At 36.0% G+C, this 142,888-nt stretch overlaps 14 protein-coding genes across 36 annotated transcripts in view; 7 read left to right on the top strand and 7 right to left on the bottom strand.

The window, feature by feature from the left end:
* The window catches only part of LOC107227940 (serine/threonine-protein kinase 25), a 42,410-nt gene extending 34,833 nt beyond the window's left edge, over window positions 1-7,577 (top strand). For all 4 annotated transcript variants that reach the window (XM_015669254.2, XM_015669256.2, XM_046732461.1 and 1 more), the window contains 8 exons: window positions 261-426; window positions 827-984; window positions 1,830-2,015; window positions 2,676-2,821; window positions 2,921-3,203; window positions 3,440-3,793; window positions 4,390-4,622; window positions 4,747-7,577. In XM_015669254.2, coding sequence (XP_015524740.1) covers window positions 261-426; window positions 827-984; window positions 1,830-2,015; window positions 2,676-2,821; window positions 2,921-3,203; window positions 3,440-3,793; window positions 4,390-4,622; window positions 4,747-4,756 — 1,536 coding nt within the window. In that variant the 3' untranslated portion in view covers window positions 4,757-7,577. The remainder of the gene's footprint in view (window positions 1-260; window positions 427-826; window positions 985-1,829; window positions 2,016-2,675; window positions 2,822-2,920; window positions 3,204-3,439; window positions 3,794-4,389; window positions 4,623-4,746) is intronic.
* A 754-nt stretch (window positions 7,578-8,331) lies between these two features.
* Window positions 8,332-14,050, bottom strand: LOC107227945 (ribosome biogenesis protein BMS1 homolog). Its single transcript, XM_015669269.2, has one exon. It carries the CDS (start codon window positions 13,687-13,689, stop codon window positions 10,105-10,107), a length of 3,585 nt encoding a protein of 1,194 aa, XP_015524755.2. The 5' UTR covers window positions 13,690-14,050; the 3' UTR covers window positions 8,332-10,104.
* Window positions 14,051-14,335: 285 nt separating this feature from the next.
* On the bottom strand, window positions 14,336-16,950 carry LOC107227957 (adenylate kinase). Its single transcript, XM_015669287.2, has 4 exons — window positions 16,703-16,950; window positions 16,306-16,542; window positions 15,636-15,803; window positions 14,336-15,386 (listed from the first exon to the last, which is right to left on the bottom strand). Exons 1-4 carry the CDS (start codon window positions 16,805-16,807, stop codon window positions 15,141-15,143), a joined length of 756 nt encoding a protein of 251 aa, XP_015524773.1. The 5' UTR covers window positions 16,808-16,950; the 3' UTR covers window positions 14,336-15,140.
* A 60-nt stretch (window positions 16,951-17,010) lies between these two features.
* Window positions 17,011-21,538, bottom strand: LOC107227905. Its single transcript, XM_046731527.1, has 2 exons — window positions 19,183-21,538; window positions 17,011-17,070 (listed from the first exon to the last, which is right to left on the bottom strand). Exons 1-2 carry the CDS (start codon window positions 21,347-21,349, stop codon window positions 17,063-17,065), a joined length of 2,175 nt encoding a protein of 724 aa, XP_046587483.1. The 5' UTR covers window positions 21,350-21,538; the 3' UTR covers window positions 17,011-17,062.
* A 1,591-nt stretch (window positions 21,539-23,129) lies between these two features.
* On the top strand, window positions 23,130-28,560 carry LOC107227947 (transport and Golgi organization protein 11). Of its 3 annotated transcripts, none has more exons than XM_015669271.2 (6): window positions 23,130-23,373; window positions 23,736-23,966; window positions 26,426-26,446; window positions 27,050-27,144; window positions 27,368-27,525; window positions 28,078-28,560. In XM_015669271.2, exons 2-6 carry the CDS (start codon window positions 23,741-23,743, stop codon window positions 28,286-28,288), a joined length of 711 nt encoding a protein of 236 aa, XP_015524757.1. In that variant the 5' UTR covers window positions 23,130-23,373; window positions 23,736-23,740; the 3' UTR covers window positions 28,289-28,560. The 3 variants fall into 3 exon arrangements, with proteins under 3 accessions (XP_015524757.1, XP_046587485.1, XP_046587486.1); XM_046731529.1 differs by lacking the exon at window positions 23,130-23,373 and adding an exon at window positions 23,487-23,508; XM_046731530.1 differs by lacking the exons at window positions 23,130-23,373; window positions 26,426-26,446.
* A 372-nt stretch (window positions 28,561-28,932) lies between these two features.
* On the bottom strand, window positions 28,933-39,628 carry LOC107227938 (zinc finger protein 470). 2 transcript variants are annotated; one of them, XM_015669250.2, is made up of 14 exons: window positions 39,447-39,628; window positions 37,976-38,040; window positions 37,511-37,819; window positions 37,232-37,436; window positions 36,942-37,144; window positions 36,697-36,798; window positions 36,012-36,527; window positions 35,586-35,721; window positions 35,240-35,512; window positions 34,968-35,164; window positions 34,707-34,889; window positions 33,537-33,819; window positions 32,983-33,102; window positions 28,933-32,680 (listed from the first exon to the last, which is right to left on the bottom strand). In XM_015669250.2, the coding sequence occupies exons 1-14, from the start codon at window positions 39,499-39,501 to the stop codon at window positions 32,466-32,468; spliced, it is 2,862 nt and encodes a 953-aa protein (XP_015524736.1). In that variant the 5' UTR covers window positions 39,502-39,628; the 3' UTR covers window positions 28,933-32,465. The 2 variants fall into 2 exon arrangements, with proteins under 2 accessions (XP_015524736.1, XP_046587482.1); XM_046731526.1 differs by lacking the exon at window positions 39,447-39,628 and adding an exon at window positions 39,054-39,186.
* LOC107227904 (palmitoyltransferase app) lies at window positions 39,350-41,319 on the top strand. Of its 2 annotated transcripts, none has more exons than XM_015669185.2 (2): window positions 39,350-39,463; window positions 39,606-41,319. In XM_015669185.2, the coding sequence occupies exons 1-2, from the start codon at window positions 39,350-39,352 to the stop codon at window positions 40,599-40,601; spliced, it is 1,110 nt and encodes a 369-aa protein (XP_015524671.2). In that variant the 3' UTR covers window positions 40,602-41,319. The 2 variants fall into 2 exon arrangements, 1 of the variants encoding a protein (XP_015524671.2); XR_006902862.1 differs by having other exon boundaries at window positions 39,366-39,491.
* Window positions 41,320-41,342: 23 nt separating this feature from the next.
* On the bottom strand, window positions 41,343-43,107 carry LOC107227914 (stromal cell-derived factor 2). Its single transcript, XM_015669196.2, has 4 exons — window positions 42,883-43,107; window positions 42,040-42,235; window positions 41,708-41,932; window positions 41,343-41,616 (listed from the first exon to the last, which is right to left on the bottom strand). Exons 1-4 carry the CDS (start codon window positions 42,971-42,973, stop codon window positions 41,445-41,447), a joined length of 684 nt encoding a protein of 227 aa, XP_015524682.1. The 5' UTR covers window positions 42,974-43,107; the 3' UTR covers window positions 41,343-41,444.
* A 311-nt stretch (window positions 43,108-43,418) lies between these two features.
* LOC107227941 (probable serine incorporator) lies at window positions 43,419-49,626 on the top strand. Of its 6 annotated transcripts, none has more exons than XM_015669257.2 (11): window positions 43,419-43,627; window positions 44,441-44,605; window positions 44,695-44,879; window positions 45,547-45,756; window positions 45,877-45,961; window positions 46,039-46,222; window positions 46,299-46,469; window positions 47,461-47,499; window positions 48,167-48,317; window positions 48,796-48,947; window positions 49,046-49,626. In XM_015669257.2, exons 1-10 carry the CDS (start codon window positions 43,601-43,603, stop codon window positions 48,935-48,937), a joined length of 1,359 nt encoding a protein of 452 aa, XP_015524743.1. In that variant the 5' UTR covers window positions 43,419-43,600; the 3' UTR covers window positions 48,938-48,947; window positions 49,046-49,626. The 6 variants fall into 6 exon arrangements, with proteins under 6 accessions (XP_015524743.1, XP_046587484.1, XP_015524744.1 ...); XM_046731528.1 differs by having other exon boundaries at window positions 48,155-48,317; XM_015669258.2 differs by having other exon boundaries at window positions 43,420-43,627; window positions 48,170-48,317.
* On the bottom strand, window positions 49,163-66,071 carry LOC107227958 (O-acyltransferase like protein). Its single transcript, XM_015669288.2, has 12 exons — window positions 65,311-66,071; window positions 55,445-55,600; window positions 54,909-55,129; window positions 54,009-54,217; window positions 53,217-53,472; window positions 52,977-53,137; window positions 52,700-52,868; window positions 52,389-52,582; window positions 52,122-52,251; window positions 51,836-52,028; window positions 51,252-51,397; window positions 49,163-51,163 (listed from the first exon to the last, which is right to left on the bottom strand). Exons 1-12 carry the CDS (start codon window positions 65,612-65,614, stop codon window positions 51,005-51,007), a joined length of 2,298 nt encoding a protein of 765 aa, XP_015524774.1. The 5' UTR covers window positions 65,615-66,071; the 3' UTR covers window positions 49,163-51,004.
* Window positions 66,072-77,388: 11,317 nt separating this feature from the next.
* LOC107227960 lies at window positions 77,389-86,276 on the top strand. Of its 2 annotated transcripts, none has more exons than XM_046731532.1 (4): window positions 77,389-77,819; window positions 80,646-80,769; window positions 85,212-85,460; window positions 85,831-86,276. In XM_046731532.1, the coding sequence occupies exons 1-4, from the start codon at window positions 77,817-77,819 to the stop codon at window positions 85,884-85,886; spliced, it is 432 nt and encodes a 143-aa protein (XP_046587488.1). In that variant the 5' UTR covers window positions 77,389-77,816; the 3' UTR covers window positions 85,887-86,276. The 2 variants fall into 2 exon arrangements, with proteins under 2 accessions (XP_046587488.1, XP_015524777.1); XM_015669291.2 differs by lacking the exon at window positions 77,389-77,819 and adding an exon at window positions 78,680-79,042.
* Window positions 86,277-87,984: 1,708 nt separating this feature from the next.
* Window positions 87,985-101,942, top strand: LOC107227903 (gustatory receptor 5a for trehalose-like). The gene is made up of 11 exons (XM_046731525.1): window positions 87,985-88,455; window positions 91,462-91,529; window positions 96,084-96,216; window positions 96,317-96,435; window positions 96,557-96,751; window positions 97,370-97,479; window positions 97,582-97,752; window positions 98,173-98,327; window positions 98,576-98,738; window positions 98,892-98,981; window positions 99,324-101,942. Exons 1-11 carry the CDS (start codon window positions 88,349-88,351, stop codon window positions 99,429-99,431), a joined length of 1,419 nt encoding a protein of 472 aa, XP_046587481.1. The 5' UTR covers window positions 87,985-88,348; the 3' UTR covers window positions 99,432-101,942.
* A 5,009-nt stretch (window positions 101,943-106,951) lies between these two features.
* LOC107227901 (kinesin-like protein KIF13A) lies at window positions 106,952-139,444 on the bottom strand. 10 transcript variants are annotated; one of them, XM_046731515.1, is made up of 29 exons: window positions 139,160-139,444; window positions 134,718-134,808; window positions 128,892-129,055; window positions 128,492-128,760; window positions 127,805-128,052; window positions 127,613-127,727; window positions 126,557-126,769; window positions 126,175-126,438; window positions 125,428-125,677; window positions 125,078-125,220; window positions 124,460-124,807; window positions 123,808-123,984; window positions 123,203-123,728; window positions 121,911-122,135; window positions 121,545-121,811; window positions 121,249-121,431; window positions 120,894-121,085; window positions 120,407-120,700; window positions 120,109-120,284; window positions 119,032-119,206; window positions 116,957-116,974; window positions 115,015-115,089; window positions 113,681-113,850; window positions 112,386-112,725; window positions 111,758-112,029; window positions 111,409-111,592; window positions 110,842-111,042; window positions 110,180-110,356; window positions 106,952-108,775 (listed from the first exon to the last, which is right to left on the bottom strand). In XM_046731515.1, the coding sequence occupies exons 1-29, from the start codon at window positions 139,215-139,217 to the stop codon at window positions 108,687-108,689; spliced, it is 5,904 nt and encodes a 1,967-aa protein (XP_046587471.1). In that variant the 5' UTR covers window positions 139,218-139,444; the 3' UTR covers window positions 106,952-108,686. The 10 variants fall into 10 exon arrangements, with proteins under 10 accessions (XP_046587471.1, XP_046587472.1, XP_046587475.1 ...); XM_046731516.1 differs by having other exon boundaries at window positions 110,842-111,039; XM_046731519.1 differs by having other exon boundaries at window positions 120,142-120,284.
* A 1,139-nt stretch (window positions 139,445-140,583) lies between these two features.
* On the top strand, window positions 140,584-142,509 carry LOC107227912 (DNA repair protein XRCC1). The gene is made up of 2 exons (XM_015669194.2): window positions 140,584-142,216; window positions 142,298-142,509. Exons 1-2 carry the CDS (start codon window positions 140,970-140,972, stop codon window positions 142,428-142,430), a joined length of 1,380 nt encoding a protein of 459 aa, XP_015524680.2. The 5' UTR covers window positions 140,584-140,969; the 3' UTR covers window positions 142,431-142,509.
* Window positions 142,510-142,888: the final 379 nt, after the last annotated feature.

The raw sequence follows: 142,888 nt of genomic DNA, 5'->3' as shown, positions 1-142,888 counted from the left end.
GGTCAGAAAGCGTACAAGTATAACCGTGACCCAATAAATGGTACGGCCTAAGTAATTGGCCCGGCCATCTCGCGTTTCACTTGGTCACCTGTTATGGGTTTTCGGCTGTTTACATCTACACATCGATTATACGAGTATAGGCCATCTGACGCACCCTTCCAGGCTGAAGAGGTGTTTTTATCACCTCTTGCTGCTTTTCTTTTACCCTCATTGATCCAAACATTGCGCTTATTCTTATTTAATCAATTTTATTCTTCCAGGGCACGAAGCTATGGATCATCATGGAGTATCTGGGCGGGGGGTCAGCCCTGGACTTGATGAAGGCGGGCAGCTTCGAGGAAATGCATATCGCTGTTATACTCCGCGAAGTCCTAAGAGGTCTCGACTACCTTCACAGCGAACGAAAGCTTCATCGCGATATCAAAGGTTTGCTATAGCCAATCATCTATCCACAGTTCTTTTTTATTCTAAAGGTAAATTGCAAAGCATCGGTACCAATGAAAATTCATATGAAAGACAACGTATTTCACCAAGAATATCATATTTGACACATATTCGTTGATTAAAACAGGGCTCTTGATACCCCGGTACTAAAATAATTTACTACCAGTGTCGTTAACGGCATCAGTCTACACACGAAACGAATGTTCTCATGGATTATGGGAATCGAGGAGATTGCTTGGCCAGCCGCTCTTCTCGTTTATGTGTGAATGATTTTTTGACGGCATAAAAATAAAGAAAAATTTACCTCGCGGGCAAGGACGCATAACCGTGTAAAACATTAGGGGATACTTCCCCTTTGAAATACATAGCCGATTATTTCCAGCCGCCAACGTTCTGCTCAGCGAAATGGGAGACGTCAAATTGGCAGACTTTGGGGTTGCTGGACAACTGACAAACACTACCAGCAAGAGAAATACCTTCGTTGGTACGCCTTTTTGGATGGCCCCCGAGGTCATCAAGCAATCCGCCTATGACTCTAAGGTGATTCATACTTCTACCCTTCACTAACGAGCCATTTAACTTTAAATAATTCGTCTCTGCATCGTGCAAGACATACGGAATCAATGTACATGAAAATATCAACAATGCCTTTCTCGCATCTTCAGGAGTAACATAGGTTATATCAGTTACCCAAAAATGCTTCAATTAGGTTGAAATAATAATCTCAAAATCTCAATAAATACTTAGATTTTTGCTTGAAATTACTAGCAATGACCATCAGATGGCGTTACTTCGCCTATGAAATAAACTAGCAGCATATTTGCCAAAAAATTTACTATTCATCACACCCCCAGAAATTTTTATCATGTCGGTATTTCATTAAAAAAAAACAAAAGTATGGGAAATGTATTTGATTTTGTAAATTCAAAATAAACATACTTTTCAATTTGAATCCGGGCTTCTTCAATCTTCGCTATCGACTCCGTCAATAGTAATTACAAACAATACTAGTAGAAATTTCGCGTTTTCCGAACTTATCGGTTAGGAAAAAGCGACTGTGTCGATTGTATAGATCATAAGGAGGAGCCTCTCGTTTTTGGAAGGTCGCCAGTTTTCTCTGGTCGGCGTTATCGCAAGGCAATTCAAGGAACGGTCTTAAAGACATGAGTAAAATCTGATGATCAAGTTATGCAATGGCAAGAGGAGAAGCCTTCGTTAGCAGTTTCTGCATGCACAAACACACCAACTATCGAGTGCTTGGAAATGCCTGTACAGTTACACAACTAGTTATCACCCATTCAGCCGAACCAATCGTTGGGCTTGGCCCTGAAATTGGTCTGTGTAAATCGGCGGACACCAAGAATACAACTTTCGTTCTTTCGCAGGCTGACATCTGGTCGCTGGGGATAACCGCCATAGAATTGGCCAAAGGTGAGCCGCCAAACAGCGAACTGCATCCTATGAGGGTACTTTTCCTCATACCCAAGAACAACCCGCCGCAACTGACCGGGAACTACACGAAACAGTTCAAAGAATTTGTCGAGGCGTGCCTTAACAAGGATCCCGAAAATGTAAGTAGTGATATCAAGTCTCCTTTTCGGTGATGATAGTATAATAAAAAAAAAAATTACTAAACTTCCGCGATGGTTACAGTTAGAAACGATTTCTTTGCTTCTGTGATTTCGGCTTGTTTATACTGAGGACACTGTTCGGTTCACTCAAAAGTGGCCACTGATGCATTTTTCGTGTTCTGTACTTAAATTAATCGCCATTTTACGGTATCGTTACCGCTTTACATGCCGAAACTGATTATCATCTCATAGATAATATTTGTTATCTATGAATTCAATATGATATTCAGAACATTTTTCCCTGCCCACACAATTATTAACTTTACTCCAATGCTTAAGCGAGACATTGTTACATTGTTTAGTAACTATTTTCTCTCGACCCATTTGTTTAATTAGAATAATTTAACTTGATGTGACTAAAAGTAAAATAATAATAGTAGTGCAGGATAATATTTTGCAATCAGAATTTGCGGGTTCATATACTTAACATTGGGTTGAAAGATTGCTTATCTGTATTATTGCGCAGTGTTGTGATATATTTTTTTTTTTACATAATATACCGTAATTCTTTGAAAGTGTTTTTTGATTTTCTTATTAGCGTTAGTACTTGAGGTAAAATCGTTCAATATGAAGCGTTCTATCATATATTCCGTTAAACAGAGACCGACGGCAAAGGAGCTGCTCAAGTTTCAATTCATCAAAAAGGCAAAGAAGAATTCCTACTTGATCGATTTGATCGATAGGTATAAGAAGTGGAAGTCGCAACGGAGCGAAGAATCCGAGACCGAAAGCGAGAACTCTGATTCGTAAGTTTACATGCCTTATACATTTATTGTTTAGCAAAATAACGACCGAACTTGAATAAAGAAGAAAATGACGGTGAACATGTTTGATTTTGCATAAAGTGAGGAGTCGAAACAAGACAGCGACATGGACGAGCCTTGGATAATGACTGTGAAAGGGCCGCATGGCGTGAAGGGATCTGTCGTGCCCAAACTGCCGCCAGACGATTCGTTGACTTCTTTGACGCTGACACACACCTCCAATCACAGGTCGTCCAACCATAACCAATCGCCAAAACCTCACGCAAACGGCGCATCCAGATCTCCGCCGAAGGATTCGAATTTGAATCACTACAAAAGCGACTCGAGGGATTCGTCCCGCGAATCACAGCCTAAACCCATTCTGGTAAATCTCGAAGAATTTTCATATCGCACGCGATATTGCAGAGACTTATTGATAATTTTGCAAGGTTCGAAATCTTTTATGCGCGTTGCTCAATATTTCAGCAATGTGACTTTATAAATATTGCAGACATATTGCGTAATACTCCTACAACACAGAAACATCGCGGCAATATTGCACGCTGTGTGGAAAATAATGTCATATGCTAATTGCTGATTAATTTTATATAAATTTTGCAGTCCCGTCCACATGAGGCAGCGCCTCCACCTCCGGTGGACAACCGGAAAGATACGAGTCGAGACTCGATAAAAGACGGCCGAGAATCGAGGGAATCGAGCAGAGAATCGACTCTGAGGGATTCAAGGGATATCAGAGAGTCTCGTGATTCTAGAGAACGAGACAGAGAAAGCAGGGAAAGGGAACGAGACAGGGAAATCGCTCGTGATAAGCGAAGTAGTAAACCAGAAGTTCCGATCGTATCATTAGTCGATCATAGAGGTGGAGATGAGAAACAAAGACCGAAATCAACCCAGGAACTAAAACACCCTCGAAGCGCTACTCTTTTTGGCGTCATACTGCCTCTTCTTTCTGAGGTAAATTGCTTGCTAGAAGTATGGAGGGTAGAGATAAGGAAGATGGACCCCTGCTCAATTCATGGGAACCACTGCGACCGAAATATTAACGCTCGGCAGTTGTAACTTCAGCTACTAGCGGTGCTGATGCTGAAATCTGTAACTTTTTTCAAGTAAGAGTGGGATACGGAGATCTTGCGATGGCTGTAATGTATATTTGCTCCGGCAAATTCGTCCGATGCGCTACCTATCGGAGTTCTAGGTAGATACTATATTTCGGAATTTTGGCATCGCGCGCGACGGCCGAGTCCGTTCTCCTTCTCTCTACCCTCCGTACCTATAAGATACCAAGCTTTTTGAAACATACGAGACGCTACCCGGTGACATAAAATACGAACGCTGCCTGTCATTACCATTATATATAATTTTAAAATCGATTTTGTATCACATGTTTTGCTCGAGATCGACTTAGCGTCATAAAATCAAAGTCAGACAGCTTTCATGGCGTTTTCTACGCCCTGGTATTTGTTAAATTTAACGAAAACGATCAGCTGATCGTCCGCCTTAACGCCATTTTATTTTACTTACTAATTTATTATTCCGATTCGATGACTCAGCTGCAACGCAAACACCAATACATGTCGCGAGACAATAACAGTAGCGGCGGCGGCGGCAGCAGCGGTGGGAGGAATGGAGGCGCTCTGGAAGAACTGAGAGGAGCTTTTGAATTAGCAGAGCGAACATCGCCCGGGGTTAGCGAGGCTCTTGTTAGAGAGCTCCTCAAAGCACTGTTACCCGCCAATTATACCGATGCCAGGCTTTCCATGCTCATGGAAAAAGTAACTCTGAGGTAAGATAAATATTAATTCATGTTTTTATCGCTCTAGATGATCAACTTTGTAAATTGCAATAGAATCTTGGCTATTAAAGTCGTAAATTTTGTACCCACATAATTTTATGCCGTCCAATTTCAGAGACACGTAGGGATGCGAGAGAAAAAGGATTGTGATCCAGAAAAAAATTAAATCTTAACATTGTAACTAATTATTTTTAATTATTAATTGTAATAGTTATTGATTTCTACCATTATATATATATACATATATAAAAGATACGTATATATACATATATGTGTATATATATATGATCCATAAATTGTTAATAGTTTTTACCCGATACAGATGGAAAAAATATTTATGTCCCCCAGCTATTGTCATTAATTATTACGATTTATTCACTGGTAGAGATAATAATTAGTATACAGTCTAAGTTGTTCGTAATTGGCATTACAACAAAAAATAAAAATAATAATAGTATTGATTGTAACAATAATAACAATTCAAGCGTTAAAGTAGGCAAAAATATGTAATTTTGCAAAAATTCTGTACTTCAAATCAGAAAAAAAAGTTTAATAACTACAATTCAGTCGCGTTCAAACTGATCCATTCGTATAATTACTACAACAGCTTTTTTAAACTAAAGGGAAGCATTTACTGCAAAAAAAATGGTCAATGAAGCTCGGAAGTATTAAAAAAAATTAAGAAAAAAATTGTTAACGCTTTCAAACTGTTTGTAAATATATTAAAAATTGTTTTTATGAAAAAGGAGATAACGGACTCAATAATATAGAATAACCTGTTAGCATGCAACCTACCTGAATCTTAACTATCAAACTTTTCCCATGTTACTTCTGCATATCCGTACTATAAGCTGAGCCTACAAAAAAAAAAAAAAAAAATAAGAAGTTAACAACACAAAATAACATTTCATGATTGTAAACCGTATCCATCAAATGTATTCCTGGCTTGAAGATGATTGGGTCTCTGAATCCGTGAATATTTACCCGAAGTATCGACCGTGAAACCATACTTTGGTTGCCAAATGGTTCCTAATTGAATGGTAAACCAGTTCTTCCAAGTGTGTATTTTTTAGTCAAGAAAACAAATACTGAAATTGTCTCTGAACTCTGTTGGCGCAGATTGCTTGAAATTTCTTATCAGAATTTTGTTTGTAACACAGAGAAGCCTACGCGTTTACAGTATCAAGATCTGTTTACATAAAAGAAGGTTGATATTTCTCCGTTACAACAACGTTCTAAACTGCCCACACTTGTACATTTCAAATTCAATGACATTTCCACTTTGAGTTAAATATTTTGACTCTTAATTTGTCTCTAATTTGATGATACGTCAGTTTTATGTTTTAACGCAATAATCGTTGAGGCAGGTAGTTCGGAATTAGTACAAACCAATACTTTGACCAGTTTCAATTTTCACGCCATAAAAATTATTTATATACCAATGCTCAACTGTTGATTGCCACCTGCGTTCAACCGGTATTTAGGAATTAAAAAAAAAAAAGATGATTCTGTGTTATGAATTAGAAAAGAAATCATGGAGCGTATGTGCTTAAAACTGTAATATTATTATAGCGTTGAGTTACCTCAGAAAAAATCTGTTGTCACAAATAAAGTAGGCGAGTAACGCCAGATCGAAAATTTTTAAAATTTGCATTGAAGAGAAAGAAACAACATGATGTGCTCATTTGCTAGTGCTCAATTCCGAAAAAACTTTATCCTGCAGTTTGGTTATGACAGAACATGTTTTAAAACATTCTAATTAGGTACAGAGAGTTATCGGAAACCTATTCTTGCCTCATGTAATCATCCAGTCACAGTGCTAACACAATGCTGCATCCCAGAGAAACGACCGTTAAAATAATACAATTCCTGCGAGTTTGTATTGCTCGCGAATAATTTTCTAATGATAATCGAATATAATTTTGTAGTTTCAGCAGTACAGAACTCAAAATATTTTTATTGAATAATTGAAATCGATAAGAAAAGAAAGGTGTTGGTACATGACTCGGACTATAAAATTAAATATACTAGCTTAAAAGCTAGAGAAGACCCTGTAAATATGTATGTAGCTCTATAAGATAGAATTATTCTTCTAAATAAACCGCGATGAAGCTGTGGAGTAGACTTCAATAGCCCCACCAGGACGCCTGACAATTAATTCTAGGCGACCTCTGACCTCAATTATTATAGTTTTTGAAAATTTATTGCTTGTGAGTCGATAAATTCATACGATTGCAGTTGTGATAATTTAACACCTGTTGGAATTGTGTTTCTGGTCGAATTATGAATAAATAATAACATTTGCCTTCCAAGGGCGGATTTAACAAATGAAATTGGAAAAAAAGAAAATCTACTGATTACCGTTTTAAGAGATGGACGCCCTTATAATCGATTCAAATTTAACGCTTTGTCAAGAGAACTTAATTTCAACTTAAAAATAAGTCAAAGAGGAATTGATGTACATAACTTTAAAATGAGAAAATATCCTTCGTTCCAATTTCGCAAAATATTTTTTGAGAAAAATTTTCGTTACAAAATTCATTTTTCCATTTCTTGTGTGACTTTTCTTTGCTTGAAATTATTCTCGTTCAAAGTTACGAATAGGCATTGTATATACTTTTTTATAAGTGTATGTTTCTGGAAAATACGAGATTTGTTCGATAACGGAATGAAAAAAACAGTCAATTAACGGAGATAAGAAATTGCTCCATAGAATATTCGAATTTTTTAAACTCATGTCCAACGGGGCTGAGGAAATTTTCCACAGACATCGACGGCAATTTCGATTTATTTGTAAACTAACATGTGTTTTATAATATATAATATATTTAGTCGCAGGATTTGCTATCGACGCTGGTAATGTCAAAGTTTTCATTTATGAGCAGTAGATATTATTGAGCAGATGATGACAGAGAAAAAACGAAAAAAAAAAAAAAAAATAAGAAACATGTTGCAACACGCTGTACAAACGAAATGCTATAAAATTTTACCTTTAATGTGATTAAAATATTGAACATTAGATGCATCTAATTAATATATATGAATCCCGGAGTTATGCAGTTGTTTATTCCAAATAGTGAGATAAGAAATAATAACTATTAACTAATACGACGATGGAGAAATATGTATTTTAGATCATAACTACTAAGCAAGGGTGAAAATTAAGTTACAGGAGAGATCACACAGATGTAGCTGAACTATTATTATACCCATGTTAATTATGCATTACTCATTATTCATTATACTGTGTTTTTGTGATTAATCAATCTCTTATTGTTTCTCGTTGGGATAGGTTTTTAATTTTTATTTAAATATTATTATATTCTTATACGGTCGCCAGTTGGTAACTTTCTTAATGCTGCCATAGATGTACAGGGTGTTGGTTATGGGTTGAATAGTATGTAATAGGATTCGATGTGAATCAGTACCCCATTAAGAAGTAATTATTTCATTGGAGTGAGTTTGTTTTTTTTTTCCCACGATTTTAATAAATAAATACCGAAACACACACACATACACACACAAACACACATTCTCGTAGAATATGAACAAAATATTTATCATTTAATTTATTTCTCACAATAATGAAGAAATTGGAAATATTCAATAATAACAACAGATTCTCATCATTTTCATTTTGACATTGGAATGTAATATAATGCAAACTTGATACCTTGTGAAATCTATTATTCAGATTTACTTTTCTTTTCTTGTTCAAACGCCTTGTAGACACAAATGTCGCCTGTTACAATTTCATGCTGTGTATTTACGGAGCTGTTGCTTAATTGTATGCAAGTTGCCCTGTTCACATGTTCACTGTATTAATAACGAAAACGAAAAAGAACAAACATTTCTACAATATTAATGTGGCGTGGCATTGATATGTGTATTATACCCAGATTGTAATTATCAGATTATAATTATTTTCATTGTAAGAATATCGAGAAAGAGTGTTATATATCAGGGTGAAAAGCGAGATTGATTTTTTACTCGTTTGAAACATGCAGAGAATTTTTCTTTCTTAATAAAGGCGTAGGTTTCGATTTCGTCCTGTACGTCAGTTTTATTTTCGTTGCATTTTAATCGCAAGATAATATAGTTTATTTACATTGTGTTAAAACTATTACGAGCCAGAAATGAAATTTGTCAATTGGTATTCAGCACTTTTTCTCCCTATCCAAGCTTCTAGCTGTTACTGAAAAATTTTCATCGTTACCGATATGACTAACACTAGTATCGATGTAGAATATATTTTTTGTATTTTACCTCTACCCTGGCTGCATTGGACTGTATTATATTAATTGTATGTGGCATGCTGAGGGCGTGTACAAATGAATATTAAATAAATAGATATTGACAGTATAATTTTCACATTTTTTCGGTTCTCTAAATTATTGTTTCATGGATAATTGTATAGTATTATTATGGGAATAACAATTTATAACTAGGCTAAGTGTTGCTAATTAGAACTGTAGTTATTAATATACATCCACTTTGCTCAGCCCTCAGCTTAGCGGCGCAGTTTTCCTGCATACCAAATTTTCACCGATTTTTAAAAACACAATAATTAACTAAGTTTGTGAAAGAAAACAGCTATTCATAGTTTTAAGTCGCTAGAATCAATGCTTCAAGAGTTACTTCCGGAATACGGAAAAATGTATTTTCGAAATCTTTGATCCTACGATGTTCCAGATATCTTTTTCGAGTTCCAGAATATTTAATTGATCGAATAACGGTCTTACATATCAATTCTGAAACAAAAATCATTTCGGTTTTTTTTTTTAAATTTTCCGAAATTCCAAGTGATTTTAGAAAACGCTATATTTATTCGCTACATCATCGTCATACAATTTATACTTGTGATGTTGATCTTCACTGAATCCTATTACATTCAACAAAGAGAATCACATTTCACAGTCAAATGAACGGCCGTTCTTACGGTTTGTGAATGGTACGCATGGTGAATTTACCAGATTATTCATGTGAAAACCGTAGTCATCTGAAGAATCCGTAAAATCTAACGTCTTCTCTAGGCTTTTGAAATGAAAGAGGAAATGGATCGGGCCAGTTTTAATTACCATAGATATCATTATAAACACACACTATTGGGGAAAAAAAATGGATCAAAATAGGTCAATCTGAATTGCACTTGGACACAGTCCACACAGATTTATTGAAATACAAATTCATTATCGACGAAAAAAATAACTTAAAGATATATTGAGTGGAATTTGGAATAAGTGTTTTCAATATTTCGATTGACGGAAAATCACAACATATTGATCTGTACAGTGAATTCACCTAGATAACAGATGTTGAACACAAAAGTCAATAAGTTCACACTAGTAGGTGAACAAGATTAAAACAATTAATTTTGACTAAGGATAGAAAAAGGCAATTCAAAATAACGATCGAAAATATACATGGTTGTTGATAGAAGAAATAATATTACAGATATAATGAAACAGTAGTCTTAGTTTCTTTTATTTTTATTTTTAGCCTCCATTTTACTAAGTTTTCTGAACACTTCTTTCTTCAACTCTTTTTGCCTGCCCATTTTCCTTGCTTCTTCAATCTGCATTCGGGCTTGATGGGCCATAATCCTTCTGCTCATTGCTTCTTTCAGTTGATCCTGTTTATGGCTGTACGAAGTTCTAAGCATTTTCATTAGTTTGGCTACCTGTTCCTCCTTGGGCTCTCTAACGACAGCTGGTCGTCGATCTTCGAGTTTCGGTCTATGGTTTTTGATAACAGGTTGTAATTTTGGTTTGTCTTTGTATGGCAAACCCTTCTGCAGAGTTCGCGGTATGATCAGTGGTTTGAAAACTTTCGGATCTCTTTTGATCTGTATATAAAGTGAATCCGAATTAGGTTGAGCCCTTAAATTATTCTCCCTCTTGAGTTGACCAGTCGTCCTCATTCCTCGCCATTGATTCTTCTCACTCGGCGGCAGCAGCAGCGATGTAACGGGACTGTAAAACTTCGGTACATCTACCTTGTACCAGGTTCGACAAAACACAATGTCACTGAGCAACACCTTGTCTTCAAAGGTTGCACGAAAGGCACCCTGTGGTTTGGAACATGCCTTCTTTATCTGTCCACGAATGCCGGACACAGTCCGCAATTTGGCGCCTTCAAATTTGGCCACTTCCAAGCTGGAATTGAACATCCCCTTGATGAATGCTGTCTTCTTGTAAACCTTGAACGGGGCACCAGTCAACTTGAGCTTTTTGACGATATATGTGGATTTGTCAAGCTCGACTATCGAGCCGGTTGCCGCGATGCGAAATCCTGCTTGCCTGGCGGCTACGTCTTGCACCGCCAGAACTCCGGTGCCCTGAGGAGTTATAGGGCCCCAAAAATGAGCCATGCAAGTCACATGCTCGGGCGTGTACTTCAGCATCCTATGCTTCAGATTGTCTTCGAGCTTCGCATAGATGGGCAAAGCCTGGAACCGCCGCCATCCGACAGAGATAATCAGCGGGTCTTTGGTCTTCAGGATCTTCTTGTACCACCGGTGCTTTTTTATCCGAGTCTGCACAAACCCAATGTTCTCCTCGCCATGCAACAGTCCACCGACAATCAGCGGGTAGGTCGGGTCCAAATTCGTCACCAGCTCACAGGGCACCGAGTCCAACTCAACACGGACGTACATTCCAGGCCTGAAACCCTCGAGCTGGACCCTGATTTCGTCCGCAATGCCCTCAAACTCAGACTTGTTCAACTGCGCCTGCCTCTCGACTTCCGACTTTAACTCGTCGTAGTAGGACTTGTCTTCACCCTTGTCATACTCCGAGTCGAACTTCTCCTTAAGCTTCTGCTTCTTCTCAATCAGCTTTCGCCGCTCATCCGCCTCGCTGAATGTCATCTCTTCAGGAGCCTCAGCCTTGTGCTTTTCCCCGGTTTCTAGATCCTCGAAATCTCCGTACAAATCGTCGTCATCTTCCAGGTCGTCGAGCTTCAACAGCTCCTCGGCATCCTCGGATTCCTTCCATTTACCAGTCACAAAACGATTCGTTAGCAGATTGCGGTTTTCTTCCAATTCCCAATCCTTTGACAAATCTATGGAGTAAAACACGCTCTCCTCTTGATTCCGCAGTTCTCGTGCCTCCAGTTTCTGCCTCTCCTGCTTATTTACAATGCGAAAAATACCGCCAATATCTTCATTTTTTGAATCTTCATCCGAAAGCGATTCATCATCGACAGCTACGAAAGATTTGTCAAATTCGCCGTACACAATTTTCATTAAATTTTTTTGGGATCTCAGCCGGTCTGTAAATGCTTCGCTTGCCTTTTCCGTCAGATTTGACTTCCATTGTAACTCATCCTCCACATGAACATCATCGTTCGAATTTAGCTCAGAATCATTATCATCACTCTCCTCGTCAAAACTTTCATTTTCGCTGAGATCAGCCTCTGATCTGTCGTCCCGATTTTTTTTATTACTGTCCAGCATACTCAATGCCTGAGAGATTTTATCCTTTATATGACTATCGGGATTACTGCTAAGTCCGCGATATATTTGCTCACAATCAGTTATAGCCTGATCTTTGTTCTTAATGAATTTCACTGATACATTTCCATCTTCGTCTTCAATTTTTTTTCTTTTACAAATAATCCCGTCATCTGCCTCTGAACAGATTCTTTTACTCCTCTCATTACTTTCCAGTTCATCTCCATCCGAATCATAATTTTGCTTACCGAAATCCACCTCATCGTCGCTGTCTTCTTCGTCGTTAGGTAGCTCGTTCATCTCGTCGTCGAATACTACTTTGCGCCTGATCCTTTGTTCTTCGATAACTGATTTACTCTTCAAATCAGTATTGAACTCTTCTTCGACATCTTCTGATCTAATCAATGCCGTGCCGCTGAAAATTTGCATTTCGCTACGACGCAACTTGGTGTCAATGGTTTCCTGCGTTTCCATCAGATTACCAACCAGACTTGGATCCTCTCCCTCCTTCTCTTGATGAGAGTGGCTCCCTCCCAATTCCACATAGACGGCATCCTTATCGTAGACGATACCGCCAACTCCCGAAAATGGAGCATAGATTAGTCTCTCCTTTTCAACGAGAGAGCGTTTCTTTATTTGATCAGGCAGCGGACAAGGATCAGGCAAGAAACTGACATCCTTGATTTTGAGGTCTCCGCAGCCAGGAATATGTACAGAAGTTTCCTTGTTCAGGGGAACACCGCGCACGTATCCATAGAGACTGATGGTTCTGTCAACTTTTGTATTTTGTCTGATGGATTCTGGAGGAGTGAGATCCTCTATCCTGTCTGCCAGAAGGTACGGATGCGTGGTCCGCCAAGTCAAAGGCCTGAACTTGATCACTGATATGAAACGAGCTAGATTCTTCACTTCATTGCGGAGATACTCGTCATGCAGAAGTCCAGATAAATAGAATAGCTTGGCTCCAGCGTAAACTTCAGTCCAAAATCTGTGCTTCAGTGTTTTTTTGATCTTTCTCAACTGCTTGGTATTCTTTATGAGGTCCAGATGCGTCAGCACACCCATTATTCTCGGCATACCATGCACCTGGCATATGTTTAGAAACTCAAATATCTCCATTTCAAAACCAAACGACGCATCCACCAGGAGCAAAACCAAATCAGCTACTTTTGCTATGTCAATCATGCTATTGATGTCGTTGTTGCATTCAATGAATGTTATGCGACGTTTTTTACCAGAAACAACAGTTACTGGCCCAAGAATATTCGACAGTGGCTGCCTAGCAAAGCTCTTTATTAGACATTGCATTAGCATTGATTTGCCCACTTTTGGAGGACCAACTAGAGCCACTAAGACTGGCGGTGGTTCCAGAGGCGTTCTATCCACCAACGGTATATGCTGTTTTTTTGTTTCAAGGTCTTGTTTACGTCTGAAACCACGCTCAGCTCTTATGGCCGAATTGAATGTGAAAGCTTTTGGGTTCTTTTGCTTGTCTGTCAACTCTTGGACATGTTCATTTTTGTTTTTCTTCTTCTCTGCCTTTCGCCCCGCGTTGCGATCACGATGCGACTTATGCTTAACCCCTCCTTCGTCAATTCCAGACATCTTTACTTACGGTTTAGTCATTAACAATTAACCGGAATCTTATTTATCATTTCATAAGATTTGAGGCATAACATAACCATAAAATTTATTTTAACCATAAAACGTACTAAACATAATATATTTTACGTTAATTTCTTGACAGTTTGTGAAGGTTGTAGAATTATTTGTGGCAATTTACCAACTGTTGATGATTGAACGTGTTATTCAACATTATTTTTCAAAGTTTAAAATACTTTACACGTAACCTCACAACTCAACGCGGTGCCACACGATGCCGTTCAGTGCTGTTCAGTGATATAATGTGTGTGAAGCACATGTTGGGCACGTTGATGAGCGCAAATAATCAGTGCTGCCATGTGGCAAAACTACAGACCCTACTTTAGCTACACGGATCTGAACGGCTAAGAGTTGTTTGTTTACACCTTAGAGCATATACTATGGAGAAAGCATGGTATACCCTTTCGTGTAAGTGGAAAACGGCTCAGAGTGGGGAATAGTAAGACGAGTACTTTTCTCTGCCTCGCACGCTCGTGATTGGTTGCCGTAGAGAGGATTACTCGTCTTACTATGGGTATGATCCGATATACACTCTGCTGCGAGCACTGCTCAGTGCTCTTACTGGGGAGAAATTCGTTCCGTCGCAACGTATATTTAAGGCAAAGAATTTATTTGTAATACATTGATCAAATACAATTGATAAAATTTAGGATATACATAAACAAACAGTACAATTTATGCAAATTCAACAAATTCCGTGATTATTGTTTGTGATTAACGATACGACCGATACGTTTAGTAACGGTGATTATGTGCGTAATTTGTTCCAGTAATGATTAGATATCATGAGTGCCTTTAAACGTTCTCTGAGACATTTTCAGAAAAGAATATCTATATTTTTCGTTTTCAAACGTCACGTAGTTACCTTTACATGTATAAAATTATACTAAACAGATTCTACAATTATTATAATTTGGGTTACAACCTTTCGACTGCAGTTGAGAAAGCGTTAAATATTTTTGTAATTTTTCGGAAATCTGATGCTCGGGCATGGTTATTGTTGGGCGAAGTATCGTGCCACGAATATATCTTCAAAATACAAATGAACGAACGACAGTTTTGATTAAAAGCGTCAACCAATAAAGGAAAGCAACCTCATTTATGAAACGTTTGCCACAAACTTCGTTCTGTATGTTTCACACGATATGTATATTACATTTACTTAAGTTATGGCGAACAGGTTGTATAAGTAATTTCGTCACTGAATCGGTGTCCGATAATTACAACTTATTCCTACCAAAGCCAAATCGAACTTTCATATCTGAAATTGATTGATAACGATAATGTTCTTAACAATAATTAGTGACGCAATTGACGATAGTGTTCGAGCATCACATGATTCGATGATATATTGCTTGCATTTATGCATAACGTAACAACAGCGAACGGGATGCCTAGAAGAAGTTACTGAAGAATCCTTTGCTTTTTTTCGCTTTTTCAACCGCCGTCGCTTGACGGAAAATCGAATCTATATCTTTGAATACGTCTGCGCTGGACTTGGCTGCATTTACATGGTAATGAATACCACGTAATGCGTAATAATCGACCAATGGTGCAGTCTGGGTGTGATAAGTGGCCAATCTCTTCTTTAAAGTGTCTGCATTGTCATCCGATCTTCTAATCAAAGCTTCTCCAGTAATCTGTTGACAACATCAATAGGGTAATCAATGAAAAGAGCAGTTACCAGTTCAGATATTGATCAATTTACCATAATCCCAAGTTTTCGCATTTCTCTTAAGTGGAACAATAAAACAAAATTTCATTTCATCATTTTACCAATAGCAAGCAAGCGTTTTCAAATTCTGGTCATTTTCTATTGCAATTCCTCCATTTAATGGATTATTGGAATAATCCGTCTTGTATTAAGCTAAAATGCGAATTATCCTTACATCATCCTTCATCGGAGCCTTTGGTGGCGAAAATTCTTCATGATAAGATCGCCCACTGGATGGATGGATTAGACGACCAGTTATTCTGCGCACAAGCAAGTTATCATCTATTCCAAATTCGATAACTGCGTCGAGCTTCGTTTTTCGTTTTTCCAGGATATTGTCCAGCTAATAAAATTAATGTAATTGTGAAAATGGCTGATTGTACAGAGCCTTGGTTTCCTGGTGGTCAAAATGTTACTGATTATTTTTCAACAGGATTCTGATAAATTTTAAAATTTCTAGCATATTGCAAAAAATGTTTTGTAAGCTCGGTTTAGTTCTTACTATATTCTTACATCACTTTCATGTAATTTGAACACAATTTGCACAGCTTTGAACAAGTTTTTTGGAACCACAAACTTTGTATAAAACTTATATTCAACCTGTGAGAATAAATCTAGAAAACATTCTGCCAAATTTCATATCAAATATCTGCAAATAATCCGCATTGCGCAAAAGTAGTTGGAATGAAATCAGAGCTCATTAGAGTTCATAAGACATTTTTCACAATATTTAAACTAGTTATTGAACCTTAATCAGATGTATTTATACATAGAAGAGATTTACTTAAAGTAAAGAAAAGATTTAAATATCTTGTTCAGAGCAAACAAGCATGTTTGTAAATTACTTTTTCTGCCTGTTGTACACTGCGTGGAAATCCATCTAGCAAGAAGCCTCGCTGACACTCAGGTTTGTTTAGATTGCTGTCAATCATGTCGACTACAAGATCATCACTGACAAGTTTTCCTTGTTCCATAACTGCCTTGAGCTGAGCTCCCAAAGGAGAGCCAGAAGCAATTTCAGCTCTCAACATATCACCAGTCGAGAGATGGCACACACAGTACCTTTCCTTCAAGGCCACCGCCTGTGATACCGAAAAGAAAATTGCATTGTGTTGCACCAGGACAATGTGGAATGGTACTTGTATGTATGGTCTTCAAGAAATCATCACGTAATTTTGAACATGAATGAGAATAGACGAATAAAAGCGGCGACCTGCATAGTGCATATGGCCTATTGCATACCTGAGTCCCTTTACCGCTTCCCGGTGGCCCGAGAAGGACAGCATTTACACCTTTAGTTGGAACGGCGATGTCTTCTTTCAGTGCAGCTGCTCTTGCAGGTGGCATGATTGACGGGAATCGTTATTAAATGATGAATAGCGAGTAAAAGAAGCTCAAAAGAGACCGATAACTTTCCCGGAGCGAGTGCAGGGGCGACTGGATTACAAGGTCATAACACTCGCGCCATTGGAATGTGCACGTCCAATCAAGGAATCCACAATCTAACGTGGCATTTCACCACAGATTGTGTTAAGCGCTTGAGAATAACAACTTGTAGTAACATTTCCCCTTATACTTTTGCCCCTAAATATACTAGAGTGTCTACACCACTGAAATATAATCACTGGAATGATCGCTATAGGTTGGTGGGGGTTCCGGAGACAGAGATAGCATGGAAGGGAAGTATCTTCTTCTACTGGCTACTGCGCATGCATGGGTAAGTCTAGGCAAAAATGAAATGAAATTGATTTACAAACGAAGACGCATGCAAAGAGGTGCACAGGCTTACTGACAGACTGTATCGGTGCGAGAGAGACGATACTTCCCTGCTATGCTATCTCTCTCTCCGGAAAGTCAGCTATATTTCTAGGCATACAAGTGATAGTGCCAGTATTATTAGGCTGGGATTTCGTGGGCAGCACAAAATTGGGAGCAGTAGCAATTCACTGAAAGTTACTAGCACTTCCGGCGGAAGTTTTTGCTGCTTGAAGTTTATTCATCCAAACAGTAGAGCAGCAAACGCAAAACATTTAGGCCGTGTTCGTAAATTGACTGACAGTACTGAAAATTCCCTAGGACAGAGTCAGAGCTATTCGCGAACTTGGAAGCGCAAAAGAGATAAAGGATTGCTGACAGTACTGTCAGTCAATTTTCGAACACGGCCTTAATAAGCAGCGCTGCTGCTGCATCAAACCACTAGACAGATGCTTGTCTGTAGTGGTATGTACACTTGTGAACAATGAATCTGAGGGCTAATTTTTCACACTAGATGGTTATGTTGTCAACACAGAGAAACTTACAGCGCCATAGTTGGCTGAGCGCGAAACAAACTCAAACTCAATCACAATAAACATAACATAACCCATGAGCGTCAGAATATGTGTCAATCCAATGAGTCATTATCCTAAACTTTTCTTAATTAACTTTAAAATCATAGAAAATACTGTAGTAAAAGAAAGTTTTCTTGTTCGTGTAAAACTCAACACAATGGATTCTCTGAAAAGCTTTCGAGTATACTATATTTTTAATTTGTAGAATAAGATTTTTTCCTTCTTGCATGTTTCGCCTAAAAAGGACATATTTTAGACTTCTTTGTTGAAATAAAACAGAAACAAAGGTGCTGTTTATTGCAGCTTTTGGGTAATTTAATGGTAAAAAATTTAGAGAGAAGTTTTATACACAATCACTGATATTTTCCCTTAAGTTGACGCCATTGGCTGAACGGATACATCCGAGTAGCACATCCTTTACTTTGTGGGTATACTGATTATGGTGCACTGACTGTATTTGTTTAGGGGATAAATCTCTTGAGCTGCAAAAGCTTCCTGCTACTGGGTCTGAAATTTTATCATCTTATTTGTTCTTACTTTGGTTAGTGATACCCTTCCGGGCTTTTCTCTTAACTTTAGAACCGCCTTGTTGTAAACTATCTAAATTTTGTTCTTGCTTCGTTCTATCGAATAAATTACTCAGTTTAGAACTTGCATCGTTTGTTTTGTCTTCTTCTATCCCACTAATGCCTATAGCTGCCTTATACAATATACTGAGTAACTTACTCGGCTTATGATTTGCGTTGATAAGATCACTAAAATAATGTGTTTTATTTCCTTTAACATCAAAACAAAGATCATGTAATTTTTCAAATATAAGACGAATATTAAGTCCTACTCTATCTAATACCTTAGATAAATTTTTTGGCGTAAAGAGTTTTTTCTCAGCTAAGAAGTGGTTTAAATAATTTTCTTTGTTAAAACAAGATTTATGAAAATCTCTTAAAATATAAGAGGCATTATTTCCTGCCATGGATAATATACCGGATAAATAACTCGGCTTAAAACCTGCCTTATAGAAATCATCTAAAACCTGTGTTTTGTTTCCTGTCTCATCAAAACAAACATCATGAAAATCTTCTAAAGCAGAACAAATCTTAGCTCTTGCTCCGTGCAATATCTTAGATAAATTTTTCGGCGTGAAACCTTCTTTTAAGAAATGATTTAAATACTTTTTTGTTTCACCTATAAAACAAAAATCATGAAATTTTTCTAAACTATCTGCTGCTGCAGCCAATGCACTGCATAAATCATCCAGACTAAAATCTGCATTATAGAAATCATCTAAAAGTTTTGTTTTTTCTCTTTTTTCATTGAAACAAACACTGTGCAATCTTTTTAAAATAGAAGAAGCACGAATTCCTGCTCCACATAACACACAGGATAAGTTACCTGGCCTAAAACCTGCATTATAGAAATCATCTAAAAGTTCTGTTCTTTTTCCTTTGTCATTAAAACAAACACTGTGTAATTTTTTAAAAGCATCTTTAGTCTTAGCTCCTGCTCCACTTAATATACCAGATAAGTTGTGCGGCGTAAAACTTTCTTCCTTATCTTTTTTCTCAATAAAATGCTTTAAATGTCGTGTTTTTTTTCCTTGCTCATCAACAAAAGTATTATATAGTTCTTTAAAAGCCTTTGTAGCATTAGTTCCTGCTCCATGCAGAATACTGGACATATTAGTTAGATTTATTCCTTCTTCTTCTAGAGTTTTTAAATTTTGTGTTTTAGTGCCTTCTGCATCAAACCAAAAATCATACAAGTCTTTAAAGGCTTTCGGAGCGTTAGCTCCTGCTCCACTTAAAATACTGGATATACTAGCTAGATTTATCCCTTCTTTTTCTAGAATTTTTAAATATCGAGTTTGATTTTCTTCTACACCGAACCAAAGATTATGTAAGCCTTTAAAAGCGTTTGCAGCTTTAGCTCCTGATCCACTTAAAACACTTGATATATTGGATAGATTTATTCCCTCTTCTTCTAGAGTTTTTAAATATTGTGTTTTATTTCCTTCTCCATCGAACCAAAGAGCGTATAAGTCTTTAAAAGCTTTTGCAGCATTAATTCCTGCTCCATTCAAAATACTAGACATATTAGATATATTTACTCCTTCTTCTTCTAGAGTTTTTAAATATTGAGTTTTATTTCCTTCTTCATCGAACCAAAGATCGTATAATTCTTTAAAGGCTTTAGGAGCTTTAGCTCCCGATCCACCTAAAATACTGGACATATTAGATAGATTTATTCCTTCTTCTTCTAGAGTTTTTAAATATTGAGTTTTATTTCCTTCTCCATCGAACCAAAGATCATATAAGTCTTTAAAAGCTTTAGAAGCTTTAGCTCCCGCTCCGTCTAAAATACTGGATATATTAGCTAGATTTATCCCTTTTTCTTCTAGAGCCTTTAAATATTGTTTTTTTCCTTGCTTATCAAAAAAAGTATTATATAGTTCCTTAAAAGCGTTTGCAGCATTAGTTCCTACTCCGTTCAAAATACTGGACATATTAACTAAATTTATTCCTTCTTCTTCTAGAGTTTTTAAATATTGAGTTTTATTTCCTTTTCCATCGAACCAAAGATCGTATAATTCTTTAAAGGTTTTAGAAGCATTAGCTCCCGATCCGCCTAAAATACTGGACATATTAGATAGATTTATTCCTTCTTCTTCTAGAGTTTTTAAATATTGAGTTTTATTTCCTTCTTCATCGAACCAAAGATCGTATAATTCTTTAAAGGCTTTAGGAGCTTTAGCTCCCGATCCACCTAAAATACTGGACATATTAGATAGATTTATTCCTTCTTCTTCTAGAGTTTTTAAATATTGAGTTTTATTTCCTTCGACATCGAACCAAAGATCATATAAATCTTTAAAAGCGTTTGCAGCAGCATTAGCTCCTATTCCATGCAAAATATTGGACATATTAGCTAGATTTATTCCTTCTTCTTCTAGAGTTTTTAAATATTGAGTTTTATTTCCTTCTCTATCAAACCAAAGGTCATATAAGTCTTTAAAAGCTTTTGCAGCATTAGCTCCTGCTCTGCCTAAAATACTGGACATATTAGATAGATTTATTCCTTCTTCTTCTAGAGTTTTTAAATACTGTGTTTTGTTTTCTTCTGCATCAAACAAAAGGTCATATAAGTCTTTAAAAGCTTTAGAAGCATTAGCTCCTGCTCTGCCTAAAATACTGAATATATTAGTTAAATTTACTCCTTCTTTTTTCAGAATTTCTAGATATCTTCTTCCTTCTCCATTAATTAAAAAATCTAAGAACTTATTAAACCTAGGTGTATCTTCTCTGCCCGCAACACTTTTAGCAAATTTTCTTTCTTCGTGAAACAAATTCTGTCTAGGTTCATCTTGTAAATCACTAGGAAATACTGAATCTTTATTACTAGTAACATTTATATCCACGCGCAGCTTCTTTGATACTGTATCATCTTTGTCTGCAACAGAACGCTTCCGTTTTTTACTCATTTTACGATCTGCTTTACCTGAACTCATTGAATGACCACTTTGTTCGTGTGAGGAATTTTTAACATTTTTTGATGGTAACATAAAAATCTCTTATTATCACAGATAGTATAACAACCGGAATGATTAACAAAACAAGTTATTTTTTACGACTGATAAGGTTATTTTATTGGTGCGTATTTTTATGGTTTTTATCACTAAATACTATGACCACTTTTGCTTAATTAAGAATAATAACCGTGAGATTTTATTTTCAAAATCGGTAGATCTACCTTCTTTTACCACCTTCTTATTTTTCCATTAAGCGTTGCACTTTTTTATCTTGCCAATAATTATTACCTCTCTGCAATTTTTCTTCCTCGACAATCTTGCTGGATGGACTCGTTGTTTCAGAAGATTGACAAAGTTTTCCAGGTTCTTTAAAATACCCTTGTCCTATGGCTTCATTAACTGATAAACTTTCTAGTAAGCAATTCTTTCCTATTTCTTCGTTACAATTTTTAATCGCTCCAGCAGACCTTACTTCTACCCTTATTAGGTCTTTATTTCGCATATCAGGATTCAATCTAACTTCTAATTCTCCTTCACTGGTATTAAAAGTCAATGCTATATCACTATTATCCGCAAGGTCTGTGTAATTCCTTTTTTCCCCTATGCTTTCAACTCTTACTGTACTTTCTCCAATGTTTAGTATGCCGACTCTTAAATTTAAATCTTTAGCTTTTTCACTGTTTAGGATTTTTATAACTTCAATAACACTATCTTCTGGATATTCTATATGAAAATATCCATTATCTATCTCTACTTCTAATTCATCCTTTTGGGTTTGCTTATTTTTGTTTACAATACTCTCATATGCTAGATTTTTTAGATCGTTTTTAATTTCCTTACATTGTGCAACAATATACTCATTAAATTGAGGAGAATTATTATTACCAACAAATGCAGTAGTTGCATATCCTATCCTACCATGATAGAAGAGATCGTGTCTTACTTTCCCACCTTTTAATAATAAATTACTAGCAATCTTTTTTATGATTTTTAAGCTTTTACTTGATATTTGATCTGTATTGTCACAGTCTTGAGATTCATTGTTGGAAGAATTACTCGTTTCAGGTGCTGCAGTACTAGAGTTTATATACACAACACTATTAAGAACACCTGCTATTTCTTCAAATATAAAATTTATTACAGTTTTATTACAATCACCGTAACATGAATTTAGTCTTATCCCTTTCTTTAAGTATTTATCTGTTATGTGTTGAATAAGCCTTAAAGCACTTTTTTGGTTATATTTGAACTCATTTGGGACAGAGGCAGAGCTAGCTACGAACACAGCAACGCAAGAGCACTAAAAGATTGCTGACACTAATTTCGGAACGCACTCTACATTTCAGTGGCTACGCCATCATAGACATATAAGAGATGGACTGCGCGGTCCGTGCATCGAGATGAAGCCCTAATTAGACAGAGAAGGCAACAGTGGGAGCCGACCTTTCACTCTAATCGGTGGCTTGGCGGGGAAAATACCTAGGTTATGGAAGTACACCTCCCCGCTTGTCTTTTCATTTTCCCTGCCTGGTGGCTGCTCCCCACTCTTTCGACCGTGCAGCAGAGAGTTCGGCGCGCGCTGTTGCTTTCTCTTTCTAATTGAGGCTTCAGCTTGGTACACAGACCACGCAGTCTATTCCTATAAGTCTCTGTATACACCATACTGCTCAGCACGCGAGAGCACCACCTTTACCGACTGATTGTGATTTTGTTTTTTGCAATGCCCAAGTTTTCTGACAAAGGTACTAAAAAAACGAAGAATGAGATTACCCCGAACTTAAGAGATTACGGATCATAGCATAATGGACGTATTCTAAAATTTTTGCGTCCAATGCATCCAATACTACGTTTTTGCTGTTGGCATTTTCTCTGTAAACTTCGTGGTATGACAGGCTGGTATGAGCATGTCCAATTCTAAGTCAGTGGTTATCATCCGTTACGTAATTAACGGTCAGTTGAGAATCGAGCTTTGAAATTATCGAATATGGAACGTTTGGCATTCCGCGGCAAAGTTCGCTCGCTACTTTGATATTCATCTTCGGCGACAACAACGGCAGGTACGTAGATGTCGTCAAACAAGCATTATTTATTCAAATATGGCCCGATATATAAGCAAATTGATGTCAAAACCGCCCACTCGACGAATCGCACGATTACGAATATCGCAAAACACTGTCCTCCACTATTCGTAGGTTAGGTTTTAATTTTCAACCATCATTATATCACGTCAGGTTCGTCTGTATTTTTCGTATTGTATACAAAAAAGGGTTGAATTCAACGGCTGTTTGCGGCTCCGGTTGTCAAGATATAAATATTCCGACTTTCCAAGCAAAGAAGGTCGAATAGTGTCACGAATCTTGAAATCAGTGTCCACTACTTCTCTTTGTCTACATTTTTCTCGTTCTATTATCCATGTCAGGCAAAATGTCCAAGGCTCATAGTCCGACTCGATTCAATGGCGAGGCGGACAGCTTCTATGACTCGAACTTCACCTTGGATATAAACAAACGAATGAGGGTACCTAAGAGCATAAGAGTCAGCGGTGATTACACCGACGAGAATGTTCCTGGGATGAACGGCTCAAGCTGGAATCAGATGCTGGCGAACGAGAAATTCGAGATGCATGTACCAGACAGGATCCTTGTTGCTGGTAAGTTTTAATTCCATTTCAATAACTGGGTGGTGACACAAAGTAAAATAGGATATTCGCCAAAATCTTATGCTCAGTTGCTAACCCATTTGGCACTGGTTTATTTATAAATAGACATCCTAAGCACTCTGTTCTTTGGGTGTATAAATAGGCTGCCTCCTTATGTTTCTGTTCGTTGTTGTTAGTTTACGTTTTGACTTACTAGTCTTCCAAAAATATTGCCAGTCATTCTACGATGTTTTCAACTTGTTTGTGGTGCTTTACTCTTGAGAAATGTTGATTCTTTTGTTTTTGATTTCACCAAATGTGCGTTTCATAGTAAAAAAATGGTTTGTGATATTAATGAGTGTTTGGTTTTTGTTGTTTGTCAACTGAATTACCTTTCTTCTCTATGCGTCTTAATTTAGTAATGCTAACACAACGAAATGTTTATAAAGAAATCATTATTTTGCATCTTTAGAATTACGTTGACGGTGTTAAGTTTGCAAACTATTAAATAGATTATAAATGTGTTTTTCGAGAACCGATTCATTATGCCCTTCATTTATTAGTGATTCGAATTGAGAATTTTATTTTGAATTTTAGTCAGGGAAAGCCAGGGAAAAGTCAGGTAATTTTTATAACTATTTTCAGTGCCCACCTTGTTTACTGAATTTCAAACAATTCTAAAGTTGTGAGATTGTGATTTCTCTTCAAAATCCGTTATTATGTTAATGTTACAAATTTCAACCTCATTATTCTTACTTGTTTAATTATTGTTCACAATTTGCCCTGCAATTTCTTCTTCCGCCACTGTAACTTTCAATGTTATTCAAGGTAACCCAAAGCTACCCCCCCAGAAGCTACTAATGTATGCCTTGTGAAAATCTGTGACTAAAACGTTTTTTCTTGCTGATAGAGAATTTGTCGTTTGTGAATTGGAACCTTTTGAAATTGGCCAATCCGGTAGCATCTGATGGCGCAGAACAGCGTTGACTGATCGTCATTTGATTGTTATGCACTCAGCAACTGTCCTGAACTATCAGATACTAGTGGATTGGCCAATTTTAAAAGGCTGTAATTCGCAAACGAGAAATTTCCTGTAAAAAGTACAAAAACCCTACAGTCTCAGATTTTCATAGAGAACACATTGACAACATATGGGGCAATAGTCCTGAGTTTCCATGTATACATAAAAAAAATTTACAAAACTTATGGGGTTACATGGGTCTTAAAATTTCAAAGAATCCATTTTTTGAAATTTTTTTTATATAATAGTACAACATGTCAAAAATATTTTCCCATCGTTTCAAGTCAATTGGAGTAAAAGTCTAGGGAAGAGAGCCTTTGGAAATTTTCCTTTCATTAAGCTCGACTGGCTTGGAGCGTTGCAGGTATATCGTTCTTTTCTCAAAATTATATTTTTGAAGTCGGTGGACACGATTTCTCAGAAATTAATGCAGTGATGTTATTTAAATTTCGCACAGTTCTTCTAGATAGGATTGACTGGTGGACGAACAAAGGATTTTTTTTTTCTTTGATCACAACTCATTTTACAAGGCAATACATGATGTAAAGAGTAGCGAAAATCGTACTTTGCAAAAAGCTCTGCCAAAAATTGCAATTTCAAGTTTTTTTTAAGAATTCTTCGTTCATTCACTAGCTAAACTCACCTTCTAACAGAAAATATTGGTTTCTTGAATTCAAATGAAGCTACCATGAGTTATTGTGTCTACCGTGAAAGTACTGCGTCTCCGGTAACTAGTTCTGAGCGGCTGAATTTAAAAAATTCTTGGACAGAAATTTTATGAAATATCATTCATATATTGTTCTTTCATATGCCTCAAGTTTGAATAAAATAATTCTTTTATTATATTACAACAAAAAATAAAGAAAAAACGGAATTTTTGAAATTGCAAGACCCATGTAACCCCTTAAGATATGTAAAAAAACACTTGTTTTCTATGAATTTGTCGATACAATGGCCATTCGGTATTGAAGGTACTTGTAATTACTTTTTATGTTGCCATTATCTGTGCAAGTATATTTAATACTATTATTTACTTCGGACTTTATATTTCTTGTCTTTTATTTAAGGATCAATTCTACCCAGTATTCGCAAATATTTTTATTCTTACTTACTTACTATTATTAATGACTGTGACAATCCAAAAATACAAGATCCTTGTGGCATAACTTGTTTTTTTTGTCAGTTTCAAGAATGTTCTAATTTTTTCTGAACTATGAAACTGTGTGCATTAACCTGATTTAAAACTGCCAACATCTATACAGTATATCTTGCCCAGCTATTTTGTATGGTTTACATTGCATTTTTCCATTATGTTTCTTTAGTTTTTAATCAATATTATGACGTCTTATATAAGTGTAACTTCTTGTTTTCCCTTATATTGTCTGTAAACTATGTTTCATGTGTTTCACGTTCAACTCGGTTATCGTATACTATATTATGTATTTTATAGCTTTCACGGATCAGATCATGCGTACGTAGGATTATATTATCCCAAATTTCATAGGTATTCGATGTTTACTAGTATAGTTTGTGTCATCGGTTTAAGCCAGTGGTGATGGTTAAAATTAAGAGGAATCACAGGCAATTTTAAATTCTCAATACTGTACTAGAAAACAAAGTTTTCTAGATTCTTGATAATTTTTTTTTTATTCTCTTATTTTTAGTAAACACGGACTAATGTTACTATCCTGATAATCCTTCAGATATTAGAAATATCCTTTCAACGCCATTAGCTTTTCGAAATAAATCCCCTGCAATTGATATATCCTAGAATTTAATTAGAATTAACCGTCACTTGTAAATTTGAAAGAATGACATTTCAACTTCTCAATTTTTCTGAAATGTCTTCATTTCTTGTACACTATTATTCTTTGTACATGTTACCAAATATTCACGTATATTGGAAGTATTTCAGCAATTGTTTTTGCTTGATGATTATTTTTTCAAACCTTATTCCACCGAAATGTATTATTTGAATTACCGTCTTAGGAAAGTTGACATTTTTATTAGCTATTCGCATTGACGAAATGAGTAACAGCATTTGAACAAGCCTATTTTTCATTCCTTTAAACAGGACAGGATCAACACGTAGGTACAAAGGCTCCACCTAGAGAAATTATTTTGGAAAATTCCGTTATGCCGCCAGAGCCAGGCATGATCAGAGTCCAGGTAAGTACATGTATTTTCACAGAAATAGATCTGACTTTATTTTTGACATGTCCAAAAAAATGAACTCATGAAAGACCGTATTTTAGTTTACTAATAAAAGTTGTCTTTCAATGTATATACTTTGTTTTTCTTCTATTCTAAAAAGTTGAATATAACAGGGGTAGTAAATCAAGGAAAGTTAATGAAGTACTCATAAAATCTCTTTTATGTATATCAATTTCAGACTCCCCCCCGCATTTTGACATTGGACGATCATTTTTTCCCTGCCGTCGACGAAGAGGATCCAAATGAATTTACGAATGAAAATACAGAGACGCCATCGACCGTCTCTAGGTCTCGAGGCCGATACAATAACGACAATCAAATTGTCAGGCAAGTTAGGTAGGTGCATATACGGATTGGGAATTCGTGGGTACTGATTCTAAAATCATTCTCTCTTATCACAGTGACATGAGTGATGCAGCTCAATGTTTTCAGGATATACCTGAGGATTAATTTGCAACTGTTCAAAGGCAAAAATGTGTCGATCATGATTTTTATAGTATCAAAATAGTTTTGCAAAGATAAACTAACTTTTTCAGTTAGTCCACATAAAATATCGCACAGTTGTTACCTGGTACTTTTCACCCTACGAATGTTTTATTAGATTAGATCGAGGAACTCACGTCACTCTGTTGAAGATTTTTCAATAAAATGGTCTACTAAACTAGTTCATTGATCTCAGCAAAACTATTTTAATACTCTGAAAATAATGATTGAGTTTTTGCCTGTGAAATTACCGAAAATAAATTTTGACGTTACGTTATCGTTACAATTTAACCCAGCAACATCTGGTTCTATCACTTTTCGCTGTGACAAGTAATAAAATATCAGAATAAGGTCCCAGAGGATTGAGCGTATCACACATTTACCAGGGAAATATTGGTATTTCAGGGAACAAACGCCGTCGTACAATTCATTGGATGTCTCGTTGCCGCCGTCGGAAGAAATACAGCACCTCCGGCGTCAGGTCGGAAAGTTGACTCGACGTATTTTAGCGGTTGAAGTTGAGTCCCAACAGCGTCAACAACGGGACAAAATACTGTACGCCGTTGCATTGTCGTACTTCTTTCTAAAAACATTTTTCTGGCTAAGTAGGAACTAAGTTTTACGTTATGTATGATAATGCAAATTAATCTTATTACATGAAATACCAGTCTAAGGTCTACTAGAGTCTTTTATGTGTTTATGATTTTGGATGCAAAGATACAGACCAAAGATCTGACGTGGTATGACAGAGAACGAACTAAAAAAACCATAATCTCCCAGCTTTTTGGAACTGAGAAAAAAAGAAAAAAAAAAAAAATGTTTGTGTATTACCTCAGCTAACCACAGACTGAAATACCGATTATATATATATAATACCTTGTACAATTTGACAGTGATTTTGTTTATCGAAGTTATAATCAGCGCTTTTAACTTGAAAAAAAAAACTCAAGTACTGTTTTATAGATCGTTGAATCGAATGATTGCTTAATTATAGTTTGTTATTCCTATTGTACAGAATGATTTAGGTATATGATCGTAAAATGTTGAAAAGGAGATTCCTTGTCAAAAAATCTATGAATAAAGTTTCTTTTCAAGAAAATTTCGGGTGAACGATTTTTTTTTTTCTGCATCAAAAACATTATAAATATTCTTGTATGTATATTTTGATTGGTTAGGTTTTTTTCTATGCAATGAGAGTTCTTGGCAATACTCGAAAAATAATTTGTTTACTTCAATACATCAGAATTTTTCATTGTGAGCCTTACCTGTTGCTTTTGGAATAGCTTTTCAAACCAGTAGAAAAATCTATGAAAGTGGTAACAGTTAGCTAAAGTACGTTTGAAACTTTTTTTTTTTTTTTATTTCACCTGGTCGACGCACAAGAAGTCCAGGAATTCATGGAGAGATTCGGTATTATTGAAAAGTAATATAATTTAGAACTCTCCGAATTTTAATCAAAAAGGCGAATGAAATCTTCAATATCTACCCGATAAATATTGACATTCGAAAAGAATCTATCCAAAAAAATGTTCCAGTTATACCTGAATCTTCCTGTGTTACATGTTTGTTAATGTATATTTATATCGTATCATAATAGATATGTGCCATAGTACGCACGTAGGTTAAGGTGGCGCTACGTTTGGTCTTTTAATTTAATTTTCTATTTCACTTTGAAATACTCTTTTCCATCTTATTTATCTATTTACTGTTTTTTGAATTAATCCTTCCGTGTTTGATATCAAAAATTTTGTGGCGGTATTTATTGCATATTTTATTCGCAAAGTTCATTTTGAATTTTGACCTTTTACGTTGTTTTTTTTCTGTCCAATATCGTTTTTCGTTTTATCGTTTTATTCTATCAAATAATTACTTGTGCCATAGTAGAGAGTCATATTAATGGGTAAATTGAAAATTTGATCAAAATGAGACCTAACGTGTGCTGTGACCCCCTCCTCCCACCCCATGTGGTTATTACGCAATTAGCGTTATACAAACCCGTATGTAATTTACAAAATTCAACGTTAATCAAAAGTCCTGTTTATATTGTATGCTATTCTATTATACAATAATTAATATTGTATGTAGTCTTGTATTCGTAGCATAACTAACATTATAAATTATAGTATAATCTAAAACAACCCAAAACTGATTGTCGTTTTTTCCCCTTTTTTGCAATATAATACAAATAAGAAATCCGTAGACAAAAAAAAAAGACTATCACAGAATATACATTCTGATGTTCAAATGAATATTCTTATCGTATGGTTGTCAAAGTTTTTTCTCTTTACGTTGAGATTTGGATTTCTTTATTTTTATCACTCTGATAAAGGATGTAGACATATAAGTGTTTCAAATTTTACACCAGAAGAACATCCTGAACATAGGCTATGCATTTCAAATAGTCGTTTGTCCAACTATGACCGTTAAAATAGAATCAGTCGTTTTGAATTTATCAACACAATTTTTCATCGCCCCATTTTCGTAGAGCCCCGTTTTTTGAGTTGAATTTTCTCAAAGCCCACATAGACAAATATCTGAAAATTTTAAGTACCATGGCAACATCTCATGTATTCTACCGATCCTAACCACTTTTTTCGGACAACCTTCAATATCCCAGACTGCGTAATATTATTACTATCATACTTTAGATCGTAATGTGCTAAGTAGCGGTAGTCAAGTACGTCGTACGCAGTTGTCTGAATCTCAATCGTGATATATAAAAGTGGTATTCAGAAAAATACAGATACCCAATAGAACAGGAAGAAGTATAGACAGGCTATACATACAAACACTTTGTATATTTATCATTTATTAACTCCCGGCCTAAGGGCTGTTTTGAATAACATAACATAACAAGTACCAATCATGTATATAATATATCTTAGGGTTGTGCAGTTTCCCAAAATCTCGGGGAAAAATGTCTGGGTTCGGGACGGGTTTGTATCGGATCGGGTTTTTTAGTGATACCGGAATGGTCGAGAAACCCGGAATATTCGTAAAACCGAAATCTGAGAAACCCGAAACCCGAAATGAATAGTACATCTAAATGACATTAGTATTGTCAGTAAAAAGTATATCATCAGTCATCAGGGAATCCCAAAAATTTCTACAAAACTGCTATTTTTAGGGAATCCCGAAAATGACGGGAACCCGACCCGAAACTAATAGAATTTTCCCGGACCGACCAACCCGAAGAATTCTGGTAACCGCACAGCCCCAGTATATGTATATACACATATATCTATATATATATGTATACATAAGTATGATAAAAGTGGGATAATAATATTTTTTAAATATTATCTTATGGTATTTTGCATAATAATATCTCTGTTATTTTCTTCTGTTTCTCTATCTACATGTACTTTCACAACATGTATCACAGTAACATCAGTCTTACGCATTTTTTACTTACTACATATTTTTTTTTTCTTTTACGTGTATAATATATATGTCTATTTTAGAGTTCAAGTATTTATTTAACATATGTATATGTATCTATACATACATACATAGGTATAAGCATACCAGCTTTTTGAACAGGCACTCTTTAGATGTACTTACATATAGGTATGTACATATACTAAGGATGTCTTATTCTAATATATTTATTGCAATTGATACAAAAGTGGCTACGAGGTATGGACAAAAATACTTTATACAAAAGTTGTCGGGAGTACGTTGTGCAGTATTTATAAATTTGTTTCAGGTTGGCGCGTGTCGGAAATTTCGGGATCATATTATTTATTTATTTTTATAATCATTTTTGTCAACGTAATCGTAACCAACTAACTTTTGACTAAAACATTTTTCTCTATTCTGGTTTATTACCATGTTTTGAGCTCTAGCAGTGGATTTTCCACGAAAATGGGATACCATAAAAACATTGATATCGAATTTATATTTACAAGTCATGTTGGTAATTAAAAATCATATTTTTTCTACCAAACGACAGAAACGCATTGAAGCATATAAATTATAGATTTTCAATTTTTACAAAATTTTAAATAGTGTAAAAATATGACGGCTTAATGTTATGAACAAATTCTCATGTTTAATGAATAAAATTAATTACTTTAGATTATTCTTAAAAAATCGATTGAAATTAAGAACAAAGCGATTATTGCTATCATAATAGAAATAAATTTGATATCTGCATTTTAAACTGCAAATAATAACCAATTAGTTACGATGAAAATTCTAATTAGTAGAATGAATTTCGTTAGTACGTATTAGACTTACAAAATCGTTGCTTGCATACGTTAGACATACAATATACATAGAATATATAACATACTAAAAGTATTTATGTAGCTAATATCACAGATTATGGCAGTCCTTGTGGTACATTAGAAAACTGCCGTATGTTCACTTCGAGTACTTCGAGAAAAATGCAGAAATTGAATAACATTATGGCCAACTTGTCTAAAGCCTATTACTTATAACTTTGTACATGGCTGATCTGATCTTTTTTTCAGAAGTTTGACGTTTCTTTAAATGTCGATAGTAAACATAATTTCAAAGCCCTTTGATAGGGCTTCTGTTTTGATTTTCTGTTTAATTGAGTGGTGATTTTACTCCTTCTCTTTCCAAAAGAGTTCATTAGAATTTATAAATAATTTGGTGAAATTTTTAGATATTCCTTTAAAAATATGCAGAAATATTTTGCCGCCAGGAAATGTCGATGTTGATCAATCTTCCCGTTTTGCTTAAATTTTACTTGAACGTTATCGTAAAAACGTTCAATTGTGCTAATAATTTTTAATAACAAGTTAGATAAAGCAAACTTATCACTAATATTCGGAAATTGTTGGGGCGTTATCTAGTACGTAGAACATAATATCACCACCGTCCTCTCCAAATATATAGGCATTGCCAAGTACAGATTCTGCCAGACGCGCATCCGACTCGCTAATACTCAGCTGCGGCACCTCAGTCAGAGACAAATCTGAATTCGTTATAGATCCTGGCTGTTCGATGCCTGCCACTTGCAAAAGAATTTCGTGACCTAGGATTGCAATATTGTTTTTAAACCCTACTAGCTGAAACTGCCACAAGCAGTCTCACATGAAAAAATATTTTTTCAAAAGCTGGACATATTTCTTGGTCAAATTAATTGAATAACAGCAGTTTTGAAAAATTTTGTCTTTTTAATTGTTGCAGATACGTAAATAAATTTACTAATGACCTTCCGGGCTTAAAGCCCTTGTTGCGATGCTTAGAACTTGTCGAATTAAAAAAAAAAAAAGTTTCCCCACTTGAAGGATTAAAGTAATCTCAATTGCAAATACAATACCCAAATTTGCTCACCAGTTATCGAATTGCAATTGGCTTCATCCTCCGTGGTAAGTTGCACCACACTGTCAGTTTGAGGTGTCTGTAAAAATGCAGTATCGTCTATTCCCGTGACAGACAGCAGCATAGCGCCATCTAAAATTAGGAAAAAAAAATTAGTAATCTGGCTGACCTTGATGAGTCAGCCTACACTTGCCGCTCAGATGTGTTTCTACCTCAGAAAACATTATTACCTAAACAATATATTTCCTTCTCTTTGTTGTATACGCATAACTCGAAAATTGCTAGTTCGACTCGAATCCAAAATCTAATCAGTTCTAAATTAAGAGAACTGCGTCGTTTGAGACCGATATCATCGAAATCCGTTCATTCATTCTACAGATATTGTGGGACAAAATATTGATCACACATACACACACCCAACATTCACTGGAAAATGTTCAGAAGTAATTTTTCAGACCTCAAAACATGGAAACCTGATAAAAAGTCACTAAGAGAGGTGATTGAGTCTAAAATGTTTGACTTTTGTTTTTTATCGATCCATTTAATTGAAATGATCGAGAAATTACCTTGCGCATTGTCCGTGTCCCCAAAATCCTTATTATTCACATCTTCGTAATTCACCAAAAATTTGTTATCCTCAATCTGTGCCTGATTAATTGGTTCAACAGGAGCTTTTTCTGTTAACTGATTAAGAAATCCCGGCTTATCCCAGTCCTCTCTCAAGGCATTATGTTGGCGTTCGAAGTGCCTTCGCACGCTATGTCTGTGTCTGAACGCCATTCGGCAATACGGACAGCGATAAACAATCCCGCTATGACTCGTCTGCGTGTGACGTTTCAACTGACATTCCTGCAGATCATACAAGTGAATTTAGAAACGGTTAAATTCCTCATGAATGAAACAGGTAGTGTTCTGACCATCACGTCAGGCACGCTAAACCCAGGCTCTGCACTTTCATTTTTAAGTCAACTTTGAGTAGTAGCTTTTGATACGAGAAGAGTATCTAATAGCCAACGATCGTATAGCTAAAAGATACTAGTTCTGTCTCCACTTTGAATTCTGAAATTTGGAAGGTGATCGATAATTGTTTAACTGCACTCATTTTACACGAAACAATCTTTTTCAACAATCGTACTATAACTTCAATACCGTTTGTATTGTTTTAATCAAACTTGGTACACACTCTAATGCAACATGTAGTTTTCACATAAATTAAAGACTTGTTAAATTTCGTGATATTACTTACTGATTGGAAATTTTTGCACTTTTTATATTATAACTCACAGGGTTTAGTTCGGACGTTGTTCTAGTTCTTACGAAAAATACTTCCCAGAATATAATATGTACCAATGTCATTAAAAACGTACCAACGGTGTCGAATTTAATGGGTGAAGAGAGATGAAAACGTCGTTTCGGATAAAATGAATACAGTGAAAACATTACGAACTATTCTCAAATTTCAAAGCCCAAATTAAAGTTAAAATCAGTGTCTTTCAGTCGTATAATCGTTGGTTATTTGAGTACCTTCCCGTATCAATGGCAGCTATTTAAAGTTTTCTGAAAAACCAATCATGAAAGGGTGACCTCCCCCTTTAAATCATCGATTCAAGTTCGACTCATTTTCTCGGAAATTGTGCGGAAAAACTTTTCAAAATTTCACAATACAATATCTGGTCACCATATTAACATTTTCGCAAATTTCAGCTCATTTTAGGCAACGTTGTGTATTACCTCACCTTATGGAAGGATTTAGGACACGTTGCACACATGAATTGGGCAGGCTTAGTGTGGCTTTCAATGTGCTTGTTGTATTTGAGCTTGTTTGCAAACTGTAGAGAGCAGAGAGAGCATTTGTACGGTGTTTTTTCACTGTGAAATTTGGTATGGTGCTTTTGGTAGTTACACTTCTGAAAGAAACTCTGAAACAAGGGGTGCAAAGGTATATATAACCATTTTACTACAAGGTTCGAGCATCTCAACCACATCTGCAAACTCACTTTATCGCACTTGTCGCATTGGTATTTCTTGTTCCCATGTAAAAGCATGTGGATGTCCAGAGCTTTTTTGCTTTTCAATTTCTTCCCGCAAATGCTGCACGGTATTTGCGCTGCCTGATGAATTGCTTTATGCTCTTTCAGAACACCAATGCGATGAAATCTTCGCTGGCAAATGTCACACTCGTAAGTTCGCTCCCCTGAAAGACAACCATATCGAATACACCTCTCGCCACAATAAATTCGGTTACAGCGGAGCTTCTTTCACTGCTCACCGTGCGAACTGAGGTGCTGCTTCAAGCTGTACGGAGTTTTAAAAACGTCACCACACTTCTCACATATGACAGGTTTCTCCGGCGGTTTTTTTCTCACCCGTTTCGCCGCTGGTTTCGGGTTTTCGTGTAACTTCAGGTGCCGATTCAAGTGCGCTCTATGCACAAACCGTTTGCTGCATTGTAGGCACTCATGCTTTGGAGTCAAACATTTGTGTGCCTCAAGTTCGGACTGCGATGAAAACGGAGAATGGCACCACTTGCAATTATTCCAAGCTGCAATGTAAAAGTACACATTCGGTTAAAAAACATCTTCAGAAAAGAAGCAAACATCTTTGATTATGCATACCTGTGTGCTTGACCATGTGTCTTCTTAAGTACTTTTTCAACATAAAAGGTTTCTGGCAGTACGGACACTCGTAATGGTAGTCCAATTTTTGGGAAAAACACGTGTGTGACAGCAAATTCTCTTTTCTGGCAAATACCTGCGATACAAGGAAAATTGATATCAAATAATCCTCAAGTCTGTTCAAGTGGTGCTTCCAAACTTTAAGATAAGGTACTATTCAGTGAAAAAAAGACCGTGCAGAAAATTGTAAGCAAAATTTTATCCCGAAACATTGATCCTCTTTTAAACCTTATCGATTCTTTTCTGTCATTTCATACCTGCTTACCAGATTCATGATGAAAAAAAAAAACGATAAATCTGATGGAGAATGATAAATATACAAAAAAACAATAAAAAAAAAGTCTTAGCTGTCTTGTATCTACTCACCAGTAGACAAGCAGGGCATATGAATTCCCCAGTGTGTTTGCGCAAGTGACGATATAAGTAGTCGACCTTCTCGAATTTCTTATCGCATATATCACACTCAAGGTTGTCAATTCTTTTGTTAATATTGTCGACATCAGGCACAATATCTAAAAGCTCTGAGGCAAGCTCTTCGACGTTAAACTTTACAGAATCCGAGGCTGAAATATTTTCCACTGAAAGCATAGAGTCAGTCATTGTGTTCAGTCCTAAATTCATGTTTAGACATTGATTCTCAAGGATCGATTTGAGTGACGAATTCTCTATCAGTGAACCATTGTTCTGGAGTAAATCATTCACGTTTATAGAATTCGTGTCTAAAATCGGTAGATCTGAGTGATGAGAATCTTTATCATTCGGCGTTGAAGTTGCTAACAAACTGCTCTCTGTTATTGCCTTTCCGGCTTTGAATTTCTCTAATATATCTTTCATCGCTTCCGATGTCTGTCCTTCGGAATCACTTATATTCAGGAAGATGGTCTGAAAATTAACAATCATTGGATGACCAAGAAATGAATGACGTTTTATAAATTGTGAAGATTTTTTTTTTCATAGTGTTTCAAAATCTAAAACTAATGTTTTATTTTTTTTCGCAAACTGCACAGGATATCATAACTACATATTTGACAATCTTCAAGTTCTTACTTACTTGTGCATTTTGTTGCTGTTGACTTTCGGATGTCGGTATTCCAACTACACTGTCGTTGGATGATTCCTCCGGGTGTTTGGAACTCTTGTGACGTTCCAAGGCCTGTGATCAGAGACACAAAACAGAGTTGTCTATAGTATACATTTTTTTGAAAATTATCTCCCATAGGTGATTCAGATTTTATTACACTAATCGTGAGTTTAAAGCTAAGTGCATAACAGATATGATAAATTTTTACAAATTACCGTCACATTGTTACATTTCTTGTTACATATATTACAATAAACGCCAATCAATGGCTTATAATGCTCCATTAAATGCTTGGCATAAGCGACGACAGAGCAGATAACAGTTGAACAAATTCTGCAGTTCCACGTTGCTTTATCATCCCTAGCTCCGAGATGCTGTGCAGGCAATTTCTCAGCCAATTCCTGAGCGACATCTTTTTCTGGTAATAATTCAGATGGATTATTATTAATTATTACCACTGGTGTTAGCATTGTTTTACTTTCCTTCAAATCTCAACTGTACCCACTTAGTAACCCAATCTGTTCGCCATTTTTCTCTGTCTTTATCACTTGTTGGATTTCTGAATTTGGTATAGTTGCGCTGACATTAGCAAAGTCAGCGTTAAACACTGGCATCTTCATCCTCAACGCATAATAAGGTGCGTACCAAACTCTCAGCTCCTCGCCTATGGCTATTGTGCGCATCGCGGTGTAAAAAATATCCTGTTCCACCTAAAGAGGTTGAAAGAAAAAATAAATGCGTGACCTAAGTGTAAACAAGAGCTGAAAGTATTTCAAAAGCTTACCTGATAGCAGATCAGATTTTGCTCCTTGGCGTTTGACGCCGGGCCAACAAAACACATCCAATTTGAGCTGTTCTCGTTTGAATAATCCAGATGATATGTTTCAGAGGTAGATTTGCCAAATACTCTAATTGGGAAATGGGTTAATGGATTCATTGTCCATATTCTTTTAGCGTAGAGTGGACCAAACGTTGTTCCTCTGGGCAGTTCGATCCTTGTTGTGACCGTCATCAAACCATCTGCCATTTTGGTGATTTCCAGATTTTCAGGTAGTGTTTGTCTCGCCCTTGACAAGACTGGTGCATCTTTAACCTGACCATTGCAGAAGAAAAAATCAACAACAAACACTTATTAGAAATGATCGATTTGTTGGGCTGCAAATTGTATTAAGCGGACACTTTCTTTCTTGTGTTTTCAAAACAGTCACTTCAGATATAAAGCAAAAAAGAAACACAGGTCCCTCCTTACATAATGAAGATCCAGTAAAAACGGACATGTTGTCGTGTCATGTTGCTGCCCGCAAACACTGCAAGCTGAAAATTAATTAACATTTCAAGAAATAATCCTTATTTCTTGATAGATGAAATATGTGAAAACCGATAACAGATATACTGTTTGGAATTTACAGGAGTAGACGTGCAAAGATCATGTCAATGGTGACATGAAGCTAAAACACGTAACTTTTATCGCACTTCCATAGTCGTCATGAAAAATTTACTTTTATTCAGAAATATAAATATTTACATGTGCAAAGAATGTTTCGAAGAATTTTTCTCTTCACTATCTTAGCAATAATCTGTGTACATTCTTTATATCTATGACATTAAAAATAGAATTTTGTTTATTAACACACAAAATCACATATGCAAAGAAATTTTGTGTTCGGAGAATTGGAAATATTTGTTACATGTGCTTGGTAATCAAGTGGTGTGTAATACAAGGGATCATGCCATCAATATCTTTCGAAATTATTTCGTAATCTCCGAAATCACACTGAAATCAGTAATATTAAAATAAAATTTTGTTTTATTGATCATTGGGAGTCATGAGAAACCATTTAGGATTACAAAAATCTCTTTATAATTTTACGAAATCACATGAAAACTAAGAAATTGTGAGAAATCGCGTAATCAAAGTAAAATTAATTGTCAAGTAATCTCTCGTAATTCCCCTATAAAATGTGAATAATCATGAAATATGTAATCACGCTGACACTTTCAATTTTTAATTCAGTGAAACACCCCTTGTTGGTAATTGTAGAGAATTGATTTTCATTCTCAAATATAATAATTTCACATTCGCAAAACATATTTCGAAGAATTAATTACTGTCTCTGTTGTCTCAAAAATATTCCTTTAGCATGCTTTGTAATTACAGGAATTTCATTTTTATTACACGTAAAATCTTCGAGTATATTTTTGTGCAGAGATTTTTTGGTCTATCCTGGCGAGAAAAAATTAATTTTTTTTTTACAATTTTAAAAAATATGCCAGTATGAGAAATTTATTGAAAAATGGATGTTTCGTAATTATTCAAAAATTTTTACTAGATTGCCGATCCTTCTGGACTTTTTTTTGTACATTATAGTTGAAATTTTCTAGTTGGATGCCAGGCACAAAGGAACAGAAGTACCATTTCGTAATCACCGAACGATTACTCTGTTGAATAATGATTGTAAATATGGGATAACAACGAAACTATAAATTACAGCTTTGGACCACGTGTCATTTCGTGATATATGCATGTATATACATATATAATTGTTCATTTGTTTGGTGTTTGTTTTTATTTCGCTTTGTATATAATGCCCAGGTCGGCCGAACTGGTGGCGAAAATACGTGAATGACCGTTGCACGGAATTTATTTCACGGGATCGCAACTGAACGTAGACGGGCCGATTGCCTCTGTTGTCAAGGCGGCTCCGTCCCCTCGGTCCTACCTGACAAGCTGACTTCAGTATCCTTGCTTTTTCGCACCACAGCAGGTAAATTCATCTCCGATAAATACCGGTTTAAGATTATCCGAGTCGACAATTCATCATTTGTTAAACTAAATACGGCTCCCAATTCTTATACCAAAATCCTGATCGCTATTACAGATATGTTATCCAACATGGCGTCGTAGCAGTTTGCAGCCCTGTTTTCTAACGGAAAACGGCCGTTACGAGAAAGCGCGGGATTCCAGAAATACTGTTCAAATCCGCCACTTCGCCGTAAAAATAATTATGCAGAATAAATTTATTCTGACGGTCATCAGATTCTGTCCAGTCTTCAGTTTGATATTTAGTTTTTTTGTCGTCGCTTCAACGTTAACGATAAGCGAAGAAATATCACCAATTTTCGTATTTCTTTGCGCGCAAGTCTACGCAAATTGGTTTTCGATACACAGAATTAGTCGGACAACCATCGTAATCGCCTCGAACTCAAACTTATCAGCTCAGGGCGATTCTTTCGCGGTTCAAGTCCAGACCGATGATTCATCCACGATTTGTCGCGTTCCCACAATTAAACCACCGATAAACAAAAACGACAAGTTTTGGTACTGCGAAAAATGTATTCAGTACACTTCTCGCCCCACCCGACATTGCGTTCACTGCAAAAAATGCTCTCATTATCGCGATCACCATTGTTTTTTGCTTGGCGGCTGCATACTGCGGCAGAACATGGGCAGCTTCATTCTAATTTGTCTCTACACTTCATTCGCCTCAATTTACTCCTTGATCATTATCGGTTCCTACTTGTATGATCATCTGGACCATTTTTTCGGAGCTAACTCGGGCGCCTTCCAACTCATTTTGCACTTTTCCTTCCCGTTTGCTCTGGCGCGGTTTTTGTTGTACGGCCAAGAGTCCTGTGTTGTCTTAGTAATGCTGTTCGATTTACTCTTTGCTGTCTCATCCATCTGCCTGATATTCGGGCTGTGGAAATTTCACGCTTGTCTAACTGGCCGGCAACGCTACTATCCTCATTCCATCAAAAAATACAACATCATCGAAATATTCGGGAGTTATGGTCTCTGGAATTTCCTCTTTCCATTCAACGGCTTTTTCAGGGCTAAAAAATTACACGAAACAGGCATATGGAAAGAAATGTAATCATTTCTCATTCTGCGTATGATCATCATTCCCCATGTGTGAAAAAACTTTTTTTTCACTGCCGAATCGTCGTAACATCGAAAAATGATGTCTTGAGGCTGGAGAAAAAGAACGTAAATTCTCAAAAGTTTCCTCCTAAAGTACAAGTTTTCTATGTGGTTTCGTCTAATAGGCCTCTCGCCACTTTGGTTGTAATTAATTGCTGATTATATAAGAACATTCATGCATAAAATCACGTAACAAACAAAATCTGTTGAATATTTTCGCCTTAAATATTAATTTCATTGTTTTCCAGTGAAAACTGTAGTGTGCAGCGATATATTATTTTTAGAGTAATAGTGAAGTACCTACGAATTTTCAATAACATGACGTATTCTAAACCGAGGACATGAAAGCGTGTTATGTGAAATTGCACATCTGGAGCTCCATATTTTGGGTCAAGGAAAGAGCCCTACCAATTTTAGCAGAATTCGAAATCTGGTGGTCTGATACTTTTCTTATGAGTGTGGATATCTATGATTTTTTTTAAATCGAAGTTAGGACATTGAAAGAATATTGTTATTAAATTAAATGACAACATTCTGTCTCTTTCTCATAATGTATATAATATGTATAATCGTTTAGTATTATTTTGCTTCTTTGAACCTAAGTGAAATAGATAAATCAAATGTAAATTCTAAGAACTGTAAATATACTAGATTCATAACGTTTTGCTAAGGAAAAAAAAAAAAAAAAAAGAAATAACTATTTATTCGATTTATTCAGTTTCATCTTCGTTTTCCTCTTTATTCATTACTGCGATATAAAATAAATAATTACTGTAATTAATTTGTCTAATCGAGTTTAGAGTTCCGTATGTTGATAGGTATGTTGCGCCTTGAAGTCGCTGGGGTGTATGAAAAGACCTTCCATTGATTTCCAATTTGAGTTGTCTCCCATCGGTGTGTACATTCCAACGACTTCAACTTGGCCAGTTATTGGATTGCCGTAAGTTCTTTCACTGCTTGATAAGTACCTGAAGTATAAAATTGATTCATATTAAACTCACATGCTGAGTTTCGTGCCTGTTTCAGGTTTTCGCTGTATATCCCTTTTATGAAACTCACACGTTCGTGTCAATATGCTTCAGCATTATTGGATTATCCCTTTCCCAAAATTCACTCTGGCAAACCACTAGCCAGTCATCCCCTGTGTCCCCTTCGCCTTTTTCATCGCCGTATGCTGATATTTCCTGGTTACCACTCAAAGGTGAGCTGAAGTGGTGCGAATGCAGATTTTTCTTCGTTGATAGATGCTCCAATCTCACTATATCTCCACATTTTATTGGTTTTCTGTTTCAATATATGTATTACAAAGTTTAAAAACATGCTTTGAACCAGTCAATATTATGCTCAGTCTTGTGCTAAGCCCTTTTTGGATAATGAATATGGATTATTACCCTCGGATACATTGCTTTCCAGTTTCAGCTTTTACAAGCCAATGTGAGTTACCATCTTCCTGAATTTCTGTTGCTGTAACAGATTGCTGACCGCTTCCAGTTCCGTACTTTATACTATGCGAATGCAGTCTGACATTAGAGCCAATGTTCAGAAGTTTTAATACTGATCCACAGGTTACATAATTTGTTCCCTTTGCTGAAATAATAATTGAATATGAAATTTGTGACATATAAGTAGTTTCATAAAATTTTTGATATTGAAAATTTTGCTGAAAGACCAGAGTTTTCAATATTTAAAACTGAATTCATTAAGGGGTTCATTTTGAAAAGTTCCAATGTACAAAGTATTTCATATTTTTTTAAGGATATACTATTTGAATTAAAAATAGGATAAAATCAACATCAGAATGTTTTCAAAAAATAATAATCTTTCCGGATATCCCCTGATTTTTTCAGTTTACTTTATAATTTCTAAATCATGTCTATGATAGAATTTAATTTTTCTGAAAATGCTTTTTGGTATTATATTATATTTCTCTCATTTTTCGTGCATTACTAGTCAAAAATTTTTTGAAATCCTAAACCACTAAAAAGTCACAATCCACAAAAATTTTCTCCGAGTTTTTCATCCAATTTTAGAGAAAAATTTAAGGATTTTCGCAGTATAACAGAAAAAAAATTCTACTAGCAATATTTGTAATTTAAGAAATTATTCACTCATAAAATTCAGTTGGTAAAAAATGTTTTTGGATCCGTGACATTTGCATCTTATTTAGATTCAAACCTCCTATCGAGGTACGAGAATGAAATTTAAAGGTGAGTAAAAACAGTAAATATATTTACCATATACATTTTGTGCGTTTAGAACAACAATCCATGGAATTGTGAAATACAGCAAACTGCAGCATAGAAGATTCGTCTTCTGCGTGGACATTTTCGAGTTTACAATTACTGTGTACTACCAGTTAAAATACGTGGTGAAACGTGACTGGTGTGAATGAGTTATCAGTCTCCGTACTAGCTTGAGAAGTTACCACGTTCCGGCAATAGAATTACAATGGATTACAACAGATGCAGCCAATGAGATTCACGTCTACATAGCATGGCCAATGCGCTATCCAATTAGCTGCAATTCAGCATAAGATGGCCGCTGCACGCAGCTAATCCACTGATCCGACGATCAAAATTGCTATAGCACACGGCCAATCAGGTTCAATTCAATTCAAGATGGCCGCCGCATACAGTCATCCGATTCGAGTATCTGGCACACGGTAGACAAAGACAGAGCCTTTCACAAACTCTATAAGTATGACAAAGATGTTTGACATTGACAGTACTGAATTTCAGTGAACGTAGCCTCTATATCCTCACTATGTTCAATTTACACCATACTAGCGCCATCTAGTAACTGGGAGGAATTATATGCAGAAGTACATGTCTAGCACTGATTTTGTGTTATTCGATATCGACAGTCTCGTTGTGAAATTGTGCGTTTGCCTGAAATCTTGGGACAGTGAAAATTAATAATTCCAAGGCATAAGTGGATTTGTGAAAGTCAAAAATGGGTCTTGTGTGCTCAACGGCGCAGGTAAGAATGTTGATATGCATTTCGATTTGTCTTGCGATATATTTTTCCCTCACCTGATGACTCAGGATAACAATAGGATTATGTTGATTACGAAGAATTCTATCCAGCCACTCATATGATATTTGTAATTACACACGAAGATTCTATATGAAAGAAGTGTGTATTCAAAATTTTGTCTGAGAATGTAATATATTTATGATATTTATGACCTATTGATTTGGTTGTCTGCTAGAGATAATCGTCATTTCTTTCAACGTTTGTATCCCAAACTCATTCACAAATTTTAATTACGTCGAAATTTCTAATTGTTGGGTGAATAAATAAATATTTAAATATATTGATATTAATAATAGCATTAACAATGATAATAAATATACGTCCCTGCCCTATTTCTACTTTTCTTTGTCAAATTTAATCCTCTGCTGCTGAGGAAAATTTATAGTATTTAAAGACAAAAAACATCACAAAGCTACTTCACTTACTCCTTATCTCTTATCTCCATTTTTGTATTCAATAACAAAGTCAGCTTGTTCAATAAGTTGTTCTTTCATTTTTTATTGTTATAATAAGAATATAAAATTGCGCACATTAGTAATAAATTCAATGTAATATTTTTTTTCCCTACAAATTATTTTCAAAGGGCTATGCTTGTGAAAATATAAATAAATGCATAAATATCTGTTGTGTGCACAGATTTTACAGTTATTTGAATTACTTTTGTATTTCCGGTCACATATTTCATGTATTGTGAATTGATGAATAAATGAATAATTCCATCGATGTACGCAGAATTATTACTTATTCCTATTTTAGCTTGCCTGCCTTTGCGGCAGTACGGCATGCAGCTTTTGCTGCTCGCAGTGCCCGACATGCCGGAACAGCACCAGCACTCGCATCATGTATGCTCTAATGCTGTTACTGGGTACGATTGCAGCCTGCATTACCCTTTCTCCAGGACTCCAATCAGCTCTGGCAAAGGTAAGCTGTAGTGAAATTGTTCAAATTTTAATTTTAAGTGACTAGAACGAATAAATAAGTAGTTGATTTTTCTTTTCAATCATTTTCAGGTTCCGTTCTGCACCAACAGCTCCTCTTATGTCCCAACTGGTTTCAAATTCGACTGCAAGGATGTTGTTGGCTTTCTCGCCGTCTACCGGATGTGCTTCATTCTCACACTCTTTTTCCTTCTGATGTCCCTTATCATGATTAGAGTTAAAAGTTCCAAAGATCCGAGAGCCCCGATTCAAAACGGGTATGTAATAATCACTTGGTTTAAGGATAAATCAGCCAGACCATTTGAATCGAAAGATAGAAAAAGATTTTTTTTTTCAAGTTAAAAAATCGTCAGCATTGATATTTGCGCCAATATAGTGAACTCTAATGAAACAACATCCCTATTACGTGACAGAAATGAGTTTACAGAAATTCGAATAACACGTCCTGGAATATTTTTATTTGCTTTTGATGTCTGGGCTTCCTTTGTTCACTATAAAAATCTCTGAAAATTGATTTAAAAAGTTTCACAGATACTCATCTCCAGAGTGAATAAAAATAGATTTGTGTAATTAGGTTAAACGAGCACAATAGATGTTTGTCCGCAATTAAATCTGCATGTTATAACTGCACTGTAATGTAGGATTGAATGATCTTAAATGTTTTTCTGAAAATCTGTAGGAATGTAGTTGGTTTAGTAACCAAACTTACTTATAAATTGTCGATATCTTAGCTTGTGTTATTCGAATTTGTTTCTATTATATAGTAGAGATGTTGCTTCATTCGTATTTAGTATCATTGTCGTAAAAAAACATTGCTGAAGGATTTTTTTTTCTCTTTTCCTAACTACTGATTTATCCTCAAGTTTTAATGGCTTCTCCACATCGCAAAATTTCAACATGGATAGTTTAACATGTTTGTTTCAGTTTTTGGGCTATTAAGTATCTCATTGTAATCGGTGGGATCATAGGCGCCTTCTTCATCCCAGAAGGATCGTTTGGAATAACTTGGATGTACTTTGGAATGATCGGTGGATTTCTATTTATCATTATCCAGCTGATTCTAATTGTTGATTTCGCTCATTCTTGGGCAGATGCTTGGGTCACAAATTATCACGAAACCGAATCGAAGGGCTGGTGAGTTTAGGTCACATCATTTCCCTATTATTTTCGTTTCCGTTACATTGTAATTAACGAACTTCGAAGTATTTAACCTTTCGAAGTTCAACTGCTCCCTAACAGAAAGACATTTTTTAGGTATGCTGCACTGTTGGGATCTACTTTTCTGTCTTACGCAGGAGTAATAACCGGAGTTACTTTGCTATTCGTTTATTTCACAATAGTGAGTCCATTTACGAATCGTGATATTCATAGACACAACTTGCATTAGATGGTTATCCTGTTGTTTATTCGTTTCAGCCTGGCGGTTGCGAACTGAACAAGTTTTTCATATCGTTCAACTTAATTCTGTGCGTCATAGCCAGTGCCGTTTCCATCCTACCAAGTGTTCAAGATAAACTACCCAACAGCGGTCTCCTTCAATCTTCCGTCGTTAGTCTCTACGTAATTTATCTTACATGGAGCGGCATTTCAAACAGCCCAGGTAGATTTGGTCGCCTAGAATGAATATATAATATCTGGATGTGTCGAGGGTGCTAAATGAAGAAAATCATTCACAGATTCCGAATGCAATTATCGATTTAGTTCGAAAGATCCGAAGTTCGATAAGGAGAGTATCATCAGCTTGGTGATATGGATGTGTTGCGTTCTGTACAGTTCACTTCGTACAGCTTCAAAATCGTCAAGGCTCACCATGTCTGAGAATGTAATGGCCAAAGATAATGGTGCTGGTAAGTATCAAGCGTGTTACTTAGTAACTGTATGAGTTCATACTGCATTTTCTCAAACTAATCCCTATTTCATCATGTTATCACTTTATCACCGTTTCATTACCCATTTCCTGTTCTTTAATGAAACCTATTCTAAAGTTAACATATTGAAGAAGCGTGCAATATTTACCAAATTCGAAAAAGCCTTGTCAAAACGTAGCATTATGAATGATAACTATTGAGAATATCATCAACATGGAGTCTACATCCTGAAAAATCTCAGAAAGCCCCGAATTTCAATAGGACTTTTGTTACCGAATTTCAGTAGACATCTCTTAGGGACTTCCGAAAGTGTACGCGGGGAATTCCATGTGGTTCACATAGTGTCGCACGGTCACCATTGCGAATTTTGTTGTAACTTCAGCAGGTGGTAGTACTCGTAAATGCAACTACCTGTATTTTTTGTTTCTCGATATCACTTACCGCTCTAAAATTAAAAAAACATAAACTTAGAAGTTTCTATGTGAAATTACGAAACTTCTAAAACCTTGCAGGAAATGGTATCTTTATTACCTTGGAAGTGAAAATTATTAACTGATGTTACGGCACAATTCATTGTGTCACATTTCTCCAAGTGCTCTGAAAAATCGAAAGACGTTACAGAGAATTCAGGAAAAAATTAGAAAAATTTTGAGAAACGAAGAATGCTTTTTTGGCAGGGTCTTCACTTACAGTGCTTTGAAATTTTGTCGTGGCTCGAGGTTTCGCCACATTTGAATAATACGCACCAAAGTGTGTGTGTTTTTATTTATTATTATTTATATTAATTAAAACTTGCAAAATTGTTTCATAGTTACCTAGCTTCTTCACTTCTAGAACAGAATTAACAGCAAGCAGAAGTGATTTGAATTACACAATTTGCACTTTGTTATTCATAATATGTTCTGCCAGATTTGTCCGATATTCTCACCCATAAATCAAATCTCAATTTTTTTTTCTCTCTTCCATGCAGTTTGGAATCAAAGAGACCAATCTCTAGTCGGCAATGAAGGTACGCACACACATACACAGTTCAAAGTTGTTTGTTTAAGTTGCCAAAATGGGGCTTAAAATTAGAACCATTGTCATCTACGTTCATTATCATTTGCTCATTCACATCTGCTTACATAGCTTAGATGCTTAAATTAATCGTAATCGTAGTTTTGATTTCCTCATATTATTGTTATTATCATTAATGGTACTATTGTTAGTCCTATTATCACATCCATGATGTTATATGTATAATCTGTTGTAGGGTGTGCCTGCCTTCAGTAGTTTTTTACTAATTATAGATGTAGTTTTGTTGTTATTTTTTAGTCACACAACGGCTTGAATAGTTTGTCATCATTATGAAATAATATTTTTGAACTTCCCCGTGGTATTGTCCAGTTGTAAGACCATTGTAAAACTTTGGAGCAAGGTTATGAATATTGTATTGATTCTGTAAAACTGCGAGTGATCAAGTCAGATGTTATTAAATAATCAATTGTGTGTTGGATAGTCGAATATGCGACGTGTTTCTCGCTTTTTGTGTTTGTTAGACTTTTTGTTTTTGCCTCAAGTTGCGCAAAAAATGTGTGTACGATTTATAAATTCAGTGTGACAAATTTTAGAACAAAAGGCTTTTACTTGTTACTGCTTCCATACTTCATGGTAATTGTGATCAGATTATGTCCCAGTAGAAGGTCCTTCTGGAGATCACGAAGAGGGTGGAGAAGCCAAAGTATGGGACAATGAAGAAGACTGCATTGCCTATAACTGGAGTTTCTTCCACTTCATGTTTGCCCTGTCGACTCTTTATGTCATGATGACGCTCACCAACTGGTATAAGTAAGTACGACTGGCAATGTTCACGTTATTCTGTTTCAAACCAAATTCACTTCGGTCTGAGCAAACCTCATCGAGAAATGTGGCGCTGTGCGCAGCGCGGTTTCTCCGCTCGCCGCTAGGTGTCACCTTTCTCATGAAACAAGTAAAAGTGAAAATGGATGGTTATCACAAATAACTGATGCAAGAATCTAAAATTTACAGGACTTGGGATTGCGATATTCGGCGCTCAAAATGGGCATATCTCATTTTTTCTCACAATGAAATCTCGAAAACAATTAAATAAGTTTGAAATGCACAGCGTTTTATGATTATCAAGCTAACCAAGAGAGATACCATTTTATAAAGAAAAAAAAGCTTTAACGACAAAAGATTTTGATCGTACTCGATAGTACTAACAGTAATTGAATTGGTTTGTAAGGTGATGAAAAAGAGAACGAAAACTGTTGTTTCTAATTTACACGACTTATTTCTTTCACAGGCCTAATTCAGACCTGTCTCTGTTAAACGCAAACGCGGCTTCGATGTGGGTGAAGATAATTTCGTCTTGGCTCTGCCTCGGGCTTTATGTCTGGTCTTTGATAGCCCCAGTTATTCTGCCTGACCGTGAATTTTCATATTAACGCGAATATGGTGAGTGCATTGCGAATTGCAAAATTATCTTAATTTTTTGCTTTTCTTTCCTTCTTATGGCATTCGATGAAACATTTTTGTCTCTGTGTTCTTTTTAGTTCGTCATGAATCTCGGTCGGAATACCAGAAGCCTGCCCACCTAAGATTACATCTGATTGTGAGTAAAATAAGATATTAACTAAGTTTATGGGTACATAAATAACGTTCGAAAAATCTACTACATGTAGGATCCGATAATTGATCACGGATCAGATTTATTACGTACATATGTATATGCTATATTCCTATATTATATCATATTCTTGTTCTTAGCTGATATTACTTCCGCGTTATAATTATATTAAAACCCACTTTTTGTAATTATTAATATTCTTACTCGGATCAGTCACTTTTTCTTATACTTTACCCTTATGTAATAATAGAAACTTTTTATTAAAATTTTATTATGTTTTAATAAAAATCGGTCCGAATTTAATTTCACGCGTATTTCTTTCAATATACGCTGGTACATGTATATATAAATATATTATGTATTACCGACATGTAGGGAAAAATACATTATATAAATATACAATAAATTTGTAATTAACAATTGTTGTTAACAATTAATATACTTTTATATTATTATGTATTGTGTATTATAAAGAGTACATCTGCGCGTGTATATATTTTGATATTATTTTGAGCTTTTTTTTAAGACGGCACGAATTACAATGTTTTTTTTTTTCAATAATATACGTATTGGAGCACACATATATTTATTTTTTCTTCTTGCAACATTCGATTTTGAAAATACACTAAAAATGTAGAGGGCAGCATTTATAAAAAAGATACTTTATTTTTTATCATTTCAACATAATACAATATAACTTATGAATTATAAAACATATCACTTAACATTTTTTTTTTTATAATTTCCAATACACAAAGAACCTGATGATATTTGAATAGAAGTAAAAAATTAAGCGTTACCTCTAAATTCCTATCTATGTTGTCGTGTTGCAAAAATACGTATAATGTACATGCATATTTCGTATTTCTCAAAATTATTATCACATTAAAAAACTCTAAATCCAAATTACTTTCATTTTTAAACTTTGTCTTCGCTTAAGGAATTTTTGTCGATTAGATTTTTTGTTTCATCCTTCATCTCTAATTGGCGGAAGATACGTATAAATTTTTTTAATTAAAAAAAAGTATTGATTAGAAGGGATGGTGATAAGAAAAGTTTATTATTGATCAGTCTTGGAAGCGTCGCTACAACTTGTATCGCAGCCAATAACTTGCTAAACCCGGATTTATTATCTAATAACTATTTACAAATGAATGTTTAGTAGATATGAATATATATATATATATATGTGTGTGTGTATGTGTGTGTATATATATATGTATGACACTTACGGCACTTATGGTGGTGTAACTCCCGAACGAATCGGAAGTCCATAATTTCCTTTGGAGGAAAACTTGATTGTAACTGTTCGAATGCAAGTAAAAAGTTTCAGGAAAATCAAAGGTGTCGCAATTCAAAAAATTTTAGAATTGTGTGGTTGGAAAAATTTTCAAAAATTTTTTTCAGAAAGCTCGGACTTATTGACACATTTTATACTTGTATCATTTTTTGAAAAGAATGAAAGCTCTTGAAGATGGAGCCAGTTGTAAAAAGTCTGTTTCGAAAAAGTTGAAAAATCGGAAAATTCATAAAATCGACACAGGTGGCCTAATCGAAAAACGGCCGAACACGTGTTCTTTTTTTTCGATAGACGAATTGAGAATAAAATTGATACCAAGATCGGCGTCAGTGACCTTCACCGATTAGGTGAAATAGTGTGGAATACCTCATATATATATATATATAAACATGTATTCGGTGAGTATGTTAATCTTGTATCACATGTACATTGTACATGATTGAAACAAGCATGTGATGGATTTTTTTTATAAACTCAGGCTATCCGAACTGGATAATAATAATGTTAATAAAATACGTAACACTACGTACCTATATTTACAAGTTTCAAAATGGGATTAAAAATCGTTACTTTTATCATCACATGTTACTCAGATTTCGATTTTTCATTCCCCGTCGGTTCAGTCGCTACAGGCATTTTCGGTTTTCGCAGTAAATGATTCTTTATGTTTTGGAACGGCGTCTCGAACAGCAGCGTTAAAATAACTGATGAAATAAGGATCCATGTCAGCTCCTTGACGTTCAACTATTGGACAATTATGGTCAGTAAATAAATTTGATTTCTAATCAAGTTGTCTTCTGCATTTTTACAAAAATTCCAACAATCTACCCACCAATGTACCAATAAATCCGTAATATTCCGCGCCTCGTTTCATTCCGACATTGTAGAAGAACACTGGAAACTGCGTAAGATAAATGGCGTAGCTAAGTCTCGTGCAGATAAGGAATCCCCTCCAGGCAAATATTCGGCTCAGTATTCCTGAAATACAAGTAATAATTAAATTAAATAATCAGCTTAACGTTGACACGCTTAATTGGCTGTTTTTGATTCATCAGAACGATTTTTGAGTTCCAATAAATCGCGAGATCCCGGTTTGACGGCCTGATAAATAGGTGAGAGAAAATTTTGAAACATTGACTCAGAAAGCATTTGAAATGATTGAGTTTTTTTTACGTTGCACTCGTGCATTGTTCTATGAAATTCAGAACTGGAATTATCGGCTATTATGCCTTGAAACACAAGTAAGTTTTTTGAGACTGGCCACCATTCCGTCGAAATGGTTTCGAAAAACCTGAAATAATTCCCAGAAAATTTAAGCTTTTCTGAATACGTCGGTGTTTGGAGAATTGAAAGCCATCGATAATTACGGTAACTACAAGCCCTCAATCAAGGTAGAACCACGAATTTATTACTCACCATTTGAGTTACCGGTGTGAGACAAAAACGCTATCCAAGAGAAAAGTATGCACCAACCAATCGGCGAAAAGGCGTTGTAAACAGCGCCGTGGATCGGATTATAGATGTAATTGATTGACCCCATCGGGGCTGGGCCAACAAACGCTGCGACAAACATTAGAGTGGAGACCAACCATCCGACGTTCACGAAAATCTGGAGAACGAAAAAAAGTATTATTTATTGTTTTGAGTTATCTGTTTCTTCTTGGAAAAGATTAATTTGGTACAATCACGCCGTCCAACTTACAGGGTTTAATTTGTAGTCTTTCGGGAAAGTCCTCAGTAAGTATCCCGTCAAAACTCCAATGATGTAGACGGTGAGTCTATGAGTTGGTAAAATGTACGAGTGGTTTGCTGTGTCGAACAACTGTTTTATTCTGTAAAGGTGATTAAAGATCAAGATAATACAAAATTGCTCATTAAAATCTGTATCAAATCCGAATGACGATTTTCGAATGTATAAATACAGGGCAGGATTCAACCTGAGAGCTAATTCTGCGTAATTCATACTTACGAAGTGCCGAAGAAAACGTAGTTGTTTAGTTGCCTGTCGTATGTGACCTTGTAACGAAGCATGGTCGAGAGTACAGCGAGAACAGTGAGTACAACGGTGCCGATTTTAGGTCTTTTCCAAAGAAGGAAAACTATCAACGGCGACGCAGCGAATAGCTGAGTGTCGATTCCCAAGTGGTGCGTGTGCGTTAGGCACTGGAAAATTTATGAAAATTCGGATTATTTCACATATTGGAATGATTAACATCTCCTAAATTTGATTAGTAACACTCTTACACCTCATTTTATATTTATACATATCAATATACTCACCATATTTTCAAATCCAAAGTAGTTGTGCACGAAGAGGAAATTTCTCCACCAAGTCTTCTTGCATATGTCAGCGTGATGTGTTACAACGAGATTCCACTGGGGACCGGAACCCATGAACGGCATCACGAATGTACAGAAGATTATCAACGCCCCCAAAGTGGGCACTAGTCTGAAACGAAACACATCGCAGGAATTACTCGATGGCGGGATATTGGTTTTGCGGCACATCACAGCGCTCGGTAAGATTTTCTTCATTAACAACCAAAACGATATTTACCTGAGAATTCTGGAAAGGTACTCTCGCTTAATGTCCAGTGCCCCGGTTCTGTTAAGTCGCCCAACGAAGGAATAAGTCGTCAGAAGTCCCGACAGCATGATGAACGGATCGGTATAAAGACTTGCAGCGCGGCCAATCACTGTCCAAGGTTTACCGAGATACTGCAATCGGCAATTTCATTGTTAATTTGAGAACTGATCGCTTCATCTAACCATGAGGTACTAACGATTTTCCGCATACCTCCGCCATTTCCGTTCTGTTGATATATGGGTTGAAGAACATTGCCATACTCTTGTGGGCCACGATCAACATCAAGGCATTCAGTGCCCGGACCCCGTGTAGCGAGGCGATGTCTCCCTCGCCTCTCTCAAGTGATATCAACTTGTTGAAATTTCGTTTCAGCGAGAACGACAGCAACAATTCACTCGCCGAAAGTTCGTAGTGGTCGTAGACGGAAGCAACGACTGCCAGAGCGATCACGCCCATGAAAAAGCAGCTGTAGAAATTCAAGGTCAGTATACTTCGCTGTGTACCGGTAAAATACGCCACATTGGACGTTCCGTATCAACCCTAATTGGTCACTTGGGGTGAATATCACCCCAAACATTATACACGTTACCTTAACTTTACCGATGTTTTACAATATTTAAACGATCAGTTTTGATTAGGAAAGCTGAGAGAGCTTTTCCTACGATGCTTAAACAATACCTATGCATACATTTTTTTTTAGATTTTTAGAACTCATTTTCGAAACAGAATATCACTTTTTTGGACGGTGTGACCGTTATGCCGTTCTACTAAAGTGTAACCAAATAAATAGGGTGAAAAAAACGTCCTTTTCCAACGACTATTTAACAGTTCATCAACTCAGCATGAGAAAAGAGGAGTGTGATCGCTTGCACAGAGCTTTGCGAAACCTCATATTCGTATAATCGAGCTAAAACCGGGGCTGAAACAATCAGCTGATTGTTCTGCACGACGCCATTTTGTTTCAGTCTCGTGAATAGTTCGTATCCAATTCATTATACATACCTAGCAACAATCATTTCCATCGGATACGAATCTTTTCGTCGTCTTTGACACATCTCGGAGTCAACGCGGACGCTTATTTTGAGCCCGGTTTGCGCCGTATGTTTAGCTATCGCGTGCCGCAACGATACTTCCACGTCTTGCGGTGAACACGACGCTGGCGTGCAGACGGCCCAATTCACAGTACTGAATCGGGGTACACGATGTCCAGGCTGAAAACATGCCCATATTTCTATCTATATTGCTTGTTTCTGGACCGTTACTAAGTACACGGAGAGGAGTCTCGGGTGTACCGGTCAGTGTTATAGGTTAGAATATTTTAATTCAAGGTTTTGGTAAACTCCTGGCCAGCCATCATCAGAAATTAGCGTCTTGAATTGGAAGCAAGAGGCGAAGACTTGGCGCCAATTCGAACACCTCACGCGAAATTAAAATCACATTAGTTTCTCATGATAGCTGGTCAGACGTCAGTCAAAACTATAAATAAGGACATTCTACTCTAATTCTGACCGCTAAACCCGAGGCTCTTTTCCGCATACTTTTATCAATATGGAATATGATTCGGGTAAAGTTTTACTGAAAATTGGTACAATTTATTCACCCATCCTCCTAAGAAACGAATAGCGTCGTTATTCGCTCGATAGCTATAATTGAGTATAATAGAAACAACCCGAGAAGTTGTAGTAAGTGTGCCGATCAGCCCACGAACAACAAACAAACGAAATATATTAAGCCTGGTGTGTAATTAGAATGACGAAAAGTTCCTGATGTAAATGTATGATGACGAGATGGGACATTGCAATTGAAAAGTCTGTTATAGGCTCTTTCGCTATCATAACGATATTCTCGAAGAGTCCAATCATTCATGCGTTGTATTCTAATACGATAATTTAGTCGACTCACGTCGGTTAAGTTGCTGTTGAATGCATAGTGGGAATGTAGGAGTCTGTGAAGATGCTTAAGGTCCGGCCGTGAATCGTCCATGTCCAACTTAAGGTATGCAAGACAGTATTGACCTTGAATTCCTTCGCTTCCTTGGACGCCAACACACTCGTCAAAGTCCCCGAACTGATTGACATTCCCGTTCAGGAGTCCCGAGGGTATTTTAGCCGTCGCGTCGAACACTGAAGAAGGGAAAAGTCACAAAATCACTATCGTTCCAAAGTAGAATATTCATAAAGATTTGAGTTTCGTGCCATTTTGGGACTGTTCTGATGCATGACGTTTACTGGAGGGAACCGACGTAATTCACGCAATCGTATGATTTCCAAATCTCGCTAAATTTTACCTTTGCATACATCAGATACGTTTCTTATTCACGTCATTCATTATTCATTCTTTTTTCGATTCTGAATCATCGGTTGATTTTACACAATCTTCGATGATATAACCAAAATCTAATGTCAAATATATTCATACTTGCAGATCAACTAACTTACTCTTTAACGCCCATAAGCTCAACTTGTTTAGTTCTCGCTTGAAAATGTTCGAATCCCGGCGACATTCCGCACTGACTGGTCCCGTTCCAGGAAGATAAGCGGGAATCAGTTCAAGAAGATTCCCGGACTCTCTGTCGATTTCCTCGGCGAAATTTTCTGAAATACCGAGACAAAAATCAACACCTACATTTTTTGAATTTTGATTATGATATTCACACGTAAATTTATTTTCTCTACTGAAATTGAAAATCTATTTAACGGATGTGCCATTCTCTAAGACTTTCAATCGGACAGGTTGTTTTTAGAATTTCAGATAAATACCTATGGCTCACGTTGTTACATATACTGTAAGAATTGCGGCTATCGAAATCATTGCTTTTTTTGTTTACCTCTTATTGTGATTAGTTGATAGTATTGCCGTGAATTTAAATAATCATAAAAATTCGTATGACGTTGCGTGTAGTAACTGCGTAAAAAATTGCAGAACTCGTTATGTAATTAATACCGCGTTGCAGAAATAATTTGATGTAAACGTTAAATTTGAATAACAAATTCATGTCGTAGCTCGACGAGAAGATTAATCATGTTTAATAAATAATTAACAAAATGTTGGAAATTATCAAACATGAGTAATTATTGTGACAAGAACGAAACTTTGAATTTGTGTCAAGTGTACAACGTACGTCCAAGCGGCATAACATTTTCAGCGGGTCTTACCAGCATATCGAAAACACGAAGTTAGCATATTTTTTCGACGCGTCGTAAAGATATGTAATTTTTGAAAAACAAGATGCGGCGTGAAGATAGTCGTAATCGCTTCCGTGTTCAGTGTGAAACATCATCCGACAACGATGTTTGCAGGATCGAAGAAGATATTAGCTGTATTTAACGTACTTCTCTATTGTTCTTCAATTCGTTGACCCTTGTTTTTCCCCACTCACTAATTTTTTTTGTGTATTTTCAAAGTATGTTTTGCTTCTGTTTCAATTTCCATTTTCATATTAATATATTTACAATTAGTTGAAAAATTAGTGGCGTAGGACAGGAAAGATTTCGTCAGAACTTTCGTATTCCAAAACTTGGCAAATCAGCGAGTGGGTATATAATGTAGTTGGGCCTGGAGAGCTGGGCATGCGTTTAGCATTGAAACGATCATTTCGTCATATTATAATACGATGATCAACTGTTACACGCGTATCATTTTCGTCCCACTTTCATATTTGCCAATTTTGTAAGCCGCCGCTTTAAATTCATCCAAAACCACGTGCGTTCTAGATTAATGAGTAATTACCTTAAGAATCAAGAATTCATCAGCTTACATAATTTATAAGAATAATCGTTGATTATTCTCAATCTAAGTCAATAAGCTAATGTGACAGATAATTAATTTTTTTTTTTTTTGTTTTTTGGCTTAGTTGTTTCATTCGACTTTTCGACTTTTATATTTGTGTTTTTCACTCCCGATGTGTTTTTCAAACGTCATGTTCGATTTTTATCTATTTATCGGCACCGCCCACGGCGTGACAAAAATTCCCGAACTACATCCTGAATTAAAAACAAGAGTAATATTTATTATATCGATGCATGTAATATGGATAAACAATTTTAAAACCGTCGTACTATTACTTGCCGCTTTTTATAGTACAGAAATAATAATACTAAATAAAAATAATAATAATAATAATAATATAACGAATACTAGTAATAAAAATAACAATAAGACACTACCATTCAATAAGTCCGTGAAAAATTTGATTATTCCAAAACCGTGTGACCCGAATAGCCAACGGGCCAGAGGCTACGATGAATGTAGCATAAAAGTTGAAAGTATCAATGATCAAATATGATTACCCATGCCGAAATATCTGTTGTTGGAAAAAACCAAGTCATAAAAAGTTTTCTACATCTGCAAATGTCTGTTTAAATATAAGCAAGATAATTATATTTCTAATTAACGATCGATCGATTCTGATTCATCAAGACTGCAGGACTTTCCATTAGATGCTTTCGGATTTTTTACTCCTATGCAGAATCCTTGAGATACGGTTCTATCAGACGTGTTCGGTGATTCCCGGCAATTTGTCGACACACTTTCAAGCAAAGTGCTTTCTTCCGTTCGGTTATTAATAAACGGTCAGCGCAGATTATACTTTATTTAGTACCGAAATTCGTGTAGATGGAAAACACCGATTAGCGCATTGATTAAGATAAATAAAGAGACTAGAAATTTTTCGTCTGGTATTTGTTGAACACATAGTGTAAAATGTATTAAAAATTTGTGTACAGTGTTTACGTTTATCCAGAATCCTGAATCGCACTCAAAATTCTTTTTGTATAGGTATAATAAAAGAACACTTTCATCAGAATTTCCCTCGGGTTTAATTTTCGGCTTACCGAAAATATATTAGTACAGAGAAGAAAATTTATTTCGCATTCGACTGTTAAACTCAAGGTAAAACCTGTGAGTGTGGTCATAATTTTCAGGCAAATGATGGTATTGCAATCCAGTGATATATGAACATAGTGCTTCGACGATAGAAAATAAATAAATGGTAAAATTTGATTACGATATGAAGAAAAATACAAGAATTCCATTCAATAGCAGATAATATTGAATCTTTTTATGGTGGTGAGTCAGGAGAAGTGGTTCGTCCCTAAACTTCGCTTATGCTAGTCACTCGATTTCAATTCAAGTTATTCGGTATTGATTTAAATAACTTGATTTCAATTTAAGCGATTTGATTAGAATGAAAATAATTTCATAAAAAATAAGGTGATTTGATTTTATTTAAAGTTATTTCTTCTTAATTCAAATTTGTTCATTGGAATCCATGCAGTTTTGAAATCAGACGTGGGTTCAGAGCATTCCTTAACGATCGGTCACTCGGGAATGTTTAAATCGAGTCATTGGAACGAATGTCCGAAACAAGTTTCCAAGATTTCCAATTCACCTCCTACAATTATCAGGCTGGTACAAAACTGCATCAATTTTTTGTCTCTCGACTGCAGCGAGATGGATACCTGGCACGGTATTCGCCTGTCCAAATCCTAGCCGTCCCTAGGCGTTTGAATATACCTGTTACACCGGGTCAGACGTGTTTGGTTAGGAGGGGGAATAAAACTACTTTCGATATTTCAACATGCGGAGCTGTTTCCAAAGGAATGATATTTACTTTCATTGCTTTAAATACGGGACACGTCGATGACATGCTACAAGGCCATGGAGTCTGGTATCAAACGCATAGGTACGCTTATACCTTATGGCAATCAGGTCGCGATCAAACAAGGCCATATATCTTTATCGTTATTCCATAATTACCTCAAAATCCTTGTCTCCTCGAATCTAAGTCACGATAATATCTCCACTCACATAATATGAATGTAAAGAAAAAAAGTCGTCATGCATTGTGCACGGATTTATTATTTCTTTGATGACCTCTTTCACTTGTCGTGTTTTCAGCGGAATCGCAATAATAATAAATTTCTACGAGGGATGTTTAACGACCAGTTTCTATACTAGCAGATGAATTGATGGCAGAAGTTTGGAGTATGTGTATTATATCTGTGGCTGACAGGCGTAACCGAATAAGTCCATTTTTTGGAAAAAACGAGTTTATGCCGGATTTTTGAACTTTGTTATCCATATTTTATTTTAAGATATATAATTGTCGACATTTGTTTATCTGAATGGAAATATAGTGGTTTTGCTGAACCAAATAAGTCCATTTTCCCGGCATAACCGAATAAGTTGAATCGTTTCAGTTTGGCAGCGAAAAAATAATGACTCCATTATCTTAATGATATTGCTACATTCGATCTTCTATAAAATAGAATGGCTTCCAACAGTAATTAATTCTGGAACCGATTTTCCCGATGCGGCAGAGTATCTGTAACTTAAAATAGCGTTTTCTTATTTATTCGGTTATGCTTGTCTGCCACAGATATACTCTGAGGGCTCAAGATACAGATTGGCTCTATCGTTCAAAAACACCTTGCCAGTTGATCTTTCTTTTATAATAATATTCTATTTTCACATTAGACTGATTATGAAACTCAAACTTCAGCCACATTCAATTAATGCATTCAGTGAAGTCGAGATTTAAAATTTCATTAGTCTAATGGTCAATTCATAGCTAAAATTGATCGTCGATTAACCAATATTCGTATCAAAAACTAAGAGACTTATCTCATTTTTCTTTTGAGATAACTTAGGCACGAAATCGAACACAGAAAATGTTCATACTGTAGTAAATCAAACTCATAGAACGTTTCGTCTCGCACGAGTAGATGTACTGACCAGATCACCTATCTAATTAGAGAAAAAAAAATGTCGAAAAAATAAGATATTCGACTGATACTGAACTGATATACGAAGCTTTCAATTGCAAATAAACGCATTCGTAAACACCGAAATTATTTGAAAGGCAGGCCGTATGTTATACAATTTTGTGATGATTTGAAATATCGTAACAAATCATGAGACCATTGATTTTATTAAAGAAATGCGTTAGATCGAAAGCGATTTGTCTTCGATGAAGAGGTTAGGAAATCGATATTACGAAATTCGGCAAAATCGTGACGTATCAAGAGATGGAGAAAATACTTTACAGACGGTTATTTCCGGGAATAATTCAATTCGCTCAGCTTCATTTTACAATTAAGTAATTAAGTACAGTTAACAAGTTATTAAGTTAAAGTATAATGCTTCTACACGACTAAAATATCTACAGTGTGCATTCACTTGGTTTGAAGTCCATCATTCTAATCTGGTGATTCGAAGTCGAATGCCGTTTATTCTACTATAATGAATTAGACCATTAAAAGAAAAGAGAAATGTATTTAAATTTATTGCTGCGAGCTTATACAATAATTCAACGGTATAATAATGTCTTCTTCTTCCAATTTTTCTTCTTGTTCTCATATTATAAAAATTGATATTTAATTAGTTTTTTTATCCTGGTCCTTGAGCTAAATCCGGATGATCACGAGATGTAAGTGAAATCTAATAGCGCGAAGCTGTATTTGTTTCTACTCTTGAGATACGTATCAAAGTGCAATGAGTAGCGAGAAACTGCACATGGGACATACGTGAAGTTGTTCACCTCGAGTAGCGATTAGAAGAGTCACCGGTGGCCAATGAACGTGGAGTCTGAAGTGAGTAGCTATGCGGTTTGAAATGAAAGTAAACACGAAACGACGTTTATGCAGCCGTTGCATAATCCACCTTCGTTTCTAGCTTCGCTTGTATGGCTTACCAATTAGCCGACCGAGAGCCTCGCCTCTGCTAATCGACCCATAAGCGTCGTTTTGAACACCTGAATACTGAAAAAGTATTCATTAACAGAAAAGACATAGTTGCACCTTTCGTGTGCTCGATGATTTTTTGACCAAGACATGTTTTTCTTCTTCAATTCAAGTCATTTTATTTCCGTAATTCAACTTCTTTTGATCTCAACTCAAGTTGTTTCATTGAAATCCAAGAGTTTTGAGTTAAGTTTAAGTAATGAAACAAATCTTAATTCCGAAAAGAATCTGTATTAAAACCTATATATTCATACTGAACAGTTAACTCTACTTTTGCCGCAGGAGTTTTACGGACCGTCGATCATTATTTACCTACTGAATATATTAACATAATTTATCGTAATTGATACTCTATTGCTAAAAAAAAAAAAAAAACTCGTCAACTATAAATGGAAGTTTGACTATTTTTAGCGGCACATTTTACTTTACCGATCATTCAAGTATGTTGTCTTTATTAGTTTTTCTTATTCTCGGTTTAAATCTCTCATAGATTCTCCTATCAGAAGCAGCTCAAATAGTTTTCAGGTATTTAATTGTTCTGTTGAAACACAGAGTGACTTCATCGAGGGGTTTTGACATTTGGCAAAATTTTTTCGAGAACGATGCGTAATTACTTCGCAGACTAACTATATATTTTCAAACACCAATCGTTTTCTACGTTTCTCACTACAAAACACATTTGTTCAAATTTCTCACCGTGATTTTACAAATTTTGTCATCAAGATGTATCTTCGGCGTCTGACATTGTTTTGGCACTTTCACCCGATTTCAAAGCGCAACAAGCGAAAGGAACGAGGAACTTATCACTCGAGCAGGTTGGCTTACAGCTACGTTCACCTCGTGCCGTTCGAAGCTCGAGAATCTCGGCTCTTTACGCAATAGATTGCGTACAGTTGCTAGTCCGGTTTTATTAAAATTGTTCGACTCTTGATCGAAGAGAATCTAATATGTATCTGGGGCAACTCTTTGGCCAAATGTTGTAAGAGAAAAAATTACTTTGCTAATTTGATACGAAAAGTTTTCTCCAAAAATCTCACTTACCCTAATTTATTACGAATTAGCGAATATCCAAGATGTTTTCGTATCAAGAAAAAAAAGTTTCAGCCATTAATAATAGAATGGATGTTTTAATACGTTTGAAATCGAATATCAACAGTGAAGTTTATGTACTTGTATAATATTGACTTGTGGTAAATATTGAAGATTTACATTTACTCTTAAGATGCAATTATGCAAAGAATCCGAGACGTGTAACGCATAACTAAATTTGCAATACGTTAACTATATCCGTATTGCTTGTCAAGATTCATGAAGTGGTATATACCTGTATTATATGTATATGGTGTTTTGTTGGTGTTTACTTTATTGTGCTTACGCTTACGGATAACGTCAGCGTTCGACTTTATAATATTTTATACACATGTGCATGTTAGTTTAAGAATATTACTATGTTGGGGAAATGCTACGCAGGATTTTACTTGCACAACGTATTTTAAAACATGACGCATTTTCACGGATCTTTCACGTCGAGTATTGATTCATTGCATCAACTTGTTTTACCGGTTAAATTACGACGATAGGTTCCTGTGTGCGTATCAACGGGATTGAATGAAAATTCTAATTTGACTGCGATTTCGATTCAAGTGTGCCCGTAGGTAAAGCAACATGGGGTTGCACTGAGCGATCAGCTGATCACTTCACCCTCGGTTTTAGATAAATTATGCTCATATTAACCGGACGGAAAATTTCGTACAAGTCGTTGAATGTTTTTGTCTTTTTTTTTTTTTTTTTTATGCCACATCGAGTTGATCAGTGGAATATACATTTAAGTAGAAAATGCTTTTATAACGAATACGAGCCGGTGCATAACGTGTTACAGTTATATTTTAACTGCAATAGGACGTATTTACATATCTTGGTTCCTAATAAGGTGGGGATTTCCGTGCAAATTTGTATTTGGCAGGTATATGAACTACACCGGTACGTTAACCTTTTTCGAAGATGAATAGAAAAAAAATTTGAAGCCTCGAGGCATGCATCGTGAATAACAAAATGTGAATGCGAATATGATTGCGATGGTATCCAAGTCTGTGGTGCCTGCACGAAGTGAGGAAGGCATTTGACATTGACTTGTGAATGGGAGGAAGAGGAGAGGAGAGAATCGAAAGTAGACACGCACGCGCTGAGGCTGCAAGCCGTGGTGAAGCAGCAAGGTCTTCGTGAGTACGAACCTGGTTATTCTTTAGCCTGTGACAAATTCGTTCAGTTCTCATTGTTAATTAACAGTGAGCACAGGACAGGCAGGCTGCCATTATTAAGTATGCACATTAATTTATTCACGCACGGATGCGACGAGGCTGCAGAGGCAGTAGCCTTGCGCTAACGTTTGCTGAATAATTCAAGGCAAGGAAAATCGTATACAATGACTGTGTAACCAACCATTAGTTAGCGGTATAATATACATCTCAGCACGTGTTTTTCGTTCTATTATTATACCCTAAGTTGGTCTCCGCGGTTGTTAAAAGTTGCAGTTTCTGGGCGAAGGTTACTGGACGTCAAGATTACTCGTTGCAAAATCCCCGGTGGGATATTCTAATTTGTTTTTAAGCATTTGTTCACGCGAAATGGTAAAAAAATATGAAGTCGATAAGAATTACGCGTATGAACTTCAAAATTAACATAAGATAATATCAACGTTTCTTCACCTCCTTTTCCAAAGGATCAAAAAATTTCCCGTTAAAATTATATCACTGTCAAATTTGAAGGAAGGTCTTTTCTTCTATTATGTTTAAATCTTCTCGACTAAATACCGTTTGATCGAATGGTGTTGCAATAAACTTTATGTCGATGAAGTAACTTGATGAATTTTTTACGAGTCACTAAAACTATGACTCACAACGATTTACAATTCGCGAAAAATTACTACATACATTCAAACTGTAGTGTGGTAGTGGGAAGCGGGGCAAAATGAGATTCTAGGGCAAACGGAAATACTTGGGGTAAAATGGCATACCTGCTTTGGTCAAAATGGAATACTTGGAGCGAAACGGAACATTTGGGTCGAAATAAAATACTTGAATCGAAATGGGATACTTCAATCAAAATGGGATACTTGGGTCAAAATAGAAGACTTCGGTCAAAATGGGATACTTTGGTCAAAGTAAAATACTTGAGGTCAAATGGGATACTTGGGGCAAAATAGGATGTTTGAAACAAAACAGGACATTAGGCGCTAAAATTCGGAACCAACATTCATAGAAAATTGAGTGGTTTCCTTTTTTCCGTTTTCAATATTTTTTCTGACGATGCTTTCCATATTGCCTGTAAAATTTTTATCAGATTAAGAAAATTCTGAAAACTGTGACCATGTATAGGATATTTTACCGCAACGATATTTGCAACATTATGATGCGTTTATCTAGAATCTGGATATATCGCAACAATATGCCTCAGCGATTTCTGAAATGGTATGTCAGCGAAGCGGCAACAGTTAATTTATACGTTGAGTTATATATACATTCGGGCTAATGTATATTATTTTGTAATTCCTTTCGAACCACACGCATCATTTCACCATCTATAACACGGTTTCACAAAATCACGTGTATATATATATATATGTACATATCGGCGTGTGTGTACAATCTCTGCAGATAATCAAATCGAGGGAATGTCTATTCGCAGTCTTTCGGATTGAATCAATAACATTTCCAAATTATATCCAAGCGATATCAACAGGTGTATTAATTAGTAATAGTAAATCATAAAGACGGAAGAAATAGTCAAGACAGAAATTTTTACGCCCAAATCGAGCACCGTATTTGACCCAAAATACTTTCCCTAATGAATTAGGTATTCGGTCATTTAAAGCATGTAAATTGTAACGATAAGGCAATTTTTTTATGCACTTAAAATCGAAATAGAAAGCAATTTTGAGCTGTTTAAATTAGTCTGACGATGCGAATTAAGAAACTTTGAAAATTTCTTGCACAAACTTTGAATATTCTTATTGTTCCTGACTCACAGGGCGTAAAAAAACTAAGTTTGAAATTAAGAAAATCAAGTTAGTCTGACGTACAAGACCCTGTGATTCTCAATTAGATAAGTATCGTATCACGTAGGTGATAAGTGACCAATTAGCTTCCAGAAAAGAATATAATATATAGTTGAAACTCTTCTATCACGAAATGAATTGGAAAATTTTCGGCCGTCAACGATGTTCCAATAATTCTTTAATTGGTCAAATATTATTCCTCAGCAACTGACAACTCATCGTTTATAAATGCGATCGAGTACTGCGACGAGAAATATATCATATAATTACCACAATGGTCGTTATAACACAATTCGACCCTAATTACCAATCGGCACCTTTAGACGGCGAGCCTCTTCGCCGCGTTGCTTAACAAAATTCCTGAAACTCTCACAACTAATAAATCGATTACCCGTTTACATGGTGTTCGAAAGTTTTCGGTCTCCACTCGATCGAAATTTTCCTCGCATTCCTAGGTCGAAAACAAGGGTGAATAAAAATCTTCAATTATATTAGTATCACGACTTACCGTAGAAAGTGTTCGTGTGCAATGTTTCCGTTGAATTGATGATCCAAACACGATCTTGCTGCGCGGGCTGTTGATTGGCCGCAGTGTGATTACCGAGATGATCGATGAGTTCAGCTAGCGTATAATTATCGGAATTTTCAGTTTTATTCAACGACAAAGCCTCGAGTATCTCTTCGTCCTTAAGACCGTTCAGCTTGACCGATTTAATTAAATCAACGGTCTTTGGTGTCGCGATTACAGCCACGCCATGAAGCAATTGAACTGCAACGATAACCGTCACTACCAATCGCTCCATCATCGCCATAGATTTTAAATATCTATATATCTGTATATATTTATTTCTCCGTGAATTCTCGTTTTCGTTTACAATTTTTTTTTTTTTTTTTGTTTTTTCTTCTTTCTATTATTCTTTATTTTATTCAATCATCAGAATTAAACTTGGATACGAAATATTTTACCTCCTCGGCTTTTTTTCTTATTTCACGTTAAGAATAGCAATAATAATGATAATAATAACAATATTATTATTTTTAGTATTAAAATTTGTTTCCCTCCGCAGCGATAATTACGACTGCGGATATATATTATTTTACTGGTACAGCAGAGGGTTTAAACAATAACGGCAGCGACGCGCGACACTGTTGGCGATAAAAAAAAAAAAAAAAAATTCCGAAAAATCTTCGAGGGTCACTTTTGAACGGTTGTAGAATGTGCGGAGTGCGAGTACTGAGTGATCGCGTTGACCGCCGATCGAACCTTGCCTCTGGAAATGACCGGCCGGCTCTCTTGTAGAGGGGTGTCAGATCCCCCACCCTTGATGAAAATCCAACCATCTAGACGATCACAAGGTCTTCCAGTCCCCATGCACTGTTGAAACGGATGTCGTAGGTATCCACGTTCAGAAAACTACCTCATCATGGAATATGTGAAATGAAATTATTCGTTTTTACTTTCCCCTTGCACGGTAAAACCAACGACATAAAATTAGAAAATAAAACAATAATACGGAAGAGAATGTCGCAGAAGGAAAATATTGATATTTCTAATCAATTTTGTGACACTGAACTTGACTGACGATCGAAGAACAATTTCTTCGAATCATTTTTTACATTATTTATTAGTTATATTTCGTTATGTTGATTCGATTGATGTGATAACTGAAATTATTTTCAATTGTATGAAAAGAAATTAGCTCCGTGCTTTCCAAAAAAAAAAAAAGAAAAAAAAAACTAGCAAATATTTTCCTCAGTTTTCAGATTTTTTATAATACCTGGAGTGATAACGTTGGATATTTTTCTTTTTAATTTTTATACATGTGTAAGATTGCACCGATTGTTTTTCAAACTGTAGAATAAGTAAATGACGCAGTTCTCACGCAGTTGCTTCATCGTGAGGTTTTGTTTCTCCTTTTTTCTTCTTCTTCTTCCCATTCCCGTGAAATTCGATCAATCATTATTAATCAGCAGTTTCAACTCTATAACCGCGTATTAGTGTATCATATTTACTTGTATGACGTACTTATATACGTACAGATAGGTAAAGTATAATTCACTTTTTGGAAATTGACTATCCAATCGTTAGGAAACAATTCATTTGTAATCATGAAGCGGATGACAAGCGAAATTTTCTAACATGTCTGCATATCTGTGGAAACGCATTTGTATTATATATAATTTCCTGAATACCTCGTACATGTATATTCGATGAACGTCTATATAACATGATTTCGTAAACGGGTCATTTCATTTCGTCCGAGTCGGTCGTCGAGTCGGTGATTTCAACGCTTTTTCGCTGCTCGGGGAGAAGTTTGTTCACTTTTCAGCCAAAGAATATTGTGAAATACTTTAACTTATAGTGAAAGCTTAAACTTTCCGAAAAAAACTTTAATTCAACGGGCGAAACTAGTTGAGACTTTACACTTGTTTACTCAGAGAAAGATAATGTTTGTTATAATATTTTTTGTTAAAAACAATAAAGTACCGTGGATTAAAAATCATGAATGCCGGAAAAAAGGTTTTATTTTTCAAAAAAGAATGTCATCAGTTGCAATGATCTGCGAATCATACGCGGAACGAGTTGACGTTTACCTTTCAATAATTTGTACGTGAAACATAAAAAACAAATAAAACAACAACTTCACATAGAGACATCCATAAGCAGTCCTTCTTTTTTTTTTGTCAAATAGCAAAGCAACGTTTCAGTGTAGTTGCACAATGCACGTTGGCTTTTACTGATAACGAGAAAGAAAATAACATACCTTGTAACATTAATCAATCGGGTCCGGGTTTATGCAAATTAACCATGTCTATTGCGAAAAATATTTTTTTCCTTTCTTTCTCAAGAACATCGATTTTAACGACTATCGAATAGATTGACCACAAGAAATCATTGGAAGATGTGAGGAGCTGCATTCTAACCGATGCTCGAAGATTTTACGCGCCAGTCGAATTAATTTTGGTGAAATTCGCGACACCATTTGTAGCCGACTTTTTTTGGTAGCGAACTTTCTTGATAATGACTCAAAAACAGAGTTTTAACTATGAAGCGGGCGTTTTTATTCTAATTTTAAAAGAATATCTCGGAGAATTTTTAAAATGCCAGAATTAATCTTCGAATCACGATATCTGAAGGAAATTGAGTTGAAAATTTTTTAATATTAATTTTTGTCAGTCTCCCGGCGACATTTTCAAAACTTTTTTGTTTTTCAAAAGCGTGTATCTCAACACCGAACGAAGATTTCCCAAATTTTCAAAAGCGAAATGAAGGATTCGTCGTCCTTCTCGCGTCGACATGTTTGGGTTTTATTCACGTTTCAAATTGTTCGCGTTTTATTTTGCCCATTCTGTAAAATGTAACCTTGATGGATTCGGTATCACGCCAGTTAACCGTGTTTGCTATAAAATATATTTTTTTCGTTCTTTTTTTAAAAACGCATTTAAACGTCTATGGAATAGTTTGACTACAAGGAGTCTGATACGTGCAAGGAGGTGGTAAGGAGTGGAGAATAGACATGCTGCGTATGCTCTTAGGGATATAATTGCGGTGCAATGGTTGTAAATAATACTTTTTTATGCATATTAACTGTTATTGATACTTTTTTTTTTACATTTAGCAATCACGGCATGCTTCGTGTTCAAGTTATCCGCGGCTTTCATTTATCCGGGTATAAGATCTCGATCCTGCCCTTCTCGGTTAATCAAGGTTTTACCGCAGATGCATTTAATTGCTTGAAGAGAATTGTGCAGCAGTACAAAACCCCAAGGCTGACATATTCCAATAATATAAATTCAGATTTTACGATTCTGCGTCAAGTTCGAATCGAAGTAAATGAAAAACAGAGAAAGAGGAAGAGAAATTAATTCAAATTAGTTCCGTTACAGTAATGATCCTCCAAGTTTAGCGTATCGAACTGTAATTAAAAAATAACTTATCACATCAGTTGCGATAAAAACAGTTTATCTTAGCGGTTCTGAGATCGGCAGCGTCTGAGGTATGCACACAGAAAATTTATGAAACATAGTTTCAAAGTAGTTGCGTTATAGTTACTATCCTCAAAGTAGCGGGTATCGAACTGTGAATCGATACCTGCGAACAGAAACAGCTCATCTTCGCTATTATTTTGCTGAAGCAAAAACTTTTAAGATTCTCAATTCCGAACAGGAAAGTTAATTGCTATAATACATTTCTAAATGTGCGATTAAAAATTTTATTTCGCCTAATTTCACTTTACTTTATAAATTACCAATTTGTATGTCAAATTTATCATTATTTGTAAAAAATATTTGTCCAAATAGGTGTAGTAATCACATAAATAATGAATGTAAATAAACATTACCAAAATGTGTATGATATATGCTTTGTAAATCCCAGCCTCCTAAGTATCATGCATCGCTATTATACGCCTCATAACTCGTCGGACAAAAAAATTTCCACTATCGCACTCACTCGCAAGCATATAAGGGTCATACATGTAAGAGATGCTTCGATACGATTTCATCCATATGGATTTCATACCCGATTTATAATCATTTATCAAATTTTACTTTGGACAGGGTCCAAACAGGTAAAATTGCCAGCAACACTGATAAGATGATTGTAACGAAACCACCAACGATAAGGAAAATGGGACTGATGAGACAAAATGTTTATAACGTAGCTGAAGAGATAAGCTGTTTCTATCGGCAGGTATCGAGAAGTTTAGACATTTGCGAGTTATGTATAAAATTGCAATAATGTACAATATTGAACATTTGTGTATAAGTATTGAAACTGCGGTAAATAGCAACTATGCGAACCGACCGTCGTTCAATTATAGCTGTTGTTTTCACGGGAATATTTCAATTTTCATTTGCTGATAAAGTCTGATGAATGATGAGTTCAACCAATTTTTCATACATTCACACATACGTGCGAATTTGGCAGCAGACGAACAGCAATCATGCAAAATGTTGCTATAAGCAATATTGGGGCAGGGCATATTCTCAATTATTATCTATTATAAATTATAATATGTACACTATGCAGGGATGGAAATCAAAAAGTAAAATGGTCGCAAAATTAATAGATGATTTACGTTACTGCATTTTCAGAGTTGCAAAAGTTTAATTCATGGAATTTCAAAATATTGAAAGTTGAAAAATAGAGAAGTCAGAATACAGAAGAGTAAAAATAAAAATTAAGCCAAACTATGGAATAGGCAGGGTTTCTATATTTTCCTATATTTCTATATTTATTTAGACAAACATCTATTTTGGCTCTATTACACTTATTGTTAGTCCGACGATTCTGAACGTTGGCTTATCCATATTTTTATCTTTCCATGGTTTCTCTATTCTATACTTCGACTATTTACGTTTATAAATTCTTCGAATTTTATTTTTACATTCTTCTAAGTCCGACATTGTGATTTTTCTATATCTCGACTATTCTACTTTTTGACCTCCCGTATTCAGTTATCGACAAGACACCCGCTAAGCACAAGCAAACCTTGCCACACTGCGAAGTATCATGAAAATTATTTCCGTATATTTATTGCATAAAAATTGTTATCAACATATATTTGGTGACCGAAAAAGCAACAAGAATTCCAGCAAGTATAATAGTCAGTAATGGATTTTTCACACCGAAACAATGAGGTACCTGCAAAAGTTCTCTGTTCATTCATATTTTTATAATTTGGGTAAAACCGAAGCAAAAACAATCAGCTGATTACACAATGCGTCGCCATATTGCTTCAACTGTTTTCACGTACTTTGTATCTTAACCTCTCGAAACTCTTAATGAATTATACACAGAGTCGGATAATCCGATTTGCTTTAAGAAAAAAAGAATGGGAATATATTTCTGACCATTTGGTGAGCTGATTCTCATTACAAAATCGGTGTTCGGTCGAAGCCCCGAAGCGATAAAATTCAATAAAGGTTGCCCCATCTCTTTTATGACATTTTCCATTAATCCGGGAATCAGTGAACTTGTCATGCAACTTATGTTCACACGCCCTATTTACAGCAGTTTCAGATCAATTCATGATGTTTTTCAATAAATCGACAGTTGGGTTCTTGATATCCGATAGAATCGATAACTGGCAATTGCAAACTCATGCTAATTATTTTCGCAAGGATGAAACCAGTCGTACCAATTACAAGTACCCTAAAACTTTATATCAAACCACTGCGACTGGTTTCCGGAATTGGAAAGTCAGGCTTTGGTGATTCAGAATAGTAACCAAGTTACCATGTTACGTATGAAAATAAGTTCCATAAGTTTGTTTCTCCGGTTTTTCGGGTATCAGACTAAGTTCCCATCTCCAGAAATCAGCCCAACTGCCCTTAACTGAGTTTTATGATCACCTTCATTGATACAATAAGTAGCATTCTTGCAAAAATAACTTCAATGAATTTACGTTTTTTTCACTTTTTCAAACCCCCCCCCCCCGCGCTGAATCCTTCGGAACTGAATGGCAAGACTAATAGATATTTTTTGATTTTCGTTTCGGGCCGAAAACAAGTTAGCCGAAAGGTTGTGGCGTTTATACATTTTACTGTAAATACGTACACAACGCGTTACAGCGTATAAAAACACTGTAGATCGGCAAAAAATCACGAAGAAGAGGGAAATCAGGTGAGTTAAATTGCGGCGGGTTGCCTGTAGTTTAGTCGACTGACACCCCTGGTAAAAATACGTTTCTATCCGCGTCTAACGGAATTTTTACTAACGACGAGACTAGATTACGGTTTACGTTTTCGGTTCATCCATTAATACTGACCGTCTCATCAAATTTGGGCATAAAGATACACACAGATTTCTCATTCACGGTAATTAATTAATTCAATCTTGACGGGCTTTCGGAATCCGTTGTTTAGGGATATGAGTTGGCCAAACATTAATAATTTGTATTAATTTTATTACAAGCTAATGGTGATTTGATAGCTTTTTGTCAAATTGTTATATTAGTAAGCTATTAAAGATCTATTCAAGAATGCAAATCCTGAAAACAATGTAATCACAAGCAGCGTAATTAAACGGCTTTTATCTAAATAGCCGGTTTATATTCCGCTTCTACGTTGGGCAGAGATCTTTTTAATGAAATAACCCAATCGTTTCGAACAGTTTCACCTTTTACATCGTAATTTTTTTTTGGTTTAATAATTTTTCGTTCGGTGCTAATACATATATAACTTTTCTCTCTCTATTTCACGAGGTCATATAAAATATACGACTCAAATATCTAGGTATACACGATTGAATGTAAGGATAAGTACATGCTTGGGATTTCATAACTATACTATCGAAATTATGAAATTACATCTTAGATGACTAATTATAATTCATAAATTTGCATAATAAAATATTGCGATGTTTCTAATCGATATTTATCACATAAATCCTTCATGTAATCGCATAACGGTATATATCTGCAATGATTTTCGTACTGTGTGCTTTTGCACTTTGCGCAAAACGTTCCGTAATACCTGTTATGATAAACAGATTTCAGCCATTTGTATATTTTCTGATCAAGCCTATCCAAAAAATGTTCACATGAAAGCTTGTGAACGGATTTTGCAATACAGTTATCAAGCACTGCCTGAAAAACAAAAAATGTTCCTATCTTTCGTATGTTACATGCTTGAAGTTACTAATGGTATTACTTTTTTTCAGTAATAACTTGGGAAAATTTTTTTTCTTACCTGAAATCGTAACAAAATAAAAACAAACTCATAGAATTTATAAACAGCATGGAATTTTACCGATAACTGTATGAATTTGGCCTTTTTTTTTGCTAGTATGGTAATTTTTCCCAAGTCCTGAGTTATTTTCATATCTGCAGACGTCATCAGATTGCGAAATTCTAAATGTAGGCATAAAATTTGTATAATAGGTCACTTACGTAAATTTTTGCGCCGAAAGTACATTCGAATGCGTGAAAAGAACGACTTAAATTTGCCATCAATCAATTCTCCAAACCAATTGATTGTGTCAAATATCCGAAAGGTCAAATTTGAAACAATCTTTGGTGCAGATTCTTTCGATTCTTGCCTGAATCGTATAAAATTCAAAAAAATGGGAATGCGTCAGGGAAATGATACATTCTATTTCAGATTTGTGTGCGTCAATTTTGATTCCCGTGAGGTATAAATAAACGCAAGTCTACAAATTCTCGGTAGTTAGTTCTGATGGGTTCATAAATTATGCTCAGTTCTTTAAACATTCGGAGATTAATCATCTTCATAGCTAGCCGTATGGATTATTTATCAGGTTTTTAGATCGTTTACGTATTCGGCAAATCTTTAATCCAACAAAATTTTGCCAATACATCAACACAAATGCCCACAGTAATTAATAATTAAACAGTTCAATGACATATTCGTTGTATTCGTTGTGCGTACGCGTTACGCAAGTGATGGTCGTTGCCTATAAATATTGAGCAAGTTTCTTTCCGATCACACCGAGGGGAATACGTCAGCTAAAATCACGTACATTGCGTGAATATCATACGAATTGGTAGAATAAATAGATAAGTTTATTTTTGATTGCAATGTGTAACGTTTCAGCAAACTTGCATCTGATTACCAAACTGAAACCGAAAACTTAAAACTGGGTAAAAATTCTTCAACTACAATTAATGATGTGACTTTTGACAAATCGTGTAACTTTACTTTTCTTGTACTCGTGCAAGTTTCCAATCAACAAAATTAAGTTTAACAAACGGCCAACTGAGTCACGATCGCAGCTCTCGTGATTGATATTTGGTACTTCATTCTCAATCACTAGAGTCAAGCCAGATTTCAATCAGTATAAACGTTTCTTTTTCTTAGTAAGACTTATGCATATGCATATGGTTTTGTAATACATTACACATATATTTTCCGTGCAAAATTGGTACCTTGACTGTATAAATTTCATCCGCACATTAAATTTTCAACTCACAAAAAGGCGTATCATTACGTGGCCTGGGTTTTGGTTTTGAAACAAAACAAGCGGCTTTAGACCCCTTGTACTTCCCGTTCTCACGCTGTAGATTCCAAGTTCATACAGAAAAAAAAGATATCCAATTCGAATTTGGAACTACATATTCGGATTTGTGATTAACGATTTTAAAGCCCTCAGATACCATATTATATGAAAATATCACGGTTTTTGTTTCATTTTGAATCACTACAATTGATCCTCCATTATAAATTTTGGAAGTCTGACCTTGGCGTCGTTATCAATAACCCAAAAATATTCCGCCTACCAATTTCTACCAAAACCGAAAATTTTTGAAATTTTTTTTCACCATATTGGATCGCTATTTTGGATTTCGCGATCTGACTTTAGATTCATGATCAGCCATCGAGAAAATCTCACCGCACCAATTTTTATTAAAATCCATCAATCCATTCTCAAAATATAAATTATTTTTATTTGATTTTTTGGAATTTTGTTATTTAAATAATAGAAGAAATAAGGAACCAATCAAAGCCCTTTGGCAAAATCTAATCGTTTTTAAGTTTGGAAAAGCTGCGTCGATTGACACCAAGATCATTGAAATCCGGCATCTCGTTTTCGACATATCATCGGACAAAAACATTCATCACATACGTACATAGGTACATACAGATGACCATCTGAAAATGATTGGAGGTAATTCTCTAAATTTCGAAACGTCGAGTTCTAGTGAAAACTCAAGTTTTCATTTCCGGGGTGATTACAATAACTTCCTTTTCTCTCTGCAAACAGAAAAATAGGAAGTTAAAAATTACTGGAGTCAATTACACATATTGCAAGCATAAACGGAAATATGGATATAAATCGTTGCCATCTATGATCAACTCAAGTACATAATAACAATACACGGTTCACCTTGTGAACCCACCTGTTCATCTGCATTGGTGAATATTTCCCAATCATATCATACATAGTATTAAAGTTCGAAACCAAAGTTTGGATTTCGGATGTTCAGAAAGTGATGTCACCCAAAATTTTTTTTTCTCTAGACGTCATCGATCTATAGTAATCGTCGACGACGAAAATCAGCTAGCCGAATTTCTCAGTCTGGAAACAACCGCGCAGTAGAGTGGACGTAGAAGAATCGCGCTCCGCAGATTTCGAGTACCGGGTTCTCTACCTCCTGGATCCTGCGCTCCGGGTCCGCTTCCTGGTACAATTCGACTTTCAGGACAAGCGCTCCGTAGTTTTTATGCTCCAGGTCCACTACCTGGTGAAACTCGACTTCCGGGACAAGCGCTCCGTAGTTTTTATGCTCTAGGTCCAGCACCTGGTGAAACTCGACTTCAGGGACAAGCGGTTCGTAGTTCCTGCGCTCCGGGTCCGCTAACTGGTGAAATTTAACTTCCAGGACAAGCGTTTCGTGGTTCTTGCGGAGCAGATACGCTACGTGGTGAAACTCGACTTCCAGAACAAGCGCTCCGTAGTTCTGGCTGTTCAGGTCTTTGACCTGGTGACTTTGGACCTTCAGGACTAATTTTCCGTAGTTCTGGCTGTCCAGGTTCTTGACCTGGTGACTTTTGACCAAGCGCTGCGTAGTTTCTGCGCTACAGGTCCGCTTCATGATGAAACTCGACTTCCAGGACAAGTGCTCCGTGGTTCCTGCTCTCCAGGTCCGCTAACTGGTGAAACTAGACTGCCAGGACGAGCGCTCCGTAGTTCTGGCTGTCCAGGTCTTTGACCTGATGACTTTTGACCTTCCGGACTAATTTTCAAGTTTACAAGTTTGATTATTGAAAACGTCATGTTTTGTACTATCAAACCAATATGCATGCTTCAGATATCATTTTGAATCGGAAAAAAAAACCGAACGACCACGATCAACAAATTGCAATTGGTGAGTGGCTGGCATTGTATACATAGGAATACATGACAATAACGTCGTTCAATTAGAGCCAAAATTGCTGTGCGTAGTGTTTAAAATCTTTCAGCACTTAGCTGATTGTTCTGTGGAATTATTTGACGAAATTTATTGTCATAAAATCACAATACGTTAGACTTATATGCATGTGTAAACGTGATTTGTAGCATTATATTGAAAAAATCTTACGGGCAGATTCGGTTTGCGTCACATGCACAAAGGCAGTGTTCATTCTGTATACCGTGAAGCCTACAACTATATCACCTGGTAAAACACGAGTAAGGGAGCGCACAAGCACAAAAACCGCTTACCCCGCTTAAATCCTTAGCGAGCCAGTGTTTTAAAACTAGTAAAATTTTATAGCAGTTGCACCGCTGATCTCAATAATTTTTTTCGCACACCTCCAACAGAATCATCAAATTTCAGAGACATCAAATTTCACGGTTCTCATGCAACATAAGAATTCATTCTACTTCACATAAGACTTCCCGAGACTTTGACGATTTTTGAAGGACATTTAACAAATACATGCGTTTTTTTTGAAGATTTTGATTTCGCCTCCCGCATACGGACACTTGGTTCGTTTACGTTGTCGCTGCTAAAATAATATCTAAACCCCCCCCCCCAACATGGACAACTTTTACTGTGTTCATTAAACAGGGTCAATTATGAAGTAAATTCCTAGCAACGAGAAATGGTGTAAGGATATATTCCGCGTGTGTTCATTTTATACTTTCAATTGTTTCTCGATACGGACTTTCGGTATTGTGAAAAGAACTGCATCATCTGCACATTCGAGGCTACATATATCGTCATCTCTTATACGATCTGCAGTTCATGCAGTGATTCTCATAGTACTGTGAAACCGTACCAAAAAGTAATTGTGGATGAAATATTTGCACAGGCGCAATGCATCCGACGCTTTCTCACCGTTAAGACTTGGTATATTCATTCCAATGATATTTTTAACAGGCGCGTTTGTAAGTGATCAAGTACTGAAAATGCATAACTTGATTACAACGTATTTTGCACTTTGTGATAAAATGACAAAAATTAGTATAATATTTGATGAGAAATTAATAAATGCAAGCTAACGAAGAATCGGAGGTAGCCCGGCTAGTCAGATTCGCTATGAGATATTGGTGAGAGTTCATAATGCAGATTTTAAAAACGTCACGGTACTTAAAAAGATTTTAATCATCACAGGACTTAAAAGATTTTGCGAGATTTGAGAATATTTTGTAAGACATCAAGGTAGTTACGTCTCGTGAAAAATAACAGTGAATTTGACTAATATTTATTTAGCGTGCACTGTGTAAAAAATGATTTCAAAATTTTTTTATATCCAATAGAAAACCCCTGCAGTCAATTCACGTAGAAAACCGACATGTGTTCAGAAGTTTTCTAAAGGTTCTTGAATCATCTGATACAACAAAAAATTCTAAATCAAAAAGTTCTTTCCGAGATAGCTGCATCAGACGGTTACTGCCATATTACAAATTATCCCATTGCCGGAGCTCGGGAGAACGACATCGGGACTTGTCCGCGCGTTGTGTCTGACAATGAGAGCAGATAGATGAGAGGTGAAAACGGTAAAAAGCGAAACAAGCGAATTCGAATCGAGTGCTTGACATGATGCTCGCGAATCGGGACTCATCGGCTGAACTCGGAGGGCTTCGGGATTGCGAACACGGCGAGCGTCGCAGCAGGAGGAATTTCGTGAGCAATTCGGCGAGCGATGGGTGTTAAAAAACCAAGATGTCGGCCGACGGCGGCGGGCAAGTGTCGTGGTCATGTGCCGCTGAGACCCGTTGACCTGATAGGTGTTATTACCCGCGCTGTCAGAAAGCAAACGCGGCGAAACAATGCGTTCGGCGACGGTGACATGAGCCGGTTTTGTTGTTTTCGAAAACTGTTGTGTCGGCGGAACTCGCTCGGCGGCCAATATCGACGGCGGCTGCTCACGTCGTCGCCCTGGAGCTTGTTGTCAGAGTGAAGTTAGTCGGAACGGGCGATCGCATTGCACCCACGCCGAAACATCAAGTCTTCCCTTCGCTTCTTCTCTTATCCTCCTCCTCGTCTCCCTCCCCCCTGCTGCTATTGCTGCTACTGCTGCTGCTACCGCGGCCTGATATTCAATCACCGGAAGACGTTATCAATGGTGAGTGAGTTGATCGTTCCTTCGCTCGTTCCTACTTCGACCCCTGACGCGGCTGAACCGGGACACGTAATAAACTCATAGCCTGCAGCTTGCCGCTTATACTCTCTCGATTATTTACCTCAATGCGCGTCACGCGGCTATCGTTTTTACATGCATTTGTGTCTGTTTATTATCGTGTATGTAATATACATTCATGCAACTTTTCGTTCGGTGTAGACGTCGTTGTTGCTCTTGTTGATGGTCGTCGTTACTTGTTAATAGGTTTGAGTAGAGCTATTGGCATAAACCCATGAAATATTCGCCGATCTCTCTCTCTCTGTCAAAAATTTATTCCTTATTCGCTTTGCTTCGACCCCGACGGCGGGGCTTCAGCAGTGTTTCATGTTCATTATTGCCTTCGTTTCATCTCTTTGTGTCGTCTAAGTTCACCGTCGGCAAGGTAGAAATCGTCGACGGTGATTCACTAGTTTCTTTTTTTTTTACCTTGTATACCGGAATTATCGCAGCTTCATATATGTACATATATTAATTGAATACTCATTTCAATTAATCGAATCGGTCAAATGTCTGACAAACTATGATAGATTTACTGAAAAATGTGTCCGACAAAAGTTGTGTAATGGATTTTACGGGGGACACAAAATCAGTTGTACGGTTCCGTAAAATTGAAGCGAGAACAATTTTTGAATGTAACGGTCATCGTGACGAATTTAGATGTTTTTCAATTTTGTCATTCCGATGGATTTACAGCCCTCCAAATATCCTTGGAAACTGAACCCTGATATCCAAAACATGGCTATATTGATGGTTTCGGAGAAGAGAAATTGTGAAGGGGGCTCATTTGATTTTTTTTTTTTTCGAAAAGTTATTGCAATGTCAAAATTTTAATCCAAAACATAAAAATGGCCATGTATTGACATTCAAGTTCCGTTTCCTCTGATCATTGCAGCATTGCAACTCTACTGGAAATCGTTGGAGTGACAAAATTCGAAAATGCGTGAATTCGCCACGAAAACAGTTACACGTTTCTCCCACAAACAACGTGTTGCCGTTTTGTCTTCTACTTCAAAACCGCATAGCTTTCGCTTGGAAACATTTTCTAATAAAACCACATGAGTTTTCAAGATATCTAACAACTAGTTAGAAGACAAACAGCGGGAGTGGACTTGGCTGTCTTGAGCACAGAGCAGATGGCAAAAATTACAGCTATGGAAATTAATGTGGTAAATTATACGCGACAAAATTGCAATAATAATTATCATCTATACGTCCAGTTTTCCGACATTTCTGCAGATAATATCAATTGCCACCGAACAAGCGACCAACGATCTGTCATAATTTTAATTCATTTACATCCGTCGAAGAGATTATTTCAGCTTGGTTAATATCATTCGACGTTCGACGTCAAATTTTCACGTCGAAACATAAATAACTAAGAGCTTTAGGAATATCTACGCTATATTCATCGTGAGTTTTTTAATACGGCTTCTTGAGATTTCAGAATTGACCCAGATGAGGTTAGATAAACTTTAATTGTTTAAAAAAAAAAGAGAAATCACCAAGTGATTCATATAAAGTTTCTTCTCTATTTTTTTAATATCTTAAATCAATAAATATCGTGAATAATTTAGATACATTATGTATCTCTTAAAGATTGATCGTATAATATTGCTGCAAGTTTCCTTTGTGTTGTTCTCCAAGTGCCTTATCCTTATAAGGCGTTGCATGCAACTGCGGCAAGAAACTTGTTTACCTTGGTAAGACCATTGCAGTTTAGTATAGAATTCACAGTCAGAAAGAAAGAATTGTGCAGTAATGGAAGGGACCTGGACGAAAAAATTATTAAACAAAACATTGTACTTTATGAAATTAATTCACTTAGAAAAACCGTGTCACGACACTGAAATATTTGCAATTTCGTCACCGAGTGCCGTTTCATATTTTGTATCATATAATTGATCAAAAAATGTCGGGCAGTTTTCGAAATGACTCGACGGCGTCTTACGTAATTTACAGAACTAGACCAACCGGGTAAATGACTTTTGGCTAGCGCTCGTTGATCATCTGAATCTTGAACTCGAATAAAAACTTGCTTCTCATCGACCACATAAAGAGTAATTAAATTCAATGTAAAAATAACAAAATTAATTTTTGGGTTGTTATAGTAGATGCAAGTAGACCGTAAAAAGTTTTCTTAACTAATTGTAAATAAATGAACTTGACTTTGTTTCCTATGAATATACATTAAAGTCGATTCTGTACAGAAATAGGTTTGCCAATAAATGAATTCAACGTTCGTTAATTAATGCAAATAGGTTCATAAAAATGTTAATTGATTATAATTCGGGTTCATTGATTGTGACTATCTAGGTACAACAACGGTAATTTTTGCTAAATTAACTTAACATGGCGAGAGAAACATTTTCGCAACACCAACACTAATGTAGTTTCACGTGATATCAAAAATAGTTGTTTTGGTCACGTTTTTCTGAAATCGAACAACACAACTTTCTCGAATAAAAATAACACTTTTCATGCGATTCTTGATCGCGCTGTTTGATCGCTATATTTGATCAAGAAGTAAACACAGGTCGACGGTGTTTTACGAAAGATCTTTCTATTACGATCACGTATTTCTATAAACAAAAAGGAACTTTCCTGTCTCGATGCTCGATCGCCATATTCGGTAAAGTCAAAAAATGCCGAGAGTATGTATCTTCGGATAAAATATGAGAACTACAAGTCGTGCGAAGTTATAGCGTTAAGGAAGAAGAAACTAGGAGGAGAACAGAGTACGTAAACTGGTTGTAATATGCGGTTGAGCAGGTGAAGCAGCTGCAACAACGCCATGACGCTGCCGGATCGGCGAAGGTTCACGCAAATGCAACGCGCGTCAAGTCAAGGTCGAGGAAGTGTTGCAGGCCTCAAAGGCGACTGAACCGTTCCCAAGGTACTCTTCTCATCCCGAAGCTCCATTCTAAACTCCCATTTCCCCCCCTCCTCCCCATGCTTGCATATTTCATCCGTTATGACGTATAATATATAATTAATATGGCTATATCTGGAATGCTAATTACTAACCCATTATATATATACGGCAATATACCTATAGTTATATTTAACCCACGCGTTTATAATATTACATATTATTCTTATACACGTTCACATTATTTTCTATATATGTTTTTTACGTACACGGGGTGGTCCGAATGAACTTGAACAAGGTCTGACCTCCCTCCCCCGAATTGATCGTCGATTTATTTCCTAATTCTACTCCAGCAGATATAAATTTTCTAATTTTTACAATCTTTTTTCCACCTCCCCCTTAGGAGCAGGTATTTAAGATCCATTTTCCATTACTCGAAAACTGTGAATTTTCGAAGAAGAGTTGTAACGGATATGAAAATTGTTTTTTTTTTCTGAATTAGTCGAAAATGATTTTTTCAGAATTTTTTTGAATTCAAAGTCGTCGTTTTCAACTAAAAATGCACAAAATTTGATTTGACTCAAGCACTGCGTTCTCGAAAAATTTTATACTTTTTCTGAATTATCTTTAACTGAAAAGTAAACTTTCTTACTTCGACCCAAAATGGGCCCGGACGTCGTTTTGAAGCTACGCTTCTGTTTGCAGATCAATGTGCATGTTATGACATGAAAAGTGGCTCGTAGAAACGTTATAGCGAAATGTTAAAATTGTACTAGATTTTTAACATTTAGCGTAACTTTTCTTTGACTTTTGTGCGTTTTTCGTTTAAAACGATAACTTACGATTTCCAGATAATTCTGAATAAATTGGTTTCGACCAATTCAGAAAAAAAAACACAACTTTTCACCCTTCGCGACTTTTTTTCCAAATTCACAGTTCTCGAGTTACGGAGGATAATATTGTATTTGGTGGAGTAGAAGTAGGAAATAAATTGACGACCAATTCGATGGGGGTCGGGGTCAAACTTTGTCCACGTTCATTTGGACTACCACCAGTTATATGTATATTCTACATTTATCTACAATAAACTTCATACTCGCATGTTGGACAATATAACATAACTAATATTAACATAATTAATATTATATTAACATTACTGCACAGGTTTCAGGCATATTATACATTATAAGCTTCTTTGTTTGATCATCATTTTATTCAACCTCGTACATGCATTGCTCGTGACAGCTATTCACCGTCTATAACATACATATAATTAATAATATATTTTAATAAGACCAATAATTACGTACTCGCTCTTTTCTCTCAGCGTGCAAAAGAATGAATACTCTCTAATATATATATATATATATATATATTTTTTTTTTGTATGTACACCGTACAATAAGCAAACCGATAAATATTGTTAGTTTTGAAACGAATTCGCGTCAACAACTGTGAGATGAAAGAGAAGAAGAGAGATAAAGACGAAGCATCTCGTGTATTGGAAATGAGGAATTATGGGTTTTTTGGTAGAGAATAAGTCTTTCTTTTTGAAATATCGAAAGTGTTTAGACAGAATTTAAAAAAAGGAAACGTTAAAAAGTATCAGTATATATTAGAGTGTTTCAAAAAAACCGACTATTTTTTTTTTTTCGAAGAACATTGAAAAATCTTCCGAGTGTCCCTCGAAAATGACCTCGGTAAAATATGAGCTCTTGATATTGATATTTAGTGGTGGCGATTCTCAATTTTCTATTTCTCATTTAAATAACATGGGAAAAATTTTTTTTAAAATTTAGAATTTTATTACTCGAAAATGAATCAGAGTGAAGATATAAACAAAACGCGTAAAATTTCCTACAAGAATGTGTTTTGTTTATATCTTCACACTGATTCGTTTTCGAGCAAGAAAATTCTAAATTTTTTAAAAATTTTTTCCTATATTATTTATATAGGAAATAGAAAATTGAGAATCGCCACCTCTAAATATCAATATTAAGAGCTCATATTTTACCGAGATCATTTTTGAGGGACACTCGGAAGATTTTTCAATGTTCTTCGAAAAAAAAAAAATGGTCGGTTTTTTTGAAACACTCTACTGTGTATATATATATATGTATATATTTTAATTCACTTAAATCAAATGGTATTTTTTTTTTCACGTGACATTCCACAAATCACGCAATATCCTGAAAATATTGTAGTACATGTAACTGTACATGATTTGAAATATTCGAAATAAATTGTTCAGTATAAAAGTATTTTAGATTCCAAGTTCAATGTAAAGTATAAACACTTAACATCATAATATTACTGCAATATGTACGTAATGTTTTGATCGCAAATAAAAAAAAAAAAAAACCGCTTAAACGCTGCTGCAATATTTGTATATTGCTTCGAGTGCACGCATTAATCAGCAATATTCTTGAAACGTTGCAAGTTGAATGATCACAATATGTAAATATTGCATCAATGGTTCTGTAATATTGAGTATTTTTCTGGATATGAGAAATCATTCGTAGCATATTGTTTACCCATTGAAGCTCCAATGCTTTATGGCGTTAGCCTGAAGGCATACAGACAAACAGAATCTGACACGAGCATGAAGTTAGGAACGTTACTGTAACGATGCATGTTTAGGAAAAATTGTTACTTCGCACCTTTAGGAATGTGTGAAAAGTAAACCTTGATAAACAAAACGTGCTCTTATTTTGAAAAACCAACTCGTTGAACCAACTCATTTTAAAATTACGCATTTATGATTTTTTCACCTAATGTTTCGTTACGTTAACGTTAATAACTTTAGCCTCATAGCTTAACGGTATTGTCAAGTATCTGGCATATGGATATGGGTCAGCACTGCACTCGTAATATTGATTTCCTTTGAGGAAAAATATCGCATGGAACGGCTAGCTCAGCTGAATCCACGAATACACTGCTTATAGGTATATATATAGTATGTCACGTGCGATACGATACGAGGTGCGAAATTAAAGACGCATTGCTGCTGTAGTATCTAGCTTATAGCGATAATCGCTTGGTCAAAGAATTATAGAAACAACGAATTATCATATCTGTCATGAAAATTGCACAAAATTTATAAATTTTGTGATCTCCGAGGGTTTTACTAATTGGACAGTAATTAGTTGACATCAGCGATGAAAAATTTGTTTCGGTGTCACAAGAAGAGATTGTTCTGATCAAATGCAGCTCGGCTAAACTTAAATTGCTTCTTTGAATTCATTATACCTTTCATCAATTTTGTGCTCCATGTTTGTTTACGTCTGACAAATCGAAATAAAGTTTTTAACGAATGTTATTTTAACACCTTTTGTAATAATAGCTTTCCTGCAATTGCAGGACTGTTCGTCAAGTCGGCTCAGCTACGTCTAGAATAAATTATAATCAATCAATAAGCTGAACAAGTGCCGCGTCTGACGTCCACAAAATAGGGTTAAGGCAATTACTTATTTACATCGCGAAAACTTTAACGATTTTGCAACAAATTTCTCATAAACCAAAAAAACTGACCCGTAACAAGTTTTAGATCTTTGTTTTTTTTTTTTAGTTTAGCAATATTATATGAGGTAAGTTGAAAAGCGTAAAAAAATAATTTCTTAAATTTGAACTTGGGCAGGTTTCACGTTCTTTTCAGTTTCGTTAGTAACAAGCTTTGAATAATTACTGTGAATTTATTCGAACGATTTTATGATCGAAAATTACCGCCTTATACATTAGGGATTATTGCCTGCTTCTGTAATTCTGCTTATCGTGAATTTGGTGAGAGATAAAATGTCTGAACAGCACGATTGAATGTTTGCATTGTATTTGTTATTCAGTACATCTTGGCGCGCTTATGATACGTAATTTTGGTTGGTTATTTTTCAGCTTGGCTGCAGTCTGTCATACCTAAAACAAATCACTATGTTTCAAATAATGAGATAGAATTCTTTAATTTGTCCTTAGAACAATTCAGCTCATTTTAGTAAAACATAAATTGCATGTTCACCGGTATTGAAAAGTTGAAGTTTTCATTCTTTAAGATGTGTTTACAGTTATCGCAAAATTAGCCAGTTCTCATTTCTGAAATACGACGAAAACCTAACTTTTTTCAAATACCCCGAAACATGTTACGAATCGAAACTTGTCAAAGCAGTCAATAAAATTGTGGTTAAATTTCAAAGTAATATTCGACAGATCCTATATAGCCAAAAAAAAATGCCAAACAAACAACTCATCTGAAATTAAATATTATATCGGGACCGCGACTCATGAAGCGCGAAATAAGCGGGGGAAATAAATTTGAATTCTGCTTCAATTACTAATAAATCTCTAAAAAATAGTAAACCATTTGTTTGCAACGAGTGACACAATTTTGTAAAAATTTTCACCAGTACCGGCAGCAGATATGTTAATGAAAAAAAAAAAATTACGAATCAAATAAACTTCAAACTCTGCATTTTTAGTTCTGAAAATGCAACCGAGGAAACAACCGAAGTCAGATCAAGAGGCCCAAAGCGTCGCCTCCGATGGAGTCAGTAGCGGAGCAGTGAGTCCCGGTGCCGTACCGAATGGAGAAACTTCTAAGCAGTTTCTATCGACTGGAAGAACCGGACGCAGAAATGCACTGCCCGATATCCTGGGGCATCATGCAGACACGGATACAGCCGATCTACCATCTCGGCTGGAGGCACTGACGACGGAAACAAAGCAAGGTAGCAGAATCCACAAATACAATATGGCGGCACCCTGAGCAATCAGCTGATCGTTTGAGCCTCGATCGTAGCGAAATTGCACGAATACAAAGGGTCAGAGGATTCCGTGCAAATGGTTACAACTTTATTTAGTTTTTCTGAGGTGTGAAGGGAGGGGGGGGGGGGGGCGGGAGAGGGAGGTCATTTTATTAGAATTTTATCAGAGTTCTGTTGTTTCTGCATATATTTTCACGGCACCGCTTTATGAAAAACTGGGATAGATTACTGAGAACAATTAGAGATTTTTAGGGAACAAATACAGTTAAATGTCAGCTTATTATTCATTATCGGCAGATTCTAAAATCCTGTTTATTTCATGTTTCTTTTACAGCCGAGCCGAGCACCAGCAAAGACGGGGCGTCAACTTCAAAGCAATACACCGGGTGACAGCGCACCGTTTTTGGCTAACACGAAGAGAGAAATTTTCTGCAACTGCTTTGTGCTCGTACGGTGAAAAGAGTTTATTGAAAATGGACTTCGCTATTGAAAAATAAACCCTGGCGAAGTTGGGAATCAGTCAATTGCAGAGATAGTAATTTCGCCCGTGACGTTTTCGGGATTACGGTGAGATTTCAATTATCCGAGAACGTGAGAATGACTATCTTCGTTCTCAGATCGCCAACGAGGCTTCAGTTCCTGTGACGTGAGATAAATATCATGTATTAAATTAGGTTAATATACAGAGGTTAAGTGCAACAAAAAAAAAAAAATCCACTTGATGCATTTGGCATTTTGTCATAGAATATAATTTGGACAGATTAACTATGAGATTTGTTGGGAATTCGTAAAAATCAATTTCGTAATATTAATAATACCCTTGATTGCCGTCATTTTCTTTCTACTAGTATTAAAAAAATTCTGATGTGCATTTTTTAATAATAGTAGTAATAATTGCAATTAATTTCAAGGTAATAACTATTCGAAAAATATAAATCAGTTGTCTATCTACCTATTTATAATTGAGACAAATATGAAGCACGTGTCAATTACACATGAAGATTGGCTACCGCACAAAACACGCTAAAAGCGAAAATGCGTGCATTGTAATACACCCACATAGATGTTTATATACATAACTGAATGTATATATTTAAAAACACGTGATTATGTATTACTTCATATATATGGATTATATATGTATGTAAATGTGATCGTAAATAGAGAAAAATTATTTATTTATTTAAATAATATTCCGAAAAAATGGATAAATAGGGAAAACACTGTATTTATTATTTACATAACTTGTCGGCTATTTTTTACTGTAGTTATATTGAAATAAGAACAGACACATATTTCATTCTAATAACAGTTGAAAATGAGATTATTGCGAAACCAGACTGTTGAAGTAGCATTGCTTAAAGTGCTGTTTCGTTAAAAATAGTGTCGAAGTATCATATTAGGAATAAATAGAAATAAAATGCAATCAAAATATTAACTGTAGACTAAGCTATTTGAATAGTCTAGCACAGTGTCCGGTTTAACCCCACCTTGTAAAATCCCAGTTTTTTGCTAATATAATTGTAAAATAAATTAAAAAATTGTACATAAACCAACTATTGAATTGTACGTGACTTTAAATGTACCGAATTTTATTTAAAAATAACAAATTATCTGATTGTCCCTAAATCCTGTTCGAAATAATCATTATAAACTTATTCAACAACTAAATTTCACAAATAATTTTGTGTTCCGTGACATGTGCTAAATATGATTCAAAACATCAGATTAAAATTTCGAGACATATTCTGAAGAAGAGACAGGTGAATAAATTTTATGAAATATATTTGAAAGGAAAAAAATGGATTGATCAAACTTTATGGTAATCACAAGATTGACAGACTTATTCCCATGCGGTATAGGTTTGAACGCTACACATATAAATGTTTATACGGTACGAGGAATAATTGACAGCTGTTCTTTATTCATATCACTTCGAAGTTGTGCGAAAATTGATTTTTATGGTTTGTTTACCTCTCAAGAGTATATAATATACATGTATATGCTATACAAGCAGATTGCTATCGCGCGTTCAGCAGTTATCGATGCCCCACGTCCTTATTAAAGGCGTCTAATGGAACAGCACTGTATCATAGGCCATCGGTAAACACTGCTATCGCTCTTTGATCGTGCAACTTGCCGAGGAAACTTTTAATCTGGCCCATAGTCTTGTGTATGAGTACGTGTACGTGTAATATTCAAAAATGATAGCTGCTCGTAGGTGATCTCAAATACAATAAACATGAGGTTAAAAACTGTTTCCAACACAATCGTCAGACGGATTTCAAATACGGTGGAAAATCAACATGGCCGCTCCTAAGCCACTTGAACTTTTATTTCTGCTCAAAGATGGTTTTCGGCCCTTGTTACCTACCGAAAACTACTTCAAAATAAACAAAATTACGGCAAGAGTAGATCAGGCATCATTTTACAACTAGCCAATTTATAGAAATTGAGAACTTAAGGCCGAAACACCTATAGTTCACTCTTAATCAACCCCGTGTAAATGACGGGTTGAATACCACTGGCCAGCTTCGGGTACTTAAGCAGTTTTCTCCGAGCTCATAATCAGTTCTGAGCACGCGACCCTTGGCGTATAACAGGCAAGAGCAATTTGATACCCGGAGTAACAGCTCAGCAAATCTTTGGTGTGCGTAACAGACGTATCGTTTTTCATGCCCGCATGAAGTTTGACAGAATCATCGACGCGGTTTAATTCGTTTTTCTTTTTTTTTCGTTCAATAAATCCATGAAAGAAACAAATCAGTCAAGTGAGCAAATGATTAATCGACAGCCAAGAAACGAGAAATAACTTCATCGTCAAATTTTTACTGATAATAGACAGCGAATGGATGGCGAGGCGCGGCGGTAATGTGGAAAACATCGAATGGAGCTACAGGACAGGATTACCTCAAAATGCCGCATGGAAATCTGCAAAGCCGTCACTCGTTCAAATCGAGTGAGTTCTGTTTACGTTGGTTATCGTCTTTTATCCTTTGAGTTTCATTCATTTCTCTAATGTAGTAAAAAAAAATCACATTGGCATAAAAAAAAAAAAAATTATAGACGACTATTCCTTCAAAATAAACAGCGCTTCAGTTGTTATGCAATCGCCGCTCAAACTGTTCATTTTCTTTTGGCTAATTGTTTTCGAATTCATTGCGCATAATCGTATGTGTTGCAAAAATATTCGTCTAGGCAAGATTTCATTAATTGTTTTCTAGATTTCTCACTTACGTCGGTGTATAAATGAGTTTTGAAGAACGTGTCGAAATTTCTTGACAATCGACTAAGGAGTAACATCTACCTTGCTGAGAGTATGCACCGTGGCGATGTTACATGCACAGACCGACCCTGCACAAAATTGCACAATACGTTTATTATCCAAATCAACATACGAGTATTCAAAGCGACTCAATAAAATCGTTCGTCGAATTACGAATACAACTTTTGAGTTATATTTTTTTTTCGAAAATAGTTCACACGTATGAAGTTTAGCCGTTGAAAATATTTTTTTATACATTCGCTTTAAACATGATAATTTAGAATAAAATAATATCGTGTAGCATAATTTTGTGCGGGATAATATTGTGTTCGTTTCTTATGTGGAATAGTATTGAGTGGATATAATACTCTGTAGAACTGTTTCGTGTAGAACATTTTTGTGTAGTATCTTTGCGTACTCCAAAAAACAGAAATAATAAAACATAAATTTGTTCTATTCCTGCAACAGGATTTTTAATCTCGTACTATATCTATTTACAAAGTTCTCTCCTGCAATCTGGGAAACTAATTTCAACGATTTTTTGATAATCTGAACATTACTTTATACAAACGATTATCTTATTAAATAATGAAGTATTTTTTTTTTTTGTTTTCGAGATAGGAAAAAATTATATATGCGAGTAACAAATTGTATTATACGGAATTGCGTGTGTGGAATGATTACTGTTGATCGATCGACGAATTTGTCAGTCCAAGAGCCAGGTACTTTTTCTCTGCAATCCTTTACAGATTTGATTTTCTTGTTGGAAAATGTTCAGGGGTGTCCCCTGAATGTAGATCCAAGTTTGCGGGACGAGGGGGTTGAGCTTCAGCTGCCATATTGAAAAATACGTTTTATGAAACATCTCGTGAACCGCGCGACATACAACAAAACCATAGGGATGATTTTCGCAGATAACAAAATTCTCTACAACTTTTCTTTGAATTTCCATTCTGTATAATCCATCGGATTTTAATTATAGCTCGCCAAATTTTTCTTAACATGGTTAATGCTAAATATATTAATACATATATACTAGTTAACGGTTGATGAAACAGAAAAAAATGGTGAGAAGCAAATTTGCAGAGCATAAAATTTTCAGTAAACTTTATTGTAAACTTATTTCCGTCTAATTTATAGTTCAAGAGCTATGGCTTGGTAAACGTTGCGTCGCGTGAATTATCAGAGAAAATATTGCTCGTAGTACAATGAAAACATTTCGCAACACATAAAACGGCAAAAAGTATTCAGGAAAATGATAATAGTGTATAGTGAATCTATGAAAATCACAAATAGTGTGAAGAGCTACTAATAATTTATAGATCTTTCTTATTTGCATGGGAAGAACGTCTTAGCGTTAAAATTTTTCAATGTAGCAAGATGCAGTTGTTTGTACATTACGTTACATCATAAAAATTGATAATAATAATAATAAAAATGAGAAGGAAAAGGTGGAGAATGGGATAATAGATTTCAATAAACGCAAAGTATTTTTTTGAAATGAAAAACGTTATTTTCATGAAAAAATCTGACGCGTTATTTTACGTCGTTTAATATACGGCGTTATAATCTCGTCACTATTGTGCGTCAACTCAGCATTTACAGTGTTATAGCTCAATTTTACAGAGAAAAACTTGAAATAAAGTCTGTTGAAAATTTCATGTTCTACAATTTTCATCATCGCCATTTTTACTGTTTCATCAACCGATCACTATATATTTAACAATAGCCGTGTTGAAAAAATTTTGACACGTTATAAAAAAAACACTTATGCACTATACAGAAAAAAGTTTCGATTGAAAGTTGTGGAGAATTTTATTATCTACGAAAACAATTCGTATTGATTTTGTCCTACAATACACGGTTCACGAGATATTTCATAAAACGTATTTTCCAAGATGGCAGCTGAAATTCAACCCCTTCCCTCCCCCCCCTCTTGACCAGCTTAAATTTACATTTAGGGGACACCGCCAAACATTTTTTATCAAGAAAATCAATTCTGTAGAAGATTGCAATATGAACCTACTTTTTTTACGCTGGCTTCCGGACTATATATGTGTTGATTGTTATTCGTAACAGAAAATATGCTCCGGTGCTGATTATAGGGGGATAGAGGCGTAGTTGTCAGTTTTGTAAATTACACAGATACCTTATATGTTATACCCTTTTTATGTTTACCGACATCTGAAGAGAACCGATGGCAGGTCTTCATTGAGTATTAGTAATAGGTTGGACGTACATACTCGTATAACATACAGAACTGTCGCGTTTCGTTAATCACACTCATCGTCAGTTGTAGATAGCCAAGGATAAGGGTCGTGGAAGCAAATATTACACATGCAAATACATACAGCTCTGAGCATTACGCATATATATATATATATATATATATATATATATATATATATATATATATATATATATATATATATGTAACAGGGACTACCTTGTTTGTAATTTTTGTTTATTTTTCCTTCAGCGATTTATAATAACGTTCGTTGGATTTTTGTTTTTTTTTCTCGGTTTTTCAGTACCAGACAGAACTGAAAACTCAAAACATTTTGGGCCTACAGAAAAATGCACCGACAATGAGTGCTCGCAATGTGCTCCATTTTTTTTTTTTTTTTGTTTTTGCTAATAAAGTTATTATTCATCGAGTGGTAACGCATACGTGTCTAGGAATGATTTTCACATTTCAAGGTCTTTCGGTGGAGATTTTTTTTTCGGAAGGGATGATTCAACAAAAGCTGACGCTATCCCCATCGATGGTGAGCTTACAACTTTCTTTTGCTTTTTATTAGTGCTGTGCGATTAATCGCACAGTATTACTTTCTACCCAGAATCTCATTTTGACCCAGGCATCCATTCAACCTCACGAATTTGCATCATAGGGTTCCAATTTCTGCTTTCACCTCCAGTTTTACCCCGCTTCGAATAATTTCTTCCAACTCTGTCTTGACCATTTCATAAGAGAAAAAAAAATGTAATTCACAAAGAGAGTATCAGGCTTCCGCGTAACGGATTCCGCTGAAACTTGCCGGAGTTTTTTTTTTTGGTCCTAAAAACGAAGCTCCTCATGCTCCTTTCTATCCAACCAGCCTTTCGTCACCGCCACACTTCATAAACCATACCATAAAATACCATTTTCGACAAATTTATCAGGTGTTCGCAACTGTTCTAGACTGATCCAGCAGACTGGGATATATTAGTGAATCTTTCTCAGTCAATCATGAAAATTGAGATTCCATGCGATAACTCGCTATATTTGAACTTTGTTACTTTGCGAGGCCAACGGAATTGCGAACATCGTAAGCGGCGGTACTGAAAACGTATCTGCGGAATTAAATGAGAGCATGACGATATTCTGACTGACAAAGAGTCCATAGCTTCGATTTGGGCTCGCTGGATCCCGCCTAGACTTTGGGATTAACATTTGACAATATTGAATGAGATTCACTGTTTACTACTTCAATGTCTTCATTGAAAATACATGGAAACATCTGCTGACAATCACACACCATTAATTTTGGTACACAAATTGCTGAAACTTCTATCATAACGAATTATACATCACTTTGGTCACCACAGCTAGACGGACGCACGCTATGCATAAACAAAGCAAAGGAAACCGAGCATGGATTTATATTACATATCGCTTTATAAGAATATGGGTGCTATTGGTTGGTATGTCAATTAAATAACACAATGAGACGAGAAGTTAATACGACAGTTTGCTTACATTTACTTTGAAGTGCCTTAAAAAACTGCGATTTCGCCTTCACACTTATTACTGTTTAATAAAATACCCAAATGATTCCCAGCTTTAGCACAATTTTTCCATCTCCGAAGTTTAAATATCTCTCATTTCATCCTGGGCAATACATTCAGCAACTCATTTACCGTCCTATTCAATATTCTCAACAACGGCCTTCGAAATCCTGCGAATAAATACGAGGAATCGATTTTTCACTGAAACTATATTGACACTTACGTTATAACTACTTTCACAGCACATAAAATAAATTTATCTTTTTGATAAATACTTAAGAATTTTTTTAGTCATTTAACGCAATGGTTCGATGAAATTATGTATTTCTGCTGAGGTCCGTCGTTTAATCAGAGGATTATGCGTCATAGCTGAATATAGAAATTACCGAATGTGAGAAAATGCGAAATGACAATAATCTCACAATAATTCACAGGCGGCATTACGTTCTTGGTTTATTTATACATTTATGCGCTACTTTTATCACAAACGTTTTCGTTCACTATTGTTCACAGTAACACGCACTGATCTCTATATTGACAGTGGTCAGCGATGACTGGTGATAACACGCCACAACTGCGGTGGCGGTAACAGGAAGAAGAAACGGAAAAAAACATCAGGCTGGTTATTTTATTGCCAATCCATGATTTTAGTGCGAAACCAAGAAAAATGTATCTACATGCATGTGACCGTCAACATCGATATATGGATTGTAGAATGCTGTCTGCATGGATCTAGATCTGTTAAAAAGTCAGCACACTATCGCTGGGTAGTTACAGTGCACCCTCCCAATAAGGCCCCTACAAAACAAGAAGGGAAGCGGTTTTCCACGAATCGGCGGCCCCCCACTAGCCCTATTGAGAACGCGTACTTGTATTAAAACCAACGCCCTCTTCGTGGCATATCGTCGCATACTGTCGCACGATTCCGCCAGGAAACGCACGTATGGCACTTTTAGTGAAACGCAGTAATAAGACCGTTAGGCGCAAAACGATCATTCCATTATAACTCTCACTTCTATGAGACTAAATGTTTCTTACGATTACTATCGCAGCTGATCCCAATACTCAAAGGCAAATCGATGAATCGTTCCATTTTTGAAGTTTTCGGTTTAAAATTGATAATAAAAAATTTTAATCAAGCCAAGATGAATTCTTTTCGATTCTTGGCAATCCGAAATGGTAATCGTAAGTAATCTTCGGTCTCATACAAGTGAGAGTTATAGCGGAATGAACGATTTATATCATTTTACGCCTAACGGTCTTATTACTACGTTACACTGAAAGTACCATAACGTATGTCGCCTGGTGACGCTGTGCGACGATGTGCGACGATATGAGACGGTATGCGACGGTATTCCGCAACCAGGTGAGCCCGTTCCGATCCCGTGCTGTACCGTAACAGTGGGTGTTGTTGGCCTTTACGATTCTTTGATCAGGCATGTCTGAACCAATGAAGATGGTGGAAATCAGGACTTTATTAGTTATTCTGGTACGTGATTTTTTGGCATTTGTAGTTTTTGTATTGAGGAGTAGCGTAGCAAATATTTAACTGCAAAACCGAACCTGAACCTCACCCTATCAAACCAACCCCAATTAAAACGATTTTAAAATGGTTTTTAAAGTATTATTGTTCATTAAAACGAATGCATTCATTCCAGAATTGGTTATGATGGAAGTTTCAGCCAATTGTATGTCAAAATGTATGCTTTTTGATTGTCAGCACGTATTTTCATATGGTTTCAATGAGGACATTGAAGTAGTAAGCTATGAATCTCATTGAATATTGTCAAATGTTATTTCCGAAGTCTTGGCAGGACTTAGCGAGCTCAAATCAAAGCTATGAATGCTGTTTCAGTCAGAATATCATGGGCATGCATGAGCAGCCTATCGTTACGCTCTCGTTTAGCTCCGCAGATATGATTTCAATGTCGCCGTTTACGATATTCGTCATTACGTTGACCTCGCCGTTGGATGAAGAATATACAGACAGTTGCCCTAATGGGATTTGGTTTGACAACCGAAAATCGTTGTAAGCATGACAAGTTTGAAAAATTTCAGAGTAAATATAATTACAATTGCCATTAAATATTATAAAAACTTTACACTCACCGTGCACAAATAGTAACATAGCTCTGTGTTATTGATTTACATGAAAATAGTTGATTATAATTATTCATTTTGTACTCTTATCGTATACAAATGGTTAAAAACTGAAAGCATGAATAATTATATAGCTAAATATTCAAGTAACACCGAAAAAAAGTCAATAATAAAATTAGATAATGGAGAAAAAATATCTTCCATGGCGGTTCAAAGTGGAAACCCGGTTCTGTCAATGCTGCGATATGAAAGATCGGGAAAAGTACACATACCTATTTTTGTCTTTTAAATCAATCAAATACGACGACTTTCAAGCGAAATGTTGAATGTCGGATTTTTTTTTAATGGGAGATAACTAACGGAACTTTTTAAAATTTCGAGTATATTTTAACTCACATTTGGACAGTAGAAGAAAAATTTACCTATCATCAATTATCACAAAATGGCGAAGTTATTAGCTGGCCATTGAAGCGCCTCGCCGCTGGAATCTCGAATCGGCAGGAAAGATGGAGTGCGTAATTTTTCGGAATTCATCAGGTATCAGTAAGAGGTGGCAAGAGGTGTTTGGTGGTGGTTGGAAGTGATCGGCGGTGATCGAGGAAGACGCTGACGATGTGTGGCGGGGGGGGGGGGGGGGGAAGAGGAGGACGGGGATGAGGTGGACGAGGAGGACGAAGGTGGTCGGAGGTGGCAGGAGGTGGTTGACGGTGGCTGGAGGTGTTCGGAGTTTGTTCCGGTGGTTGGCGGTGGACGCGGTTACGCGTCTTCTCACGGGGATGATCGAGCTGATCGACATTTCCAATTCGCAGTCGACGAGTAGTCTCACGTACTCACTTTGTAACGACTCAATCTCAAGCTTCCATACTAACGCTACTTTGGCTGCTACTAATGTCGGTGCGAGCCTGTTAAGTAGAGTCGAAGGACAGAACCCTCCTACTCTCCCAGGCCCACCTGGGACCACTTGCCCGCCGAAAAGTGGTCACAAAAATTTACCCAGGGGTATCCGTCCTTATATTCGTCTGTCAACGACCTCGCAGAGCAACAAGGGTCAAATATAGTGAATTATTGCATGGAATATTAATTTTCATGGTCGACCGAGAGTTTCACTAATATATCCAAGTTAACTGGATCAATTCAGAGCAGTAGCGAAGGCCTGACAAATTCGTCGAAAACGGAATTTTATGGTAGCTTATGAAGTATAGCGAGCGTCAAAAGACCCATACATTAAACGGAACATGAGAGACTTCATTTTTAAGGCCAAAGAAACACTCCTGCAAGTTTGAGCAGAATCCGTGATCCGGAGGCCTGATACTTTCTTTGTCAGTTGGAAATTTGGCCAGAGCTCTGTCAAAGTATAGAGACAATAATTATGAACTTAAAAACGATATCATTAAGGAACTAGAATGGAATAAATGAGAATGATTTTCATCGCATTTATTTACGGTGAACTACAGTAATGTCACAGAATAAGTGGAGAGAAGACCAAAACCGATTCCATCTTGCGATTGGGCCCATTCTCTTGATGGCCCAATGTTTCGCCGTCTTACCCGTCTCTGGCGTTCGGTCTCCAGACTCTTCTGATTTAAAGTAAGTACAATCCGGCAGGTTATCGCATTATTTAATAAAGATACCTCCGCTCCGATAAATACACCAACTGCTGAAGAACCGCCCTCATTGTTTTGTTCAGATTCACCTGGAAAAGTCCTAAGATCTTATATTTCATCATTTCGTTCACGGGTGCGATTATACTCACAGTCTGCAGCATCGTTCGAGTGTCGCATTCCGGGATAACAGCAACGAAGACAAGTAATTATATAATGACTTAATAATCGTCCATAGATTTGAGGAAGAAAGCTTTAATATTACACTCAGCTGAGAAATGTTGATATAGTGGCTAAGTTTGACCGCTGCAATTGTTCAATAATAGCCAATATCGTCTTCTTTGGGGCTGCCTGCATTACAATGGCGTTATTTCTGAGACTCGCCACGCGGTGGCCATGTCTTATACGCTTCTGGGAAAAGGTGGAAAACGAAATGATCATTTATCCAACGCCATCGACGAGTATGCAACTGAAGACCAGACTTGCTCTCATGGCTGGTGTCACCATAACCATAGCCTTAGGTCAGTCACAATGAAACATTTAAATTTTGCAGCTATTGCAAAACAATCTCATATTACTATTTAATACTAAGAGTCGTTTTGATACAAGTATTTCGATCTTCGTCAACTCGATAAGAAAAAAAAAGTCTAACCATTTGTATCGGGTCTTCTTTCTCTTTGTATTCATATTATTCAGTTACAATGATCAGCTGATCACTCAGTGCGATGCCATTTTGATCTATTCATGTACTTACAACTGATTCGTAGATTGTCATGTGACCTGAGAGATTTTCGTTTCAATCATTTTTGAATACAAAATGAACATCTGTTGGCATCTGTTCTATTGCGTTCAGAAAACGCTTTTGGCACGTGTTCCCAAATTTTTTCTATGCACCGTAATAACAAGCTTTAGTTGCGATTTGAACAACATTGTAAAAAATCGATGTGCACAATTACCGCTAAAACATCCAACTTTGTTTCAAATTCGATGAATTGTAAATGATATTCAAGTTCTTCAACTGCTTTTTTCCCCCCTTTACCACGATATAATGAAGCATTTATAGACATTTTTTCTCGCGAAGATGTTTCAATTCCACCTTTTTATAGTGCATACATAAGTATTCGTCATTCACCTTTCAGTCGAGCATGTGCTGTCGATTATTTCCGGTTATGCGAGTGCCTTAGAGTGCGCTGCTCTTCGAAAGGATACAGACATTGTTGCGACATATTTTCAGTCGCAATTTCCTCAGGTAGGTATAATAATTTATCTGATGAACTCGAATGATGAACTTGTAATTTCTCATTCTCTGCACCATTGTTTCTCACGTACTCGTTTCCATTTATCTGCGAAGGTCTTCGATTTGACGCCTTACAATTGGTGGAAGGGTGTTCTGGTCCAATGCTTAAACATTATCAGCACCTTTTCCTGGAATTTTATGGACCTTTTCCTGATGTTGGTAAGCTTCGCTTTGGCTTCTCGATTTCGCCAGATGAACCATCACCTTTATGCCACCAGAGGAAAGGTATTCTGATTACTTAAATAAATTCAGCGATATCCAGTATAAGTATTCTGTAATGAATTCTATGAAAGCGAATTGATCTATGAAATTCGCTAGAAAACAAGGCTAACCCCTTTGCGGTTGTTTCTATGAAATCACAACAGTAAATTGGTAGAATCCGCGCCAGTTCTTTATTTCTGCATCGAGTGAAAATGCGTTGGAGTGTTTTTGTTCAGAAGTGAGTATAGAATCGGGCTGGCAAGTTTTTTTGCGTTTAAAATACGTGGACTTCGAAATCTGGAAATATATACGACAACGTCGAAATCGACCAGGACACCCGTTTAACTAGCTATTCAATCAGTTGCGGTATTTTCTCATACTTACAAATTTACCATCTTAATTGTTGCCAATTAATTGGAACACCAGTATTGTTTAATTATAAAGGCAATGCCTGACTGGTGGTGGGCCGAGGCCAGAGAAAACTACAATCGTCTAGCCAATCTCACGCGGCGAGTCGACTCCAACATTTCCGACATCGTTCTGCTGTCATTTGCCACCAATCTTTATTTCATCTGTATCCAACTTCTGAATTCTCTCAAGTACGTCATAGTATTCAAAACGCCTTACTACACGTATTGACTAGTTGTAACTAATTTTCCCTCATGGACGACAAATATGCAGCGTTCACTTTGTCATCAGCCTGTAAATGGACGATTTTACCAATCTGCCAAGGTTTTCTTTGACAAACTAACAATAAGTTATGCACGCAGTAAAGGAAAAAGTGTACTGATGAATTGTTCCTAGTTTGAGACACGGTTTAGTAGTTTCAACGAGAATTTTTTCCTAGACCGAGGCACGGTACTTCGCAAACACTCTACACCAGCTTCTCCTTCGGTTTTCTACTCGCCAGGACCGCAGCTGTCTCTTTGTACGCTGCAGCCGTTAATGATGAGTCTCTTCGACCGTCTCCAATCCTCTACAGCGTTTCCACAACTAGTTACTCCATTGAGGTAAGCTTATTGATACTTTACTCTCTAAGAAGACACGGAGAGTCTTCGCTATAATTCACAAGCCGCAATCTGTGAATGCGAATCAATCAGCGGCGAGCTAAATGGTGAAAAATATAAGCGACTGCGATTAATTTTGAAAAGAATAATCCACAGGTTCAGAGGTTTTTGACTCAAATTACCACGGACCGGATCGGTCTAACTGGCCTGAACTTCTTCGCGATCACGCGAGGACTTATTCTGACAGTAAGTACTTCAGTAAGTATAATTCCACGACATTCGTTTCACGGTTGGTAGAAAGACAGTTCTTGGTTCATTTATCAGGATTATTAAATCGAAAAGACGCCATCCGGTGGCAGTACATATCGTTAACCGACTGTGATAGTTACAATCGTATTGGATTATAAAAGTGGTCTTTCGTAGCATATTTTAATAAAAACGACTCAGTGTCACAGAATGACAGTTGAACAGCTTACGCGATACTTCACTGTGCCTTTGTACTATTGAATTGTCCTGAAACGAACAGCTAATGAGTCGAATGGACGATATGTTGCCTAAAGTTTATTGCAGTTTTTGGGAATATTGCAGGTGGCTGGCACGATAGTCACCTACGAACTGGTTCTGGTTCAGTTCAATGCAATGCAGAACGCCAATTCAACGATCGTGAACATCACTGAAGCTTGCGAAGTCAAGTAGCTTCTTTTTTAAACCGTAGAATTGCTTTTACCTATCTCTCCACCGCAGTGTAGAGTTGGTATACATTTGTACCAAATCTGTATTTCAGCACTTCTACATACATGAAAAGAATTTTTCTCATTTACGTTACACTCTTTCTTGATTGGTCCTGATTTCCGAATTTTTGTAACAACTTCATTCCCTGCTATATGTATAGGCATGTACATATAATCTGTGATTAATTTGTATATTCACTTATCCGCCCAACGTTGAATGTATCACTAATTGCGGTGTATGTGTATAAGTAATTCATGCTTTGCCAACTATAATTTTTTACTGCAAAATCTTAATTTCCTTATTTCTTTAATCTAATTAAGGTATACGAGCCAGTCTTAAGCCAGTGCCGCACATCCTTTCTCGAAACCATTCTATTCATGTACTAATTGGGGTACTGTAGAGACCCTTTAATCAGAGCTGTGCCGCCGCATGACCTGTTTTTATTGGCTATTCGTATTCGATAACTAATGGCAGACTTTGATGGCTGAACCATTGAACAATCAAAAAGTGCGTAGACGTAAACATGCTCTAACCTACCCATTGGTCCTTCGTGCCTCTTGTCATCAGGGTGATTGCGATAATCTTTTTGTTCCAAACGTCACAGATTGTTGTATGAAAATATGTTAGTACTCCATAGTGGGGTCTGGTTCAAAATGAATACGTCACATATTGTATATAACTCAATCGTTATTTGAAACTCAAGTTACGTTAGTTTCACTACGCATTCATGTGACAACTATATCTCAGGATTATAATTCTATTTATTTGTAATATTACAAGAAACGTTTCATTTCATCTACTCCGGGGCTGGATGAGGATGGAGTTTTGAGCTGGTGAGGCTCCACCTCCTTTTATTTGTACTAGTTCGAGTCGCAATAATAGTGCGTGATTGACGATAAGGGGATCAAGATTACGCAATTTCACTTTTCACATGTCCCACCATCCAAGCATGCTGATTAGTTGACTAAAATTTGCAAACGGATCAGAATGCCTCGGTGGTAGGAAATGTGACAAGCGAAATTACGTAATCTCGACCCTGGTGTACTTCCACATCTGTTTACGTCCACACTTATAGCACACATGCGAAATTCGCTCGATATTCACACACTGTTCTTGTGACGCGACGAGTACGAATATGTGGAGTCGGAGCTCCTCCAACATCCGACAGCAGAGAAGATTCACCCTGTACATTTCATGCGCTGTCTTTTACGTCACACCGTTTTCAACTGTGATTCGAATAGTGCGCTAAACTTTTAATAACTAATGTCAGCGTGTTGGCACGACCTTACGGCACAATTCTTCCTGGTAAAAATTCTGGATTCGTGTATCGGTGTGGTCTCTATACGGACATATTCGAACCCTTACCTTTTTGTTCGGTCTACGTCTGGACCTATCCATAAACTTATTTATGCGCATAGGATTCGAATAGGTCCGGAAATAAATGTGACGGGAAACAAACACCGCATAGTATGCCGGATGTTTCCGCGTAGGCACGGATGCACCTATCCAACATCATCTACGATTTTTGTTTCCGGTTTTTATTCCAGACCTATTCGAATCCTATGCGTATAGATAAATTTATGTATAGGTCGAGACGCAGACCAAATGAAGAGGATAGGATCAGAATAGAGATCCGAATAGCTCCCGATTCACCTGTCTGGCATTTTTTGCAGAGCACATCACGGACTTTGTTAAAAAAAGCTCTGATTAAAGTGATTTTATGGTAGTTAAATTCAGAAACCACCATTTTGTGGCGGAGCATTTTTCGCCCCTCTGTTACTTTGGATCAATTCAATATCACAAAATAAGAGTCCAACAGCTTACACGCAAAAAAAATATTATGTAGATTTTATATCTCCTGTAGTGAATATATAAACAACATTTTTTTGGAGTCGAATCTACATCAATTGTGGTAAATCTACCCATGCATATTGTAACTCTTGCCATTGATTTTGTAACTCTTATTATCGGAATTGTAAATCTTGCCACAATTGCTGAAGATTTAACTCCAAAAAAAATGCTATCCATATATTCACCACAGGATATGTAAAATCTACGATATTTTTCTTTCCACGCACGGTGTTTTCTGTCCCTTTCTTACAGTAAAATCAATTCAAAACGATCAGCTGATCATTCCAATGCACAGGTTAAGGATCCTTCTAATAATATCTATATACTCTTTTTCCCTCTAATACCCAATGCATCGCCTCAATCTAACTTACTCTTCGTTAAGTTAAACATCAATGCAAAATTTAATTGTTAAGTATGACATACTTATGGTGTATGCAGGCATGTGTAAACAGAGGAAAATTTCTGTACTTCTACCCAAATAAATCAATTCTGCTTTAACAATTAAACAGAGCCTACTCTCTCTTTTAAACATTTTATACAGGTACTTCTATTTTGAGGTTACTTTACTTCCACTTCCTTCTATCAAGCACCGGCATCATCGTTTCAGACATAAAAATTGATTTAAAACGTATCTGGATTGATTTAGAGCTGTAATAACTTGAATGTGGAGCAATTTATGTGTAGAATTGCGTCGTTCTGCTGTTATAGAGCGAATTTATCATCCTGGTACAAACTTGTGGTGTTGGGAATTTGGTATCTTCCACTGATAGTCGTTTATAGGTGTGTAGATTCAACCTGTGTACTACATGTTCGGTGTTCCCTTACATTTAACCCGTTCATACATTGAGTGAATTCATTTCTTTTTTTGTTACAGTCCTTCAACCTGGATCTTTTGTAAATCTAACATCTAACCATTTTGCAGTGCGTTTATAGGATCACAACAAATTTTTATTCCAGCGAAAATATATACCTATAATGGTATAGTTGAATGTATTATCCGTCATATAGCATTAAATAATATTTATTGTATTAGTCATAAAAATTAAAATTTACACACCTTATAATTACGGTAATTTTGAATCGTTCTTACAGAATACATTTTTTTGTTTACGATCAATGATTACTACGTCAAGTCAATTGTAATATTTCACAATACAGTGGATAGCGTACAGGCTACGTATCTATTCATTTTCATCTCTATAAATAATAACAATAATAGTAGTAGTAGTAGTAGTAGTAGTAGTAGTAGTACTAATAATAATAATGATAATAAAGGCAGTAATAATAATACATGTTGATTTTGGTGATGCTCCGTCTGTGTCCGCGTAAATATTGGCTCTTTAAAAAATAATGCTATTATACTATGTTCAATTGCTCGGCTTACAATATACATACATGTTATAAGATATTCTGCTGGCCTAGGTAAATTCTATAGCTACCGATATTTCATGCCCTAAAGGCTATAAACAATTGTTTCCCATGATTATACATACGTATATTCAATATTGTTGAAATTCAAAATATCGAAGGATTCAATCTCAAGCGGCACAAAGTTGAAATGAACAAATAAACTTTGTGTTTTCTCGTTTATTTCACTCTTTCCCAACTTGATGTAACAAAAGGTAAGTTCAACTGCTTACACAGAGTTTTGTACCTCCTCATATTTCCACTATTTAGCTGAAACCGAGGCTCAATTTATCAGCTGATTAGTCGGCCTGGCACCATATTCTTCTACGACACGACTGAATCCAAATAAAAATATTGTTCGGTTATCGGTGCAATACAAGATAGTCATTTTCTCCGATTGAATCATTACACATTTCTTTTAACCCTAATAGGTCTAACCTCAGTAGAATCGCATAACGGTTACACAGGGTAAAACTCACCCCAGCTCCAAAAAGTGATATCCTGCTTCGACAATGAGTTCTAAAAATCTAAAAAAATATCTAGTCATTGATAAAGGATCGTAGAAAAAGCTCTCATAGTTTTCCTAACCAAAATTGATTGTTTAAATATTGTAAAACATCGTCAAAGTTAAGGTAAAATGGAAAAAAAGCACACAATTTTTTACAGAATTTATTTGGTGCAAAAAAACTATGAAAGTCTATTCCTGAACTCTGCGAGAAGTTTGGAAAATGTCTGGGGTGAAATTCGTCCCCAGTGGCCGATTAGGGTTAAAAACAAATTATTAATACATTTTTGTCACGTATAACCATGAGAAACAATCTATATTCTAGAGAAAAAATGTCTACAGCATTGCCTAACATTCTAAAATTTAGTTTCAAAATTTTCAGCGGTCTTTATGATCAGTAATCATGCAACGAAAACGAGACCGTCCAACTTACATACTATAATATTCTTTATACATTGAAGATCCTTAAGTGAGAGTTCGGTCACCTGACCATTTACGTTCGTGTTATTTTGATTGCAACAAAGCCACAAAAATCTATGAATGCTTTGAGAATTTGTACAAAATTTCATTTGTACAGATCACGAAAAAAAAACTCGAAATTTTAATTAGTGTAGCATTCGGCTTTAGAACACAAAGTTTTAGGCTTAAACGTGTTCCAAATCTGACTTCACCATTTACACCATGAACGCAGTTTAATTTTGGATCCTATAAATTTGCAACTACTTTACATTCAATATTGCTAATAAATTCTCTATACATAATATATAGCGAATGAATATATGTGCTCAATAATATTCGATCGTGTTTCGTTATAATAATGTGTTTGAATACATATTATGCAATAATTCGTGTTGACAAATTTCATTAGTACGGATTTTAAAAATATCCAAACTTCTCAAAATATATATATATATACATACACATAAACTGAGAATTTAGTTAGGGTAAAAACAGGTTAATCGACGATTACATATACATATGTGAGTGTATATAAGTATTTATATACTAAAATTTATGGTAGAAATGGACACTATCTTAATCATGGGATGGAATAGGGCTTCAACAGCTGCCAATGCTAAATGCGTTGTCGTGCAAGAAGCTCAAATCTGTTAATTGCGACCCCGGTGGTTTTCACTGAAAAGTATTCAAAACCCGCTTGAAACCGATCAGATTTCAAGTATTTCATAATTTATTTTTGAATGAAATTGTGGAATTACACATTATTCGAACTTCCAATGGCTCGGGAAAACAATTCAGAAAAAACAAGTACACACCAGTGGACGCACAAGCGGTTAAATAAAAAAAACATACGGAGATTTTAACAATTCTTTCTACCAAATAATTGTCTGACAGTCAGAAAATCCCTCTACGTATCCCAAGATATACTCACCAATCGATTTTATTCCTACGCCACGGAGTCGAACCAATTCAAAACAGTCGTGAAGGTATTCCAATGCACAGACAGAGCAATCTGATATCAGTGGTGAACGCCGTTAATTCAACTTTACTCTCAAGATAGAAATATATCACAAATCTTGGGGATTTTATAAATACGTGTTCATAATTTAAACCAGAAATTTTCACATATTTGCACATAAAATTTTTTCCCATTTTCTGTTTCTCTTATTTTGCAGATCGCAATGTACTAAAATTGAGCTTAGTTCAATCTTGCCAGTCTCGCACAAAGGATTCACCTGAATATTGAGAACTGGTGTTTTGGGCTCTGTTGCCACTGTCTCATTTTTGCATGAGATACCACTCGCTACTTGCTGAGTGCGAAAACTGATTGTTGAGCTGATACAAAAATTGAAGCGTCTGAACTACGGCCATTGTTGATTATGCACCATCTATGAAATGTTAGCTGCCACCAAAAGACGTTTTAAAACTTTTACATCGTTATTTCACGCTATATACGTTCACAATATGAGAAATTGCAAAATACCTTCTCGTCTTCGAGAATTTACGAGCTGACGACTATCTTATTTATCCGAGTCTACTTAATATTGAGAAGAACATGTTTAATATCGAGAAACGATTAAAATCGACCCAAGTCTTAATTTCCCAATCTACAGCCGAAAAGTTGAAATAAACGCTGGCTTGAATTCGAATAAATAAAATATAACTTTTGAAATAAATTTTTTATTATTTCCTCAGTTTTTCACCTGCGCAGACACGCATGTAGCAATGGTTGCAACGTTCAGGTATTATGCTTGCTTTAAGCTAGTATATGTTATACTTATGTGTTTGTGTGAAAATGTGTTTGAGTCTTTGTGTGTGTGTGTATGGGTGTATACGTGTTATTTCTTCAACAACCTTGATTACCAAAATGGACAGTGACCACATCAGCGCAACGTTTGCTCCACCCGATCGGCCCGAATTCAAATATATGTATAAGATGATAATCAATCAACAGTTACGGATGATGACGAGGATAATAATTAACAAATCACTTATAGTATTTATACTGATAATAATAGTAATAGCATTAACAATTAACGGTGAATCGGCGCGTATTTCAAGTGCTAATTCCGGCTTATTTATCCGATCTGATCCGACCCGATTTGAGAAAAGCGATCGTTGCACCGCGTAGGCGACTTATGTATAATAATTATGTATTTATAATAAATATTACATTTAATTAATAATTATTTCATTCGTTAGTCGTATATATATATATATATATATATATATATATACTTATACATACATACAAGCATACATACATATATATATATGTCTATCTATGCATGTACGTATGTACGTATGAGTAATTCGTAATAATATTGGTATTGTTCTAATTGGACAGGAATTGTTTGCTTGTTCTCTCTCAGTACATGATACAATGGACAAATTTAATATTTAATCTAAAATTATATGTATGTATATGTATAATATAATAATATTAGGTAGGTACGTTACAATTGATTTCATTCGTATCGAGTACTTAGCTAGAGTAAATCATTACCTAGCTTTCCACGTTATGTGGTCCACATAATAAAAATAATGATAATAATAATAATATTGAATTTACGGTTGCCGTATTAATTTTTTAAATCATTTTTTTCCCAATTCATTTCATTTCATGTGAGCTGTACGTTGATAATCACATTGCTGTGGCTACTGCTAATTATCTAAAGCAACAATGATGCCAAAATATATTTTCATTTTTTTGTCTTTCTTTTTTTGCACAATCAAAGACTAGGTCAAAATTACATTAATTGCCACTGTATAATAATAATAATAATGATGACGATGATGATAATAATGGTAATGATGATAATAATAATAATAATAATAATACCCGAGCAAATTTTATTAACAATTAAACTAACACACAATCATCAATATATAATATATTTAATGAGTAGCTGTAATTTATTTATTATTATTATACGTGATAAAATTGAGATATTTAACAACAAAATTGAAGCAAAAAAAGAAAAAAAAACAGCCACCCGGAATTTTATGTTATTTTTAATTGTATTGTGTTGCATTAAAAAAAATATGATCATAAATTGAATTACAATTTCAATAAAGAAATAAGTTAAAATAAAGCTGTACCTAAATAATTAAACAAGCTCGTTTATTACTCTGTATCGGCTCCATTTTGATAATAATAATAATAGTAATAACAATAATAATAATAGGAATAATAATATTTAAATTAAGAAAATATATAACATAAGCTTGTAATTGCAAATATTAGCTTTATAGATGTCTCAATCTACAATTTTAAGCTGCTCAAAATTCAACCACAAAAGAAAAACAACCGTCAAACTTGCGTGTTTTTTTTTTGCCTATCACCACTGTATTCTAGTTATGTAGAATGATAGATCTTTTATCGTGTCTTGTAGCAGATAAATTATTACGTTTTAACCTAAAACAGTAATCAAAATAATATCAATAACTTGACAAGGAAATTATTCATATTTAGGTATGTATAATATGCAAGAGGAAATTATGTTACAGTAAAAAGAGGAACTCGATAGATTGCGCTAAAGAAATTAAAAACATAATATGAAACAAATCTGTATGTACATACATGTGTACATACACAGCAATATAGATTTATATATAAGTATTATATACATATAAAAAAATTAATTTAAAAAACTAAGTCGCTCAATGATAAATACATATATAAGTATAATACGATAAATATGTGTATACTTTTTGTCCCTCACAATTTTTTCGATTAATATACCAATTTAATTTGCTTTTATACCACTCTACACTAATGTGATTCCAATGTATTGCATTTTGTTTTTAGCCTTATTCTTATGATACCAGCTGCACTTAACCATTGCCGTAAAAACAAAAATTGCCCGAGAACAATTTTGGAAAGTGACCAGTTTCGTATTAATTATTTTCGCTCATTCATTCGATATTTATTTATTGATTTTTTTAATTGTTTGAATTTTTTTTCTGTTTTCCATTCTTTGACTGCGTTCTTGAAACGTCCCCAACTAATATTTTGTTAATGTACCCTTTACCGACGTGCAATGTAAATTTTTGTAAAAACATATGCAGAACAAAACAAAACCTGCACATATGAAATGCTTTTGGAATTATCATTATTTTATTTTTTTAGCCGTTTTATAGTAATAAGAAAACTATAAGTGGATGTATTTGTGTAAGTTCGTTTAAAAAAATAAGACTTAGCTAAAATTCAAGTCAAAAATGGATTTAAAAAATCAATGTTTATATTGCGTTATATAAGTTATTAAATAATGTGGAATGATTATAGAAATTGGTTGAATTCTTGTGACTCGATTCATCATGACGATACACTGTCTGCGTTATGATCATGTATATCGATACTATTCTATACACAATACGACGACGACAACGCGAAATATTATACTTTGCTGTCATATGTGTTCCATGTTTTGTTTGTTTAGTAATTTATTTTATTATTTTCTATTGCAACTGACTGACTGTGAATGAAAGAATTGTAAACATCGTAATAATAGTAACAATAATGATAATAATCTGTTATGTGTATGTATTTGTGTAACACATATATACATCTCGATCATTGGTATCTCTTGACAGTTATTTCCATCTCGCTCCTGCCACTTTTACTCAATTCTTTTTTTCTTGTCCCACATACTATGTCGATGATGAATAAATATAATGATAAGTAGCAATAATAACAATAATAATGATTCATTTATAATTATTTCTCTCATTATTATTATTATTAGATACTTTTGCACTACCTTAAATAAATCTATTTATCATACGGGGTTGGAAACACCGTAATTGCTACACGTGTGGCAGGGCATTGTACATATATATGTAGCGATATACACTAGTTCACGTATACGTAATTAAATTAAGTTCAAGTTTTTGAATATTAATTGGTATATGACGGAGCGAGTTGGCTTTGTTTTCATATTAGATTTTATATTTATCCTTCGGTGACGCAGCAATTTATTTTATTTAAATTTATTTCATTTGCTTCGTGGTGAAGATCTCATACCAACTGTTGAAAGACCTTCTCCTCGACTCCGACTTCGATGTAACGAGTGGAGGCCTTCTCCTAAGAGTTGAGAAAAAAACACAAATAGAAGTAAAGAAAAAAAAAATAAGACATGTACGGTATTTGATTGGAACTCGAAGTCCGAAAATATTTAATCCCACAAATTCTAACCACGGTCAATACAGGTCTTGCAACGAAGTCGAATTTTAGTGGTTGGGAGTTGTACCCTTAGTGTCCACTTTTCTTTCAACGCTTTTCATCCATAGTAATGCCACTGCGTATCGCTACAACGCATGTTCTGAGTGCAGTATGAAAAGAGACAGGATGTTACTTCTGTCTCTGTTACACACTGTACCGATCTACCCATGGTGCCCATTGCGGTCATAGATCGATATTAAAACCACACCATTAAGCGAACATACTCCCACCAACATCGTTACAAGACCTGTATGTAAGACTGTGATCCTGAGACATTATTTTTCACTCTATATGTAGATTATTCATTCAAAAATAAAAGAAATTGGCATAATTTGATATTTTCAAATCTTTTTTAGGATTTTCAATCATTTCTTGATCCAGTTTCTGCTTTTTGAACACTTTCGTTGACTGAGGATATACGAAGACCTTGTGGACTTTGCACCGTGGGTAAAGGCAAGGTAAGGGAAGCTGAGGAACAGGGGGGCAATTGCAATACTGTGCTATGCAGAGCAATAGAATTATCCCCGGATGAAAGTTGGACCCACCCAGCCGAAGGAAGTATTAGCCCAGGGCTAAACGTTTTTAGATATCTTCAGTCAACAATACTGTAGTATTGTTGCGTGGCTTTGGAGCGTAGTTGCAAAAAAAAAGTAGCCCAAGATTGGTAAAAATAGTTGTAAGCTCAGTCTTTCGTGTCCAATGGTTCATTGCTTATTACTTTTAAAAAAAAATGGCGACTTTAGCCGTATTGTGTATGTGTTTTTTTCATAGCTGCCATCAGAGGTTAAGTTTGATTTGTTGCTGGTCAATCCCACACTATGGAAATACATATGTTGTATTTTTTAATGCGATTAGCTGTTAACGGAATTCCATAGTGGTCATTTTTCTGCAAGCTTCCGGCGAATACTAGTACATCTAGCTTCAAGTTTGCGAGACTGCATCCTTGCACTTTCAGACTCCCTTTCTCCTCTTACCACATGCAAGGACAACCCGATTCGCGACATCAGGCCTCCCTATTCTCCTTGTTAGTATGATCGGTATCTCAGATCGGATATACACATGCCAAAAGAATGATCTGGGCATGCATGAATAGTTACTTAGGCAATCAACTTGTCGGATTTCCTCAACTTGTCACCACGTTCGGGTACCACTTTTGCTCCTTCTGTCATCACGGTGTTTAATCTACTTACTCTTACTCCCTGACCTCAATGATCCCAACCTATTGATAATAATCAACACCATCTTGACCTAAATTGTGCCTCTTACCTCTGCTGGCACTCCTACGCATTGACGCACTTGGTGGCGGGGTTGTTTCCTGTTTGGTGTAGGACCGCAAAGCCCTGCCTCGTCTGTCCTGAATCAGTTTGTCAACTTTAACGAATATCCCATATTTCGGTCGGCACGTGAAATACCTGTGGCCTTGTACAGTGCCATCATTTTTCCCTGAAAGAAAATTTAAAACCACGTCCAAAACATGATACGATGCAAATAGGAATGGCAATTGTTCTTTGAGCGTCATGTCACGATGAATATAGGGGAAAGTGGAACAGTGCCGGTCCGTGGGGCCAGATAGGAATCGGCAGAAAGACGAAAATAGTTTTTTTTTTTTCTGATTTGCAGTTGAATATAAGGTTCCACGTAAATATAATTTCTTTTCAGACGCCCTCTAGAATTTCTTGAAATACCGTAAACGTTATAAGAACCATTGAACCTTTTCGAGAAATAATAAAGAATTTTCCTGTACTGTTCTCTCTGAAAACTGTTCAAAAACATTGTATATTTGTGAATAATTTCTAAAAAAAAAAAAAAAAGGTATGAGTAATTAGCAAGCGTTCTTTTCATCTCGCTAATTTTAATAGGATTTGCTTCGAAATTAGAAATGTTTCTTTGAGTCGTGGTGGTCTTTCGAAATACGCTTTTGAATTCACCTGTCGGAGCATCCAATTCAACACCGATCCAGTTTCCAGAGGCGAATTCCGTAGCGCCAACATATGCTATGACACCGGAGGAGCTGTAGGGGCGCACCAAAACCGATTCACCAACGATCACCCAATCGGGCAACGGAGTCTCGATTCTCGTCAGATCAGGCCGGGACCCAAACGCTGAACTTTTGTCGCTTGTATCATCTACTGAACAGGAAGAACGATATTACAAAATGGAATCTATGCCATTGTTAGATTTCTCTCATGAAATATTTTAAAGTAATGTTCAATGACAAACAATTTGGCACTCCAGTAATCTGTAGCAAGAAAATTGAACTGGCAGGATATTCCATCGGGACAGCTCTTAAAAAAATTTCTGGATGCCAAAGTGTAATATTTCATTGTATGTCAAAAAAAAGAATTTTGCCAAATAAACGGATTCATTTTTATAAATGATAATTTGCTAAAACTGAGAAAATACAAAACAATCAATCAATCAATCAATCAATCAATCAATCAATCAATCAATCAATCAATCAATCAATCAATCAATCAATCAATCTATCTACCCACCGTCAATTCTTTCCGAAGAACTGTTGTCCCCATTTTCATAAGGCATTCCAGGTTGTAAAGACTGTTCCAAACGAGCAGCCGCCTTGCTTTCCGATAACTGGGGACGGACCATTGGAAACGATGCTCGATGTTGATAGCTAGTAGGCCTTGCATTACCACCGGAAGTTTTTCTCCTTCTGACAACCTGACACAGGTTGAAAATTTAAAAAACAAACCATCATTATAATTATTATCCAAGATATAACTGATAATTATCCTTGTCAATTAGAATAATTTTTATATTTTGAAGCTTCTCTGCAGGTTCGATGAATTATTATCACTATTATTATTCTTCAAATTTCTCGCTTACTTTGCCAGGGGTTAATTTTGAGCGAACAACGGAGGTTCCATCAGCAGGACTATCATTGTCGGAGTTCGAAGCATGGCTGACTTCGATTTCAACTTTCTTATCATTGTCGTTTTTCTCTTCTCGATCCTGATTCGCCATAGCTTCACTGCTCTGTTCGGTGTTGGCTTTGTTCATCGTGTTGTCATTGTTATCCCTTTCAAGTTCAACGACGTTTTCGTTCGCATCTTCCATGTAGGTGTCTTGATTTTGGTCCAAGCATTCCCTAGTCAATTCTGTTGGATTCGAAAGTAATACTAATAAGGATATGAAAATTCTTGTACAAGATATTGGAGTAATTCTTGTAAAGCAGGCATTACATAAATCACTTCGAAACTGTTTTTTAAGTTCAACGGGCATCAGTGTTAATCTAAAATTTTCTGCAGATCTGCTTATTTCCAATTTTTTTACTTTTCGCAGCTCTAGCCACATGATTGTTCTCTGAATATTATACGGCTCTCCTGCTGGACAGCATAAAATAAGTCAAAAGCCGGGTACTCACAGGATATCTGGCATATCCCTAAATTTTTCTCAGATCAAACCCTAAAAAATCTTAAAACCAACGTCAACAGGACGATTTGCGAAAACTGACCTGTCGCATGGCCGTCGTCGTTTTGGCCAACACTGATACCACCGAGTGTTGTATTCAGGTCCTCTGAATGCTCCTCAGGTGTCTCCTCGACCAAAGAGCTGTCCATCTTGTCTGTCCTTTTGTAATCCAGGAGGTTACGGTATTCCAAATCTGGAGTCTCATCAACGCTGATTGATTTTATGGATATCGAATCTTCTGATGTTAAATTTGTTGACGAAACTGCTTGGGAACCGTATCCACTGCTGCTCATACTTGGCGTGTTTATCTTTGTTGATTGAAGCTCGACAAGAGAATCCAACGTCCGCGACGTCGTTAATGGCTTAATTGGCTTCGTCGATGGCTAAAAAACAATTAAAGTAATCATTGATTACCACAAAAATGTTAAAGTAGATCTTTTGTATGCGGATAGAATCTTTCGTTCTTTCAACATATTTTTATTTTCGCCAATTTCTAAATTTTTAAATTGATCAAGCATTTTGTAATTGAGAAAAACTCTAGGACTTAATGATTTTAAAAAATAGCGTGGGATAACAGATTCTTCAATACTTCAAGGATTTTATAGATTTCATCAATTTCAATAGATTTTACTCAACTTTGTACAAATAAAAACTTCAAAGGATTTCATTCAACTTCGCGAAATTCTCAGAACTTCAAAAGATTCCGCAAAGTTACGTCAGACTTCATAAAATTTTATAGGACTTCACGGTATTTTACTAACTTAGAAGCGTTACATAGAACTCCAAGGGATACATCAACTTTTATCAGATTTTACACAACTCCATAGGAAAAGCTTTTTTAACATTCCAACGGATTTCACAATATTTCAAAGAATTCAGTAAAACGTCAGGGATTTACGGGATTTCATGAGATTTGACAGAACTTTGTGAGATTTCAAGGCATTTCATAAAATTTTATGTAACTTCAGGAGAGTGAGCTAAAAGACTTTACAAAACTCAAAAGATTTGATGAGACTTGAAGGATTCCATAGGACTTTAAACACAACTATTGTAAATGAACCCCTCAAAAAAAACTTAAATTAATTACATTGAAATGTAGACTTGTTTAAAATATGAAAATATTCAATATGGAAATCACGTTGCTAATACCAATGAAATTATGCCACAAAATAAAAGAGAAACAATTATTTGCTAGTATAAAATTTTTTTCTTGACTGACATAATTTCCGATCATTCCTAGTGTACGAACAAACACTTCTCGTAATAGATTTTAAAGTATTTTGGATTCAGATACTTGCTAGCAAACAGTTTATGAACAAACTTATCACCAATACTTACTTGGTACGCCTCATATTCTGAGTAACCGGTGTCGCTCTTGTCAGCATCGTCTTCTCGCGACGGTGAGTAAATTGGAGTTGGAGTAGCTGGTTGGTTAGCAGCATTTGACGTTTCTTCGTGAAGGGTAGTCATCCTGAGGCCAAGTTTTCCTGCGACGATGTTCGGCGATGCTACAAAAACAGTCTGTATTCTTTTTAGCACCAAAAACATCTCACAATTAAGAAATTTCACACACTTCAGGGCCGATCTGGCCACAGATTTAAAAAGTTCAATCTATAATCTCCATTCCAGAACAAACTTTGTTGTACCAGAATTGAATTAATTGTGTTTTTAGGTTCCGGCTCACTAGCATTTCATTGTATTAAGTACAGTGCCAGGTCGGTTCTGAGAAACGACTACATAAAAATATGCAGGAAACAGAAGTAAAAATATAACGTGATCATGTCCAGAAAATAAAATAATAATAATATACCATGCTGTAAATTTTAAATATAATTATTCTATGATATTCCAAATTCAAATCGAAATATTTTTTCGCAGAATTTATATTACTGATATACATTTGAAAATATGAAACGGAAGATAATCAAGTTATAAAAAATAACTTTTGACAAAAGTTTAAGGTCAAATTGTAACTAACGTTCCTGAAACCCATTAAGATTCAATCTTCATTTGAAAGTGTGGATCTTTGTAAAATCACAAATGATATTAAAACCACTTATTTGAAATTGGAATACATTAGGCTGTGAAAATAAACAAAGTAGAATAAAGTTAAATATGATAACTACGAGGTGTAGAAACATTAAACTTGAACTACCCAGATAACTAAGTGTGTCAATGTAAAAAGGCTATGGTACCCCACCCGCTGTAATTTTCTTGCCTTGTCACCGAATAGTTTCTAAGAATAATTTTCGTACAGTAAATATACTGCACTACCTGTTGGATTATTTCCTAGTTATAGCGAGGCCTGCTTGCGTTACGCGGATGTTTTATTGACAAATTTTGGTCAGAATAATTTATTCTAATTGCGATTAGCAATTGAGGACACACCTTGTTCTAATATTGCAAGCAATATTTTGCAAGCATTAATGTCATTTTGCTATAAAATTTAAATACACGTTGTTATCTGGGTAAAGTTTATAAACCAAGGCTGGAACAAAAAATATAAAAAGGAAAAACAAACTCTAACGAGAAAAAAACTACAACAGCAACCAACGCAGCCCTCTCAAACTGATTGCTTATCAAATGCGAAGGCAAAACTTCTAATCATCTGGTAGCAAAAAATGAATTTCAAGAAGGGTTCAAAAGAGCTGCGAATGGCGATTGTCACCTACACTTGGCAGAGGTGGACTGTTGCAGACGTGTCAGTGAGTTGAGATTCAGGTTCAAATTCAGGAATGTTGGTCTCGCTGAAACGAGACAGACCGATTTATTACGAGAATTCTCACTATCAAGCTACGGGCTAATTGTATTTTACATATTTACTTTAATAACAGTTTGCTAATAGAAATGGAAACAAAATGGAACAGAATTAAACTAATGGCGTGTAACTCTTCTTCTTAGGGAAAAAATATTATCTCATTCAAAGACTCTAGATTTTGCCGTTAAGTAGATTTAAACGTAATAAACTTTCATTTCGGAATACCTATCTTGTCTAAGGACTCGCAATTATGTACATATTGAAGGAATACCATTATAATCTCCTTGATTAAATTTACTAACTTTATAACATACATGCAGTGCGGAAATGCTAGATATTTTATCCACGGGCTTTACGTCGCGTTCCATTTAGTGTTCAACATTATTTTCTAGAATTCACATAAATACTATCCTGAGAGAGTTAAAATTCGATATTTTCTGTCTATCTACTGTTTTTGGCAGTAACTTGGATACATTGGCATTAGTTGATAGTATATCCATAAATCTGAAGTACTGTATTATTAACGAAGCAAGAGTGTAACCGTTTACGATTAATTCGTTATTTTGCCTGACGTACAAGTGAATTTCACAAGCTAAATTTTCAATTTCTACGACATTAGTAATTGTGAAGTGATATTCAAATTACTTCTGCCATCATACTGTTTGTGATGAATTGTTGATAGATAACTATTGAAGCACAAAAACGATCGTGGAGCCAAAATGAAATTTGAAGTGGCTCAAAAGCGGCCATGTTGATTTTTCGCCACCTTGAGCAATTCACCTGAAGCCAAATATCTTCAAAACACTGCTTGTCTCAAGTTTCACACAAAGTTTTGTATCTCGTAAGGAATGATTACTGTACAACAAGGATTGAGAAAACAACCTTATATTGTTTGCGAGAATATAGAAGGCGAAATTCACATGTACGCGAGCATACAACATGATATATACATATATATTCAGTTCTCTTGCATATTATTCCATTATGTCGAGCATCCAACACGCGCACACACACATATACATTAAACATCAGTTATTGTCCAATAATAATTAATATACCTATTACAGCTGGTTCAATGGAAATCATTTCGTAAATGTGAGTTGAATATTGAGTAAAATTTTCTCGCTACATCCATCCAGTGTGGGCATCGAAATTGTAAAAAAAGTTTAAAATAGGAGCAAGATGATTTCCAGTGTGACTAGACAGCTGATGTGTATAAACAGCGGGCAATCATTCTTAATGTTTTGTGTTAAACAATTTCGTGGTAATTATTATACATATACTTGTATATTATACATATATATACAGTGGTGAACATGTCGTGGTATTACGATATTACGATACCGAGCAACAAACTAGATCAATTAATGAACAACTCAATGTGAGCCAAACTCGCTAATCGATTAAAATAAGGGCTTGCCAACTAGTAAAACATACATTGACGTGCAACTAGGTAATCAGCAATGATTAGAAACGATTTCAAATCAAACCAATAGAGTACAATTATTATTATTATTTTTTTTTTTTTTTACAATGTTCAAGATGTGTGTGACAATGTTTTACACAATTTTGTGAGATATAAAACATAAAGTAATCAATTACTAACGCATGCTGTTTAATATGATTAGTTTTTTTCCGTTTTTGTTTCGTTTACAACCCCGAACATTGTTATAACAAATGTACAAAGCATACTTTACTTTTAGATGCAGGCGGCAAAATTGAATAAACAACAGACAGACTCAACCACTCACGAAACAGAGTTACTAATCATCATCATCATCATCACCATCATCATCATCATCATCGCCCGTAATCGTACGGCATCAATTAAATATCAAATCAAGACTCCATTTTACCTGAGTTCAGAATGGAGCCTTGGATGGGCCGAAATAGTGGTAGAAGTAGTAGTCGTAGTGTTAAACAGAGGAACAGACAAGTTGCATAAATTGATTAGTTTCTTATTAACGACAAGATTAGTATTTTTTTTTATATAGAATTTATAAGACTTAAATTTAAAACTTGTTCACGCTCGTCAAGTGCCGAATGTAAAATTTATATCTTTCTTTTTCTTTTCTTTATCTTTTGTGTGATTGATAAGTGGTCAAGCTTTAGTGTTAATCACTAAAACACTAGGCAGACTTGTGAAAATGGCATTGCGATGCTCAACTTTACACTCCAAATCAATGGCAACAAAGTTCTCAAAGTATTCAAAGCAAATAATGCAACTTGATTGATGCGTAATTTCAATTCACAAATATATCAAGATTAAAATCCCTTGGATCGAAGATGAGCAAAGCGATGGTTACGTAGGTAACAACGTGACAAAAACTGTAAGGTGAACAAAAAAAATGAAAAACTTTAATGTTTAAAACAGAATTATTTAGACAAGTTAATTGGCAATGTTGCTCATCGAAATAATCAACTATCGACTATAATTAATAGAAGTGGCAATTCTTTATTAACGGTGTTCATAATAGCAAATCACTAAAAAAAAATTGAGTACACTACACTTCACGAATTCGGGAGTTTCATGAGATTCATTGTTAGATTTCATAAGATTTCAACTGATTTCACGAACTTTAAAATATTTCATAAGACTTCAAAGATTTTAAATCTCTTAATATGGGAGTTCATGAAACTTATTTAGACCTCACAAGACTTTGAGGATTTCAGGACAATTAACAAGGCTTCATAGACTTCAATAAATTTCATACGATTTCGTAGGACATCAAGGATTTTGTAAGGCTTGAAACACCAGTATACATTGAAGTCCAAGAGTGATTGATACCTTGATATCAGCGTTCATTGCATTTTCATAATAACGATAATAACAGTATTGATTATTTATCTTATCTTGAATCAAAATTACAACTTGAATTGCAAATCACAACAGAGATTGTGATGCCTAATATAACAGCTGAGGAATGAAAATGTGGACGATGATTGTAAACACAAAATATACCATGTAAGAGGGTTTTCTCACAAATAATAATCAAGTATCCCGTATCGATGCCTCTTTGAAAAATTATTTTGCGAGCTCGAAATATGAAAGGCAAGTGCTGATATAGAATTAAGGCGGATTTCATTATACCATAAAAATGAAATATAAATAAAGCATGGGTATAAATATCGTGTGGGTACAGGTAAAATGTAAGCAACATTAGTAAAAGAAATGGTGAGAATAGTAATACTATTATCATTAAAGCACGAATGTAATCGCAAATAGGGAAAAAAAGTTCACTGGGAACGTTGGTGAATTGCAAAAAATTTTTGTGAAAGAGTGAAATGTCGAAATATTGAGAAACACCACACAAGCCACATCTCAGAAGAAAACGGATATGATTAAATGTAACTAACACAGCTGAATCGTACTTAATGATAATAACAGTAATAATAGTAATAATAATGATGGTAACTTTAAGAAGACTTACAATTAAGCAGAAATGAGGAATGCAATTAAATATCAAATTAAGTATTGAAAAAAAATATAATTCCATTGTTAGTAGTTAAGAATCTGGAAAACCTGACGAACTGTAGTGCTTGGGTTTTGGTTTTTCAAGGCATAACGAACATTTGGAATTACAAGTGATAAATAATTATGAAAAGTGGAATTAATCATGATTAAAATTCTCTAGCCAGGAAATAACCGCAAGCTTTATGAGCTCTTAAAGACACGAAAAGCTCAGACAAATTCAAAGTGAAAAAAAAATCATGGTCAAAAACGATGGTGACAACATATTTTTTCTTTATAAAGTCCGAAATTCTCAACAAATCGTATCTTTAAGAAAGCATAGAATATATAGCAACAATCGTAACACGATTTAAATAATTTGTTGATTTAATTATATTACGCTTATCATAATGTCATATTCCTTAGGTGTAATTATTTTTTGTTTCGCAATTAAAAAATTTATTTGATCAATTTTCTTACCGATTCCATACGGCTTCGGCGGTGTAGGTAAAAAATTACTGTCGTCATTTCTGATGTGACCCGTTGACGGCCTCCGTGGATAAGGCAGCCCGTTTAGTTCGGAATTTAGGTCTGTTACACTCTCCGAACGAGTAACGTTCACCAGTGAATCCATCGACGTATCAAATCTCATGATCTGTGATAATTGAAAGGACAATGTCGTTTAGCAATCAGAAGACACTACATATTACGAACAGGTAAAAAGGGGGTTGGTAAGATTTATATTAAACAAATGAGTATCTATGTGAACAATTTGGAAAAAAAAATATAGTAGATTGTGTGTCAAGGTGACCAAGCAGGTTTTTTTTTTACTGAACATAAGTACGCCATATGAATCATAGACATAGACTCGTGCTTGAACTGAAGATGAATATTGGAAACTTCCAGGTTCTTTTTTTTTTTATTCTAGAGTAAAAAAAAGTGCGCTTTTACTACCGAGTACTAAGAAACGCTCTTTTTTGTACTGTCGCAGAAACGATTGATCTACGTCCAAAGCACACGCATAAAGGACACGTAAACAATACTTGAGTTACATAAACAAATTTTCATGAAGGCTATTGTCTCGTTAATGTAATATACCTATTTTTTTGACTCAATTTTTAGCAGGAATTTACTTACGCTATTCTGAAATATAATTGATTATAATTTATAATATTTGCGATTTTGTTTATTTTAGTAAAAATATTTGACGCATGGGACAAATCATAAACTTAATGTAAATATAATTGCCCGCATGCTAATAATATTTACCAATTATAGAAATTCTGAATATCTGTTCTCATTTTTGCGTTTGGAAATATAAAAATCTGATCATATTTAGCAATATTATGAGCTTGTGCCTAGTGTTACAAATTTCGTCTATGAAATGTGCGTCATTTTCACTAAAAGAATTTAAGTCTATGGAATGTCAGGGTATTGCAAAAAAAAAAAGTGGAACGTAAGCAAAGTACTAAAATTTCAACATTGACAATAACTTAGAATTTCAATGACATTAGGATTAGGAACCAAGCACTGCTGAAAATTAAAGGAAAAGCATACGGTGAGTCTGAGACGTCGAAGGGGCTGTAGTACCTGGGAGAAGTTTGGTACGCTTGCTGTTTTGCGCATCAAAGGCTGTCCCTGTGCCTGAAGGAGTTCCTTGACCGCAACGCTCTGCCTCAAGCGATCCAAGGTCAATATGCTCTCGACAGCAGAAACACCTCGCGTATATTTCTCTGGAATTAGGAAAATACAGTGAAAGATGAGCTGTCTGATGAATTGAAACTGAAAAATGAGGTGTACATGTTAGAATAGTAGGTATTTTTGAGATTCAAGCTGTCTGAATTATTCGACTTACCGATGTAAGTTTCACCATCAGACAAATTGCTGTCCTCGCCACTTGCTGCGATTTGAGCAAGACTTTCACGATCCTCAAGTTCTTCACTAGCCTTTGGTATGTTTGATACGACTTCATAAGTCACGCCGCTTTGCGATAACCCATCTGTTCGAACTATCCGTTTAAAAAATCTGTCTGTAATACTTTGCCGTTTGTAGATGTTTAGTGCTAGTCGCTTTCGTAGCACCAAATCCATCGGCGCTGGGTGTGACAGACGAACAGTCGTCTTCAAGATCAAGTAAACTCTTTCGTTTGCTAAAATTTCAAATGTTAAACTGTTTTAAAACCTTAACATGCTTCGTTTGTTGCATTGAGTATCAGTACCTGAGATTGTAATGCAAATTCCTCTAGAGTCGAAAATTTAGAATTTTGGATGATTCTAAAATGCCAATGTTGAACGACTTAGCCTAAAACAAAGTTGAGCTTGATACAAATTTTTAGAACATACCTTCAGTGACTCGATTCAAGTTGACACTATCGTGTATACTAGAGTCCCAGGCGGCTATAGCACACACATCTTTTTCCAGATGTCGTATAATCGGCAGATTATAAAACTTGTTCCCATGCTCTTTTGGCAGTATAGAGTTCAATCCGGTAACGGAGACTTCTTCTCCTGACTGATGCGTTGAGAGATCATCAGCTATGAAGCGATAAAACTTTAATTATTAGCTCTTAGTTTTATGGACGATACACAAGTGTCTTTTTGTAATCCATCAAGTTTGTACAATCAGTGAGTAAATTTATCTTCACCAGTATTCATTTGATCTCCCAGTAAATTCTCTACTCAATGTGTTATAGCTCACCATTTAGATCGAGGAAGAGTACAGGAATGTGTGGCTCCATGCCTGGTGGAGGGATCCAGTCGGCCGGGGCACCAGGAATTCCTGATCCAGGAGTTGGGACGAGGACCGCATTCCGTTCTTCTGTGAGGCTGACCCACTGATCGAGAAGACTCTGTTCTCTCTCAACGTCTTGTTCTGTCTTATCTGCACGAAAAATCGCCGTATGGAAAGATAATTGGATGAACATTTGAATCGAGTGATAGCAGCGAAATCAATTTGAACAGGATGAATTAATTGACCAAGCAACAGAGGCTTACCTTGCTTGTCAATGAGCTTCGTGATGTGCTGATCCAAATACTGCCTCCTTCGCATCAAAGCTTCGCTCCACTTTTCCCGGAGAACGCTGAGATCTTCCTCTTGGTAGCTGTCCAAAGGTTTTTGAAGACGGTTTCTGACCGAAACGGAGCCGACAGCGACGTTCAAAATCGATTGACAAATAATCGGCAGTGTGCCGGAGTTCTGAACCGGTTTTACGCGGACTTGAATTCGCCGCTGCTGTCCTTGCCGGAGTTGGTAAACACCGCCTGAACAGGTTTGCAAGGTCAGAGAGGCAGTTCGAAAATTAGATAATTGCTTTAGTTTTGTTTAAAAACAAAAAACCATATTGTTTCCGGTTACTTCACCTGTCAGCATATCAGGCTTGCTGACGACTTCGATTGGCGTGTATTCTCCCTGCTCATTCAGCTCCTGTATCTCGACCCAGAGCTCGATCTTCCTAGTCAATTCCGCCCACCGATCGGCTAGCGATCTTGCCTTAGCCAACTGTTGCTGCTCCACTTCCCAGCCTGGCTTACTTCGCGAGAACCCGGTGCTTCTGTGACCCCATACTTCTATGCTCAAAGCTCCTTCTGCAAAGGTGAATCAATCGTGAGTCATTATGAAAATCTGTTTCAAGGTTCATAAGTTATCACCGAAGTCAATGTGCCCTGATCCATAGAAATTGGTCCAACTATATGATTTTGTGACCGTTCTGAAATTAATAACAACTAAATGTTCCATATTTGAAATTATGGTTGCCATTTTTGAAGTACTATTCATTTTATAAATTCAACTGGATTAACTTGTGTTCGACTTTTGGAATCTTGATTTCGCAATGGCAGGCTTCACAGTGCTCAAGTCAGGTAATTTTTGGGGAAATAGCGAAAAGTTTTGTGAAAACAGGGAGGGAGGGGGGTTAATTAGGGTTCAAATTTTTTCTCACAGTACTGACTAAATAAAGCAAAATTAGATACACACTAGGATGTCCGTTATTTTGATCGTTTTGCAATTTTTTCGATTGCACCCCAAAAATATATTCATATCATAGAAAATATCTCCTGTACATATAAAAATTGACGGATAATATTAAGACGTGTTGGGGGGAGGGGGATTTAAATTTTGAATGTAAAAAACATTGTAATTTTCAAAGTTCTATAATTATTTTTTTTCGTCAACTAAAATCGACTGAAAAAATCAATTTAATGTTTGACAAAAATGTTTATATTTCCAACTAAATGTAGGAACAAAATGAATGCACGTATTCCGTAGATAACGAAACTCAAATTAAAGCATAAAAATTATGGTTTCATGACATACAAGAGAGTTTTGAAATTCAATGCATTGTTCTATTTTTTTGTTCCTATGTTAAGTTGCAAGTATAAACATTGTTCTCAAGCATCAACTTTATTTTTTTCAGTCCCTTTTGGTTTATGAAGAAAAAGTAACCAACCGACAAAAATAGGAGGGTTTAGGGGGAAATTGACTGCTTTAAGGTAAATTTATGGGAAACCTTCAGTTTTAGAGTTCTTATAGGGGAAGAAAATAAAATAGGGTACTTTTAGGGAAATAGGGGGACCCACTATGTAGCCTGCAATGGTAATGTTCCGGAATTTCAAAACAGTCGAATAACGGTTGAGAAATTCAAAAAAACCGTTACCCGAACAGTGTTCCAGAAACTCGTCAGTGATGGGAATTGTGAAGTCTTTGGTGTGTTCAAATTTGAAGGCGAGGGAGTCTCTCTGCCCGGGAACTAAATGAGTAGCCGGTAATTCGGGGTTGACGACGGGCGGGACGACGATGGGCTCAGGATGTCCCCAAAAAATGTACTGACAGAATACAAAATGGCTGAGGGAGAGCGGCAGGCCACTAGCTTGTTTGATAGTTATTCTGCACGTAATGTGACTCGATTCTGAATAGTCCTCCTGCTCGGAAGACGCTGAGTCACCAGACGAAGCGTCCGAAGCTGCCTCGCAGATTCGATCTTGAGGAAATTGTCCGGACGTTCGACTGATCTCGACCTGAAGTCGACCAGCGACTTCGCCCTGCTGGCTGATGATTGGTGTGTGATAATCGAGTCTCACGTCGTGAAAGAGAACCTCCAGGAATATATTTGCTACTCCTATGAGGTTGTGATTCTCCTGGGACTCATAAAACGGGTCCTGAGTTTTACCCGGCAGTTCATCCTGTGTGGAGAAAGTTGTTACTTTTCCGAATCTCGCACGTTTTCGAATTTTCAAATTACGGCTGGGTTCAGGCTCTTACCTTGATGATCGGCAGTCGCTGATTATTATATGAGTCTTTTCTATCTTCGTACATGTCACGCATATCCACAAGCTTGTTCTCCAACTTCTCCATAGACCAAACTTGACTCCCCATATTCATTCGCTTCACCAGTATCGCCGGCTCGCTGACGAACGCCCCCCGCTGAAAGAACACACTCTACATGGTGGTAAGAGTGTTGAAAATCAAAATATAACCAATTAATAGAACTCAAGGAACTAAGGCAAATCTAGCGCAATGTGCATTTAATAAAATTAAGAATGCATCTGGTGTACAGTTCTTCAGGTGCGTCAGAACGAAGAAATTGACAAACAAAGGCAACTGGGCCTCAAGTTCTGATAAGCTTTATCAGAAAATAATTCTGTTGGTAGTGGAAAAAAAGTTAAATACCTTGTCCTGTCATCAATATAGCTCAGTAATTGATAATCTGAGGCGGATTACATCTCAAACACATTTTCTTATTGCCGAATTTGTATGCTTTGACCAATTTCATTGAATAATAGCTTGACGTTATTTTTTATTGGACTGTAACCCTAATGCATCCTTAAATAAACCAAATTATATTTAAAGGGTCTGAAAAATCACTGAAACAGTGAAAATAACCAATCCTACAACCAAAATTAAAACCTCATACCCTTCTGTTGGGGCTCAAATTGTTCGGGGGTATCTGCAAGGTGACGCTGAACTTTGTTTGTTTATCCATTTCTTCAGCCAAGAAGTTCGCCTCTTGTACCAACGAGTTTGCTCTCAGGATGTCAGCTTTCAACTGGCCAAGACTGCGCTTGAACATTTCATCACGTTCCTGAGCCCACTTTTCGACCCGCATCTGCGTAGTTGGAGTGCAAGCTGGCAACTTGCCGCCTTGACTTCCACGTAGCGGATCATAGGGAACATAAGGCGAATATGGTGTTGATGGTGACAGAATGTTACGAAGCTGTTGGAATTGCCGCTCGTATTCTTGCCGCTGCTTCTCCAGAGCGACCTGTGCAAGCCGAAAGTAAAAAATTGAATCAACAGAGAATCAACAGAAGATTGCACTCCTCCAACATTTTATCTAAATCTAGTCCATATTTTATTATAAAACGGCGAATTTTTTTTCCACCTTCTTTTTATAAGCTGAATGGGAATTTTGATGACAATAAATCACAGAATTTACAGGTGAGATTAATCTGAAATAATTCATGGATTAAACAATTTTTTCATAGTTCCAATAACACATGATTAATTTTCTGTTTCACGATAAATTATTTACCTGCTTATCTTCTTCGTGCTGTTTTTCAAGTCTGGCAATCGCGGTTTGGATTGGATCGTTAGACAATTCGTTCAGCATAAGTTCTTCTCGGGCAAAATTATAGTCTATGGTCTGCGCTGGTGTTTGAGGCTCACTGCTAACAGCTGAAAAAAACAGTTGCAATTTATGATTTTACAAAATTATAGCAGTTCTTGGATATTTATAGTCAAAAAATAAAAATTCAATGAAAATTATCAGCGCTATGGAAATAACTATGCACAGTGTAATAGTAATACACGGTAGCAATAACAACAGCAACAATGTGACAGTAAATAAAAAAATAACAACAATGAGAATAATAATTTAGGAACCTGTAGCGCTTCTGGGACAGTTTACTCTGAAGAAATGATGATTTCCCCAGACGATTCTATCGCCATGATGCAACGGAGTTCTATCGGTAACCTGACTGCCATTTATGAAACATCTAGCCCCGGTCAACGGGGTCATGTAAAGGCCTGACTCTTCGATAGTTATGACACAGTGTTCAGGCTGAATTCCCAATCCGTGAAGTTGAATGTCTTGAGGTATTGCTGCTGATCTACCGCCGACTAATGTTCGTTCCTAGACACAATAAAGTGAAATATTTTGATTAGTCAGTTTCCTTAACACCGGTATTCTAAAGTACATGATTGATCGGAATATTAGACTTGTAAGACTTTATGAAATTTTTTGTGAGCATTCCAGAATTACGTAATTTTAGTGAAAATGAATAATGTTTCAACTAGTGAAATTGTATGATTATGTTGCTTTTTTTCTAGTTTTGCCATGATTTTCAAGATGATTGTGAGCAACGTAAAATACGAATAATAATCAGAAATTTTGTTCATTTGCTCGGAAGTTACACTATTATAGAAAATTCATGCCAAATTTGAAGAACTTCTAAAAAGGGCTATGACTCGAGACAAACACTTTTACTTATTGTAGCTCTGCATAATGAAAACGAAATAGCACAGATTCCAAATTTTATTCAACTATACTCTGGAATACGAGTAATTTGATGAAAATCTGCAGGCTTTTTTTAAAAAAGATTCAAATTTTAATGTGTGAAATTGACGCACCTTGAGGTAGTATACCAGCAACTCGTTCAAGCTGGGATCGGCGTTGAGGTTTACTAAATAATATTTGCTTTTCTCAACTTGAATCCCCGATGCCTGTACGCTGATTCCCATTTTTTCGAGAGCCTGCTGCCTTTCGTGCTGTAGTTTCTCAGTCTTAACCAACTTCTCTTCCCACGTCTGGGACATCGCCTTCATCAGACGCTCAGACTCGGACAATTTTTCAGTTATATCGGTACGCTGCTGACCGACGACGGATCCGTGACCCTGAGTAAAAATTTTCTTCCATTTTTTACCCTTCTTTTTTTGTCATCTAGCATAATTAATCTTAAAAAATCGAGTTAAAGAAAAGAAGAAATCGACTTGAAATGAATAAAATTCACACCGTAGCGTGCAGCAGCATTTCCTTCAATGCTTCAACCTCCTGTCTAAGTTCCCTGATTATTCTGGCATTTGGATCCTCATTGACAACAGCATGGTTCACTATTTTCTTAGCCCTATCCGCGTATCTCAGCGTTGACAATGTCTCCTCGTAGTTGTCAGCTGCAGGTGAGATTGTTGCAACCATCACAGTCTTACTATTTCCTCCGAGATTGTCCTGCTCATAGTTTTGTCGTTATTCAAGTTATTCAATCAAACATATAAGTATGTATGTACGTGTTTTTTTGCAAATTTCTGATTTGAGCGATATTGCAGATAAGTCGAAAAGAATATTTCACAGTTATTGAGATAAAAATTTGATGCAAATTCAAAGAAAATATAAATAATCATGTTCTACGAATTATTTCAAATGAATAAAGCAATTGATTTTTTGGAAATATTGACAGTTTCCACATTGATATAACAAACGTCATTAACTGAGCGGAAAAATCAAATAAACGAAAAGTGGGTAATTCAATATTAAATTCAAATAAAGAACGTTTAGATATCGGTAACTTCAAGATAGTTACTAAATTTCATTTGATGTCCACTCTCAATGGATCAAAGCTCATTTTGTTCGTCAATTGATCATCTACAGATTACGTGTAATGAATTTTAAATAACTATAATATGTATTTTAATAAAGGCTAAGTTTGTGAATTATAATCGATAACAATTTCATATACGTTTTTGCAAGAAAATAAGGAGCGATAATAAAATTCATCTTAAATGGTTTTCAGAATATGTATTGACTAACAAAATCATCTTTAATTCATTAAATTAAGATGAACGGAGCATTTTTGGTGGAAAAAAAATTATATAATAATATCATCCTTCTAAAACAATTGACAATAGATGTCTATTTTAGTCAACCTTAATGAGTTCCAAAATTGTTTCTGATTAAAAGGTCGTCTTGAATAAATTCGAATTGACTGACTATAGTCACACCTTCTGAACTTCCGATTTGCCTTTTTAAATGCAATTCCGAAATTTAAGTAAAATTGCTGATCCTTCAACTTGCCTTAAGTAACCATGTAAGTACCGAGTCTCTGTAAGGTACAAACTTGTCCTTATTCTTGCTGCTTGAGCTCTGATCAGCTAGTTTTGATATTACTAGGCCTAGTGTGGTTAGTGACCTGGAACGGATTTGAAAATTGTATTATTTGACGAATGTGTTATTTTGCTGCAGCAGTGATAACTTCGGGATACCAACTTGTTAATATTGCTTCCTTCCTTAAGCCTATCGCCTACGGCACCAGTTTTGACGGCTCTTTCACTGCCCGCCAGATCTACGAGCGACATGCGAGAAACTTTTTCCCCACTTACTCCGCTCTTGTTGTCGGTCAGAGTCTGAGTTAGTATTACAGAGAACACTGCGTGCGAGCGAGAACTTTCGGAATTCATATTCGTCGCTGCTACTGTTCGAGATTTATTTCCTTCCGCCATTAGATTGTCTATGTCCTGAAATCACAAATCAAACACAATTTAGAGAATAATGGAAAAGTTAGTTGAAAGTTCGAATGTTGTATCCGACTTTGGAAAGGATGGTGGACAAGTCAATTCAAATTTCAAATATCGTATTCCATTGTTTCAGAAATAACAAGCCAAATAAATTTTCGAATATAAAATTAGATTATTTCGGGAATAACGGACAGGTGAATTTAAATTTCGAATATTGTATTCGATAGTTTGCGAAATGACACACAAGTCATTACGAATTTGAGAAATCTGAGGTCTGTTTGATGAATTTAACGGAAAAGTCAGTTCAAATTTCGCACTGCATATAACATTCTATTCTTTAAGAAATAATGAAGGGCAATTACTTCAATTTTTTTTACTAAGAATATAAATTTTGTCACAATGATAAATTTGTAACTTTGTAAATAAAAAAATGTGAAACCTGAAAGGCTGTAACGGCAAGTTGACTCAGCCCGTCGACGTACGGTCCTAAAACGTTGTGTTCTCTGACTTTGAGCGACTGTTTATTTTGTTTGGGGTCCAACAAGTCGTGCACTTTTTCGTTGTATATTTCCATGTAAGAAACTTCAACTTTGTAACTCAGTTCGGAACTTTGCTGTTTCGCAATCATGTCGAAAAGATTGTCGCACAGCCTGGGAATAATACCCTTGTTGTCCCCGCTACCCATCATTGTATAAGATTTCCCTGAACCTGTAGAAAAAAGTTGAAATTGATTCTCAACAGTGTTTTAATCCATAAAAGTAGAACGTACAAATCATACTGTATTATTTTCCGCAAAAACAATTAACAAATGAATTATATCGATCATATTCTCAAGTTACCAGTTTGTCCATATGCAAAAATGCACGCGTTGTAGCCCTGAAACGCGTTGTCAAGGATGTCCCGACCCAACGCATTAAAAACGACTTCTTGACTAGCAAAAAGATCAGAGCCTGGTTCCAGCGAGAAGAAACAGTGATCAAAAGCAAAAGTTTTCGGTTTGTTCCTGAAAAAAGGCATGAATGAAGAAAAAAGTCCGCCAATATAATATTATTTACAGCATATTATTTACAGCATATAATTTTCGTATGACCGAATTACGGAATCGAAATTTTCGAATTCCTTCGACAAACTAATTAAGTGATAGTTCAATCCATTTTTAATTAGCTCACAATGGATTTCAATTTTGAGTTTTGAACACATTTGAATTTTAAATAATTACCGACCCTCTACTATCGTAACCGTTCATAAAAATCGTTGAGCAATCTCGAGTGAACTAACTCAAGCTTTGAATATTAAATTACATAAGGTAAACTTATAATTGCTAGTAATTCGCAGCGCAGCAGGAAGGAGCGAATGAGTCTCGACGAAACGACTGAGAACCTTAACTGTATGATGAAATTCCTCGAGAGGCAAAGAGAGTAAATTTTGGGCAAACCCTCCAATTCCCCCCTCTTGTGCCCAGACACAACGCCGCGAAAACGTTGCTCTAGTTTCTAATTAAGGATCAACCCTTGGTGAAACGGCACCTGCAGCCTTAGCCGCCATTGCCGAGAACGATCGTCCGCCTGATTCAACTAAATCAGGCCTAAAATGTTTCTTCCCTTCGGATTAAGGCGCTTTCAATGAATAAATTGACGGAAATCGTTATATCAACCCGGGTATGAGGCTGTGAAAAATGTCGACACTAAATTCTTCGTTATAAACATAAAAATTCATTAAACGAATTTATTAAATGACTCGCTCGAGCCGTTGTTCCGGAATTAATGATTGTTTTGCAATTTAAACAGTCACCATATTCTAAACGGAAGTAGAAGGCAAATATTGTTACAAGTGATGGAACAAAATCTTTAAAGCTACGCACGTTGATGCACTCGAAGTGTAAGAAGCTGATGGGATATTTATAGAAAGATAAATTTTACTGCAGCAGGCCTACCCCCTTAGATTAGAGAGTACATAACGATTAGGGAGTATAAAGATAAAGCATTACTAATTATACTGTGTACCGTATTTAAAGCGAATAAAAGAGAGCCTCACTATATCTAAATATTACACAAACAGCAATACACGAGGAAGGGGTGAAACGTGGATAATGAATCGTGGGTCAGAATTACGGGGTGAAAGAAGGCAACGTTTTCGGGTGAACAAGTGGCGGCCTTGGCCCACAAAGTAGCATTTATTGGTAGGAGCTTAACTCGAGTCAGCAGGGTTAAAGAAAACAAACCCTAACCGCGGCGTTACGCAATCCGACGTGAGGGCGTTGAAGAACTTTATTATATACTTCCTTTCAGAAGAGAAATTTTTTTTTTTAAGAAATAACTCAACGACCAACCGTTAAAAAAATACACAACATACCTATTTATCACATCAGCAAAGCAAAATTTATTGCTGATTAAATTTAAATGTCAGAGACGTTTTGAACTACTCCTTTTTCCCGCCATTCTCGTTACGTCACTGTTCAGCATGTAACCTGACCTCACCTTGCGCCAATATTTTACGAGGTTGAAATGAGTAACGTTATCCTTAGACAACATTGGGGAAAATCACTATTTTCTTGATTTAACAAGGATTTTGAAGGGACTAAGATTTCGAAATACGAGTGTGTTTTGTTTTACATATTACGGTTTACTGAACTTCAGACAATGCCAAAATAGCGAAATAACGGTTTTTCCTCAGCATGAATCGTTACGATAACGTTACTAACTTCAATATGATAGTATTCTACCCTACAAAACCACAATTTTTCCATTAATATCACGATGGAATATTGAATAATGCGTTTCAGCTCTTGTTATTTTATATGCACATTGAATCATTTTTATTCATAAGTCAAACACGTACAAACTTTGTCGCGTGATCTACGTCGACTCCAATAAATATATTCCAAAACAAAATCACAAAAATAACTACACTATCATTGTCGTATTTACAGGAATTTGAACGATAAGATAATACAATATTCGCAAACGTTTTGAATACAATGAACGCTACCGCAAATTGTGCGAGGTAAAATTTTGCGGTAAAGGAATGTACATATATCATATAATGTATATGTATGTATGTATGTAGGTGGGTAAAACGTGCAGAACACAATTTGTATGTATGAAGTATAATACACTTAATCCACGTCGTTGAAAATATTATATCATGATTCGTATGCGTGTATATCCGCATGATTACATTATACTTGCGAAAGAAAAGGTAAGACCACGAAAGCGTGCAAAGTGCTGCGCGGCAGTTTGAACGGAAAAAAGGCTCCACGTAATATTACCCCCAAGAATTTGTATAGTAAAAAAAAATTCAGGCCTCAGCAGAAAAGTCGAAAAAAACTTCAACTTTACCCTACGGACCTGGTGGTCCCTCGCGTATTTTATTACGGTCTCATGCAAGAGGCAAATATTGGAGCGATATAATCATACGTCACGTGTGGTTTGTCTTTTAAAGATGTTGTATTACATTTCATTTTCATTATTACCTTTGTTATTTTTGATATTATAATTATTATCTCTAACAGTCGTTGCGATGGGGAAGGGAATGGGCAAACAGAGAGGGACTAAAAGTGAAAAGAGTGCAAGAGAAAATGTCGCGTGCTATCCAGCACGAATTCGTGATTAAATGGACTTTGCGTTTGTATCCGATACACGGTGTATCATACCTTATATACCTGAAAATCCCTGAAAGGTTTCGGAGTTCATGCGAATTATTATACCTGACGACTTTTCTATAATTTGTACTTTACATGTATACCAGTATACACTAAGGGTGTTCGGTATTTCGGTATTTAGAAAATTTTAGAATAGTGTCTATGAACAATATAACACCGAAATGTCGACAACGTTCATATTCCTGATCATAATATTAATGCAGTTTTGCTCACGTGAATTTGCTTGATAGGATGAAGCCAAGATATTTGATCAGCAGTGACATGTCTTGATATTTCGATGACCATTGGATATCAGAAATTCATTTTATTCCGGTAATCTAGATTTTTTTGTGGTTGAAACTACGGTTTATACCGAAATAAAAACAGTATTTCGGTTTTTACAGAAACAACTGTATTTTAATATACCGAATGTACAGATTAACAAGCGGCTTTAGGCTGGCCATGAGCCAGCCCTCGAACTTTCCGTTCTCACACTGCAGGTTTCAAGAGCACACAAAAAATAATGATAATATCCAATTCAAACTACGAACTACAAATTCGGATTCGTAATTAACGATTGAAAAGCCCTCAAGTATCAGATTACATGAAAATATGACGATTTTTTATTTTGCAGTACTATAATGAATCCGCCATTACTAATTTTTGAAGTCTGACCTTGGATTCGTTATCGGTGACCCAAACAATCTCCGACTACTAATTTCTACGAAAATCGGAATATGTTTAGATTATTTTTCCATCATATTGGATTCGCCATTTTGGATTCCGCAAATCTGACCTCAGATTCATGATCAATCACCCAACAAACCTTCGAGTATCAATTTTCATAAAAGTCCAAATGTTTTTAGTTTTTTTCAGCATATCATGAATAAGCCAAATCTAAATTTTGCAAATTTGACTCTAGATCCGTGATCAGCGACACAAACAACCTAACGCTACCAATTTTCCTTCAAATCCATTCATCCGTTTTCAAGATATCATTTTTATTTCATTCTTTCGAATTCTGTTACTTAAATAATTCAAAAAATACGGAACTAATTAAAGCCAAATGTAATCAGATCTAAGTTTGGAAAAGTCGCTTTTATTGAGATCAAAATCATTGAAATCCGGTATCTCGTTCTCGCGATATCGCCGAAAAAAAAAACGGATCACACAAACACACGAGCGCTCGCGCGCGTCTATCCGAAAATGTTCGGAGGTGATTCTCTAGATCGCTAAATGTCGAGATCTAGTGAAAACTTGACTTTTCATTTTCGGGATGATTACAATAACTTCCTTTTTACTTTGAAAACAGGGAAACGGTAAGATAAAAAATTCTTTCTGAAAACCAGCAGCAAATTTTCGATACCGAACAGCCCTATATATTTAAATGTATTCAGTAGCTTATTGGATTCGGACAATCCTATAATCTGAAATTCCAGACAACGTAGAATACAAAAAAAAAGAATATAAAGATAAAAATTTTATTTTCATAGAAAAAAGAAACCGTAATAAATATATATGAAGATGCTACAGGTGCGTTAAAGTCACCTAATAATAATAATAACAATACTAAATTACGTAATAATAATAATAATAGTAGCAGATTTATGGCATTTGAATGGCGAATATAATGGAATTTGAGATCGCGTTATATGCAGAAAAAAGTATAATAAATTGCATGGTAAGACAGAGAGTCAGCTCAAGGCAAATAGAAGAAAAGAAGTGAAAAAAATTACTACTATAGTTGAACTCTCGCGCGGTGCATGATGACTCACAAAGAGTTAGTTCATACATCGAGCTCGCTGCTGAAATGCTGTGAGACTTGTTTGTTTGCTTATTCGTTGTTCACTGAGTGTCGAAAATTATGTGGATCGACGAGAGAAACTAAGAAACGATGTATGTAAGCAAGCTGATGAAGACGAGTTAAGGTTTCTTAAAAATTGGAATTTCTAAAAATAGACCAATAACAGAATGATTTGAAATCATTTGTAGAAAGAAGAAAGGGTGAGTTTTCTGGAGAAAAAAAAAGGAATGCGATAGTTATTTTTAAACGAGATAATAGTCGACCCGCCTATAAACCCAAACCACGGAACAAATGGCTGAATTTCAGATTGTGCGATTTTTAGTTTCGCAACTGTTGTTGGTTTGTGCCAATTTTCCTTCAGAACAAGAACAATTTGGTGCCAAATAACTTGCGGCTATAAAATATTCATGCCACAGCCCTTACAATTAGAAAAAATCATGTTTCATATATACATAAGTATAGTGGGCAAATCTGCAACAGATCCAGTGGTCGACGGACCTGATCGTAATTCAAGATTCCAGCCTTACCGACACCGTTATAGTGAGATCATCGATCGTATAGATCGAGTCGGTCATTACGTTGCAATTACTAGGATAGCGGAAAAAACTCTGTAAGTACACAGTGACAAATGACGATCAATCAATCAATCAATTCAGCATTCATGGTTCCGATCAAACGTATTATATGTTTTTATATAACGCATAAATGAATTGCAGGTACACATGTTGATTCGCTGATGATGTACAATACGCGATTCGGGTGGCTATATTGAATTTGAACTACGCGACCACCTGATCGCTACCTTCGTGATCTGTGATCGAGGTCGGAGTGTAAGTTCGTTCGGCGGCCATTGTGCAAACGGCGAGGCTTAACCCTCCGCGTCATTCGTGACGTAACGGATCGATATTCTACTACACCGAGAATTCTAGCTTCTCGAAGGCTGTTCTTACACATATAGGTGTCTATTATATACTGACATATTATTTCCCATTATTAAGTACCTGATTTATTTCACCTACAACAAACAGTGTTCTCATAACATCAAATATTCAAATTCCGTCGTTCGAAACTACCTTCAAGTTGCTGATATTCTCAGAGGTTTGCATTTGAATTTTTCAACGCTCACCTGTGAAGACAACCTCACACTGATGATTTTACTTAATATGTCAAGTCGATGACGTGTGACACGAAATGCCCGCACAACATAGAGGCATGACTCACCGGTCGATTTTGTCCTGCAGTGAAGTTGGATGTTGGAGGATCGTCTGGTCCTTCGTCATCTCGACGACGCACTGAGTTCCCAGTTCGATTTCTGTGTGAAAATTATAGAAACAAAATCAATCATTTAATATTGTTGCATGGACGATTATACACGAACAGGCATTCTTAACCAATTAAATTTTAACAAGTAGTCAAAATACAGAATTCAACAAACTTCGCTTCGCCACGTCATTTTGCATCATGCATAATTATAAGTTCGACGACTATTCCTTACAGCTTCAAATTCGAACATGTGAAAATATATTTGTTTTTTTTTCTGTCCAGAAAAGTACACAACACAAAACGATTGTTAATGCCTGGTATGGAAATATTTTGTTACGTTGTTATTAGTATTGTTGTTGCTGTCTGACGCAAGTCGGTTTCTCCCTCCTTTTATAGTAACTAGGGGTATAATATACTTCAGTACATATATAGATACGAGCTTCACACTTTCTTTCACATGCTGAGCGTACCTCCAAGCAAGCATGAGATCACCCGGAATAAGAAAAATGTATCAGATGCCCACAATAATACCAGTATCAAAGTTGTAAGATAATCGTTCGCGGGTTACACGGATACATCGTCATTAGCAATTTTTCCATAATACAAGGAAATACAGTTCATACATTAGGTAAACGAAACTGGTTTCAAATTAGGAAAAGGACTTTTTTTAAAACAGAATAAATAAACCTCTTTTGAACAACTTAACTATACTCGTTGACTGCACTCAATATTCACTATGCTAAAATTATAATAAACTAATATAAAAAATAATGATTAGTTCAGTCAGCAAGTCAGATATTATGTATCCTATACCTTCAAAGTATAAATGATTCGATGTATGATATATCAATCGCATTTACCGTATCAGAGCAAGACGAAACAATTTCTTGAACATTAACATTTAACTTTCTACGTGTGAGGGAAAATGAAAGGAAACAAAAAAAACATGCATAAATACCAATCGTGACTCATATTGTTCTTTTATTGATCCAACTATAATAAACATAATTCAAACTAACGAAACGTATCGATTTAGTGCAGCATTTTCACGACGTCTCAACAAGAACACAATAGAAAGGCATATACCTACGTATTCATTGACTGAACTCTACTCATCGCTAAAAGGATGCAACAGCATAGTTCTACATTTACCGACCGAGTCATGTCATTCTCACTTTCCGCTAATTGTAAATTTAAGAGAACTAAGTAGGTGCTGACTAATCGAAATTGGTTTGAATTTTGATAAACATTGATTCCGTTTTTTTTCTCCAATGATTCTAACAAATTTTCGCTTCATTCAAATGCCGAATGATTGAGTCACCTAATTAGTTATCGTCTTCGCTGCTTTATCGCATTTCGTTAATTCGACAAATTTTTTTGCTTCGTTCAACAATTCGTCCCATGGATATTGATTGTGAAGTTCGAATCTTACAGACGCTGAGACTGAATTCTCGTTTCAATGTTATGCCTTTGATAATTGAGATCGATAAGCGTTTTATGGAAATCCAAGATTTGTCATCACTGCGCTGCAGAGTGAGGATAATGCACGTGAACTAACCGACTAATGGATTCTGATCGAATGATTCAGTTGTCTCGTTTTATTCACTTATCAATGGACTCAAGCCCGAGATCACGATAACAAAACGTATCAGTATTTCCGATGTTATTTCGAGTTCGAAAAAACATGCGATATTGTATAATAACGTGAAACTAGTACATTCAGAGAAAAATTTATATTCCGTTTCACGACTGACAAGAATATATATATACTGCGAAAGCTTGAATCATGATAGAAAGTTCTTGCACCAGGCATTCTTAAAATGTTTATACAAGTAAATCCCGTTACGGATTTGACGGGACTACTTTTGGGCCAATAGGCTGTGTTGATTTTTACCAGGACCCACGCACGTATTCCGTAAATCAACCGCCGTGATGATAAAGAACCTTATTTCGGTGCAAAGCCTGCGCTTCAGGTCTTATATCAAAATAACCTTTATCTATCGCTGGTAATATTATCAGTCACTGAACAACTACTTCAGGTTCTCAAAGTCATGAATGATCAAGGAAATAAACGCCAAAATTATAGTTGTAATTTCTCAGATACCAGGTGCTACCCAAGATAACAAAATATCACTCGATAAAACTGAAGATTATGCAGTCGATTATGTGATCTAATTTTCACGAATTTGACAAAAACCAACGTCAAATTTGGTCAATTAAGAAAATTTTTATTGTGACTCTGTATACAATGTGATTAAAAAGAATCGATTTTCTGCCCACCTTTTTTGAATTCTTAAACTGAGAAGATCAACCATTTTTCCCTTGCATATAAATTCAGACTGTATACTATAACTGTAATAAAAAGTAATCTTGCTGCACTTGAATCTGACGTTATCTGTTTTGAAACACCTTGTGATATATACAAATCGCGTTACAGGGTCAGAGTACAGAGCTTATATACTGTGTTGTTACGTAGATATGTGGGTATCCGTGTGTGTGTATGTATATATGGGGATACAAAAGCGGCTATACAGGCAGGGCAGGTAGTTTCGATTCATCAGGTTAGCGCAATTTATTTATTTTTACGTAAACAGTTTACCGCGCCGACATTGAATCACTCATTGTAAAGGCTGGAACAACGTGTCGTCGGTTGCTTGGTCGGTGGCCTTCGGAAGGCAGGTGAAGTGATAATCAGATGTCGCGGTGTATTTATTATACACCATCTATGCCGGACGGACGAGCCACGGGGCCTCAGACAGTCCGCGAATCGTTAAATTCGCATTTTTGACTATTTCATGTTTATTTTACACGCTGACAAGGAGTGTATAATGCTCTCGATAAAGCCTCTAGATGATTGATTCTGCTGAAACTTCTAGGGTCATTTCCTTGGTCTAAAATACGAAGCCTGTGATTTGAACTTTCGTCTAATAGGCCCTTCTTCACGTTAGTCACAATCGATTATATCAGCAGTTTACTTGTTATATGTTGTTGTCTTAAATATTAATTTTCATTGCGCTTTCATGAACCTTCAAAGCGATAGTATTCCACCACAAATCAAGTGCGAACTAATATATTATGTCAGAGTCGTAGTGAAGTAACTGTGAATTTTTAAAAACCTGATCCAAATTTTAAAAGAAGATTAGTACATCTTTTAGGCCAGAAAAACATCCTTAGAAGTTTCAGCAGAATCCATGACCTGGAGGTGTGATACTCTTCTCGTAAATTGAAGTTTGTGACATTGACCAAACGAAACACAACCGAAATTAGAATATTTAACATTAAGATTAGTTTGTAAGAGTTAAGGAATTGAAAACGATTCATTTCGGTTTATTCAGAACCAAATTTATGGTTTACCTAACATAACTGAGAATTCAAAAGTTTGATACAATTGCGATTTTCAATTATTTTCGCTTATTTGTTCACGTTGCACATGGCTCCGTTGTGCTGAACTCTTTCTATCATAAATTCGAATTGAAATGCTCGCAGACGTCTATTCTAAAGGCGGTTTTTTATCATTATTTTTGTAGTATGACCGTTGTCATTGTGCTCGAGGGCTGGAAGAGCACTCTGAAGTTGTCCGGACTGTTGAAGCATTTCGAACTGTTCAAAACACGAATCATTACGCTATTGTTTCGAGCAGTCCGATCGGCATGAAACAGACAAATCGACTAGAATTGCCTACTACCGAGAGCTATGTTCGTTGAAGATTACCAAAAAAAAAGGACAAAGCCAGGCGGGTGACAGAAAGTAGGCCTGACGTCCGTAGACTCATGGATGAATATAATAACTCATCGAAACGTTACGACGCGATTCGCGTGCGTAAAAAATACGCTTTCAACCAGCACCACGCGTCAGATCGGTGTTTTTTCTCTTCTGCCTGAAGTACAGAGGCCGATATAAAGATACAGGGGAAAGCGGTAGCGATTAGTGAATGTGGTTGTGGCTGTTTGCAGTTATTTGTAATCACAAGTGAACGAAGTTTGAAGCGCCGATATAGATAATGTTAGGTTCAAGTTGTGTGTGCGCAAAATAAATATTGTAGGTTGAAATTACGAGGCCTGGATTTCTCGCTCCACACAACAGATCGAACGGAAATGTTCAGTTCAGAACTCAGCTATGCTATGTGGAAAACAATAATTGTCAATCTCCTGGCGATGCCAGTTTCGTCGGTTTAGGATGCGAAATCAATGATATACTTCTCGGAAAGTATCTACGGCGCTGGCGGAGAACCGTCGCCGCCGCCGCCGCCGCGCGCTGCCCGATTGTACAGCGAACCAGTATTTGATTCAGCAGGTTAATGTGGATTTTAATGGATCTTTAACGTCGCGGATTACCGACGCTGCAATTGCAAAATCTGTGGACGAACGTCGCTGCAAATTCTGTTGTATCTTTTTACCAACCTCGGCGATTGAACGGGCGAACCCGAACGGCGACCTTTATTTTATCCGTAGAAGACATGTTTCAGCAGCACCGTTTTTTTTTTTTTTATTTTATAGGGCACGGAACACCGGGACGAACGGATTTGATTCTATTTACACTTGTTAAATGTTCACCGCACTCTCGACGATCCACTACATCATTATCAACCCATTTCGCGACTCTCTCTGCATCTTTACCATTCTTTCACTTAGACACCTCACCGTCCCTACGTCGACGACACATCTCGCCATATTGCTTCGCTTGCCACCCCCGGAGTTTCGGTTTTCGTCGGCCGCGGCTCTGCCTGTTCGACCCCCCACCCGCGAGGCTCGTGACCAATATACGTCGAGCAATACGAAATGAACGTTCTGTCAGTTCTGTTACAGGTTCTGTGGGATTGTAGATCAGATTGGATCATTCATGCTCCGAGAGTATATAAAAATGCTTCCTTTACCGACTGAGTCTTTTTCTTACACTATGATGGGTACATCTAAATATTTTAAGATTACATCCGTAGCCAGCGGTAGCTAACAATTATTTTGGCTATTCTACAGGCATCTTGCCGTAAAACAGTCAGACTTCTATTTTTTCGTAATATTTACACTAGGAGAAGTGAACTCTGGACGTGTAAAATTGAATAGCAATTCACTCCCTCATCCCCTTTGGTTTACTTTTTAATTAAGGAACTTTCCGGGATTCTTATCGAAGATTGTAATGCGTCGCGGAATTATTTTCAACTGATATTTTCGAGTTTTCCGATGAAGTTCTCGCAGATTTTAAAAGCGCTAAACAAGTTCCATAAATTCTGACTATTTCTCATTATACTTTGATGACTTTTACGCGATTCGAACATCAACAGAGTTTTGATAAACATTTTGTAAAAAGGCTCCAGATAATGGCATACGAAGTTTCACGAAGATTTCGGGACAATAGGTAATTTCTCAGGAGTTCAGTACCTTTTCTAACTTTTTCTAACTTTTTCTAACTTTCTTGAATTTTTGCAACAAAACTTTTGAAATGTTCTCAGCATCTGTCGGTGTAATTGTCAATTGATTCTCTAGGAATTTTGTATCGACATTCACTTTTAACTTCAATATCTTGATCGGAGCTCTAAAACATCTGGAAAGTGTTAGAATCATTTAAAAGTGCTGAAAACAAAATTTGAATCATTCGTCTCGTAAATTTCTTGGAAATTTTCACATATAGGTGTTCAATAATAGTGGCAAATGTTTTTTCACCAATTTTACTACAGAAAACATATACTACTCAACCTCTAATTGTAAAAGTGTATCGTGCTAATTTAATAGTATTCAGTATTTCAGAAATAATATGAAACAAAATAGTGTATATTACAACTCTATTGTTATGCATAATTCGCGCTAGAAAAAGCAAGTTAAATAGGCGGCAAGCAAAATTACTCACAGCATAAGAATGGAATGATCAATCAGATTAGGAGCAATTCCTTACCATGCTGCCTTACCCACTGTAAGTAACATAAGGTGCGTTTGATAATCCACTCCAGACCGCCGAAAAACTTATTAGCAGGAAACGAAAATATTTCGAGGTTAGGAACACAACTGACAGAAAGTATGATGAAAAGCAGATGAAGTTTGAAAACAGTAAAGTACAAGTATAGAAAAGAATTTGTTCGGTGTGATGAAGCAGTTTGAATTTTGTTGGTTTCAACGGGACGAATTAAAAATTAACAGTCAGTGAGTTAAACCAGACTGACTGACAATATTTGACAAATTTTATTAATCGAATATTTGGGTACTTAAGAAAAACCAAAAAATGATTGTGAAACTGGGCAAGCTGGTAAGCTGCAGTTCGGAACACCCGTCATTCCCGGCAAGGAATTTGTGCGAACATCGCTCGGGCAGCATCGGGTCTCTGACCTGGCTCTGCGAGGAGCCAGGAATCAAGGAGTCAGAAGCAATATTTGAGCTGGCAGAGCCGTCGCAGATAACAGGAGTCGACATAGGAAACTCACGGTGCTGCTCGGTGAAGATCGCCGGAGCAAGTAGCAATGCTCCAGAGGAGTGGGTGATAATTGTGAGCCATACCTTTATGTCTTTCAATGATGCAGACCACGGTCTGTTCAAGGACCAGGTACAGCTGTTTACAAAAAAGGAAATCAGTGCGGAGGTTCTCAATAGGGTTTTCAATAGGGTGAAGGTGACTTGCTCGCAGCCAGCAAACCCCAGAGTTCTCTTCGGTCTCTCGTTCCTGATTCTGCGCACAGACGATAAGTTGGACTCAGGAAACCTAGACACTTTTGGCAGGTTCAAAGTCAAGGAGGACAAAGGCGACAACAGTTTAGACAAATTCAAGGAAAAATACATTCAGCTGATGAAGCCTAAGCCTAATAGTTTCAAGGTGGAACTCGCCAAACAGATCGAGAGCAATCGCGTTGTCGCTGTCAATGAGAAAAGAGATGAAACTCCAAGCCGTAAAAGACTCTCTCTTAAATTAATAACTCCGGCGAATGCCGCAATTGATGAAAATAAATCAACTGAGACGGACAAAAAACATGAGATCAAAAAACGGAGACTGTCGGACAAAGATGAAAAACCGATGGAAAGTTCTTCTAAACAACACTCCATTGGCATTTTGCAAGAGACACGAACAACGATGTCAGAAAGCATAAATCGAGGCAGACTGAGGTGTTCATTGTGCTTGGGCAATGAGGAGAATGTCTTATGCAAGACTTGTAATTTACTAGTACCTGATAAAGACCAGGCAAATGGAGCTTCAAGGCAAAAACCAGCCAAACCTAAAAAGCCAGTTAAGAATTTTAGTGCCCTGTTCGAAAATGTGACCTTTTCTCTCAGTGGATATCAAAATCCGAAACGGGACGAAATAAGGCGAAAAGCACTCGCCATGGGAGCCAAGTACCTTGTTAATCCTAATGGGCGAAATCACAATTGTACGCACTTGGTTTGTGCTTTTAAGAATACACCAAAGTATAATCAGCTGAAGGGAAGTGTTAAAATCATTGATCAGCAGTGGGTGGAGGATTGCTACGATAAGAAAACGAGGTAGGTCAATAATTGGATGCTCCATAATGCAACTTAAACATTCTTCAGGGAATAAATAAAAGATATTGCTACTTTTCTCAGATTTCCGTGGAGGCGATACGCTCTTGACAAGGAAGAAAAAGACCTGCCAGAAAGCGAGGAAGAAGTGGACGCTGACACAGGATCTACAGACCCACTTAGCATATACGACCAGGATACAGACTCTGATTATTAAAAACTGAAGCTGACATAATGAAGAAAACATGTTTCATATGTTGTATCTACAAATATATATTGGTATATTTCTTTTGAAAGCAACATTCTTTTTTCACTCCCAATTCAAAAACTTGTTTGTAGAAAAAATTGAATCCTATTGTGTAAAGTTTTTCAAGTAGGAGCGTGAAAAAATGTTACTTCTTTAATACAAACAAAACATTGTAATGTACTTATAAGTGATGAACAATTACTCAATCCCAGTTACTCAAGTATTTCACCAGTTGAAAGACAGATAGTGACATTTTTTAATCAGAAAATTATTTTTACACTGTAAAATGATTCACCACGCCGTTGATTAAAGATATATTCTTCAGTCTAGGTCAAGACATTTGGAATTAAAAATTTCAGCAAAATTTTTCAAGCAATTGATGAAGTCTTCAGTACCTAATATGTTTTAAGACTTCTCAAATTTTAATC

Source organism: Neodiprion lecontei, chromosome 2 (assembly GCF_021901455.1).
Source record: "Neodiprion lecontei isolate iyNeoLeco1 chromosome 2, iyNeoLeco1.1, whole genome shotgun sequence".
NCBI lineage: Eukaryota > Metazoa > Arthropoda > Insecta > Hymenoptera > Diprionidae > Neodiprion > Neodiprion lecontei.
The sequence above is the reverse complement of the archived record's forward strand: the minus strand, read 5'-3'. Positions and strand labels throughout refer to the sequence as shown.

Bases quoted from the DNA above. Each gene is read 5' to 3' on its own strand.
- LOC107227912 (XM_015669194.2), top strand. From the start codon at position 140,970: ATGATTGTGAAACTGGGCAAGCTGGTAAGCTGCAGTTCGGAACACCCG. The intron at 142,217-142,297 runs GTAGGTCAATAA...TACTTTTCTCAG, and splicing joins TGCTACGATAAGAAAACGAG to ATTTCCGTGGAGGCGATACG.
- LOC107227903 (XM_046731525.1), top strand. From the start codon at position 88,349: ATGGCGAGGCGCGGCGGTAATGTGGAAAACATCGAATGGAGCTACAGG. The intron at 96,217-96,316 runs GTAAGTACAATC...TGTTTTGTTCAG, and splicing joins CCAGACTCTTCTGATTTAAA to ATTCACCTGGAAAAGTCCTA. The intron at 96,436-96,556 runs GTAATTATATAA...GTTCAATAATAG, and splicing joins GATAACAGCAACGAAGACAA to CCAATATCGTCTTCTTTGGG.
- LOC107227901 (XM_046731515.1), bottom strand. From the start codon at position 139,217: ATGTCTTCTACGGATAAAATAAAGGTCGCCGTTCGGGTTCGCCCGTTC. The intron at 126,770-127,612 runs GCAAGTTGAAGG...AACTATGAGCAG, and splicing joins TACTTACATGGTTACTTAAG to GACAATCTCGGAGGAAATAG. The intron at 123,985-124,459 runs GTATGAGGTTTT...ACCACCATGTAG, and splicing joins ATTTGAGCCCCAACAGAAGG to AGTGTGTTCTTTCAGCGGGG.
- LOC107227941 (XM_046731528.1), top strand. From the start codon at position 43,601: ATGGGTCTTGTGTGCTCAACGGCGCAG. The intron at 44,606-44,694 runs GTAAGCTGTAGT...AATCATTTTCAG, and splicing joins TCCAATCAGCTCTGGCAAAG to GTTCCGTTCTGCACCAACAG. The intron at 45,962-46,038 runs GTGAGTCCATTT...TATTCGTTTCAG, and splicing joins TATTCGTTTATTTCACAATA to CCTGGCGGTTGCGAACTGAA.
- LOC107227914 (XM_015669196.2), bottom strand. From the start codon at position 42,973: ATGTCCACGCAGAAGACGAATCTTCTATGCTGCAGTTTGCTGTATTTC. The intron at 42,236-42,882 runs GTAAATATATTT...TTATTATTTCAG, and splicing joins AAACGCACAAAATGTATATG to CAAAGGGAACAAATTATGTA. The intron at 41,617-41,707 runs GTGAGTTTCATA...TTTATACTTCAG, and splicing joins AAGCATATTGACACGAACGT to GTACTTATCAAGCAGTGAAA.
- LOC107227960 (XM_015669291.2), top strand. From the start codon at position 79,010: ATGGCAAAAATTACAGCTATGGAAATTAATGTG. The intron at 80,770-85,211 runs GTACTCTTCTCA...CTGCATTTTTAG, and splicing joins GCGACTGAACCGTTCCCAAG to TTCTGAAAATGCAACCGAGG. The intron at 85,461-85,830 runs GTAGCAGAATCC...TTTCTTTTACAG, and splicing joins GACGACGGAAACAAAGCAAG to CCGAGCCGAGCACCAGCAAA.
- LOC107227945 (XM_015669269.2), bottom strand. From the start codon at position 13,689: ATGTCTGGAATTGACGAAGGAGGGGTTAAGCATAAGTCGCATCGTGAT.
- LOC107227947 (XM_015669271.2), top strand. From the start codon at position 23,741: ATGTCCAAGGCTCATAGTCCGACTCGATTCAATGGCGAGGCGGACAGC. The intron at 23,967-26,425 runs GTAAGTTTTAAT...TGTATTTTATAG, and splicing joins AGACAGGATCCTTGTTGCTG to CTTTCACGGATCAGATCATG. The intron at 27,145-27,367 runs GTAAGTACATGT...TATCAATTTCAG, and splicing joins CAGGCATGATCAGAGTCCAG to ACTCCCCCCCGCATTTTGAC.
- LOC107227904 (XM_015669185.2), top strand. From the start codon at position 39,350: ATGACCGTTGCACGGAATTTATTTCACGGGATCGCAACTGAACGTAGA. The intron at 39,464-39,605 runs GTATCCTTGCTT...TCGCTATTACAG, and splicing joins TACCTGACAAGCTGACTTCA to ATATGTTATCCAACATGGCG.
- LOC107227905 (XM_046731527.1), bottom strand. From the start codon at position 21,349: ATGTTACCATCAAAAAATGTTAAAAATTCCTCACACGAACAAAGTGGT.
- LOC107227938 (XM_015669250.2), bottom strand. From the start codon at position 39,501: ATGAATTTACCTGCTGTGGTGCGAAAAAGCAAGGATACTGAAGTCAGC. The intron at 38,041-39,446 runs GTAGGACCGAGG...ATTAATTTTCAG, and splicing joins TACTGAAGTCAGCTTGTCAG to CTTGCAGTGTTTGCGGGCAG. The intron at 35,513-35,585 runs GTATGCATAATC...TTTACATTGCAG, and splicing joins ACACATGGTCAAGCACACAG to CTTGGAATAATTGCAAGTGG.
- LOC107227958 (XM_015669288.2), bottom strand. From the start codon at position 65,614: ATGGCGATGATGGAGCGATTGGTAGTGACGGTTATCGTTGCAGTTCAA. The intron at 55,601-65,310 runs GTAAGTCGTGAT...TCGGTATTTCAG, and splicing joins GCACACGAACACTTTCTACG to AAAATTTCGCCGAGGAAATC. The intron at 53,473-54,008 runs GTATGTATAATG...GAATTTCTACAG, and splicing joins ATGGAAATGATTGTTGCTAG to CTGCTTTTTCATGGGCGTGA.
- LOC107227957 (XM_015669287.2), bottom strand. From the start codon at position 16,807: ATGCCACCTGCAAGAGCAGCTGCACTGAAAGAAGACATCGCCGTTCCA. The intron at 15,804-16,305 runs GTAATTTACAAA...TAATTTTATTAG, and splicing joins GTGTACAACAGGCAGAAAAA to CTGGACAATATCCTGGAAAA. The intron at 15,387-15,635 runs GTAAGGATAATT...TGTTGTCAACAG, and splicing joins AGGCTCCGATGAAGGATGAT to ATTACTGGAGAAGCTTTGAT.